Source organism: Schistocerca cancellata, chromosome 1, assembly GCF_023864275.1.
Source record: "Schistocerca cancellata isolate TAMUIC-IGC-003103 chromosome 1, iqSchCanc2.1, whole genome shotgun sequence".
NCBI classification, from domain to species: Eukaryota; Metazoa; Arthropoda; class Insecta; order Orthoptera; family Acrididae; genus Schistocerca; species Schistocerca cancellata.
In genome coordinates, this window is record NC_064626.1 from 1,163,742,813 (window position 1) to 1,163,864,708 (window position 121,896).

The window sequence follows — 121,896 nt, forward strand, 5'->3', positions numbered from 1 at the left end:
TTAGAACACAAGTCATCATCAAAATATGTATTTTCACTTATATAATTTTGTCAAAAGTAAATGAGAGAACATTTGTGTAATAGGCTAATTTGCTTGCAATTAGCATGACTTCATCACTTTATATGGTTGTGTAATAAAATAGATGACCAAATCACAGGCTTTAACTTAGTTACGCTGTGTCTCAGCAGCCACTCACATAAACATAAGCGAAACGATCGTCAGAGACCATCATAAAGACATCCCAGTTTGCACCATGTGATCTGTGGTATGTCATGGGAAAAAGTTGTGGGACTTTTTATCACACAAGCTAGTTATATTATCTTTGAAGTGGGGAGTAGATGCCAGTGTTTACATTGTATAGAGTGAAGAGCCAGTTTCCCAATGTACATGTAAAAACGCGACTTGCACCCCCGTAATTAAAGATACACAGAAGTACAATCTTGCAAGATAGAGAAAATTTCATACATGGTCAATTATAAAATAAGCATTTATACACTGCTACGAATTACACTCGTGTTTAAAAGTTGGTAATTTACACAAATTAAATGGTCACAAACATCGTTGAAATTTAAGATCCTTTACATAAAAGCTTCAATGACTGTTATAAAAGACGACGTGTGTAATGATACAAAAATGGGAAAAAAGTAGGGGGCGGGATGGGAAGGGGGGCGGGTACGGGCGCATAGTGAATGAGGGAATGGTGCACTTTAGGATTAACCGGAATGGATCAGAGGTATTAAACAGATGAGGGGTGGAGGGGTATAAATGTAACATATTGCACATACATGGCAAAATAATCCACTAACGTACAAACACACTGTTGATGTCAAATTGTTGGAAGCAGTATATACTGTATACAGCGTAACTATCCAGAGTGATCCTAAGTGGAATGGCCACATAAAACCAACAGAGAGAAAAGATGACGCTAGAATGAGATTCATAGGAAAAATCTTAAGGAAATGTAACTCATCCACGAAAGAAATGGCTTGCAAGGCGCTTGTTCGACCGATTCTTGAGTATCGTTCATCATTTTGGAACCCTTTCCAGGTAGGACTGATAGAAGAGATAGAGAAGATACAATGAAGAGCGTCACGATTCGTCACGGAATAGTTTAGTCGGCGCGAGAGCTTTACACAGATGTCACGGCATATTGATAATTTTTACTCGTGGACCGTCTGATAGAAACTGAATAAAACACAATTTTAGTGCCATACGCGTTTCGCCTTTATTTTCTGCAAAGCATCATCAGCGGCAGGTTGCGTGGACGATTTCCTGTATATTACGCTCCTGTTGGTGTTCTTCTTCTTATGAATTCCAATTTGCGGTTTTTGTACCACATTCCACAGTACTACGAACTGAGCACTTGTTTCGATGCTATGTGTTTTATTCAGTTGCTGTCAGACGGTCCATAAGTAAAAATTATCAGTATTCCGTAATATTACACGCAACTGAGGAATACAAGACTACAAAAGTTGAAGATGTTTACACGGATGCTTAACAAACCTCATTGACATTACAAGAGAGGCGTTGCGCATCACGGAGAGGTTTAATACTGAAAGTTCGAGAGAGCACTTTCCGGCAAGAGTCGGACAACAAATTACTTCCCACCACAAACATCTCGCGAAATGAGCGCGACGAGACATTTCGGAAATTAGAGCCAGTATAAGGCTTATCGACGATCGTTCTTCCCACGCTCCATTCGCGAGTGGATTAGGGAAGGAAGGAATCAGTTACTGATACCAAAACTGGATCTCTCCTGACAACACAATACACCCCGCCTCCTTTTACACTGGTGGTTCCGTGTCTCCTGACATCTAGAGACATCTAGTGTCCGGGTAGCTTTGATCAGAGAGTGTATTTATACTTTTAAAAACATGTACCGTAAATTAACTAAGTTTATTTATTTACGCTACACACAGATTTATTCTTTTTCCTGTCTGATTTAAGACTGGGAGAAATAAGTACTGCTTCGTTGCAGTTCAATTTTTCAATTTTATAGAAAGGACAATGAGTGTGTCCACGTGGTACATCGTTGCCGTCTACGGACCGAGCCCAAAGCCCTCCCTCTGCTTTCTTGTGTTCTTTCTCTCTGTGTCGGGAGGCCCTTGCCTTTCTCCTTCATTTTAATAAAGTTCCTGCGTTGAAAGAGTGTGTGCCACTCTTGTCGTGAGCCGTGGGCGCAGAGTGAAGGGGGTTGCGGAGGAGAAGAGGGAAGAGGAGTAGGGTGTTGTCCCATGGTGGGGGGGGGGAATGGGGGGGGGGGATCTGGGACGGGGCCCGGAAGGTAGACGGCTATTGTCTGCACAGCTGCACGCAACCAGAATCACGGGCCCAAGACGTCTGTCTCTTTTAATTTCGGCGTGTTAGTAAAGCGCCCGGCACCACCGTCTAAGTGTGCAGAATAATACACGCGTTTCTTTGTTGTGCGCAGTTTTGAAGGCGGGCACCTGGAATTTCATTTTAAAGAACGCACCGAGCAACTCGTCTCTTATTAAGTTCGCCGCCCGTGTAAGGAATCGTGTTATTAAACTTCATTTTTACAGTAGTCTTATTCACGGCTTCATAAAAGATCTCTGTAAGTTGTCTGCTGTCCCAGTGATGCAGTAAATTGACCATACCAGAGTCGTCCAATGAATAATGCACCACATTTTTTTTCCCTCAGAACTTATTTATTCTTATGAGCTAGAATTTGAGAGACAATATCAGTGAACATTTCTTTTAGATACACTATTTTTCCACGTGGTCTCCATCACTTTTTCGACTATCAGACCAATTGTGTGATTGGATTGAAGAGTTCCTAGTGTAGTGCTAAACGATGAAAATTAATATTACGACGATGTCAAACCTGATTTTCATGATTTAAAGAAGTATTCATGATATTAAAAATGTAATTATAATTTTATTATTTTCATTTTTGTGCTCAGTGTATCAAAGACTTTCTAGTCTGCGGAATAAATTAGCATTGTTTGTACTACGAAACTATATATGATTGTTAAGGGTTATGCATGTAATAATTCGATGTAAGAAATTTTTGTTGAGTCTGAATTTTGTTCTCGTACTGGTCGGTAGAGAAGGAAAAGTTCCTTAATCGATGTGAAGGTAAAAAGGCTGTAAAAAGGAGAGAGAGAGAAAGTAACTACAAGTTATTCAAAACAAAAATCTCTAAAGTGTAACGTCTTGTGATTTCCTATAACTAAAAATTGCAAGGCCTAATCTGAGCCTGTCCTGAATAACAGCGAAGAACATTTATGTTATCAAATATTTTCTTCGTTTGATCACGGTTGTGATTCGCATGTTTATTTTTGTTACGCGACGTGTTATGAATATTTTCATTATACGCGCAAAAGTGCACACAGCTTTAATCGAATCTGCGTCTTTCGGAAACGATAACTTTTAATCAGTACAATTACGCGAATACCGTCTAAATCGCAACCGTGATCGCAAAAGTGTTTCCTGGACCAAATAATTCTTATAAAATGTGTATTCTCCAGAGCGAGCAGCAATGCACTATCGCTGACCCGCAACAATCGAAAGAGTAAAAACAGTGCTTAAATAAAATTGCCACCTTTTAATAATTATTATTATCGCATTAAATAAATAAATAGCAATTCAGTGGCTATCCAATCAATAAACAGAGAGGGCAATTCACTAGATAACAGAACGCAGCATGTCATTCTCAATGGAGAGAAGTCTTCCGAAGTAAGAGTGATTTCAGGTGTGCCGCAGGGGAGTGTCGTAGGACCGTTGCTATTCACAATATACATAAATGACCTTGTGGATAACATCGCAAGTTCACTGAGGTTTTTTGCGTATGATGCTGTGGTAAAGCGAGAGGTTGTAACAATAGAAAATTGTACTGAAATGCAGGATGATCTGCAACGAATTGACGGATGGTGCAGGGAATGGCAATTGAATCTCAATGTAGACAAATTCAATGTGCTGCGAATACACAGAAAGAAAGATCCTTTATCATTTAACTACAATATAGCAGGTCAGCAACTGGAAGCAGTTAATTCCATAAATTATCTGGGAGTAGGCATTAGGAGTGATTTAAAATGGAATGACCATATAAAATTGATCGTCGGTAAAGCAGATGCCATACTGAGATTCATTGGAAGAATCTTAAGGAAATGCAATCCGAAAACAAATGAAGCAGGTTACAGTACACTTGTTCGCCCACTGCTTGAATATTACTCACCAGTGTGGGACCCGTACCAGGTATGGTTGATAGAAGAGATAGCGAAGATCCAACGGAGAGCAGCGCGCTTCGTTACAGGATCATTTAGTAATCGCGAAAGCGTTACGGGAATGACAGATAAACTCCAGTGGAAGACTCTGCAGGGGAGACGCTCAGTAGCTCGGTACGGGCTTTTGTTAAAGTTTCGAGAACATACCTTCACCGAGGAGTCAAGCAGTATATTGCTCCCTCCTACGTATATCTCGCGAAGAGACCATGAGGATAAAATCAGAGAGATTAGAGCCCACACAGAAGCGTACCGACAATCCTTCTTTCCACGAACAATACGAGACTGGAATGGAAGGGAGAACCGATAGAGGTACGCAAAGTACTCTCCGCCACACACCGTCAGGTGGCTTGCGGAGTATGGATGTAGATGTAGATTTAGATGTATAGCCTTCTGCCACTGTTGTGCTCGTAACCAAGGTTTCACTGCATGAATTACTCTCTCATCATCTTCGAAGTATCTAACACGTAGGGAAACTATAAATGGCCCAAACAGGGTCCGAGGATGCCACGTCAGGATTATCGAAGCAATTATGTCCAGCCCAACCTGACGACTTGTTCCCAGGTCATGATAATTGTTTGTCAGCGTCCATTGTCGTCTTGAAGCAAGATTGCAAGATTTCTTTTGGATTTTTGTCACACGGAACACGTCAGAAACTGTTCTTGAGTGTGTTCAGGGCCTTCACGTATGACTCTCAATTAATGGTTGACCATTTTGGAAACACATACACGAGAATGGGACCATCACTATGCCAAAAGACAGCCATCACGTCTTTTACTAATAGCGCATGATACCACTCCAGCGACTGCCTCTTTGTTTCCGGTTCAAAGTGATGCATCCAGGTTTCGTCCCTTGTAACGATCCGTGACAGGAAGTCCTCTCATTTGGACTCTGACTGTTCGAGTAATTCAGATGAAATAGTTTTTCTCTCAATCTCATTGTCTGTCGTGAGCGCTCGTTGAACTCATCTAGAATATACCTTTTAATATCCAAGAGTCTCAGTCATTGCTGGCGCACTCCCAATCCTCATCAACAGCTGTCGAATTGTGATGGCGCTACTCTACACGAAAAATGGCATCTGCGGATCACCACGTCGGCAGCAGCGATTGTGACAGGACATCCCGAACGTGTCCCAGTTTCAGTATATATTATTGTAGTTTTATACCACTTCCGTTCAGGGCCATAGACTATTACACCATTCTGATACTATCTTTAACTCGATGCGGTACATGCCATGTTAATTTTGGGATATGTAGCTGTTTTGTATTATAACATGGAGTACGCCGTTTTCAAGGCAATGGCGCATTGAAAATTTATAACAAACACGTCATCCTTATCATTAAATGTCAGTTAAGTCTTCAAGAAATATTATGATAACGAAGACAAGAGAGGAAAATTACATAACACAGGCCTAGTATAACGAATAATGTGCAATGCGAAGTCGAAGGATGAAGTCGCACCCTGCTATATGCGGTCTTTTCTTTTCTTTTTTTTTTCTTTTTCGTCCTAGCGTTATCACATTCTCGAACTTTCTTATGAATGTAATACATGTGTGTTCCACATTAGTCTATGTTATTTTTCATTTTCATCTGGTTAGAAAAAGAAGGCTGAAATAAATATTTGGCTCTTTATTTGCGAATACATGGCGATTTCCGACTGAGTGGTTAGTCAAGAACCTAAAAGAACGGCTTAAATTTCTGCTATTGATACGAGAAGCAATAGCAGTCACATTAGACCTGGTCACAAATATTTGGCTGTTTATCGAGTCCCTTCAGAGAAAGGCTGAGTGACCTTAGCGGATCCGTTCGTACTCTGGCGTACGCAAAGATCAAGAAGAGACACTTACTCCACAAGTTACAACCAATGGCACATCCGTTTGGTATATTTTTGCTGCTATCGACATGTCACAGTTTCTGCAGTTCCTGACGTTTGAACTCTCTTTAACCATCGCCAAACAGTGTTCCTCTCAACTGCATCGTTAGCACACACTGTACACAAACGTTTGTGGATGTTCGACACGGTTTCTTTCTTTGCAACCAAGAATTCAATTACACCACACTGCTTGTAACGACTGTCTTGCGTAGACGTTATTTTGATAGTTCACTATGGCTCTGGCATCGGCTGGAACTGTTCGAAACTTCGCGCAGGAACATGAGAAGCGTCAAATTTAAACATCCTAAAAGGATGTAACGGAAAGGTATGACCAAATTTGCAGGAAACATTCCTCACATGCAGATGAAGAAAATATGTTGTTTGGATGTTGATTCGGAAATTGGGACATGTACAGGAAAAGAACGTATTAGGGCAGTATAAAAGACTTTACTAAATGAAATGTTCAAAGTGTCCTCCGTTAGCAAGGATACATGCATCAATCCTCCGTCGCATTGAATCCCTGATGCAATGATGTATCCCTAGAGAATTGCATAGCCTACATCTACGTCTACATAGGCCTACATACTCCTCAGACACCCTACGGTGCGTGGCGGAGGGTACCCTATACCACTGCTATTCACTTCCTTTCCAGTTCCACTTGCAAATAGACCAAAGGAAAAACGGCTATGTGTATATCTCTGTAGCAGCCCTAATTTCTCGTATGTTATCTTCGTGGTCCTTACATTTACATCTACATCTACATGATTACTCTGCAATTCACATTTAAGTGCTTGGCAGAGGGTTCATCGAACCACAATCATACTATCTCTCTAACATTCCACTCCCGAACAGCGCGCGGGAAAAACGAACACCTAAACCTTTCTGTTCGAGCTCTGATCTCTCTTACTTTATTTTGAAGATCATTCCTACCTATGTAGGTTGGGCTCAACAAAATATTTTCGCATTCGGAAGAGAAAGTTGGTGACTTAAATTTCGTAAATACATCTCGCCGCGACGAAAAACGTCTTTGCTTTAATGACTTCCATCCCAACTCGCGTATCATATATGCCACACTCTCTCCCCTATTACGTGAGAATACAAAACGAGCTGCTCTTTTTTGCACCCTTTCGATGTCCTCCGTCAATCCCACCTGGTAAGGATCCCACACCGCGCAGCAATATTCTAACAGAGGACGAACGAGTGTAGTGTAAGCTGTCTCTTTAGTGGACTTGTTGCATCTTCTAAGTGTCCTGCCAATGAAACGCAACCTTTGGCTTGCCTTCCCCACAATATTTTCTATGTGGTCTTTCCAACTGAAGTTGTTCGTAATTTTAACACCCAGATACTTAGCTGAATTGACAGCCTTGAGAATTGTACTATTTATCAAGTAATCGAATTCCAACGGATTTCATTTTGGAACTCATGTGGACCACCTCACAATTTTCGTTATTTAGCGTCAACAGCCACTTGCCACACCATACAGCAATCTTTTCTAAATCGCTTTGCAACTGATACTGGTCTTCGGATGACCTTACTAGACGGTAAATTACAGCATCATCTGCGAACAACCTAAGAGAACTGCTCAGATTGTCACCCAGGTCATTTATATAGATCAGGAACAGCAGAGGTCCCAGGACGCTTCCCTGGGGAACACCTGATATCACTTCAGTTTTACTCGATGATTTGTCGTCTATTACTACGAACTGCAACCTTCCTGACAGGAAATCACGAATCCAGTCACACAACTGAGACGATACCCCATAGGCCCGCAGCTTGATTAGAAGTCGCTTGTGAGGAACGGTGTCAAAAGCTTTCCGGAAATCTAGAAATACGGAATCAACTTGAGATCCCCTGTCGATAGCGGCCATTACTTCGTGTGAATAAAGAGCTAGCTGCGTTGCACAAGAACGATGTTTTCTGAAACCATGCTGATTACGTATCAATAGATCGTTCCCTTCGAGGTGATTCATAATGTTTGAATACAATATATGCTCCAAAACCCTACTGCAAACCGACGGCAATGATATAGGTCTGTAGTTCGATGGATTACTCCTACTACCCTTCTTAAACACTGGGGCGACCGGCGCAATTTTCCAATCTGTAGGTACAGATTTATCGGTGAGCGAGCGGTTGTATATGATTGCTAAGTAGGGAGCTATTGTATCAGCGTAATCTGAAAGGAACCTAATCGGTATACTATCTGGACCTGAATACTTGCCCGTATCAATCGATTTGAGTTGCTTTGCAACCCCTAAGGTATCTACTTGTAAGAAACTCATGCTAGCAGCTGTTCGTGTTTCAAATTCTGGAATATTCCATTCGTCTTCCCTGGTGAAGGAATTTCGGAAAACTGCGTTCAATAAGTCCGCTTTAGCGGCACAATAGTCGGTAACAGTACCATCGGCACTGCGCAGCGAAGATATTGACTGCGTCTTGCCGCTTGTGTACTTTACATACGACTAGAATTTCTTCGGATTTTCTACCAAATTTCGAGACAATGTTTCGTTGTGGAACCTATTAAAGGCATCTCGCATTGAAGTCCGTGCCAAATTTCGCGCGTCTGTAAATTTTAGCCAGTCTTACGGATTTCGCGTTCTTCTGAACTTTGCATGCTTTTTCCGTTGCCTCTGCAACAGCGTTCGGACCTGTTTTGTGTACCATGGGGGATCAGTTCCATCTCTTACCGATTTATGAGGAATGAATCTCTCAATTGCTGTTGCTACTATATCTTTTAATTTGAGCCACATCTCGTCTACATTTGCATAGTCAGTTCGGGACTGTTTCTGGTGGATTTGGAAGAAACAGTATCGAGCCTAGCTACAACGACCTTGTGATCACTAATCCCTGTGTCAGTCATGATGCTCTCTATTGGTTCTGGATTGTTTGTGGCAATGAGGTCAAGTGTGTTTTCGCAACCATTTACAATTCGCGTGGGTTCGTAGACTAACTGCTCGAAATAATTTTCGGAGAAAGCATTTAGGACAATCTCGGAAGATGTTTTCTGCCTACCATCGGTTTTGAACAAGTATTTTTGTCAACATATCGAGGGAAGGTTGAAGTCTCCACCAACTATAACCGTATGAGTGAGGTATTTATTTGTTACGAGACTCAAATTTTCTCTGAACTGTTCAGCAACTATATCATCGGAGTCTGGGGGTCGGTAGAAGGAGCCAATTATTAACTTAGTTCGGCTGTTAAGTATAACCTCCACCCAACGCGAAATGTGTGTTGGCGGTGGCAGAGTCGTTCTGCAACAACTTCAATTGTCGGTTCTCTAAATTTTCAGAATAGCGTTCCTCGAAAAGAACGTCTCCTTCCCTCGAGGGATTCCCGTTTGAGTTCCCGAAGGTTCTTCATAACACTTACGTGTCGTTCGGACCTACCGGTAACAAACCTAGCAGCCCCCATCCGAATATTACTTCGATACCTTCCTTTAATCCGACCTGGAACGGATCCCAAACACTCGAGCAGTGCTCAAGAATAAGTCGCACCAGCTTCCTGTATGCGGTCTCGCTTACAGATGAATCACTCTTTCCCAAGATTCTCCCAATAAACCGAAGTCGACCATTCGCCTTCCCTGCTCGTCGCATTTCATATCGCTTTCTAAAGTTACGCCCGGATATATTTAAACGATTTGACTTCGTCAAGCAGGTCACTAGTAATACAGTATCCGAACATTATAGGTTTGTTCTTCCGTAGAAATACTGGAACACGTGAGGCAATACTGACCTTACGACTTATCTTAGAAGAAAGATTAAGGAAAGGCAAACCTACGTTCCTAGCATTTGTAGACTTAGAGAAAGCTTTTGACAATGTTGACTGGAATACTCTCTTTCAAATTCTAAAGGTGGCAGGGGTAAAATACAGGGAGCGAAAGGCTATTTACAATTTGTATAGAAACCAGATGGCAGTTATAAGAGTCGAGGGGCATGAAAGAGAAGCAGTGGTTGGGAAGGGAGTAAGACAGGGTTGTAGCCTCTCCCCGTTGCTATTCAATCTGTATATTGAGCAAGCAGTAAAGGAAACAAAAGAAAAATTCGGAGTAGGTATTAAAATTCATGGAGAAGAAGTAAAAACTTTGAGGTTCGCCGATGACATTGTAATTCTGTCAGAGACAGCAAAGGACTTGGAAGAGCAGTTGAACGGAATGGATAGTGTCTTGAAGGGAGGATATAAGATGAACATCAACAAAAGCAAAACGAGGATAATGGAATGTAGTCGAATTAAGTCGGGTGATGTTGAGGGTATTAGATTAGGAAATGAGACACTTAAAGTAGTAAAGGAGTTTTGCTATTTGGGGAGCAAAATAACTGATGATGGTCGAAGTAGAGAGGATATAAAATGTAGACTGGCAATGGCAAAGAAAGCGTTTCTGAAGAAGAGAAATTTGTTAACATCGAGTATAGATTTAAGTGTCAGGAAGTCATTTCTGAAAGTATTTGTATGGAGTGTAGCCATGTATGGAAGCGAAACATGGACGGTAAATAGTTTGGACAAGAAGAGAACAGAAGCTTTCGAAATGTGGTGCTACAGAAGAATGCTGAAGATTAGATGGGTAGATCACATAACTAATGAGGAAGTATTGAATAGGATTGGGAAGAAGAGAAGTTTGTGGCACAACTTGACCAGAAGAAGGGATCGGTTGGTAGGACATGTTCTGAGGCATCAAGGGATCACCAATTTAGTATTGGAGGGCAGCGTGGAGGGTAAAAATCGTAGGGGGAGACCAAGAGATGAATACACTAAGCAGATTCAGATGGATGTAGGTTGCAGTAGGTACTGGGAGATGAAGAAGCTTGCACAGGATAGAGTAGCATGGAGAGCTGCATCAAACCAGTCTCAGGACTGAAGACCACAACAACAACCCACCCGCATTAACTTACATTTTTTGGACGTTTAGAACTAGCTGGTATTCTTCACACTAACTAGAAATTTTGTATAAGTCGTCTTGTATCTTTCTACAGTCACCGAGCTTCAGCAAACAACTGCAGACTGCAGCCTACCCTGTCCGCCAAATCATTTATGTATACAGAGAACAACAGCGGTCCTATCACATTTGTCTGGTGCACTCCTGACGATATCCTTGTGTCTGATGAACACTCGCCGTCGAAGGTAACATACTGGGTTCTGTTACTCAAGATGTCTGAGATTGGTCTTGGTGGTCCTGTTGCATTGCCAGCTCGGTCACCAGACATGGCACCAACGGACTTCTTCTTCTGGACGCGTGTGGAGAGCCTAGTTTTCAAGACTCTTGACGATACTCGCTCGGACCTGGTTGCTAGGATTATCGAAGCCGCAGAAGTAGCACGCCGGACTCCACGAATTCTTGAGTGTATAAGGCAGTCGATGGTGCGTCGTTGTAGATCCAGCCGTGATGACGGTCGTCGACATTTTGAACACTACCAGTAAGGCAACTGTTCTGCATTTGCTACATACGTAGGTTGGAACTTAAATAGTGGCAACACTGCTGTGGAGACACTATGCAATGGAATCTACTATTGTCGCTGATAGCACACGTTGTTGACATACCTACCTCACCTCCGAGTAAATGGACTCGCCCGTCCCATGTCACCGGCGTGCGCACAATCGAGGGAAACACAGTCACTTGTGAGCGAGCGGTCTATCGTAACGGAGTCACTATGTTTTCGAAACAGGAACAACGGAGCTGGATCGAGATTGAATGTGCCAGAGGTCGAACAGCACGACAGTGTCAACAAGGTCTTCAAGAGGCGTGCGGGGAATCGGCATTGCTGTGCAGAACAGTGATACGTTGGGTAAAAGCCTTCAACGAAAGTCGGCAAACTGTGGCAGACATGCGTCGGGCGGGTCGTCCTAGCGTCTCTGAAGAAGAAGTGCATGCTGTTGCCGCGTTAGTGGAAAGTGATCGAAGCCATACGATTCGTGAGCTCGCCACGAAACCGGATTAGTGCATACGACTGTGCTTCGCATCCTGAAGGAACGCCTGGGAATGCGAAAAATTGCATCACGATGAGTTCCGCATGACTTGCCGGAAATGCAGAAATGGATGCGTTACGACGCTGCTCAGACGCACTTGGAGCGCTATTAGCGCGAAGGAGAGGATTTCTTACGCCGTATCGTAACACTGCATGAGACATGGGCCACATCGTACCAGCCAAAACTGAAAGGCCAATCCAACGAATGTAATCATTATGGGTCGCCGCGAAAGTCGAAGGTGCGTCAGAGACCCAGTATGGTGAAAGTTATGGTGATTCTCGTGTACGACAGTGATGGTGTTACCCTAACGCATTACGTTCCTCCACGGCAGACCGTCAGTGCACAGTATTACTGTTCGTTTTTGAAGCATCACCTGCGACCAGCTTTTCGAAAGAGGCGGCGACACTTTCTGCGCAACCCACCCATCATTTTGTACGTCAATGCGCGGACGCATACAGCCCAAGCTGTGGCTGTTCTGTTCTGTCGATGGAACTGGGAAGTACTGTACCATCCACCATACTCCCCGGACTTTATCCTTCTGACTTTCATTTGATTCCGAAGATGAAGGAACCACTTCGTGGCATTCGCTTCAGAACTGTTCCAGTGATTCGACAGGCAGTAGACCGCTCCATTCGCTCCATCAACAGAACAGGGTCTGCTAACGGTGTACTACGCCTTACACATCGCTGGCAACGGGTTCTACACAACGCTGGTGACTACTTTGAAGGACAGTAACAGGTGGAAACATGTAACTATTTTGTATCGGTTGTGAATAAATAGTTGCCACTATTTAAGTTTCAACCCTCGTACTATACTGTACACTTACAAAACAGGTAAAAGTGTACGTTGTGTGTTGTACGATTTGGTTATTGCATATTACATGTTCCTTCATTGTTCTGAAAGTATTTTTCAGAAACAAACAATAAATTATATGAATGCGTGGTGTCTGATCTGTCGAATATGTCTGATTAGATTAGATTAGATTTACTTTCATTCCAATTGAACCGTAGTGAGGAGGTCCTCCAGGATGTGGAACTTGTCAGAAAAACAACAATACATGACAAATATTTACAACTAAGACAAATAAGCTAATGTACCATTCCAAAGGTCCCAAGTGGAATGATCGTCATTTTTTAATGAACACTAAGAATCATTTTACAAATACTAATGCACTGAATTTAAAATAAAAAAGTTTTTTATTTATTTATAAGGTAATAAACATGTAATACAACTACTGTAATACTTATTTACAATAAACACATTACTGCACGGAAATGGTGCAGAAGTTAGATTCTACCTACACACACACACACACACACACACACACACACACACACACACAGTCACAGACACAGAAATTTTCAGTGAACACATTACTGCACTGAAATTGTGCAGAAGTTATGTTGTACTTATATACAAATCAGTTGGTTTTACTAAGAAATTCATCAATGGAGTTGAAGGAGTTGGCCACCAATAAATCCTATAGGCTTCTCTTAAACTGAATTTTATTGGTTGTTAAGCTTTTTATGGCTGCTGGCAAGTTATTGAAAATGTGTGTTCCTGAATAATGCACACCTTTTTGTACAAGACTAAGTGACTTTAAATCCTTGTGAAGATTATTCTTATTTCTAGTATTGATTCCATGAATTGAGCTGTTGGTTTGAAAAAGTGATATATTTTTAATGACAAATTTCATTAAGGAATAAATATATTGGGAAGCTGTAGTTAGTATCTCTAGTTCCCTAAACAGGCTTCTGCAGGATGTTCTTGAGTTCACACCACATATAATTCTTACTGCACGTTTTTGTGCCCGGAAAACTTTAGCTTGGCTTGATGAATTACCCCAAAAAATAATCCCATATGACATTATGGAATGAAAGTAAGCGTAGTATGCCAGCTTTTTCATTTTTATATCCCCTATGTCTAACAAAATTCGCATTGCAAACAGAGATTTGTTAAGACGCTTTAGCAGTTCTGTGGTGTGCTCCTCCCAGTTGAATTTATTATCAAGCTGTAATCCCAAGAATTTAACACTGTCCACTTCTTCTATCTTCTTGTCATCATATCTTAGACATATACTCTTGGGACACCCCTTACAAGTTCTGAACTGCATGTAGTGTGTTTTTTCAAAGTTTACTGACAAAGAATTGGCTAGGAACCAGTGATTAATGTCCACAAATATTTTATTGGCTGATCTTTCTAAGACTACACTTGATTTGCTATTTATTGCAATGTTTGTATCATCGGCAAACAAAACAAACTTGGCATCTGGTAATGTTACTGATGAAAGGTCATTGATATACACAACAAAAAGTAAGGGCCCCAAAATGGAACCTTGTGGGACCCCACATGTAATTAGTTCCCAGTTGGATGATGCCTGATAGCTTGATACATGTCTCTTTCCTAATAATACCCTTTGTTTCCTGCCAGAGATATAAGATTTGAACCATTTTGCAGCATTTCCTGTTACGCTATAATATTCTAGTTTACTTAAAAGGATATTGTGATTTACACAGTCAAATGCCTTTGACAGATCACAAAATATACCAGTTGCCTGCAATTTTTTGTCTAATGAATTAAGCACATTTTCACTGTAAGTGTAGATAGCCTTCTCAATATCAGAACCTTTTAGAAATCCAAACTGTGACTTTGACAGTATGTTATTTGAGATAAGATGGTTATAAAAACGACTGTACATTATTTTTCGAAAGTTTTTGAGAATGCTGGCAACAGTGAAATTGGACGGAAATTTGATGCTATTTCTTTATCTCCCTTCTTAAACAGTGGCTTAACTTCAGCATATTTCAGCCATTCAGGAAATATTCCACTGATAAACGACTGGTTACACAGATAGCTTAATATGTTACTTAGCTCAGAATCACATTCTTTAATTAACTTTGTTGATATTTCATCATACCCACTAGATGTTTTTGATTTTAAAGATTTTATGATGGACATTATTTCTGTTGGGGTAGTGAGGGTCAAATTCATACTATGGAAGTTACTTGAAATGTCTGGTCTAAGGTAATCCGTAGCAGCATCTACCGAACCTGACAACCACATCTTTTCAGTAACAGTTATAAAATGTTTGTTAAAAAGTTCTGCAACACTATACACATCTGTCACCAATGTATCATTTACTCTTAATGCTATTTGTTCCTCTTCATGTCTGGTTCTACCGGTCTCCTCCTTCACTATATCCCATATTGTCTTTATTTTGTTATCTGATATGACTATCTTTTCCTTGTAATATATTTGCTTTGGCATCCGTATTACAGTCTTTAATATTTTGCAGTATTTCTTATAATGTGCTATAGCATCAACATTGGAAATGTTTCGGATTGACAGATACAGTTTTCTTTTTGTTTTACAAGATACCCCTATTTCTCGTGTAATCCATGGCTTCTTTGTAGACTTTGCTCTAACCTTGGTAAGTTTTGGGGGAAAGCAGTGTTCGAATAAGGTAAGCACTTTATTAGCAAAAATGTTATATTTTCCATTCATGCCATGAGCACTGTAAACATCAGTCCAGTGAATGTCTCTGAGGAGTGTCCTAAAATAATCAATTTTTGGCTTACTGATTACCCTCTTGAGCTCAGATTTAACAGATTTTATATCCTGTTCAGTATTAACATACACAACGCATTCATATAATTGATTCACCTAGATGGACAATGGATTCACCTTCTTCAGTGCGGATGCACAAGTACATGCGACCTCCTGTGGGAATCTCAGAGTAGCGAGCGTAGAGATGGACAGGGACTGTAGACAGGTGGGGATGTGGGTCGGCCGTGAGGCGTGTCGAGATAGTCCGCGTGGTTGCGATAACATTGGCTGGCACAGTGGTTAACGCACCTCCCTAGTAAGCAGAAGATCCTGGGTTCGAATCCCAGTCCAGTGGACATTTTCACTTGTCGCCGCTGACCCTGCGTAGCAGCAGGTGATAGCAGTGCTCTCTCCCCTTTTCTTTCTCGTCACCCCCCCCCCCCCACACCCACCTTCAGTTTACGTATAAAACTGAATAAAGCTTAATTACATTATTATTCTGTAATGAGCTGCCACAGACCGAGGATCCCTTAAACTAAAATAGTCTACATATACAGGGTGAGTCACTAACTATTGCCACCAATAATAACTCCGAAAGTATGATAGTAGCTGAAAAGTTTTTGGGACAAAAGTTGCATGGGACAATGGGGGCCACAATATGACGTTGGTTTTTTGTTGCTAGGTGGGGTCGCGTCAGAGACATGTAGGTCAACTTTGTTTTTTTTAAATGGGATGCTATAGTTTGGTACTTATTTTCTGATAGCGGCTATCGAGACAAATCCAATGATGTGTAACAAACAGTAAGGTCTTTGAAGGCCAACGGAGGTCAAAAAGGTGGCATGAACGTCCATTTACAGGAGATGTTCGAAGTGATGACCATTGGTATCAATGCAGTGCTACAATCTTCTTATCATGGATTGTGTGGTATTCTGTATCACATTAGCACTTATCAAAACACCTGCTCTGACAATTCTCTCTAGTGTATCGCGCGAATATAAATATTCGCCGAATACGGCGTATCTATATAACGTGCCATTGGCATGTAAACAACATTCTACACTTCTACAACACTAGTAGGAATGGTAAGACTAGTATCGTCGAATCAAGTGAATGGGAATGATGTATTCCTTCGAAGAACAAGTCGATATGCTTCTCATTTACGGAGAATGCCAGCGAAATTCAGTGAGAGCAAGACACTTATACGCTGCAAGATATCCTCAACGTACTCACCCTACACGTCGTACGTTTAAATACGTGTATGATAAATTGAGAACAACTGGATCTTTAAGGCATCGGAAACATACCCGGCAAAGGAAAGTTACTAACGAGGAAACGGAAATTGGTACTCTTGCCACTGTGGTTCGAGATCCTTGTGTTAGTTCGCATCAAATCGCAAGGGAATCTGGCACGAGCCAGAGTGGTGTTGTTCGTGTTCTGCATCGCCATAAATATCGTCCATACCATGTCAGTCTCCACCAAGAATTAACTGGTACGGATTGTATGCGCCGCATTGAATTCTGCCGATGGACTCAACTTCAGATTCAGTGGGATAACGCATTTACTAATTTGATATTATTTACTGACGAGGCTACATTCACGAACCATGGAAATGTTAATTTGCATAAAATGCGTTATTGGGCAACTGAAAATCCATGTTGGCTGCGGCAAGTTGCACACCAAAAACCGTGGTCGTTGAATATATGGTGTGGGATTCTGGAGGACGGAATTATTGGCCCCTATTTCACTGAAGGAAATCTTAATGGTCGGACGTGCACCACATTCCTGCAAGAAAAATTAACTCTGTTATTGGAACAAATACCTTTAGGAACAAGGAACAGAACGCGGCAACAACACGACGGGTGTTCGGCACATTTTTCGCTGATGGTAGAAATGAGTTGCAGAGACAATTTCCAAATCGTTGGACCGGAGTCGGAGGAGATGTGTCGTGGCCGGCTCGTTCGCCAGACTTGACGCCTGTGGGTTTTTTCTTGTGGGGATTCATAAAAGACGTTGTTTATAAAGAGATTCCAACTACACCTGAAGATATGCAATAGAGAATTGCCAGAGCATATGTTTCGATAAGTGTGTATGTGATAAGGAATACCACTGAATCCATGATAAGAGCCCGCATCTCGTGGTCGTGCGGTAGCGTTCTCGCTTCCCACGCCCGGGTTCCCGGGTTCGATTCCCGGCGGGGTCAGGGATTTTCTCTGCCTCGTGATGGCTGGGTGTTGTGTGCTGTCCTTAGGTTAGTTAGGTTTAAGTAGTTCTAAGTTCTAGGGGACTGAAGACCATAGATGTTACGTCCCATAGTGCTCAGAGCCATTTGAACCATTTGATCCATGATAAGAAGATTGCAGCACTGCATTGATACCAATGGTCATGATGTCGAACACCTTCTGTAAATGGGCGTTCATGCCAGCTTTGTGACCTTCGTTGATCTTCAAAGATCTTACTGTTACACATCATTGGATTCGTCTCTATAGCCGCTATCAGAAAGTAAGTATCAAACTACAGCATCCCATTTAAAAAAACAAAGTTGACCTTCATATCTCTGAAGCGACCCCACCTAGCAACAAAAAATCAACGTCCTATTATGGCCTCCGTTGTCCCATGCAATTTTCGTCCTACAAATTTTTCAGGCAGGTGAGAAGAACATAAATCGTTTTATTATTATTGTTTTAATATTTATTCTTTCAATAGGATTTTTAATTATTAGTCCTATCATACTTTCGGAGTTATTCTTGGTGGCAATAGTTAGTGATTCACCCTGAATATCTACGTAGAGACTCTGCGAGCCACCATATGGTGTGTGGCGGAGGGCACTTTGTACCAGTATCAGTCATTTCCTTTTCTGATCCACTCGCAAATACAGCGAGGCAAAAACGACTATCTACATGCCCCCGTCCGAGCTCTAATAGCTGTTATCTTATCTGAGGGATCCTTATGTGAAAAGTACGCTGGCAGCGGTAGAGCTGTTCTGAAGTCAGCTTCCAATGGCGATTCTCCAAATTTTGTCAGTAACCTCCAACTTAAAGAACGTCGTCTCCCGTACACTTGCGTGCTGATCGAACCTACTGGTAACAAATTTCTACCGGATCACCTCTGAATTGCTTCGATGTTTTCGTTTAACCCGACCTGGTAGGGTCCCCAAACTCTCGAGCAATACTCAAGAATGGGTTGCTGTAGTGTTCTATATATGATATTCTTTACGCATGAGCTACACTTTCCTAAAGTTCTCCCGATAAACCAAAGTCGACCACTTAGAAGTTATCCCTGAAAGTTTGACGGAGGAGCTCTAGTTCACCCTCTATATTAAACGCTGTAGAAAATAGGGAGCCTTATTTATTGAACGACCTTCTTATTATACAGGGATTTTAAAAAAGAAAGATAATCTCTTTTCTAGGGGATATCGATGTAGTATCTCTGAAACCAGAACTTTAATCAGTTTGGAGTAGAAGTGCAGCTGATAAATTAAAGAGAAAAATCCGTTTTTATCTTTTTCTGACAGTCTGCAACGGCCGTTGTTCAAAGGTCTCCATTAATAAATAGACCACAGACGGACTAAGAAGACTGCCAGTAAAGATTGTTCATAAAAATCCCTTTATTATTATGAACGCATGTGTAAAGAAGCAATTGAGATTTATAAACACCGTAATAATTTTAATAGAAAAGACGAAGCCATTAAATTACATAAAATTTGGATATCAACGTTGCAACATAAGAAAAACGATCGATTATTTTCAATCGAGAATGTTGGCGTTACCAGAGATAATCTCTTAGCCGACGTCACGTGATGACCGTGATGTCCTCTGCACTACTAGTTAGTTACATGTCCCATGGATCATTTTGCACTTAGAAAATGCAATAAGTCCACTAAAGAGACAGCTTACACTACACTCTTTCGTCCTCTGTTAGAATATTGCTGCGCGGTGTGGGATCCTTACCAGGTGGGATTGACGGAGGACATCGAAAGGATGCAAAAAAGGGCAGCTCGTTTTGTATTATCACGTAATAGGGGAGAGAGTGTGGCAGATATGATACGCGAGTTGGGATGGAAGTCATTAAAGCAAAGACGTTTTTCGTCGCGGCGAGATCTATTTACGAAATTTCAGTCACCAACTTTCTCTTCCGAATGCGAAAATATTTTGTTGCGCCCAACCTACATAGGTAGGAATGATCATCAAAATAAAATAAGAGAAATCAGAGCTCGAACAGAAAGGTTTAGGTGTTCGTTTTTCCCGCGCACTGTTCGGGAGTAGAATGGTAGAGACATAGTATGATTGTGGTTCGACGAACCCTCTGCCAAGCACTTAAATGTGAATTGCAGAGTAGTCATGTAGATGTAGATGTAGATAGATCGTACTGATGTGGAACGAGTCATATATTCGGCGCCCCCTCGGGTTCTGGTTGCAGTTCGCTGCTTTATCAAATGGTTCAAATGGCTCTGAGTACTATGGGACTTAACTTCAAAGGTCATCAGTCCCCTAGAACTTAGAGCTGTTTAAACCTAACTAACCTAAGGACATCACACACATCCATGCCCGAGGCAGGATTCAAACCTGCGACCGTAGCGGTCGCGCGGTTCCAGACTGAAGCGCCTAGAACCGCTCGGCCACTATCAACGGAGATACTGAAGCAAATACGTTCTTTTTTTTTAAATGGAACAGTACACGTTTTATAACTGCACTCTATAGCTCTTGAGAAGGAAGTCACAGTGATATAGCATTTGTCAATGTTGACGTTGAAACCTGTCGTACAAAAAATTCGAGAAATGTCCTAAAATGTGAGAGCACGGTGGCCGGAAACGGCATTTCCGGTGCAAACACTGTCAAGCAGGCGTCTCGGACCAGGCTGCATAGTTGTGTAGCTGCACTAAGAGAATAAAGCTTTATTTCCCTTTGAACCAACTTACGTCCTGGATGCAGGTTCACCTACGAATTTTGTATATGGATATATGACACAGGCTAGGATCTAGCGTATCACAAAGAGCTTACGGAAACTACTCCACAATTGATTTACGTGAGCTGAAACAGAGAAGTCAACTGTCCGATCTTCAAAAATATGAGGTATTATACGTTGCAAAAACCAACTACTTTATCTAAATGTTAGTAGGAAGATTTTACCTTTCTTTTCCTGTACGTGGCTGTGTGCTCCTTAGAGGTAAGATACATGATGTCAGACAACTGTCTCTACCTACAATGCTCTTCAAATGGCTCTATGCACTTTGGGACTTAACATCTGAGGTTATCAGTCCCCTAGACTTAGAACTACTTAAACCTAACTAACCTAAGAACATCACACACATCCATGCCCGAGGTAGGATCGAACCTGCGACCGTAGCAGCAGCGCGGGTCCTGACTGAAGCGCCTAGAACCACTCGATTTTAACGGCCCCTACAATGCTCTAAATTATAAAAATACCTTAGTGAGCACCAGTACACCGCAAAATAAATATTCTTCTAAACGAAACGTCGTGGAACAGGAGGGGAAAATTGCTGCCCTTCAGGCTGAGCTAGATCAGGCTAGGGAAGATCTGGACAGGTTAAGGAGGGAGAAGGGCAAAGAGAGGTGGGAAGTGGCAACAGGTAGCAGAAGGAACAGGCCCAGAACTAAGTCTGACAGTTTTGTGGTGAATGTCAAAAATAAGTTTGACCTGTTGCTTCAGTTAGAAACTGATGAGCCTCAAGCAGAGGTAGGTGTAGACAGGACACAACAAACTTTCAATAGGAAATTGAAAAAGAATGTAGGAAAGCCATTGAAAAGGAAGAAAGTTTTGTTGTTAGGCAGTTCTCATGCCAGAGGTGTAGGCCAACTTCTGCAGGAGGAATTAGGACCAGAATACCAGGTCACAAATTTTTTCAAACCAAGTGCTAGTCTGGATCAGGTGACAAGGGATTTAGGTTCACTCTGTAAAGGATTTACCAGGGAAGACACCGTGGTTATTGTGGGTGGGCCAGGGAACAGCATCGACAGAGATCGTGGGTACAGTATAGAGTGTGACCTGGTAAAGATTGCGTCGGCATCGAGACACACCAATGTTGAGTTTGTATCTGTCCTGAGACGCCATGACCGGCCTCATTTGAACTCTTCTGTTGGGAGAGTTAATTTGGAGTTGGAACGGCTGCTCGGGTCGGGTGCGGGGGCTCATATTGGTGTGGTTCCTGTTAATTCTCTCAGTAGGTGGGACTATACCAGGCACGTCCTACATCTCAACAGGAAAGGGGAGGGGAAACTGGCTGGGGTAATAGCAGGAAATTTAAGTGGGGGAGGCACTGCCATGAATGGTAAAATACCAGTGGTTACAGGTGTTGGAGCAGCACCTTTTTTAGGATAGGTAAGACAGAAAGATGTTAAGTTCTACGAGAGGTCAGGATTGAAACAAATCTTCAGTTTAGGAAAGAAATTAAACAGCACAATTCTAGCACATTGGATCACCAATCACAGCTGTCAATTATAAATTTTCACCAATCACCAGAAATTTTATCTCCACCAAGTTGTATCTCAGTCCTAGGTAATTGCATTGATGAATTAAAGTCACCCAACCCAGTTGACATAATCTGCCTCTCTGAACACCATGTGACCACTGGTATAGCAATTAGAAACTCAGACAGGAGAGTACTGCAAATGTTAGAATAAGAAAAGGTTCTCATAAAAGTATAATTAAAAATAATGTAAGTATATTTCATCAAAATATTGGGAGTTTAAAGAATAAAATAGATGAGCTTCTGGTTTGTTTAGAAGATTTAGAAGCTGAGAATGAAATAGATATACTATGCCTGTCTGAGCATCACATTGTTACTGATATGGATAAGGTAAATGTAAGTGGATATAAGCTCTCTGCACATGTAATGAGAGAAAATATGGAGAAAGGAGGAGTTGCCATATATGTCAAAAGTTATCATTGTGCAAAAAGTATAGAAACAAAAAAGTTTTGTGTAGAGAAACATATAGAAGCATGTGCCTGTGAGCTTAAATTAAATAAAGGCACATGTATAATTGTATCTGTATATAGGTTCCCATCAGGAAATTTTCATCTATTTCTGAAAAATTTGGACTCCTTGTTGTGCTATCTGTCAGACAGGGGGAAGCAAATTATTACTTGTGGGGACTTCAATGTAGATTCTCTGAAAGAGGGTAGTAGGAAAAATGACCTTGAAGTATTCTTTCAATTTGACACCCGTTATTGATTTTCCTACTCGGGTAGTAAAGGATAGCAGCTCACTGATAGATAACTTCTTTATAGACCAAGATAAGTTTAACCAGATAAATGCTCAGCCTGTTGAGAATGGTCTTTCTGATCATGGTGCACAGCTAGTTACAATATATGACATAGCTCCATTCAGCGATACTAAACAGTCCTCTAAAGTAGTACGTTCAGTCAACGATTTAACAATTGCAAATTTCAGGGAAAGCCTACAGCAGTTAGACTGGGATGAGGTGTACCGTGAACCTGATGCCAATTTAAAATATAATTTATTTCATGACATTTTTGTAAATGTATTTGAAAACTGCTTCCCCAAGAAAATAGTTTAATATACTGGTAAGAAACCTTGTAACAAACCATGGCTTACTAAGGGTATAAAAATATCTTGTAATCGGAAAAGGGAAATGTATCTGACAGCAAGAAAGAGTAGTGACCCAGCAACTATCAAACATTATAAAAACTACTGTGTTATATTAAGAAAAGTTATTAAAAAATCCAGAAGTACATGTATCATGTCTGAAATCAGCAACTCTGATAATAAAATTAAAACAATTTGGAATATTATTAAAAGAGAAACAGGTCAACCAAGAGCACAGGAAGACAGTATTACCATCAAATTGAATGAAAACCTTACAAACAAAAAGTCAGAAGTTGAAAATATTTTTAACAATCATTTTCTAAATGTTGTGGATATAGTAGGATCCAGGTGTTCATTGGAAGATGCTAGGCTGTTAATGGAAGAGGCCATACCTATGCAATTTGATACAATTGAAATCTCGCCCACTTCTCGCTCTGAAATTAGGAAAATAATAAACTTGCTTAAAAGCAAAAACTCACATGGAATTGATGGCATTTCCAGCAAAATACTAAAAGCTTGTTCTCAACAGATAAGTAAGATTCTCAGCCACCTGTGTAATAGCTCTCTGGAACAGGGCATTTTCCCTGATAGACTGAAATATGCTACTGTTATACCTTTGCATAAAAAGGGGGATAGATCTGATGTCAACAATTACCGTCCAATCTCCCTTCTAACAGCTTTATCCAAAATTTTTGAGAAAGTAATGTATTCAAGAGTAGCTTCACATATCTGTAACAATGAAGTACTATCAAAATGTCAGTTTGGTTTCCAGAAAGCTTTTTCAACAGAAAATGCCATATATGCTTTCACCAATCAAATTTTGAATGATCTGAATAACCGAACACCACCCATTGGGATTTTTTGTGATCTCTCAAAGGCTTTTGATTGTGTAAATCATGAAATTCTGCTAGACAAGCTCAAGTATTGTGGCATAAGTGGGACAGTGCACAAATGATTTAATTCATACCTAACTGGAAGAGTGCAGAAAGTTGAAATAAGTAGTTCTCATAATATGCAAAGATCAGCACATTCCTCAAACTGGGGAACTATCAAGAATGGGGTTCCACAAGGGTCAGTCTTGGGTCCTTTGTTGTTCTTAATATATATTAATGACTTGCCATTCTATATTCATGAAGAGGCAAAGTTAGTTCTCTTTGCTGATGATACAAGTATAGTAATCACACCTGACAAACAAGACTTAACTGATGAAATTGTCAAAACTGTCTTTCAGAAAATTACTAAGCTGTTCCTTGTAAACGGACTCTCACTGAATTTTTATAAGACACAGTACATACAGTTCCGTACAGTGAATGGTATGACGCCATTAATAAATATAGACCTTAATCAGAAGCATATAGCTAAGGCAGGATATTCCAAATTTTTAGGTGTGTCCATTGATGAGAGATTAAATTGGAAGAAACACATTGATGATCTGCTGAAACGTTTGAGTTCAGCTACTTATGCAATAAGGGTCATTGCAAATTTTGGTGACAAACATCTTAGTAAATTAGCTTACTACGCCTATTTTCACTCGTTGCTTTCATATGGCATCATATTTTGGGGTAATTCATCACTGAGGAATAAAGTATTTATTGCACAAAAGCGTGGAATCAGAATAATAGCTGGAGTCCACCCAAGATCATCCTGCAGACATTTATTTAAGGATCTAGGGATATTCACAGTAGCTTCTCAGTATATATACTCTCTTATGAAATTTGTTATTAACAACCAAACCCAATTCAAAAGTAATAGCAGTGTGCATAACTACAATACTAGGAGAAAGGATGATCTTCACTATTCAAGATTAAATCTAACTTTGGCACAGAAAGGGGTGAATTATACTGGCACTAAAGTCTTTGGTCACTTACCAAATAGTATCAAAAGTCTGACAGATAACCAACAAGTATTTAAGAAGAAATTAAAAGAATTTCTGAATGACAACTCCTTCTACTCCATAGAGGAATTTTTGGATATAAATTTAAAAAAAAAAACAAAAAAACAAAAAAAAAGAAAAATATTAATAAAAAAATAAAAATAAAAAAACACAAAAAATGAAAAAGTTGTTATATTAACTTAAGTATGTTGTTAAATTAACTTAATTATGTCATGTATTGGAAAATTTGACTCGTTCCACATCATTACGAAATATCGTATTCATGATCCATGGAACTAGTATTAATCTAATGTAATCTAATCTAATCTAATCATGCTGAACGTAAGCGCATAATGACAGTGTTACCATCTACGTGCGATACACTCTGTCGACTTATTTGACATTGCAGTGTAATTTCGTACACACGTAAATGAAGTAAACAGTTTACAGACAATGATATGGTAACTACCCAAATCCAAAGCATAAATTTTGTTGCCCAAAAAATAATTTTATACTTTATTTAAGTATATGTTCAAACTGTGACCACGGACTAAAGGGACATTTGCCATCGCCGTTCGAAAGAACGATGAACAGATGTAATTACACATAGCATCTGGCGTAGTTGGGGCTTCGTCTTACTCGTAGACTGCTCCCCAAAGAAAGAAATCAAGTGGAGTCAAATCAGGGCACCTCGCAGGCCAACAGAATTTCGTCCTATGCAACGTTCATGAAAATTCTCATTCAGTACTTGCGTTGCAACACGGGACGAGTGAGCTGGACGATTTTCGTGTTGCAGCCACACTGTCAAATATCCAGTGGTGCCTCTTCTAGAAGAATCGGCACAATGTTTGTCTGTAAGTGTTCGTATTAATGTCCATTTAGAACGCGCGGGATGAAGTAAGGTCCCACAATGTTATTTCCTATGATGCCGGATCATACGTGTACGCTCCACAGCCGTTGATGTTGCACCTTGACGAAGCCAGTGTGACTTTTCAGCTGCCCAGTAGTGCATGTTATGCAAATTTACACCAGCGTGTTTAATAAACGTTGTTTCATAGGTTAACACCACAAAACGTAGCGTCGTCTCTCAGTTGCTGAAGGGCAAACCGAGAAAATTCTGTACGACGTTCGAAACAGCGGTTGTCGAGTCCTTGATGTAGGGACAGATGATAGGGATGGAAACTCTGTCGATGCAGGATGCAAATGACACTCGCCTGGCTGATTCCACGTTTCTTGGCAATATGTTTCGTACCACTATGCGGATTCATTAGCGTCGTAGCCAGAGCAACTGCTTCTTGTTCTCTGTCAGTTGCAGTCTTCTCTCTTGTCCTCTTTTTTACGTTCAAGTAAGCTGTCCTTATTAGCATCTTAATAATTCCTACATTTGCCTGGCGCGTAGGCTATTAAAGATGCGGATAGATAGCCCTATACCGCTGTATAGTGTTTACGGCATTTCTTTTGCATTCACCATATACAGGGTGTTTCAAAAATGACCGGTATATTTGAAACGGCAATAAAAACGAGCAGCGATAGAAATACACCGTTTGTTGCAATATGCTTGGGACAACAGTACATTTTCAGGCAGACAAACTTTAGTTACAATTTTCAACAACAGATGACGCTGCGGTCTGGGAAACTCTATAGTACGATATTTTCCACATATCCACCATGCGTAGCAATAATATGGCGTAGTCTCTGAATGAAATTACCCGAAACCTTTCACAACGTGTCTGGCGGAATGGCTTCACATGCAGATGAGATGTACTGCTTCAGCTGTTCAATTGTTTCTGGATTCTGGCGGTATACCTGGTCTTTCAAGTGTCCCCACAGAAAGAAATCACAGGGGTTCATGTCTGGCGAATAGGGAGGCCAATCCACGCCGCCTCCTGTATGTTTCGGATAGCCCAAAGCAATCACACGATCATCGAAATATTCATTCAGGAAATTAAAGACGTCGGCCGTGCGATGTGGCCGGGCACCATCTTGCATAAACCACGAGGTGTTCGCAGTGTCGTCTAAGGCAGTTTGTACCGCCACAAATTCACGAAGAATGTCCAGATAGCGTAATGCAGTAATCGTTTCGGATCTGAAAAATGGGCCAATGATTCCTTTGGAAGAAATGGCGGCCCAGACCAGTACTTTTTGAGGATGCAGGGACGATGGGACTGCAACATGGGGCTTTTCGGTTCCCCATATGCGCCAGTTCTGTTTATTGACGAAGCCGTCCAGGTAAAAATAATCTTCGTCAGTAAACCAAATGCATATCACCGTCATCAATCCTGTGCACTATATCGTTAGCGAATGTCTCTCGTGCAGCAATGGTAGCGGCGCTGAGGGGTTGCCGCGTTTGAATTTTGTATGGATAGAGGTGGAAGCTCTGGCGCATGAGACGATACGTGGACGTTGGCGTCATTTGGACCGCAGCTGCAACACGGCGAACGGAAACCCGAGGCCGCTGTTGGATCACCTGCTGCACTAGCTGCACGTTGCCCTCTGTGGTTGCCGTACGCGGTCGCCCTACCTTTCCAGCACGTTCATCCGTCACGTTCCCAGTCCGTTGAAATTTTTCAAACAGATACTTTATTGTATCGCTTTTCGGTCCTTTGGTTACATTAAACCTCCGTTGAAAACTTCGTCTTGTTGCAACAACACTGTGTTCTAGGCGGTGGAATTCCAACACCAGAAAAATCCTCTGTTCTAAGGAATAAACCATGTTGTCTACAGCACACTTGCACGTTGTGAACAGCACACGCTTACAGCAGAAAGACGACGTACAGAATGGCGCACCCACAGACTGCGTTGTCTTCTATATCTTTCACATCACTTGCAGCGCCATCTGTTGTTGAAAATTGTAACTACTGTAATTTCGAAAGTTTGTCCGCCTGAAAGTGTACTGTTGTCCCAAGCATATTGCAACAAACGGTGTATTTCTATCACTGCTCGTTTAGTTTTTATTGCCGTTTCAAATATACCGGTCATTTTTGAAACACCCTGTAAAAGAGGTATATCCAACTACTCCTCACTGGTGTACCTGTCTGTAAGCAACTTATATTGAAGCAGAAACGCGCGGTCCGCAGTGCAGACAAGTAAACAGGCAAATGTGTTGACATTCTGACACAGCGTAGCGCGACTCTGCTTGGCGGTGTTTACACCTCTAAAGCCGATTCCAACAACCGTGCTCTCGAATTCTAGGACAGATCAGCAGAGCAGATTAGTGTTTAACGTCCCGTCGACAACGAGGTCATTAGAGACGGAGCTCAAGCTCGGGCGAGGAAAGGATGGGGAAGGAAATCGGCCGTGCCCTTTCACAGGAACCATCCCGGCATTTGCCTGAAGCGATTTAGGGAAATCACGGAAAACCTAAATCAGGATGGCCGGAGACGGGATTGAACCGTCGTCCTCCCGAATGCGAGTCCAGTGTGCTAACCACTGCGCCACCTCGCTCGGTATTCTAGGACATTTATCGATTTTTCTTATAACAGGTTTCAACATTAACAAACGATATATCACTTTAATTGTCTTCACAACACCTATCGAATGCAGTTATAAGAAGTATACGGTTCCATTTAAAGAAACTTGCTTCGATTTTTCCGTTGATACCAGCACTAAAAACATTAATCAGGCAAATAAATATGAACCCCTTGACACTCTACCATTTGCCGAAAACCGCGTTTCGGTATGTGCAACCGATCAGGAAAAACGGGGTGTTATTTCTTACGTGACTAACCCCATATACAGGGTGGTCCACTGATCGTGACAGGGCCAAATATCTCACGAAATAGCCGGCCGCGGTGGCCGTGCGGTTCTAGGGCGCTGCAGTCCGGAACCGCGGGACTGCTACGGTCGCAGGTTCGAATCCTGCCTCGGGCATGGATGTGTGTGATGTCCTTAGGTTAGTTAGGTTTAAGTAGTTCTAAGTTCTAGGGGACTGATGACCTAAGATGTTAAGTCGCATAGTGCTCGGAGCCATCTCACGAAATAAGCGTCAAACGAAGAAACTACAAAGAAAGAAACTCGTCTAGCTTGAAGGGGGAAACCACAAGGCGCTATGGTTGGCCCGCTAGATGGCGCTGCCATAGGTCAAACGGATATCAACTGCGTTTTTTAAAATAGGAACTCCCTATTTTTATTACATATTCATGTAGTACGTAAAGAAATATGAATGTTTTAGTTCGACCACTTTTTTCGCTTTTTGATAGATGGCGCTGTAATAGTCACAAACATATGTCTCACAATTTTAGACGAACAGTAGGTAACAGGTAGGTTTTTTAAATTAAAATACAGAACGTAGGTACGTTTGAACATTTTATTTCGGTTGTTCCAATGTGATACATGTACCTTTGTGAACTTATCATTTCTGAGAACGCAGCTGTTACAGCGTGATTACCTGTAAATACCACTTTAATGCAATAAATGTTCAAAATGATGTCCGTCAACCTCAGTGTATTTGGCAATACATGTAACGACATTCCACTCAACAGCGAGTAGTTCGCCTTCCATTATGTTCGCACATGCATTGACAATGCGCTGATGCGTGTTGTCAGGCGTTGTCGGTGGATCACGATAGCAAATATCCCTCAACTTTCCCCAGAGAAAGAAATCCGGAGATGTCAGATCCGGTCAACGTGCGGGCCATGGTATGGTGCTTCGACGACCAATCCACCTGTCATGAAATATGCTATTCAATAGTGCCTCAACCGCACGCGAGCTATGTGCCGGACATCGATCATGTTGGAAGTACATCGCCATTCTGTCATGCAGTGAAACATCTTGTAGTAACATCGGTAGAACATTACGTAGGAAATCAGCATACATTGCACCATTTAGATTGCCATCGATAAAATGGGGGCCAATTATCCTACCTTCCATAATGCCGCACCATATATTAACCCGCCAAGGTCGCTGATGTTCCACTTGTCGCAGCCATCGTGGATTTTCCGTTGCCCAATAGTGCATATTATGCCGGTTTTGGTTACCGATGTTGGTGAATAACGCTTCGTCGCTAAGTAGAACGCGTGCAAAAAATCTGTCATCGCCCCGTAACGTCTCTTGTGCCCAGTGGCAGAACTGTACACGACGTTCAAACTCGTCGCCATGCAATTCCTGGTGCATATAAATATGGAACGGGTGCAATCAATTGTGATGTAGCGTTCTCAACACCGACGTTTTTGAGATTCCCGATTCTCGCGCAATTTGTGTGCTACTGATGTGCGGATTAGCCGCGACAGCAGCTAAAACACCTACTTGGGCATCATCATTTGTACCAGGTCGTGGTTGACGTTTCACACATGGCTGAACATTTCTCGTTTCCTTAAATAACGTAACTATCCGGCGAACGGCCCGGACACTTGGAGGATGTCGTCCAGGATACCGAGCAGCGTACATAGCACACGCCCGTTGGGCATTTTGATCACAATAGCCATACATCAACACCATATCGACCATTTCCGCAATTGGTAAATGGTCCATTTTAACACAGGTAATGTATTACGAAGCAAATACCGTCCTCACTGGCGGAGTGTTACATGATACCACGTACTTACACGTTTGCGACTATTACAGCGCCATCTATCACAAATCAAAAAAAGTGGTCCAACTAAAACATTCATATTTCTTTACATACTACACGAATATGTAATAAAAATGGGGGTTCCTATTTTAAAAAATGCAGTTGATATCCGTTTGACCTATGGCAGCGCCATCTAGCGAGCCAACCATAGCGCCATCTTGTTTCCCCCTTCAAGCTAAACGAGTTTCGTTCTTTGTAGTTTTTTCGTTTGATGCTTATTTCGTGAGATATTTAGCCCGGTCACTATCAATGGACCACCCTGTATACTCAGTTAGCTACTGTACAGTGCATGGTGGAGGGTACCTAGTACCAATAATATTATCTATTTTCTGTCCTAGTCTATTCGTGCGTTGAGCGAGGGAAGAAAAGACTGTCCTTTATACCTTACTTTGTCCTCATGGCCCCTGCAAGAGCTTGCATCAGAATGGTTGCCCAGTCTTCAACTACTGAGTCTCGAAATTTAGCCAACAGGATTTCAAGACAGCTACGTCGCCCGGGCTGTGCCGTCCTGATCTAAATTCGTTCCACGCCTGTTGTCAAGTCAGCTTGATGAGAAGTCCAACTGCTTTCAAGGGCAAGAAAAGTTTGATTTTCAGTGTTTCGTATAATTGTTGACTGAATTTAAAAATTTAAAATGCTGTCATAATCTACTTAATAAGAGGCATAACCTTACTTTAAAGACTTAAACAACAGGACAAGTATTACAGCTAGAAACTGGGAACATGTCTTGTCGCGGCGTAATTCATGGCACGCAAATTACCTGGACTATGTCCGCCCCCGGCAGCTGAGTGGTCAGTGCGACAGAATGTCAGTCCTAAGGGCCCGGGTTCTATTCCCGGCTGGGTGTTGTGTTATCCTAATCGTCATCATTTCATCCCCATCGACGCGCAAGCCGCCGAAGTGGCGTCAAATCGAAAGACTTGCACCCGGCGAACGGTCTACCCGACGGGAGGCCCTAGTCACACGACATTTACATTTAGCTGGACTATACTCCTCCAGTTTAAGTTAGATCTTAGGGACAGATGACCTCAGCAGTTTGCTCCCATAATACCTTACCACAATTTTCCAATGTCTGTGATAAAATCTATTATTGTGGCCAGTCGCTTCAATGCACTGTCTTGACCGCCCACTTGGTTTTTAGTTCAGAAACTGTAATGATGGACGAAATTTGTAACACAAGACAGGGACACTGCAGAAGTAAAAACGAAGTTTTTGTGTACCAAGCATGTAGTGCATGCTGAGAATAATAGGCTTACAGCAAATTTAGATAAAACTTGGGTTTCTCAAAACCTTTCAAACATATATTTTGCTCGACTTCGGTGAAAGTATTGGTTTCAAAATAAATACAATCACTTTTGTGTAGCGTATATTGGCGTTTTGAGTGATGGATGCAATGATGAAGGACACGTATTAGCACCCAGTAAAATATTTTCAAGAAGTAGGGAATATTCTTGGTCATATTCAAGCGAGCCATCCGAACAAAACTCTTGGCTACGGCCTACGACGACTTGCGCGCTGCTGCGCACGGAATATCGCGGTAGTAACTTGCCTCTGTACGTGATACGACACAATAATGATGTCTGAAATGTTACCAAAAATAGTTTTGTAGTTTTCTTAACAACTTTCTCGAGGGAAGTTTCTTTGCAGAACGAAAATTCATCAGCGGCTACATTTTTTACTACGCAGTTGGCACAGTTTTTCGCCTCTTATAATATTTTATTTTTTATCTCAGAATACTTCTATGTTTCCAAAATAAAAGACACTGCATATACATCTGTAAACTTTGAGGATGTTCATTTTTTTCAGTCCAATTACATTAGTGATTCTATTACTACCACAGGTTGAAGTAAAAAATTATTTCCCGCCAAAATTTTTTGTAACGTTGGTTTTCTTTTCTTTTTTTCCCCTAGCAGCTAGTGAGAATTTTCTTTTGGAATGTACTCCATCATATTCTAGACTTGAAACAGAGTTACCTAATCCTTTATTTTAAATTTTTACGAACATTTGAAACTATCATTATAAAAAAAATCTGTCAGTGCTTTAAGACGGCGCAATGACCTTGGACCCCTTTTTTCGTGCTGGCCACTACAGCTCCTCATCCATGTCCGTTTTCACGTCCCATTAGAGGACAGCTTAAGGCCATCAGCAAACAGACCATGCTTTTGAATGTCAACACTGAATGTGCCACATTAAACGGGCTGCTGAATGCTCAGAAATGATGCGACATGTGCATACGGTACGTGTGCCTCAACGTGGTATATGCGCTCCAGTGGCAGTTATCGGCTGTATCTGGCTCGCAAATCACACTGTACAAAATGGACGGGCATAAAATTCCACTGTTAGCTCTATTAATACGCACATTTTCTCCCTTTTCCACAAACTAGTCATGTTGTTCTGTCTGTAACACACATAAATAAAAAATTCGTTATCGGTGAAAAAGAGGCAAAGAGAAACACGCAGTACCACGTCCAGTCATTAAGGACATCAGCTTATATAAATTCTATTACAAATAGCGTGATAAAAATTTACCGCAATTCTCCATATAAGATAAAAATTATTTCATCGCTTTCACTTTTTTGTAGAAGCATAAGATAGTTCTTACTTGATGACTGTGCCTGTTCAGTAGCACAATCTTTACAACACATGAAAAACAAAATTTAAAACAAGAAACTGTAAAATATCTCATTGAAGTAGTGCAAACTGTCTTGTAGATTAAGCCAACTGAAAAAAAACACTCCTCGAAAAGACCACACTTATATTTACATAACATCGAATATTATAGAATACTTCCATTAAATTAATAAGAATATATTAGAGAATGCGACGGATAGTAAAAAAATTTTGGATCCAGTGAAATTCGAATCAGCAATACATCAACCATTCATTATCTTAGATCAGGGCATGTTATATAGGCTTCCCGTGCAAACTGCTGCCGCAAGGGCGTGACGTCATTCGGAATACGGGAAGCGAGAAGCAGGAGGCGAGAGTGCTTGACTTGCATTGTTAATGCACGCCCATTCTCAAATCGTTGCGTTGAAATTAATAGAATGCAGTTGCTTATTAGCTAGTCTTCTTACTGGTCGATTTGTAGTGCTATGAGGGAAATTAGAAATTATTGTGCAAAAATACTTCATATAAAACTGCGGATGATGCTTGTCATCGATTTCCTAAAGATAATGGAACTGCAGCGCAAATGGGTGTCAAGCTGTAGAAGAACTGACCCTGCTAATGTGAATAATGCAAGGATTTATTGAGATCATTTCCATTCCGAAGATTATGATCGGTACTTAATAAAATGAGCTTTTGCGGTTTTCTTTCAAAAGATAATTAAAGGCTGACTTCTTGTATCACAAAAAATTCCAAATTGGCATGGTGATGCCTTTCAAGTTTATCGCAAGCACCGGCAAGGACAACGTGAATATAATTGCCTGATAATCACCCTATTTAGAAACATGTTTCTATGCACTATCGTCTTTGCAATTATTCGTGCATTTCGTCCAGCACAATTTATTTATTTATTTACGCATTTATTTTACCTGGCAAGATTAGGGCCTTCACGCCCTCTCTTACACCAAACCAAGCATACTCAGATTGAACGAATTTCAGTTTGTACAGAACATTATGGACATACCACGTGTTATAAAGTATTAATGTTAAAGAAAAAAATAGAGATTATAACAGTAGTACAAGGATAATTATTACAATCAAAAAAATAATTATAACAATCAAGAAGAAGAATAATAATAAAATAATAATAATAATAATGACTATGTATATGAAAGTAAACATATTTTTCTTTTATGAATGTCAGTCCTGTTGCTAGCTAGGAATTTTCTCGTTATGTTCTTGCGGCTTGTGAGTTATTCACATCGAGCAGAGACATAAGACGATAGAATGGGGTGAGAGATATATAGAAAAGTTAGCTAGATTAGAGGAAGAGAAATAGAATGGTAAAATTCGAAGCTATGATGGAGAGAAGAAAGAAAGAGATGAGAGGGGCACAACAATGGTGGCTATAGCGTCCCTAATACGTAAGTTTTGAGTTCCCTCTTGAATGTTGAGTGGTTCTGGATAAGACGCAGATCACAGGGGAGCGCATTCCATAGTCGTATGGCTCAGACGGAGAATTACACGGAGCAAGATTTTGTGTTACGTAAAGGTACAGCCAAGATGCTAGACGTATCCGATCTGGTATTGCGGTTGTGGAATGATGATAGGTGCTTAATGTGAGAAGATAAGTATTGGGGGCACCAGTGACTAAGAAATCGATGAGGTAAGCATATCGTGTGGAGATCGCATACCTTATGTGGGCGTATCCAACCTAGCTGGGAGTATGAAGGGCTGATAAGATCATACAACCATATATTGCACACGTATCTAACGCAAGCATTCATCACTAGCTCGAGGCATCTCGAATTTTCACTATTTGTGCCGTGTTGAACTACATCACGGTAGTAAAGATTAATAGTGTTTGGACCAATTTTTGTTTAACATGGGTTGGAAATATTTTTCTAAATTTTTGGATTGCATGTAGGGAGGAGAGCGATTTCCGACAAGCTGTGACTGTTTGTTCTTCCCAGTTTAGGTGTTTACCCAAGATTATTCCAAGGTCTTTTACTGTTTTTTTGTATGGTAGTTGGGTACCATTGAGGAGTATTTGAGGGACTGTTTCGCGAAAGTACCGGCTGATTAACTTTGGATGAGATATAAGAATGACCTGGGATTTCTTGGGGTTTAGTTTCAGACCTAGGTTCTGTGCCCATCGAGCAAAGATCTGCGTTCATACTCGCTGCTGCGCCAGCAATGTTCTTGGGGCTTGCACTTACGTACAGTTGGATGTCGTCGGCATATAGATGGTAGTTGCAGGAGTAAATCACTGAAAAAATATCATTAATGTGCAGTGAGAAGAGTAATGGACCAAGGACGGAGCCTTGGGGAACTCCAGAGCGCATGTTTTTCCATGATGACTTCTCCGACCCACAAATGACTTGTTGACTTCTGTTTTTGAGGTAGCTGTCGAACCAGTGTATTGCGCTGTTTGAGAAATTCAGCTGTTTCATTTTAATTAGCAATATATCAAAGTCAACTGTATCAAAAGCCTTGCTAAAGTCAAGCAGTGTTAGGATGGTAGCTTCACGTCTGTCCATAGCATGTTTACTGTCATCAGTTACTTTGATTAATGCAGTTGCTGTACTATGGGGCTTTCGGAAGCCTGACTGATATTTATCATGGGTGTTATGAATTCTGAGATAATCCGTCAGCTGTTCATGGACGATGTATTCTAGGGCTTTAGATATTGCAGGTAGTATGCCCATCGGCCTGTAGTCACCTGGCGACTTTGGGTTGTCAGTCTTGGGTATAGGTTGAATTAAACTTTGCTTCCACTCAGTAGGATATGTACTACTGACAAGAGACACGTTGAAGATGTCTGTGATAACTGGAATAATAGTGTCTACAGCGATCTTAATCATGCCAATGCTCACACCATCATTTCCTACTGCCTCGGAAGATTCTCATAATTGCCTTGTGTACTGTGCCTGTAGTGACATGTTTTAGGAAAAACTTGTCTCTTGAGAGATTGATATCTTGGGGCTGGTAATTTGTCGCTGCGTGGCAGTTTACAGCTGTTTAATTCTTCTGCAGACGCTTGATAAACAGCGTCAGATCTTCGCTTCCCTATACCGAAACTGCGCAGCTTTTTCCACAGTGCAGCAGGTTTCGATATGCCGCATACGACAGAGCGGGCATGTCTGATTTTGGCATTCCTCACGCTTTGCTTGGTTCTGTTTCGTAGTTTCTTGTAAGCCTCACACGCCTCGGGAGTTGGGTTGCGCTTGAAGGTCCTATGTGCAACATCACTTTTATTCATTAACTGGCGTAATTCAGTGGTGAGCCACGGAGCGGGAGCTCTCTTTACCTTGACAGTGCGTTGAGGAGCATGTTTGTCATACAGTGCAATAATTTTGCGACATAATTCCCAAATTTTTCCGTGTAAAGCCGGTTTATTGCTTATATCATGCCAAGGGATGTCTGAGCAATCCTTTTGAAGAGCGTCATGGTTAACACGGTTAACATTTTTTATGTTTCTGTAGGTTACTAGGTCAGATTTTTCTTTGGCAGTATGCTTTGAGTAATTTAAGAATATCACGTCATGAGCAGTAGTTCTTGATGTAGACGTTACTTCTAAACACGAAATAGACATTAAAAATTAAGACACAATTGCTGAGGAGAAAGAACTACGCATTGAAAAGAAGTAACAGGGTCCTGCAAGCCAAGTATTCGAAATATGTTGTGGAAGTAAACAGATGTGCTTCTTCTACTTCCACAAGACTACTCTACGTTTCGCAATTAAATGTTCAGCAGAGGGTTCACCGAACCTACCATTCCAATCACGAACAGCGCACGGGAATAATGAAAATATAAATCTACCCGTGCGAGCTCTGTTTTCTCTTATTTTATTCAAAAAATGTTCAAGTGTGTGTGAAATCTTACGGGACTTAACTGCTAAGGTCATCAGTCCCTAAGCTCACACATTATTTAACACAATAAAGGATGACAGCCAAAAACAGTTGCAGGATAAAATTTTTTATTAAAAGTCTTGACCAAGGTTTCGGTACATATAAATTTACCTTCATCAGAAGTAAAACTTCTAAAATTACATCATGCAATGGAGAATAATAAAAACAATTATGCCAAAGGCGTCGTCAGTAATTTACCCCTTTGTGTGCCAAAGTCAGATTTAACCCTGCATAGTGAAGATCATCCTTTCTCCTGGTGTTACAGCTATGCACACTGCTATTACTTTTGAACTGGGTTGGATTATTAACAACAAATTTCGTAAGTGAATATATATATTGTGAGGACCCCTATATCCTTAATAGATGTCTGCAGGATGACGTGGGTGGACTCCAGCAATTATTCTGATTACACGTTTTTGAGCAATGAATACTTTTCTACTCAACAATGAATTACCCCAGAATATGATGTCATACGAAAGCGGTGAATGAACGTAGGCATAGTAAGCTAATTTACTGAGATTCTTATCACCAAAATTTGCAATAACCCTAATAGCATACGTAGCTGAACTCAGACGTTTCAGCAGATCATCAACGTGTTGCTTCCAGTTTAGCCTCTCATCAATGGACACACCTAAAAATTTTGAAAATTCTACCTTAGCTACAGACTTCTGTTCAAAGTCTATATTTATTACTGGAGTTGTGCCATTTACTGTACAGAACTGTATATACTGTGTTTTATAAAAATTTAAAGAGAGTCCGTTTGCTGAGAACCACTTAATAATTTTGTGAAAAACATCATTTACAATTACATCACTTAGTTCTTGGTTTTGGATGTTATTATTATACTTGTATCATCAGCAAAAAGAACTAACTTTGCATCTTCATCAATGTGGAATGGTAAGTCATTAATGTGTATCAAGAACAGTAAAGGACCTAAGACCAAACCCTGTGGGCCCCGTACTTGATAGCCCCCCCCCAGTTTGAGGAATCAGCTGTTCTTTTAACATTACATGAACCACTTATTTCAACTTTCTGCATTCTTCCAGTTAAGTATGAATTAAACCATTTGTGCACTGCCTCCCTCAAACCATAATGATTTATTTTATCTGAAAGAATTCCATGATTTACACAATCAAAGGCCTTTGAGAGATCACAAAAAATACCAATGGGTGATGTCCGGTTATTCAGAGCATTTAATATTTGATCAGTGAAAGCATATATAGCACTTTCTGTTGAAAAGCCTTTCTGAAAACCAAACTGACATTTTGTTAGTACTTTATTTTTACAGATATGGGAGACTACTCTTGAATACATTACTTTCTCAAAAAGTTTTGATAGAGCTGTCAGAAGAGAGATTGGGCAGTAGTTGTTGACATCCGACGTATCCCCCTTTTTATGCAATGGTTTTACACTGGCGTATTTCAGTCTACTGGGGAAAACACCCTGCTCCAAAGAGCTATTACATACATGGCTGAGAATCCTACTTATCTGTGGGGAACGAGCTTTAAGTACCTTGCTGGAAATGCCATCAATCCCGTAAGAGCTTTTACTTTTCAGTGAGTTTATTATTTTACTGATTTCAGAGGGAGAGGTTGGTGAAATTACAGTTGCTTCAAACTGCACAGGTATGGCCTTTTCTATTAGTAGCCTTGCCTTTTCTAGTGAAGATCTAGATCCTATTTTCTCCACAACATTTAAAAAATGATTATTGAAAATATTTTCAATTTCTGATTGTTTGTTAGTACACTTGTCATTCAGTTTTATGGCACTAAAGTCTTCCTGTGCTCCTGGTTGCTCTGTTTCCCTTTCAATAATATTCCAAATTGCTTTAATTTTATTATCAAAGTTACTGATCTCAGACATGATACACATGCTTCTGGACTTTTTAATAACTTTTCTTAGTACCGCACAATAGTTTTTATAATATTGAACAATTTCGGGGCCAGTACTCCCTCTTGCTGTTAGATACAGTTCTCTTTTACGGTTGCAAGATATTCTTTAGTGATTGCCACCCTATTTTACGAGTCGTATTCGTGGCACTCTCTCTCCCCTGTTTCGCGATAATACGAAACGACCTGCCCTTATTTGAACATGTCTTCAGTTACTCCAGAAGAGGACGTACAAGCGTAGAGTAGGCAGTCTCTCAATAGAACTGTTGCATTTGCTAAGTGTTCTGCCTATATATCGCAGTGTATGGTTTGTTTTACCGACGATATTATTACGTGATCGTTGCAACTGGAGTTATTCGTAACTGTAAGCCCTAAGCATTTAGTTGAATTTACAGCCTTTACATTTGTGTGATTTACAGTGTAACAGAAATTTGGCGGCTTCTTTTTTGGTATTCATGTGGATGACTTCACATTTTTATTAATTATTGTCATCTGCCAGTTTTCTTCTGCAATAAAACAACGAATCAGACAGTGTTTCGCACCACACCATATTCTGTCTTACATTGACAGTTTGTTGGTTTCAGTCACAGAGAAACTGCTTCTGGACTCAGATTAAATCACCGGTATTGACTGCATCTCCGTAATCTCCAGGGGTGAGCTCACTTCTCCTTCAATTGACTAGTTCAATAAAATAAACGAGATGGAAGCGATATTTTGCAGTTTCAATGAGCCACGTGTTCCTACGTGTGACAGAGTGATGCAAAAGATAATTTCTACAATAAAGTTAAAGTTTCCCGAAATTCGTCAATGAAACAACTACGAATATGATATTTCCTGTCATTTTATTACAACGAATCATACAATCAAATTCTGGTTTTCGAGAGATCCTCAATCTTCTGATGCTCAGAAACGGCATACATACATGGACTTCACTTGAAAAACAATATGGCGCCTCTGTACTGAACAGATTGCGCGCAGGGCCCCACAGATGGCGTGGATATGACATAGGTGGCGTTCTCCCATCTCATTTGTCCACGTTCAGACGCACATTCAGAATATCTGACATGCTTGATATTGCTCTGCACATTCGGAAAGACTCCCCAAGTGCTATTTCAAGCTGTGACGTCAGAAACTAGGCACACTCAACTCTTGAATGGACAGTCTGTGTGCCGACGGTTTTGCCTGCGGCAGTCAGCATGTTTCTATACTCCTTATGTGTTTAGATTTCAGATAGTCTCAATAATCTCGCACTTCCATTAATCAGGATAAGCGAGAGCCTAGTGTATTGTATTCCTTGTTAATATAGTCTTTAGGTTAAATTTGCGCCGAATTAGATGTGGACTTATCGAAAAGTTTACAACACCAAAACATTTGCACTGACTAGGACAATATCTCATAGTGGTGCGTTGTAAACACATGTTCTCATTGATCTCTCCAACTGCTCGTTTTTCTTTCCACCACTATTGTATACTTTCACACGTTTCAGCTTTGGCTATTAATAATTTTTCACTCTACGTATAAATTTTTCACTTTGGCACCTCTCTGAGCTTGATGCCCCAAGTGGCTGGCTGTAATCAAATGTGTGTGAATTCCTAATGGACCAAACTGCTGAGGTCATCGGTCCCTAGACTTACACACTACTCACACTAAGTTAAAGCTAAGGACAACACTCACACCCATGCCCGAGGGAGGACTCGAACCTCCGGCGGGAGGGGCCGCACGATTAGTGTCATGGCGCCTCTAACCACGCGGCGCAACTTTTATTTCTTGGGCCTTAAACTTATCCTGTTGACCAGTCGTATTGTTTCTTATGCCTTCACAAATGTGGTCAAACGTTCCTATAGGCATATGTTGGTAGTTCTTGAATTTATGTGTGGTGTAACCTTGGTCGATTAGTAATAGATACTAGGACAGTTCCACTGAAAAGACACGACCTATTACCATCTCCATCCTCTCCCAGTCTACGCTTGGGTTCAATCACAATGCCGGTCCAAAATTCTGTAAGCTCATATTTCGTTCACTACGCAACAGTGCAGAACTGTATCAAATACCTTCCGGAAATAAAAAGCACACAATCAACCTGAGTGCTGTTGTCTTCTACATACCTTCTAAGTCCCACGGATTAACAGACACACCTAAGTTTCATAAAACTGCTATGTGCATAATTTATGTTGATTTATAAGAGAAGATTTTTTGAGTCTCCAAAAAAGATAATACAATGCAGTCACAAGAATGTAACCAGGATCAGAGCAAAGAGATCAGGGTGGAGGAACTGAAGGACAATGTCATACAAAATAATAAACAAAAGTGTTTATGAAGCATGAAACAATTCTTTCTTTACTGTTGTTCCATTCCCCAGGCGGAGGAAGCCAGACTGACTACGTAACTGCTTTTCTGCCATACAGATTTAAAATTTGCAATGGAGATTAAACACAGTGAAAAATGCGGTGAAAGTAAATGATTCTGATGTGGTGATGGCTATTTCAATGGTGACTGATGTGACACCGTAGTGTTCATCAGAGATAAGAGTAGTGTCAGGAGTGCCTCAGGCAGTGTGACAGGACCGCTGCTAATTTTTTATATACATAAATGATCTGGCAGACAGGATAAGTAGCAGTCTGCAACTGTTTGCTATTGATGCTGGGGTGTGTGGGGAGCTGTTGTTGCTGAGTGACTGTAGGATACAAGATAACTTAGACAAAATTTATAGTTGGTGTGATGAATGTAGAAAAATGTGAGTTACAGCAGATGAGTAGGGAAAACAAACCCATTATGTTCAAGTACAGTGTTAGTAGTGTGCTGCTTGAAAGTGAAGTAGATTAAATATCTAGGCATAAAGTTGCAAAGCAATATGAAATGGAATGAGCACGTAAGGATTGTAGTACAGAAGGCAGATGGTAAGCTACAGTTTGTTGGGAGAATGTTTGAAAAGTATGGTTCATCTGTAAAATTGTATAGTATCTAAATTTTTGGGCCATTAGGATCTGACAGTGACCTAATGTTGGACTACAGAGGACAGTGATGAAAGGCATATTCATTATTAAGTTCTTACAATCACAAGAGAGGACTGCTGTATTGTACTCACACATCAAGCACATTGGAGCCCCTTGACATCTGCACTTGCCAAACAAGAACAAATAACGGAATCCCTGCGACATTCTGTGTCATAATGGATCATTTGTTGGAGACTGACACCACAACACAAATGGCTGCATGTGGACTGGTGGTGTGTCTAGGAAGCATGAGGGCTCTCAAATGGTGTCACACTGTGTTCAGCAAAGAATCACGGCTCTGCCAGACTCCAAATGCCCATCATCAACGAGTATGGTGGCGACCTGGAGAGAGTTTTCATTCTTCCAATGTTTTAGAAAAGAACAGTGACATGATTCTTGCAGTCACAGGGCACAGAGAGACTGGTTATGACCTCAAGACATGGGTAGTACTGACTGAAGGAACTGATGGCACATCATGGACATCCTGCATCCTCATGTGTTACCTCTCATGCGAGAGACAGCAGGTCAGTTGTCATCTTCACATGGAACATGTCTATTAACAATGTTACTCCAGTTGCCAGCACAGTCCAGAGATCTGCCCAGATGGAATGTGTGGGACCAGCTTGAGCACTAAGTTCATCCCAGTGCCAGCTTGCCTCAGGAGATAGTATAACAGCTTTATGATACCTTTCCCAAATAAGTCAGTGCATACATCCAGGCCAGATGGGGTGCAATGTCATACTGATAAATGGAGTTGTACTACTACTTTCTTTGTAAATTTTACCTGATTTTGCAGTCACTGATATAACATCACATACCCTCCAAACATGTTAAGTTTCTCCTGTCTGAGTGCCTCCCCCCCACTCTTTGTCAGGCACTGAATGGAGCTCCCCCTCTCTTTGTCAGGCACTGAATGGAGCTGTTAAGTTGTCCCTGGATGATCTTCAGAGGCTTGCTGAACAGCCCTGCATAAAATTGGAGTATGGAAAGGGATTGTGAGAAGGACAGTGGAATGAGATTGCCAAGGAAATGGATTTAGTGGTATTGGTTGGGAAAGGAAGATTTCTAGTTAAAGATGCACGGATTTGGTTTGGAGGAAGTAACCTACAGTAGGATAAGGTGCAGGGCTAAGTGGGGGATCTATTCTCTAAGGCTTGGCAAAAATATTGGGAAGGCTTTCGTGGAAACGTAATGGTGGCACTGAGTATTTAGCAACATTCAAAAGTGCCAAAGTGGATGACATTTTCAGCAGTGATCAAGTGATATGGGTAGTTGGGTGGCAGAATGGCATGTAGATTTAAACACCAACATCATGCGCAATTAACATATTGACTACTATACCGTTAATGATGGATGAGGCCAGGCCAACACACAGCACTAGGCTTGAGGCTCTGCTGTGGCCACATGGCAGTCAACAAGTTAATGAAGTTATTGCTGTATATTTTTCACCATTTATAGCAATGACAAATATTTTTTTGCGTGTGGTTTCTGTAGAAAAAACTGACTGTCTTATTATTGATTCATGCTCCAAGTATCAATAAGTAGAAATGTACTGTTAGGGAAGGCAAAGCTGTAGGAGAGTTCTTCTGAGTATATGTGTTTATCACACTACAGTAAAAGGCATTGGGCACGTAGTGAGCACACCAAGAAAGAAACGGCCCTGTCATCAGCTAGCCTTCAGACTGTCAACAACATGTGATGCTAGCACGGCTAATATCATCTGCAAGTTGACTGGAAACGGGTCTCCAATAGAAGTATTACTAGCTTACTGCAGCATAGAATTTTTGTGTAATGCTCTATGTTTACAATATTTGGATGTGGATGATTATTTATATTAGACCAATTTGTATGCTGAGATATCCTTGAGCAGTACTAATCAATGCCATCACCACTGAAATTCAATGCAACATGGCCTCCAGATGATGTACTGCTTTTATACTCTTGTAGAAATGTGTGAATCAATATGATATTTACTGTGATTAAATGCATGTCTTAAATTTAATGTTCACACGTTATGAGACAGCTGTCGGCCTTAAGTTATGTAACCAGCCCTAGAATACTACTCCTAATCCCTAAAGTTTATTTATAACACTGACATAAAAAAGTTATAACAGCAAAAGAATAATCAATGTAGAATAACGAAAGTTCGGAACTACATTTATCTAGTTAACATATGTAAGTGATTGGTTTTGTTAATAATTCACAACACTGACAGGAAAAAAGTCTTGACACCAACAAATGATTAATCAAACAATGGAAACTCCAGGTAGGAATATCAGCAATGTAGGAAAAGACAGACTGCCACTGGGGTGTATTTTCTCCTCTTTTTCTGCTGTTGTTTATTTTGTTAGATTTGTGGCTCAAAAATGGTTCAAACGGCTCTAAGCACTAAGCGACTTAACTTCTGAGGTCATCAGTCACCTAGAACTTAGAACTAATTAAACCTAACTAACCTAAGGACATCACACACATCCATGCCCAAGGCAGGATTCGAACCTGCGACCGTAGCGGTTGCTCGGCTCCAGACTGTAGCGCAAAGAACCGCAGAACTCCGGCCGGCTGTTAGATTTGTGATGGGCCTTCTGCCAGCACTAGCGGGAAGTTGTGTCCTTGGCCGATATAACGGCAATATTTTGCCGATCCGATACACTGCCAGATGAATGTAGTATTACCTTTATCCTCTCTTCTGAGAGTAGTATTTTCTTTTTGGTGGTCTAGATCCATCCATGCCACCTCCCTGTCGATCCAACTGTGGTGAAGATCAATGGAATGCTTCTGCGACTTCTCTCTGTTGCACTACTAAATAAATAGCAACACTTCTCACAAACAGGAGTATATTTTGCCCAACATTTTCATTACTAGTTTTCACAACATAACAAACAATTGCTATGATGATACCACTCTCTTGAGTACATTCAAACGTCCGTACATGCGTACTGTAGGACCCGAGAGAAAAACCAGAAAAACAACTACTGTGCTTCAGTTGCTCATTATGCCCGTTGGTGCGTCGTTTGCTCCATGGCTCTCAGATTCAGGCACGTGCTGCACCATGGCACAAATGACTTCCGGACGACCAATGGTTGTAACACTATTTTTACTAGCCCCTTTCTTGCCGGCCCCACCACTGCTCCACATTCACTGCACAAAAAACGGAAAACACACAGTTTCCATTTCCCACTACATTTATCCTTATTCAATTTACTCATGAGCATCTCTTGTTGACCGTTTTCCAATGGTGCATTGGGATGTTTACAAATATCCCAAAATGCTACACTACTTACCAGAAAGACAGTTGCAGACAGGCACTCACGATATGTGAGTGTCTTATAATTGTGCCTGTCTGCAACTTGACGTGTCTTCTTTACTGGAAATAGTAATCTGCCTTTTCCTACATTGTTCTAAAAATAATTAATGTAGAGTAAACAAATTTCGGAAATACATTTATTTAGTTAACATACATAAGTGACTAACATTGCAAGATCACAGGTTAATGTAAATGCAAGATAGGCCATTGCAAATGTGAAATGCTGATACATTAATAATGGGTGTAACTGCCAGGATGTTGATTGCAAATCTGCATACATTGTGTTGCACAGGTGCCGAATGTCAGTTTGTGGGACTGAATTCCATGCCTGTTGCACTTGGTCAGTCAATACAGGGATGGTTCACGATATTGCGCATATGGAGCTGTTGTCCGATGATGTCCCATACGTGCTCGATTGGAGACAGATCTGGTGATCGAGCATGGATGTGTCGATACACTGCAGAGTATGTTGGGTTACAACAGCACTATGTGGATGAGCATAATCCTGTTGGAAAACACCCCATGGAATGCTGTTTATGAAGCAGCACAACAGGTCGAATCACCATAATGACGTACGAATTTGTAGTCAGGGTGCATGGGACAACCACGAGAGTGCTCCTGATGTCATACGAAATCACAATCCAGACCATAACTTCACATGTACGTCAAGTGTGTCCAATATACAGACAGGTTGGTTGCAGACCCTCAGCTGTCTTCCTTCAAACTGAAGTTCCAACTAAAGTTGCAAACAGTGGCAGTTTGGGGTCAGTGGAATGCACACTACAGGGCATCTGGATCAGAGCTGTCTTTGAAGTAACCGATTTGTAACAGTTCGTTGTGTCACTGTGGTGCCAACTGCTGCTGCAAATACAGTGCGACCTGTAAGTCAGACACAGAACATGATGGTCTTCCCTCTTAGCAGTGCCATGTGGCTGTCCAGAGCCCGGTCTTCTTGTGTCCGTACATTCTCATAACCACCACTGCCAGCAATCATGTACAGTGGCTGCCAAGTTTTCCTGCAATATTGCAGAAAGAACGTCCTGCTTCTAGTAGCCCTAATTCAGTGAAATGTTGAAAATGGCGTCTTTGTCACCTTAAAGGCATTCTTGACTCACATCAACTCCCCACCTCCAGTTCGCATAGTTAAAGCAAACCTGATTTGCATCATTATAGCAGCCCAGCTGGCAATCCCCCCCATGCAACTGTCAAATTTTAATAGGCACCATCTTTCAGATTTAGAAATGTGCCTTCAAACTTTCATTTACGTTAAACAATTCCTCCTTGGTGTTGTGATATTTTTCTTGTAAGTGTATTATTATTTTTGTTGTAGTGACCATCTAGGATCATGTAACAACTCCAGTTCCTCTTCCTCCCTTGTTTTTTATATTTCCAGTACTTCATCTACTCTACAGATTCTCATTTCCTTTCTTGTCTGTATTGTTGCCGGTTTCTTATTTTTTCTGCATTGAAAGCCTTATAAGCTTAATATTTAATTCTTAAAAAGATTTGTCTTATTTTAGATTCTGTGATGTTTTTTCTTTCTAAATCTTTACTTATTCCTGTCATCCAGGCTATTGTTGCTATCTTCTTCCAGAAACACAGGAAAATTTGTTTTGTGGGCCTGTTCTCATTCATCTAAAAAAGATTATCTTCTTTTAGCTATTTCTTCTGATATTTTCTCTATATTTTTGTACATCTCATTACTAATTTCCCAGCCCTCTGTCATCTGTATTACACCCATCCTTTTTCTAACTATCCATCTTCCAGGTACCTCTATTCTATCCAGCCTCTAGTTCATAGTTAGGCATTGAGACCCATATAAATGTTCTGGTTGACCACTGTGGTATAGGGTTTTAGTTTCTCTCTCTCTTTCTTTCTTTCTTTTCTCTCTTTTTTTAAGGTATGCATTTCTTGTTGTAAATATTCCTTGCTCTCTCCATTTTGCTAACTCTTACATCTACTGCAAATTTTTCTAGTCCATTCTGTTGTTTCTCCAAGGCATTTGAATTTACTTCCTCACTCAATTTTTACCTGCTGGTGTTTCTGTGGATTTTGGAACAATTTTCATGAATTTTATTTTTTAAGCTGACATTTTGGGGCCAGTTCTATTTGCTGTTTCTTCCAAAGGGTTATCTGAATAACTGCATGTCAGATTTTCTGAAAGTATTCCAAAATCATTAACTAAAGCCAGGCAGTTTACCTTAATTCCATCTGTTTTCCATCCTAAAATTATTGGTTCAATTTCATGATTCTTTACTCCAAATTCCAGATCCATTTAATTTTTTCTAGAATTTAGTTAAACAATAAAAACTGTCTAATACCAGCAGATTAAAACTGTGTGCCGGGACGAGACTCGAACTCGGTACCTTTGCCTTTTGCGGGCAAGTGCTCTACCAACTGAGCTACCAAAGCACGACTCACGCCCCGTCCTCACAGCTTTACTTCTGCTAGTACATCTCCTACCCTCCAAACCTTAGTAAAGCTGTGAGGACGGGTCGTGAGTCGTGCTTTGGTAGCTCAGTTGGTAGAGCACTTGCCCGCGGAAGGCAAAGGTCCTGAGTTCGAGTCTCGGCCCGGCACACAGTTTTAACCTGCCAGGAAGTTTCATATCAGCGCACACTCCACTGCAGAGTAAAAATCTCATTCTGTCTAATACCAGTTTCTATTTCTGATGGCTGACAGAATCACCCTCAAGTGCTTACAATATCTGTTAAATCACTAGTCACATTTAAGAAAGAATGTTTTTCTTAACTGAGCTGAAAATTTCTTGTTGAAGAAAGTGGTTAGTGTACTATTTCGTCTTGTTCTGAAGACTTTCTACTAAACAATCAATACAAAGACTGAAATTTGTGTAATGTTTCTGTTTTAAGTGTATAAAAATATGTGTTTCCATCTGTTATTGCAATTCTCAAAGTAACTTAATTTTGTTCATCATATTAGATGTTTAAGGAAAGCCTGCAACTGTGTCATCCATGATTTAAATATTGAAAACTGCACTAGTCACTTATTTCTTTTTATGCTTAGCACAGTGTGTTTCAAAAATTTATTCTCATTTTCACGTGCATTTGTTTACAAACAGTGTAAGTGATGATTTGCATGTGATATTCTGTATAATGGAGGTGGCATAACACCCACTAACTTCAAAAAGAGGAAAGGGGGGCAGAAAATCACACAGGCTAATACCAAACATAGTCATGTCCACAAATGCACTTGAAAATGAGAATAAATTTTCAAAATGCATTGTGCTAAGTATCAAAAGATAACTGGGAAGGTTTTCATTACTTAAATCATTCTCTCAGTAGATTTTCTCATTGCTTGAATGCACATCATAAAAGATATTCTTACAAATTTAAACAGTTCCATTAGCAAACACTCTAAAAGAGAAGTTTCCTAGTCTGTTAATACCTCATCATAGTTAACTATATGAAAGTTGTTAGTGATTGTTTTGACAGCTTGTCCTCACCTGAGACGAACACTAGAATGTTAAATTTTATCTCATGTACTGTATATAAATTATTAGTGTGTATTTCAAAATTATATGTCCAATTTGGACCAATGGCTGTATTTTTACTTGACTACAAATAATTACAACTCCTAAATGAAGCCATATTCAAAGACCGATTTTTAATCTATATTCACCTTATAAAATAATGTTTTTTGGAGATGACACCAATAACCCTGACTGCTTAAAACCCTTTAGTTACACAATCATGGTCTGCAAAAAGGCAACACTTTCTATTAATAGGAAAGTTGCCCGAGACTGCAGTCATGCGTGTGTGTGTGTGTGTGTGTGTGTGAGAGAGAGAGAGAGAGAGAGAGAGAGAGAGAGAGAGAGAGAGAGAGAGTTTGTTGTTGTTGTTGTTGACAAAGGCCAATGGCCGAAAGCTTTAATTGTGAAAGTCTTTTTTTTGTTGTGCCTATCTGCAACTCAGAATCTCCACTATACAGTGAGTATCAAGATTCCTTCTCATAATATTCTTACATTCCATCCTGGATTTTCCGTTGTTGATGACTATTAATAGGGATATTTTAAGGTTGTTGGACAGAGATATTAAATTTTGGTTGGATGGAACTGTTCATTTGGGAGAAGATTGTACGCTGAAACACTGAAGTGGTGAGGTGATATGCAGGTAGGTTAGTTTTTACAATTTGGGGTCAGGTTATCATTGTGTACGAGGCATTTCTGGTAACGACACGAAAGGGTTTCAGAGGGGGAATGTACTACTGCTATGGAAAATGAAGGTGATGGGATCAATGAATGAATGGAATTCCTAAAAATAAAAACCCTGCAGGCAATGGACATGGGATCAAAGTTGTTGCAGACATGCAAAATTTTTCTGATCAAAGTGTATAGGCACAAGTTTTGCATGTTGAAGACACCTTGAATTTGGATATGCATACCCATGAATCAGCCATTAGAGGAGGAAGCATTCACGATCAGCATACCAGCATGTATGGTGGACTGGAGATCAGTGGAAGACCATTTCATCCAAGGACAAATCTGGAATTAGCTCACAGAGTGACCGATTTATTTTTACTTGGCGAGGAACCAAAACCCACTTTACCCATGAATGTAATTAACACACTGACTGCAGCACACAGTGATGGATGTTTCTTCACCAGGCCAGGCATACGGCGTCAGGTCCTGCTGTGGCTGGCTGCAGCCTCGTAGCAGTCTGTGTCTTAACTAGTGAAAGGGTTGTGTTTGGATAAACCTGTGAATCTACATCCTTATGTCTGAGCAATTGGCGATGATTTTGTCCTAAAATATGACTGTTCAACCACAGCAGCAAACAAACTAGCACATGGGATCTTCAACATGTTCCAGCAACATTAACCAAAGTGAGCACGTTCAGAACACTCTCTGGAGATGTGATCTTGAAGTTTTCCCAGCGTATCGAATATTCCACAAGATTTCAGGATTGCAGCCGGATCTCGTCGACTTCTTTCCACGACATTTCGGCTGGCAACCTTACAGCCATCTTCAGGCGAGTGTTTGACACTGGAGATTGCTAGTCCAAGTTGCTCTATTTATACGTAAAAGTGCCGCAAGACACGCATGCACAAGTTACCATTGCATGCGTGCCACCTGTCGGTTCCAAGGCCCTCTACAATATTACTGCATCTATGGAGCACCAACGAATGCGTGATACAAGTAAAACATGCACGCAGACGTGTCCAAAACAATAAAATGCAAAATTTCAATATTAAAATTAAAATTACTTGTCGCTCAACATGTCAGAAGCCATAAAAAGTTTTCTTTTGGTTGATATTAAAGAAATCAACGGGTCCCAGGCCTTATTCATTTGAAAGCCGCCATCACGATTAATGTGATTCTCCGCCAAACGTATTTCCACGGATTCCTTAACAACTGAATCCCAGAAGGTCTCGATGGGGCCAAGATTTTCGTGGCAGAATAATCCATACTATGTCCTGTGGAAATACAATGTTCGGCTACGGCCGACTTACTGGGCTGTAAAAGGCGAGTGTGACACTCATGTTCAATGCAGCAGTCATGTACTGTGCGTGTGGTCTGACCAATGTAGGATTTCCCCACACTCGCAAGGTATTTTTTAAATTCCAGCCTTCCGTAATCCCAGATCATCCTTGGCTGAGCCCAGAAGAGCACGAGTCTTTGTAGGTGGCCGGAAGATTGCTTTCACACGATGTTTCTTTAAAATTCTGCCTACTTTCGATGAAATGTTACCGACATATGGGAGAAATGCTCTGGACTTAAACACCTCTTTATCCTCTTGATCTTGTGGGTGGTCACGTTTTTTCATCCTTAAAGCAGTACTGACCTGATGTGCAGAATATCCATTATGTTGAAATACAGATTTCAAGTACTCTAATTCGTCTGCAAGGCTGTCTTTATCAGACACGACATGTGCCCTATGCACCAGCATTCGAAGGACGCCCATAGTTTGTGACGGGTGATGACAGCTTGACGCCTGCAGGTACAGGTCCGTATGCGTGGGTTTTCGATAGACAGAATGCCCCAATGACCCATCCACCTTGCGATTTACCATGATGTCCAGAAATGTTAGGCAACCATCCTTTTCAACTTCCATCGTAAACTGAATGTTTGTGTGGATGGAATTCAGATGTTGCAAAAACCGTGACAGCTCTTCTTCACCGTGAGGCCACACTACAATAGTATCGTCCACGTATCGCCAGAAGACTGTTGGTTTAAACATCGCCGAATCGCGTGCCCTCTCCTCAAAGTCTTCCATATAAAAGTTTGCTACCAGAGGGGACAGAGGACTACCCATGGCAACCCCATCAAGTTGCTCAAAATATTCATTATTAAATAGGTGAAACAGCGCCGTTATATCGGTCGTAAACTTATTGCCGATAAGTGACAATGAATCCAAAAGAGGGACCCTCGTGAAGAGTGAAACGACATCGAAACTTACTAACAAGTCCGAATCCTTCAGCTGTAGTGTTCTCAGTCTGTTGATAAAGTCAGCAGAGTTGCGAATATGGTGCGTACATTTGCCAACAAAAGGTCTTAGTAGCGAAGCCAGATGACTAGATAAATCATATGTCGGAGCACCGACATTGCTCACTATGGGGCGTAAGGGCACATTATCCTTATGGATCTTTGGAAGACCATATAACCTCGGTGGAACAGAACTGTGAGGTCTCAATCTTTTCACAACTTCTTGCAGCAGAGGAGTTTAGCAACTCTGACGTTTTCCTTTCTACTCTCCGAGTAAGGTCTTTATCAAGCTTCCTGTACGTTGTCTCACTCAGCAAACTAAATATCTTCTGATCATACATATCACGTGGCAACAGTACAGTGCCATTCCCCTTATCCGCCGGAAGACCACAGTCTGAGGATCTCCCCGTAACTTGCGCAGCGCAGCGCAGCCCTTTCCATTCAAGAAATGTTGCTCTTCTGAGGCCGAGTTCTCGTGAGGCCTTGGAACTGACAGGTGGTGCGCATGCAACGGTAACTTGCGCATGCGCGTCTTGCAGCACTTTTACGTATAAACAGAGCGAATTGCACTAGCAATCTCCAGTGTCAAACACTAGCCTGAAGATGGCTGTAAGGTTGTCAGCCGAAATATCGTGGAAAGAAGTCGACGAGATCCGGCTGAAATCCCGAAATCTTGTGGAATGCTCTCTGGAGACTTTTTTCTGCTTCTGTTTCTTTTCCCAAGACCTTTACCTCAGGTGTATTGCTTGACGACATTAACAGCTACACTCATTTACATTTTATTAGCACTTGGAGCTAGGGTATACTCTGACACTACTTGCAGTAGACCCATCTAATAAAATAATTTGTAGTTGTAAAACATTTTCCTAGTTTGAAGATAACTACTTCATATTGAACTGTGCTTTCATGTTTAACTTTAGCAAAGCTTTTGTCCCATTAAGCACTCTGTGTGTGACCTTTGTAATGATTCTGGTAAAACAAACCTGCACTGACTAAATATCTCACTGATTATAGATTCTACTAGTCATTCAATGGCAGAAATGCACTGGTCAATAACTACTTTCTCCTGAGTAACTGAAAACTATAATGGAACGGGTATTAGTAAGGTATCATGTATCGAAAAGGACATAGAAACCCTTTGATTAAAATTACATTATGCATCCAAATGTATACATGTGCAAGCACAGTTCATCGAACATCATATGTGTTCAGTGTCAGGATGAGTTACTGCAATGTTCTATACTGATGACCTGCCACACAATAGAAACCTCACTTCTTGCAGATCCAGTTATCTGTAACAAAGTACCACCTGAAAAAGGTGCACAAATATTCAGTCTGATACTGATAAGATTTCAAACAGATGGAAAGACTGCCAACTCGCTTTAAATGTTCAGAAACGGAAAAAGTGCTCTCGACAAAATATCTCGATGGATAATCATAGCTGGAATCAGTTAACTAACAAATATTCGAATGCAACAATTTCTAGGGATGTGAAATGAAATGACCACATTGGTACAGTTGCAAGACAAGAAGGTGGCACACTTCAGTTGACTGGCACGATATTACGAAAATGCCACAAGTAGATTGCTTACAAAACACACATGTGACCCATACTAGTGTACTGCTGAAATGAATGACACCCATTACAAATCGGACAAACAGGATATATAGTTCAAGTACAAACCCAGATTTGGAAATAATGGCCACGTGGTTAATGAAGTCTACGGATGATTTAGATTTCATGTTGTACTTGAGTCTACACTACTACATGTTCTTAAAACAATATTTTATGTAATTTTATATCGGCATTATAACTATAAAGATGTATTCACAGACAGATCTAAGCAGAGGGGCTTCCTTAGTTGCTCTGTGGCTTTCTCTGATCAGGTTCTCAAGTTCCAGTTACCTTAGAAATTGAACATATACAGTGTAGAATTATATGGGATTTTGAGGCAACTGGAGTAGATGAAATGGGCTGAGATTCCTGAATTCCTCATCTGCTCAAAAGCCTGGATGCCTTCACACTCTACAACTCTTGTACTCAACAAATAAAACCGTCCAAAAAATGCATGGTGCCTTTTCCACCTTCAAAGACTTAGGAATGAGATGTCATCCTGCTGATCACCATGGCACATGGAAATTTACCAAAATGACCCACCAGATGTAGCAGCCAAGGAAATGTTAAATGATAATCAGATGGTTCAGTGTGCTGTCCCTTATATGCTAGCACCTCACTGTGGATGTGCAGAGCCATGCTTACATCGGAAAAAGACTGGCTAGAAGTGAAACACAATAAACTGCAGCTAATAAAGGTCATGTGTCCAAGGTGCATCTCCTTCTAGTGCCACAAACAAGAGAGTCCACCTGACTTGGCATAGCACCCAGCCATGAGACACATGGGCTCCTGCTTGTGGCACCTATGAGGGATGTTCAAAAGAAAAGGTATAAAACTCTTTAGGTATACTGAAGTCCTTGTTCAAAAGGCCTGAGCACAACTATCCCACTATTTCATGAGCCAATCAATTCCTTGTTACCAGAATTCCTGTGAGTGTGACAGAAGTCAGTCCTCTTCATCGTCCAAGTTGAAATGCTTCACTCCGAGATGTTTTGTAGCAGACCAAACACACGGAAGAGACAGGGCGACATATCCGGCTGTAAGGCAGATGCAACAAGCTGCTCCCAGTTGAACTTGGCCATTACACTTCATGTGACCTTGGAAAAGTGTGGACACATGCTCAAAGGAATTCTATGAGTATTGGACCTCTGAGGACGAAAAAGATGATTTCACCTTGCCTGCTGAGGGCACAGCTTTGAATTTTTTAGGGGGATGTCCACAAACCCTCCGGGCGTTACCTTCTCATTGACAGGTGTCTTGTTACGATATACCACAGTGAGATATGCAAATTGCAATCAGTCTGGTTCTTATGACTTTTTGTACCTTTCCATTTGAACACACTTACATCACAGTGTGCCACATTTTAGTTGACTGTTTTAGCTGCAGACAAGGAGAGCAGCAGCTAATTTACCTGCTGATTTGCCTTCTATTTTAGCTGATAATGAGAATTTTTTTGCATTATATATGTTTTAATACATCATTCACTAAATTTCCAGTGTTTTGAAGGATTACACTACATTCAGACTCAACACGTACAAAGAAGAGCACAAAAAAGATAACAGGTTTGTTTGACCCATGGGAGAGAGATAAGATTAGACCAAATACTGTGTACACAGAGGTATTTAATTAGTTTTCTTTCCTGCACTCCATACACAAACAATATGGAAAGAAACCCAACGCAGACTTAGGAGACAATGAGGAAGGTGATAGAATATGGAAAAATTGCAAGATCCCACAAGTTTGGTCATTTCTCTCAAACAACCTCATACGTGTTACATATGCCCAGATGCTGTGTTTACACTATTGCTTGTGAGAGACAATATAAATTTTCCGTAAATAGCTGCTGAGTAGTCTGGAGGGAACCAACCCTACAACAAATCTTATAGTTAGGGGGTTCCTATCCGTTAGTTTCTTTGTGCTACATGAATATTAGGGTTTAATATTTATACTATAGAATTTTCTGTAGGGGCCTATTCTTTTCTTTTCTTTTCTTTTCTTTTTTCTGACATCATCAACAGCTATTTACATAGGACTAACATTGCAGATAAATACAACAGCTTGAGTTAAAAAATCACTAAGAGGCACTATTCATGGTTGTGCAACTACACAAAAGCCACAATAATATATTAATTATGTATCTCTTGATCAGGTGCGAATCTTTTAACCTGATGCCACTTCAGCAGCTGGAGTGCAAATTCCTCTTATTTTATGGTCCAATTTATTTAGTCTTATGAGGCTGAGTATACCCATTTCCACACCTCTCGCATGGCACACATGCCTACAGATGTTCGTATTTTTGAACCAGACACATCATGAAATCAGGCATTGAAGACCCTTTTGAGATCTTGTGGGCAAACGTATTTGAAGTATTTCAGCAAGTTCAGTGCACAAGATTTTTGTGCAAAAGAAATACTGTTTTGTATCACTTATCCCAGCAATTAATAACACTTGTGTAGTCAGGCTGCAGCACTGGGACCATGTATTTCATGTTTATGTTTCAGTAATTCTGTTAGCTCTGAGAATGGACATTTTCCACAAGCTTTAGCTAAGAATTCAGTCATGTTTATTTGTATGTCTACTATAAGGTGAAAGAGAAATGGTTGAAATATACATTGGGAAGCTAAGAGGTATTTTCTGTTCTACTTCATTAAGATTTGATAGTATAGGCTCTTTGAAACAATTTATGGGATAAAAACTTTACAAAAAAACATTTAGCTACCAGCTTACACATTCACTTACAACCAAACTCTAGAGAAAGAAAAAGTGTCACAAATGGAGCAATACAACTATTTTAATAGTAACTTATGAAATATAGTACTTGTGACAGATCAAGGCTTAGATATGGAGCTAGAATTAGTTCCACAAGCCCGTCTACAACTCATGTTGTCTTTGGAACACAAGGTGATTCAATAAGATGAGACAGCTAAAATGGTGAATGTGTTTCTTGTCATGGAATATGTATTATTTAAATGAAAGCTTCCACAATTTGTAATTTACATAGTGATCTCAACTTGTTCGTCATTATGAAACACAGGAATTATGCTACACTAAAGCTTAATATCTTACATGTTTGGTTGGCATGCACGCATATTTACTCAAATGCAAGCTGAACTTTTTTCCGATTTTTGTGGTCCAAAAATGCACCTGCATCTTAGATTCAAGGGAAAGACTAAGGATGTTCCGAAAAATGACACTAGAAGGTAGTTATTTTGCCACAGAAGCTGTTGTGTTAGTGTTTCAAGTATTGAATGTTATTTTTATCGCAGTAGAAATTCAAATTTAATACTGCTCATCTTCAAATTTAATTTAATTCAATTCATATTAATGAGTGTGAATAAGTTCCACATTTGAACGTGAGCACCCTTATAAATGAGCTTTTACAAAACCTTGTTCCTTCCACGAGAGATTTCTACCATAGCAGATGGTCTACACAAATCTTATGTTATCCTCACTGCAAGTAATGGGTGAAACTTTCCCGGTGCACCAAACCCCTTCCTCTAGCATCATTTGTGTTTCTTTCACTGACCCCTCAGTCTTCGAGAGCAGTGCTTGCTACAATTTTTCTAAACACTACATTCGGATTTCACGTTTCATTTCAGTCTACTTTAGTACTTTTGTAAAGAGCCAGGTTTTAAGTCTACAACAATAAAGCATGTTCAGCACACTGCCAAGCTGAAAACTGCTTTCTCTCACCAAGAAAACATCAAATTGTGCTGCAGGTCAGCAATACTGTGTCAATGTGAATAACTTCAAATGGTGGAGGCAGCAAAAGGAACAACTTTTAGCTTGTTCTAGCAACAGAAAAAAACTTTTTCTGGGTCAAAAGTGGCCACTATTACATGTTAGAAGTTGTGCTGAATGATTTTGTCAGGAAGCAGTGACAAAAGTGCTTACCAGGTGAGTGCAGACATTACCAAAGTTAAAGCACATGAAGTTGCTAGACAACAGAAAATCAGAAATTTCAAAGGGAGCCACAACTGGGTTGCCTATTTCATGAAACGTTGGAGATTTTCTCTTGCTAGGTGCACTTCAGTCACACATGAGTGGTCAGAAAACTATGAGGAAAAACTCATGGAATTCCAGAGCTTCGTAATCAGATGGCACACTGAAAATCATGTTCTTGAGGCAGAAAACATTGATCGAACTTCAGTGCATTATGATACGCCAACAAATTACACGGCAGAAGTAAAGGGGAATAAAGATGTCAAGATACAATGTCCAATGAAAAGCAGTTCATATCTGGCGTGCCTGCTTGTGCAGTTGATAGCCATAAACTGCTATCATTTATTGATTTTAAATGCAAGACGTCAGCTACGCCCAAGGTACTTTCAAACAGCATTATTATAAATGCTAATGAAAGTGGGTGATTCAATTGGGACACAGTATTAGAGTGGTTTAAACTTGTATGGCAACATCATCCTGGTACTTTGCAAGGTTTGCCAGGCATGCTTGTACTACATTTGTAGGCAGGTCACACTACTCTGGCTGTAAAGAAAAAATTCTGTAAGAGTAGGAAAGACTTTGCTGTAATTTCAGGAGGGTTGACGTCAATTTTGCAGCCATTGCCAGGTGGAGGGTCTGAATCAGAGGCTCAGACGGTTTTGCGACCGTGTTGGCTGCAGATTCCTTGACTTGCGCCATAGGGTGGTGGGGTTTCGGGTTCCGCTGAATAGGTCAGGAGTTCACTACACTCAGCTGGCGGCTACACGGGTAGCGGAGGCTGTGTGGCATGGACTGGGCGTTTTTTGTTTAGGTTAGAAGGCCTCGGGAAAGTATGGGGTGGGCTGCAATCTCAAAGGGTGCGTGGCAAATACAGGATGTGCTTGGATCAAGTAACAGTCGGAATTGTAGTTGTAAATTGTTGTAGTTGTGCTGGGAAAGTCCCTGAGCTTCAAGCGCTAACAGAAAGCACAGAAGCTGAAATCGTTATAGGTACAGAAAGCTGGCTAAAGCCCGAAATAAGTTCTGCACAAATTTATACGAAGTCTCAGATGGTGTTCAGGAAAGATAGATTAGGCAGAATTGGTGGTGGAGTGTGTGTCTGTCAGTAGTGGTTTATCTTGTAGTGGAGTCTAAGTAGATACTCCGTGCGAATTGCTATGGGTGAAAGTTATACTTAACAGCCGAACTAAGTTAATAATTGGCTCCTTCTACTGACCCCCCTGACTCCGATGATATAGTTGCTGAACAATTCAGAGAAAATTTGAGTCTCGTAACAAATAAATACCCCACTCATACGATTATAGTTGGTGGGGACTTCAACCTTCCCTCGATATGTTGGCAAAAATACTTGTTCAAAACCGATGATAGGCAGACAACATCTTCCGAGATTGTCCTAAATGCTTTCTCCGAAAATTATTTCGAGCAGTTAGTCCACGAACCCACGCAAATTGTAAATGGTTGCGAAAACACACTTGACCTCTTAGCCACAAACAATCCAGAGCCAACAGAGAGCATCATGACTGACACAGGGATTAGTGAACACAAGGTCGTTGTAGCTAGGCTCAATACTGGTTCTTCCAAATCCACCAGAAACAAACGCAAAATAGTTTTATTTAAAAAAGCGGATAAAGTGTCACTAGAAGCCTTCCTAAGAGACAGTCTCCATTCCTTCCGAACTGACTATGCAAATGTAGACGAGATGTGGCTCAAATTCAAAGCTATAGTAGCAACAGCAATTGCGAGATTCATACCTCAAACTGGTAAGAGATGGAACTGATCCCCCACGGTACACAAAACAGGTCCGAACGCTGTTGCAGAGGCAACGGAAAAAGCATGCAAAGTTCAGAAGAACGCGAAATCCCGAAGATTGGCTAAAATTTACAAGACGCGCGAAATTTGGGACGGACTTCAATGCAAGATGCCTTTAATAGGTTCCACAACGAAACATTGTCTCGTAATTTGGTAGCAAATCCGAAGAAATTCTGTTCGTATGTAAAGTACGCAAGCTGCAAGACGCAGTCAATACCTTCGCTGCGCAGTGCTGATGGTACTGTTACCGACGACTGTGCCACTAAAGCGGAGTTATTGAACGCAGTTTCCCGAAATTCCTTCACCAGGGAAAACGAATGGAATATTCCAGAATTTGAAACACGAACAGCTGCTAGCATGAGTTTCTTAGAAGTAGATACCTTAGGATTTGCGAAGCAACTCAAATAGCTTGATACAGGCAAGTCTCCAGGTCCAGATTGTATACCGATTACGTTCCTTTCAGATTACGCTGATACAATAGCTCCCTACTTAGCAATCATATACAACCGCTCGCTCACCGATAGATGTGTACCTACAGATTGGAAAATTGCGTAGGTCGCACCAGTGTTTAAGAAGGGTAGTAGGAGTAATGCATCGAACTACAGACCTGTATCATTGACGTTTGTCTGCAGTAGGGTTTTGGAGCATATACTGTATGCAAACATTATGAATCACCTCGAAGGGAACGATCTATTGATACGTAATCAGCATGGTTTCAGAAAACATAGTTCTTGTGCAATGCAGCTAGCTCTTTATTCGCACGAAGTAATGGCCGCTATCGACAGGGGATCTCAGGTTGATTCCGTATTTCTAGATTTCCGGAAAGCTTTTGACACCGTTCCTCACAAGCGACCTCTAATCAAGCTGCGGGCCTATGAGGTATCGTCTCAGTTGTGCGACTGGATTCGTGATTTCCTGTCAGGAAGGTTGCAGTTTGTAATAATAGACAACAAATCATCGAGTAAAACTGAAGTGATATCAGGTGTTCCCCAGGGAAGTGTCCTGGGACCTCTGCTGTTCCTGATCTATGTAAATGACCTGGATGACAATCTGAGCAGTTCTCTTAGGTTATTCGCAGATGATGCTGTAATTTACCGTCTAGTAAGGTCATCCGAAGACCAGTATCAGTTGCAAAGCGATTTAGAAAAGATTGCTGTATGGTGTGGCAAGTGGCAGTTGACGCTAAATAACGAAAATTGTGAGGTGGTCCACATGAGTTCCAAAATGAAATCTGTTGGAATTCGATTACTCGATAAATAGTACAATTCTCAAGACTGTCAATTCAACTAAGTACCTGGGTGTTAACATTACGAACAACTTCAGTTGGATAGACCACATAGAAAATATTGTGGGGAAGGCAAGCCAAAGGTTGCGTTTCATTGGCAGGACACTTAGAAGATGCAACAAGTCCATTAAAGAGACAGCTTACACTACACTAGTTCGTCCTCTGTTAGAATATTGCTGCGAGGTGTGGGATCCTCACCAGGTGGGATTGACGGAGGACATCAAAAGGATGCAAAAAAGGGCAGCTCTTTTTGTATTATCACGTAATAGGGAAGAGAGTGTGGCATATTTGATACGCGAGTTGGGATGGAAGTCATTAAAGCAAAGACTTTTTTCGTCGCGGCGAGATCTATTTACGAAATTTCAGTCACCAACTTTCTCCTCCGAATGCGAAAATATTTTGTTGAGCCTAACCTACATAGGTAGGAATGATCATGAAAATAAAATAAGAGAAATCAGAGCTCAAACAGAGAGATTCAGGTGTTCATTTTTCCCGCACGCTGTTCGGGAGTGGAATGGTAGAGAGATAGTATGATTGTGGTTCGATGAACCCTCTGCCAAGCACTTAAATGTGAGTTGCAGAGTAATTATGTAGATGTAGATGTACAACAATTTAAGGACGAACATGAAAGTGTGTACATACAGTGGCTATGAAAGAAGATAGGCAATTAACGCCAACAGAATATTTTAAACATGCAAGCTTGTCTCAAGTGCGTGAGTGGACTGACCAACCTTGGAAATGTACCCTGAATAAAATTGTCGTGCATTTAAAAAATGTTGTTTTTCTTAATGGCACAGAGAATGATGATCTCAACAAGGAGAGAAGTGACAAGGAATTAATCATCAGTTATCTGAGTAATGTTTAGAAACAGTATGTGTATGTTTATGATAGTTCAATAAAATTTCCATTTTTTACCCTCACTTTTCATTTGTAAGTTAATTTTCTTTGTAGATATGTACTGTATCTGGCCAGCCGATGAGCCTATGCTACTGGAAATGAGAAAGATATGGTGTGTGTGTCTTATGCGTATGTTTGACTTACTTAAACCTTTCGTTCTATGACATGTTGTAAATTTGTATTCTTGTTTGCCACATTATTAGTTGATTCTCTGCAGTGAGACTCACCTGTCATGTCACCGCCCACAGCCCATCTGCATGCAGATCCTAATAACAACCACCTGTATTCCAGGCGGACATGTCCTAATTTGTCTAACACTGACTGACGTAGGAGATACTGCAGGAGAAAGATTTTCTGCAGTGTTCACATTTTTAATTCTAGTTCGCACTTTGTACAGATCCTTTGTGCTGAAAATAGTTCTGTCTAGACAAGTTATATTTTTAAAACTTAATATAATTAAGCACCCAGTCTATACCCTACCAGAGATCACACAAATCAGAGTTTTGAATACGTAGTTCACTCTTCACCAAATTTATATCCTTTAAATCAAGTGTGATACTCTGTCAACTAAAAATGCAACTTTTTGGATGAAAACACTGCATTACATTGAAAGAAAAAAGTACTTCAAATGAAATTCATGCGATATGGAAAGTCCAACATACGACTTTACCACAAGTTGTGGTACAATCTGTAAAAGTCTTATTGGCCCTTGCTGACCTAGTTCTGCTCTGAATATTTCAATGGATATCATGAATTCTCACTGCTGTCCGTGTTTACAATCTAACAGTAATTTTAAGTGTTGAACAGGCTAAATTTAATTCCGTGTGACTTACAACAAATAATTATTATCCCCCGAAATTACAAGAGAGGTGTAACTAAGGTTGAGCAAGGTATTTTTTACAATGGTACTTCAATAAAGCAAAGCACTTAAATGACTCAAAGAGGAACATCTATTAGAGGTAGTAATTAGATTTCCATGAAGAATACACACTGAACTGAAATGACATCAACACAAATCAATTTTTATTCAATTGCTAGAACAATGTTCAAGTTTTAATAATGTATATCAAATATTTTCATTTTTAGCAACAACTGCACATAAATTGTGTATTTACACTGTCTATATAAGTACAAAATACTTTAAATTAAATATTGCTACACACACACGCGCACACACACAAAGAAAAGAAAAGACAGGAACAGAAGTAGCAAATTTCAGCTTTGTACCACTGGTAGCCTTTATGTGTTGTTAAAGAAACCAGCTCAACAACACAATCATTCAAAAAGCAATTGCTCAGTCTTAACCAAAAGGATCTATGAGTCTGTTGTAGGTAACTTTGATGTGTCAAGGTCATCAAAGTAAGGATGCAAAATTGCCTTCTTTGCAGTTATCCTCTCTGCAGGGCTGTATGTTAACATTTTCTGCAACACAAAAATCTATGTATTACATACATATAAAAAAGGAACGAACACACACACACACACACACACACACATACACACACGTAACAGGATAAGAAAGCTGTGCCATAGGCCAGGAAAGGCATTTCATACCAGCACCAATAGCTCCAACCAATAAAGAATTGCTATGTTTAAAAAACATATCTCATGAAAAAGTTGAGGAATTTGAAAAAATACTCTATGTTACCTCATAGCATAGTTCTCTAGGGGTAAATGGGATAAACTGTGCTAGTTAAAACCTAAATTCATGGTGGTCCATTGATAGTGACCGGGCCAAATATCTCACGAAATAAGCATCAAACGAAAAACCTACAAAGAACAAACTCGTCTAGCTTGAAGGGAGAAACAAGATGGCACTATGGTTGGCCCGATAGATGGCGCTGCCTTAGGTCAAACGGATATCAACTGCATTTTTAAAAAATAGGAACCCCACTTTTTTTACATATTGATGTAGTACATAAAGAAATATGAATGTTTTAGTTGGATCACTTTTTTCACTTTGTGACAGATGGTGCTGTAATAGTCACAAATGTATAAGTACGTGGTATCACGTAACATTCCACCAATGCGGATGGTATTTGCTTCATGATACATTCCCCATGTTAAAATGGACCGTTTACCAATTGCGGAAAAGGTTGATATTGTGTTGATGTATGGCTACTGTGATCAAAATGCCCAACGGGCGTGTGCTATGTATGCTGCTCGGTATCCAAGTGTCCAGACCGGTTGCCAGATAGTTACGTTATTTCAGGAAACAGGAAGTGTTCAGCCACATGTGAAACGTCAACCACGACCTGCAACAAATGAAGATGCCCAAGTAGGTGTTTCAGCTGCTGTCGCGGCTAATCCACACATCAGTAGCAGACAAATTTCATGAGAATCAGGAATCTGCAGTTCTGCCACTGGGCACAAGATAAATTACAGGACGATGACAGATTTTTGCACGTGTTCTATTTAGCGACGAAGCGTCATTCACCAACAGCGGTAACGTAAATCAGCATAATATGCACTATTGGGCAATGGAAAATCCACGATGGCTGCAACATGTGGAACTATCAGTGACCTTGGCGGGTTAATATATGGTGCAGCATTATGGGAGGAAGGATAATTGGCCCCCATTTTATCGATGGCAATCTAAATGGTGCGATGTATACTGATTTCCTACGTAATGTTCTACCGATGTTACTACAAGATGTTTCACTGCATGACAAAATGGCAATGTACTTCCAACATGACGTATGTCCGGCACATTGCTCGCGTGCGGTTGAAGCGGTATTGAATAGCATATTTCATGACAGGTGGACTGGTTGTCGAAGCACCATATCATGGCCGGCACGTTCACCGGTTCTGACGTCCCCAGATTTCTTTCTGTGGGGAAAGTTGAGGGATATTTGCTATCGTGATCCACCGACAACGCCAGACAACATGCGTCAGCGCATTGTCAATGCATGTGCAAACATTATGGAAGGCGAACTACTCGCCGTTGAGAGGAATGTCGTTACATGAATTGCTAAATGCACTGAGGTTGACAGACATCATTTAGAGCATTTATTGCATTAAAGTGGTATTTACAGGTAATCACGCTGTAACAGCATGTGTTCTCAGAAATGATAAGTTCACAAAGGTACATGTATCACATCGGAACAACCGAAATAAAATGTTCAAACGTACCTATGTTCTGTATTTTAATTTAAAATACCTACCTTTTACCAACTGTTCGTCTAAAATTGTGAGCCATATGTTTGTGACTATTACAGTGCCATATATCACAAAGCGAAAAAAGTGGCCCAACTTAAACATTCATATTTCTTTACGTTGTTGTTGTTGTTGTTATTGTCTTCAGTCCTGAGACTGGTTTGATGCAGCTCTCCATGCTACCCTACCCTGTGCAAGCTGCTTCATCTCCCAGTACTTACTACAACCAACATCCTTCTGAATCTGCTTAGTATATTCATCTCTTGGTCTCTCTCTACGATTTTTACCCTCCACGCTGCCCTCCAATGCTAAATTTGTGATCCCTTGATGCCTCAGAACATGTCCTACTAAACGGTCCCTTCTTTTTCTATTCAATACTTCATCATTAGTTATGTGATCTACCCATCTAATCTTCAGCATTCTTCTGTAGCACCACATTTCGAAAGCTTCTATTCCGTTTCTGTCGAAACTAATTATCGTCCATGTTTCACTTCCATAGATGGCTATACTCCATACAAATACTTACAGAAATGACTTCCTGACACTTAAATCTATACTCGATGTTAACAAATTTCTCTTCTTCAGAAACGCTTTCCTTGCCATTGCTAGTCTACATTTTATATCCTCTGTACTTCGACCATCATCAGTTATTTTACTCCCCAAATAGCAAAACTCCTTTACTACTTTAAGTCTCTCATTTCCCAATCTAATTCCCTCAGCAGCACCCGATTTAATTCGACTACATTCCATTATCCTCGTTTTGCTTTTGTTGGTGTTCATCTTATAGCCTCCTTTCAAGACACTGTCCATTCCGTTCAACTGCTCTTCCAAGTCCTTTGCTGTCTCTGACAGGATTACAATGTCATCGGCGAACCGCAAAGTTTTTATTTCTTCTCCATGGATTTTCATGGATTTTAAGACCTACTCCAAATTTTTCTTTTGTTTCCTTTACTGCTTGCTCAATATACAGATTGAATAACATCAGGGAGAGGCTACAACACTGTCTCACTCCTTTCCCAACCGCTGCTTCCCTTTCATGCCCTCGACTCATAACTGCCATCTGGTTTCCGTACAAATTGTAAATAGCCTTTCGCTCCCAGTCTTTTACCCCTGCCACCTTTAGAATTTGAAAGAGAGTACTCCAGTCAACATTGTCAAAAGCTTTCTCTAAGTCTACAAATGCCAGAAACGTAGGTTTGCCTTTCCTTAATCTTTCTTCTAAGATAAGTCGTAAGGTCAGTATTGCCTCACGTGTTCCAATATTTCTACGGAATCCTAACTGATCTTCTCCGAGGTCGGCTTCTACCAGTTTTTCCATTCGTCTGTAAAGAATTCGCGTTAGTATTTTGCAGCTGTGACTTATTAAACTGATAATTCGGTAATTTTCACATCTGTCAACACCTGCTTTCTTTGGGATTGGAATTATTACATTCTTCTTGAAGTCTGAGGGTATTTCCCCTGTCTCATACATCTTGCTCACCATATGGTAGAGTTTAGTCATGACTGGCTCTCCCAAGGCCGTCAGTAGTTCCAATGGAATGTTGTCTACTCCGGGGGCCTTGTTTCGAGTCAGGTCTTTCAGTGCTCTGTCAAACTCTTCACGCAGTATCGTATCTCCCATTTCATCTTCATCTACATCCTCTTCCATTTCCATAATATTGTCCTCAAGTGCATTGCCCTTGTATAGACCCTCTATATACTCCTTCCACCTTTCTGCTTTCCCTTCTTTGCTTAGAACTGGGTTTCCATCTGAGCTCTTGATATTCATACAAGTGGTTCTCTTTTCTCCAAAGGTCTCTTTAATTTTCCTGTAGGCAGTATCTATCTTACCCCTAGTGAGATAAGCCTCTACATCCTTACATTTGTCCTCTAGCCATCCCTGCTTAGCCATTTTGCACTTCCTGTCGATCTCATTTTTGAGACGTTTGTATTCCTTTTTGCCTGCTTCACTTACTGCATTTTTATATTTTCTCCTTTCATCAATTACGTTCAATATTTGTTCTGTTACCCAAGGATTTCTACTAGCCCTCGTCTTTTTACCTACTTGATCCTCTGCTGCCTTCACTACTTCATCCCTCAGAGCTACCCATTCTTCTTCTACTGTACTTCTTTCCCCATTCCTGTCAATTGTTCCCTTATGCTCTCCCTGAAACTCTGTACAACCTCTGGTTTAGTCAGTTTCTCCAGGTCCCGTCTCCTTAAATTCCCACCTTTCTGCAGTTTCTTCAGTTTTAATCTACAGTTCATAACCAATAGATTGTGGTCAGAGTCCACACCTGCCCCTGGAAACGTCTTACAATTTAAAACCTGGTTCCTGAATCTGTCTTACCATTATATAATCTATCTGATACCTTCTAGTATCTCCAGGATTCTTCTATGTATACAACCTTCTTTCATGATTCTTGAACCAAGTGTTAGCTATGATTAAGTTAGGCTCTGTGCAAAACTCTACCAGGCGGCTTCCTCTCATTTCTTAGCCCCAATCCATATTCACCTACTATGTTTCCTTCTCTCCCTTTTCCTACTGTCGAATTCCAGTCACCCATGACTATTAAATTTTCGTCTCCCTTCACTATCTGAATAATTTCTTTTATTTCATCATACATTTCTTCAATTTCTTCATCATCTGCAGAGCTAGTTGGCATATAAACTTGTACTACTGTAGTAGGCATGGGCTTCATGTCTATCTTGGCCACAATAATGCGTTCACTATGCTGTTTGCAGTAGCTTACCCGCATTCCTATTTTTTTATTCATTATTAAACCTACTCCTGCATTACCCCTATTTGATTTTGTGTTTATAACCCTGTATTCACCTGACCAGAAGTCTTGTTCCTCCTGTTCCGAACTTCACTAATTCCCACTATATCTAACTTTAACCTATCCATTTCCCTTTTTAAATTTGCTAATCTACCTGCCCGGTTAAGGGATCTGACATTCCACGCTCCGATCCGTGGAACGCCAGTTTTCTTTCTCCTGATAACGACGTCCTTTTGAGTAGTCCCCGCCCGGAGATCCGAATGGGGGACTATTTTACCTCCGGAATATTTTACCCAAGAGGACGCCATCACCATTTATCCGTACAGTAAAGCTGCATGCCCTCGGGAAAAATTACGGCCGTAGTTTCCCCTTGCTTTCAGCCATTCGCAGTACCAGGATAGCAAGGCCGTTTTGGTTAATGTTGCAAGGCCAGGTCAGTCAATCATCCAGATTGTTGCCCCTGCAACTACTGAAAAGGCTGCTGCCCTTCTTCAGGAACCACACGTCTGTCTGGCCTCTCAACAGATACCCCTCCGTTGTGGTTGGACCTACGGTACGGCCATCTGTATTGCTGAGGCACGCAAGCCTCCCCACCAACAGCAAGGTTCATGGTTCATGGGAAAGGATTTCTTTACGTACTACACCAATATTTAATAAAAAATGGGGGTTCCTATTTAAAAACACACAGTTGCTATCCGTTTGAACTATGGCAGCGCCATCTAGCGGGCCAACCATAGCGCCATCTGGTTTCCCCTTCAAGCTAGACAAGTTTCGTTCTTTGTAGTTTCTTCGTTTGATGTTTATTTCTTGAGATATTTGGCCCGGTCACTATCAATGGACCACCCTGTAGGAACTGAAAACCATTATAATGTTACGTACTTCCTGCTCAGAAAAACATCAGCTTTAAGGATTGCAGATTAAAGCAATGGATACATTCAAGAACAAACCTTAGTGCTTACTGAGCCATGAGACATTTAAACTCCAACATATTTCATCGTAAGTTTCTTGACATAGTATACTGAGTACCCTGCTCCATTTTCCAGACCTCCCACCTCTCCCCCCCCCCCCTTTTTTTTTTTTTTTTTTTTTTTTTTTGCAATAGCACTGACTTAATAATACATCACTTAGCACTATCAAAAGAGGAAGAAACATTTCAGACATGGTTGTGTCTTGTACGCATTTATCCCGTAGATGTTTTGGAAATGAAAAATGTAGAGACATAGTCTGTACAAAATCTTGCAACATGTTTCAAATTATTTTTAAAAATCGGGCGTGGAAAAAGAGCTTTCCTACTTCCACTCTATCGTTAAGCCTCCTAACATTAGCCAAAAACTTTTTAACACCTGTGCACATCACCCTAGATTTATCTAGAGATGTAACCATATTAAAGAATTATTCCAAAGCCAAACAGTTAAGCAATGGAGCTCTCCCATGAGCAGCTTCAAGAAAGGAAGAGGTATAATTACTGCCACATAGTTATTTCTTTTATTACCCTCCAGAATATAGGAATTATCACTTCCTGAGTTAAGTTACTTCCTCCAGATCCTGCATGCATGACACATGCACACCTGTTTGTGGCCATGTGCCTGGGTATGGGGCATGTTTTTGACTGAATGGTACTTACTCTTATTAAGTCCAGCCCTTCTGGATCCAAGTTTTTCATGCAACTGCTCAAATTATCTTGAGTCCATTTAGGGAATGATGGCTTGTAATCTGGTAATTTAGAGACACCAGGCCATGTTTCTTCTGTGGGTGTTTTTAATATACTGAAATAAACACATAATTAAACAACATTTTTATACTACTACTACTACTACTACTACTACTACTACTACTACGCAGTGTAGGCCATATCAAAAAATTTATATGATTCCATAGTGGAAAATATATGATTATGCAATTAAACAAAACCACAGTCATAAACAAGATAGACTGGTTGTAGAGCCCACAATTGTTCAACCTGAATAACCTTTTTTTTATCAGCATTATGCACAACATGCTAGCACAAGATTCATTCACCTTTCTGCATGCAAGTGGTTTCAGTTACCTCACAGAGGTTGTGTGTCTGGTGATATCACCCACTGCTTTAAATTCATCTTACACCACATTACTCGAATGCCTAGTCTGTGCACCGACTTACGTGTCGTATAAGGCAGTTCATGACCAGCAGTTGACTAAGCCTTCATACCATCAGATTGCCCTTCAGATAATTATTCCCTAGAGTTCTATTCCCTCAGATTAAACTGTTAATGGAATAGGCTTCATTGGCTCTAGGGAGCACTTTTTTATATGATCATACATGGTAGGACTTCACAGTAATAAAAGTAATGCCTTGTGTTATTTTCTCCACTTGCTCTGAATCTACCACTGTCTATCTGACGTTTGGTGATTGCAATGTCATATAGGGGAAATTACGTCATGCTTACTGAAGTTTCATTCAGAGCAGTATCAGTAAGTTCTCTATGAGCACAATTCCTCCTGACGGGTGCTGCTTACTCTGCATGGAAAAGCAGAAGCAGGGATGATGTACTGAGAACATCAGGTTACTCACTCAGGAGGCTACCATTAAATCACATGATATACATAGATGTTCATTTTGTTGGGGCTGACTCTGTATGGTTTGCACCACAACTTGCCAGGTCTTCATGCACTGCTGGCAACTTCCAGTTATGGCCTGGGATGAAAGTGGATAAATTTTTTTCCTATTTCTTGCTTTGTCAGATTTGTTAATAAATGCGAACTTTCAGTTACTTCCATAGCTGTCGTCGTCACGCGTTACCTGTGATATTAGTAGCCCATGTAGTACTGCATATGTAGTCAGCCGAATTATGTCGTGAAGACAACGTGAGACTTTAAAATGCTACAGAGATTATGCCAATACTTGTGATGGAGGAACATCAGTAGTGACACTGATTCCATTAGATGATAGATCAGTCAGCTTATTTCCCTATAGGCTTTCTCTATCAAGTACCAGTTTCCATGCACAACTTTGGTTATAGCTGCTGCCCCAGTTAGAGAAGTTATTACAAATTTTAACATCAATGGCTTCTTAATGTAACATCCATACTCTACATAGCGTTCAGAAATTATACATACAAACTGACCAGTTTAAATATTACCAAATTTACAAATAACTAAGAATTCCAGAAATATTGTGACCAAGTTTTTCTATTACTGCACACAGCTCTCTCTCTCTCTCTCTCTCTCTCTCTCTCTCTCTCTCTCTCTCTCTCTCTCGTTTTCTTGGGTAGCCAGAAAATGGATTGAATACCTAGTTCGACCAGGGTTCTGCCATTTTATTTGTGGTACCTCTGGTAATACGAAGGAGTACTATGGGCTGCCCATATGGTGATTGAATACCTACTGGAATTCTTTCACCAAAGAAGCCATTGAGATCAGAATGCACAGCAACTTTAACCAGAACAACAGCTATACCCTTAGTGGTGCACAGAAACTGGCACTCTATGCTGACAGGCTACACACATATAATCTGTGAGACTGGCCATCTAATGGAATCATCATCAAAATCACATTTTTCCATCACAGATATTGACAATCTCTGGTAGCATGTGGAAGTTCCATGACTTCATGATGTGCCTGTGACCTAACATACAAAAATTCTACACACCTAGTATTAAAGTTAATGTCTGACAATAACACAGGAGGAAGTAACCCAAGACACAATATAGAATCAAATCTAGTGCGGCAAGTAATCTGAGATATTTTTCAGACAATGTTGCCATGAAAAATACATTCTTGTATAGGGATGCAAGTGATGTGTCATCTGCATAGATGAGAACAACTGTACTGTCCAACTGTCTGGTCATTTATGGGGCCCCCATACTAAACAAAGGGAGGTCTTTTTCTATCTTCCCCACTGATTTTTGCTCACTGGCATAGAACTGTAAAGTAAAACAATGAAAAATTCCCATAATTCTAAAAAAATTTTGGGTTTTACGAGGATGGTAAAATTCTAGCATTTTTTTCCTGGGGCGTAAACACCCTGCTGACAGTAAGGGATGTGTGTATCAAGTTTGGTTGAGATTGGTCCAGTGGTTTATGAGATATGGAACACACACACACACACACACACACACACACACACACACACACACACACACACACACACACACACAATGAAAACCTGCTTCAGAAAATTGTTCGAAATAAATTTGAGATGTGATGCTGCAAGTGTTAAGTATTAGATAAAAAGTCTCCAATAATATCATTGCAAAGAATATGTTAAATTTTGGAGTAGGAAAATAGAAGGAACAACCTACAAATTTATGAGAAATTATGGACAAATTTCATGTTAAGGCAACTTAACAATTTAGGAACCAGAAACTGAACGACAGAAAAGATGTGGTGGAGCTCCTCAACAAACTAGTGCACACTTAACTGTAGGAAATTTATTATGCAAAAAATATAACATTAGAAAAAACCTCTTTTCTAGTGGATTCTGCAGTCTATAGCATTATCAAATTTGTAGAGTATGAGAATGTTAATACACATATAACCATTTTTGACTGAGGTGTTAACTTTTATACAAAAAAAGTACAAAAGACATACTGAAAATCAAAATTAACAGAAATAAAAATTACACTTAAGCATGTCTCAGTTTCAGGAATAATCACTGAAATGCTTCGTTTCCAAATTTGAAATATATAGCTCACACTTTTATGTCGCCAGTAGCAGCTAAAGAAATGTTTCCAGAAATGAAACTTTCACTCTGTACCAGATTGTGCCCTGATATAACACTTCCTGGAAGAAGTGCTATTGCCAGCCTTATTGTTGAAGTTTCCCAAGCACAAAATTTTAAACCTACCTAGATATCCTGAAATTTGCAAACAAAACATCACTACTTTGTATTTCTGGTATCTCCGAGTTTAGATACTGTTTTACCTGTTGTCCTTGTGTTTTCTTTTGCTGTTGCCTTTCATCACAATACACACAGTACAAATTGCCTAGCAAAGAAATAAATGCATAGCAGACAGCTTGAACCATGAGGCAACATATGGGCGTGAAACCAAACAAGTGTATGTGCATATTTTCTACTTATTTTTATACATGCACTTTTGGTTCGTGCAACAGCAATTGTTAACGAGGTATCGTGTGGACATACCTTTACAGTCACATAGCAATTCTAGAGTAAACTGAAAAGCTGTACTACTGTTTCTACTTTGACTGGCAGTAGTAGGACTGGTGTTGAAATTCTTCAATAGCTTCCTCATCAGGTTGCTGTGCTTTGTGTTCATCTTTGTCATTAGATCACATCAACCCTCTTTTCAGGAAGACTGCAACAAATGTGCATTTCTCAAGCTTAACTGTGTCTTCTGAGAGGAAATCTTCATAAATATTGATCACACTTTGCCCAATGTCTTTGAGAGTCTATCAAGATCTGCAATATGAATTACTTTGCAGTGCTAGGTATAGTTCTTTTTTCCATATACAATCTTCTGCGCCAAAATCACAAAAAGAAAGTCCTCATAATGAAAGCACACAGTAAAAACAACAACCATACAGGTAATGCACTTTTACGCAATGGTGGCTTGTGAGTATACATTCTGGGTGTTCATAAATTTTAAATTCAGCTACATTTGAGAGTGAAATTAATAGTCTCTGCTGTTATGCTTATCAACAAGTTATATAACTACAGCCACTGACAATAGTAATAGTAATAACAACAGTAATACAGGGTGTATACGTGGACACGGAAAAAAATTCCTGGATTTCTCCCGGATGAAAACATACTTTTGCCCTGTTAACTGACAGTATATTTTCTCTTGGTACTGTATAAGTCCTTTGAATGATTATGGTTTTATACACGGGAGTAGAATTTCCCGGTGCTTTATAAAACTAGACACAGGAAAAAAAAACGCGTTTTGGAAAGATCTTTGATGTGCAGCAACATAAAGGCTGCATATTTTCGTATTACGGAGCATTACGAAAGTATAAATCGAGATTGCGATGCACTTTTGTAAGCCAGTCCTAGCTCATGTCACGTGATCTCGCCAGCCGATGACAGTGGGTATTCAGAGCTTAGGACACGTGATGTAGTCAGCCAACAGCAACATAACTGTTAAGTAGCGCGAACGCACAAACAGAAAAAGTTAATGGTTTAAATTAATATACATAGTGTTGCTACACGAAACACAAAACTTTCACATATAATATTGGTCTGTAAGATTAATACGCTGCGAGAGAAGCTAAGCTGTCACATACAATGTTGGTCTTTTACGTGCGTATTACAATTTAAGATATATCATACAAATGTGATCGTAAAGTTTTTAATAACGACTTAAATGTCTGATCTTCTGGGCTCGAAACTCATCTAAATGGCTCATCATCATCATCATCATCATCAAAGAGTTGATTTTTAAATGAGAGTCAAACGCTCTGTGATTTGAGAAATTCATCGTACATTATCGCACATAGCTCCATTGTAACTGCCAGAATGGTGCTTTGATGGTAAAGCTTTTCAAACCACCATTCGGAATATTTTCCCGTGACCTGTTAGAAATAGGTTCGTTTCGGCAGTTGCCAGAGACCGCCAGATGACAGGCGTCACCGCACTTGTGCAGCTACGATGTCGCAGTGAGCCCGTATGTTCGTACATGTAAAACATTAAAAGATTGTACATTATGCCATAGAAGAAACAGAACATTAGAGGATACTCCAAGAGCATCGGAATTTCGAGACCCATACTAAAATGTCCACATTTAAAGTGCACATTTGTATGTCCATATTCCCAGTTAAGTAGGCCATGACCTGAAATTAAGCTTTTCAATGTGGTTTTCGGGATGTAAATTTTTTGGGAGTACCAGTACTGTGTTATCTCACATTTGGTTCTTTATCATGGCATAATGCCATACGTGCTGGAAGTTGAAAATGTGCACTTGAAATGCAGTGAACAATGTGTGGCATTAAAAAGAAAATTTCTTTAGCAAACCGACAAAAATAACTTCATTGTTCTGCAAGGCAATTAATGCTTGACGTCAGAAAGGTAGAAATCAGAAATCTGTTTTGTTTTCATTTGACATGAGAGCAGTAAATGAAGAAGAAACAGCAAAATCACTAAATGTAAACACGGGTCACATGGAGACTACCCACTACCCCACTGTAACTCAGACTGCTCTGCACATCAGCCCCGGATCTACGATATTTCCGAACCAGTGCAATAGTTTGCCACTCCCTCGAGTGTTTGAGATAGGACGTCAAACATTTTTTTAAAAAATCGAATTTTCAAAAATATGTTCATTTTGTAGCACACATCTTTCTGAAGAGTGATGCATAAAACGTGTGTTTGAGGAAATGTAAGACATGTTATTTGGTCGTAAGTGTGCCGTAGGGCATTGCCTCGCCTCCTCACACAGCACTCTTCTGTCGTACGTCAGTGTGCTTCGCTCTGTGGAATTGTATATTTTGTAATGGATGCTATCAAATCATATTCAGGGCAGTGGAAATTAAAATGTCCTGTGGTGCCTCTCCTGCTTACAATTGTCCGGTTTGAAATCTTGTCCCTCTTCAGAAAATTTGCACTCTTTATTCCCTATTAGCTAACAACTTCCTGCCCTGTGTGCCATAAAATTAAATATAGGATACATAAACCCGTAAAGACACGAGACAAGCAAGACAATACACATTTCTTCAATCCTTAGCTCCTAGAATTTATTTCTCTTTAATCTTGCTACAGCTTTACATGGCGTGCTTTCCTTTCTGCGAAAGAATCTATTACCTCATCAAAGTTCGTGAAATATTTTGCTACATGAAAAGTCGAAATGTCGTTGTCTAATACTGAAAAAGCTGTTAATGCAAATAGGAACCAAGACTGGTTTGGTTTCCCTATTTGATTACGTCTATTTTGTCACACTCTGCTAGATAAAACTAAATAGGCCTTTCTAATACTGCCACAATTGTAATACACACCAAATAAACGAGACTGTTTTGGCACAAACAGTCTTTTTTTGTAACTACAGAATATAATTCACAAAGTACCAATATCAAGCGCCTATTAGGCCTAATACAAGCAAAAAGCCTTAGGTTAGGAAGTAGTTTCACACTTCATTCATACGCTGCAGTTTCTCAAGTATGAGGTCGAAAAGTAGTAGTACGAAATTTGTATAAAAACTTGGAATCATCATATTGTTCCATAATTTATATGATGTCCCCGTTTCTACTCCTTCCTCGTTCTAACAAACAGTCTTGTTAGCACTAGTTCTGTAACTGTTCCTGCCAATGTCAAAGCTTATTCGCAGGTTAACTCCACTAACTGCCAGAATCACCGGTTTAGTTATCCCGAGATTATTCTCCGGTTAGGCGTTGCTACATGTTCGTACAACTCATATTCCGCACTTCTTCCAAAATAGAATTTAAAGCAGCTGCTAGCCGGGGACTGTACAACTGGCCATTACTAGTATAGCAATCTGCCCAAAAATTTTCTGTCAAAATTTCATTTTCTTAGATACACCAAGAAGGTAATACGTAATCTTTCTTACCTGTTATTCGTTTATTTCCACTCCTGTAGTCTGAATCTATGGATTTAGCTAGCAATTATAACAACGCTCATCATTCGCAAACCCAATCAACCACACAATCAGACAGCGGTTGTCATTCATCCGTTCGGCCTTACTCTGCTCAGCTCGTATAGCCCCTTTTGTCTGTAGGAAACTTTGTTTCTACATGCGGCGAGGACAGAGACATCATGTACACTATGCATACATTCACAAATCAACTTACGATTTATTCAGAAATCAACTTAGAATGTGTTCAAAAATATTCAAAAACTGAGAGGGATGCATTTCAAAGTCATATGAATAATCGATAGACTAACGTGCGCTGGATGCTAGTCGCTTCGTGAAACAAGGTTTTTTCCCCTCAATAGTATGAATTTGCCCTCCCACCCCCCTCCTAGAACTGGGCTTGCTGCGCATGCAAGAATCTAGCAGCTTAGGCGCTCCAGTAATAGCATCTAGCTGCTTGCTGCGACTGCTTATTACATAGCCAACAGCCACATTTCTGTAGCCAGAAGCGGGAAAAGGTACTACTCAATTGCACATGATCCCACTCGTAACTACTAAAACAAATCTAATGTAAACAGTTGTGACGTCACGTTCATCGGAGGAAATGTGTTGTTACAGAACATTGCATAGTCTTCCTAAAGCCTGACACATTTTGCTGTTGGCAGACGCTTGTATGAGCACTGTGTTTTGCTGCTGTACATGGCGCATTTCCTTTGCAACTTAAGTTTTATTTTCGTTTTTTCTCTCATTCATATTTTATTGTTGCAGCATTATTCTGAAATAGCATATACAATAATATTCTTTGTTGGAGTATCGGTTCTTGCCAGTCAAAATTACAGAAATTTAACTGAAAACAAAAACAATGAAAACTTCCCGGAATTCTAAAAAATTCCCGGGTTTTTCCTGGTTTTCTCCCGGATGAAAAAATTGCCGCGTTTTTCCCAGATCTCCCAGTTGTCCCAGGTCGTATACACCCTGTAATAATAATAATAATAATAATAATAATAATAATAAGATGCATAACTTATGCGACAAAAGAGAGAACTGTTTTGTGGAATTTTGTTGTTTTGTACATAATGAAGTACATTTTAGGAGAATAACAAAATAATGTGCAAGCTTTCACAACTATCTGTTTCACATTTTTGTGTAAGCGGGAGTTTTCGTGCTTTTCCATTTTTCAGACAAATGTAAAAGATGCCTAACAGATTTATTAGTTCACGAATTTACTTCTAGGCTGAAAAATCTGATATTCTTACACGCCATCCACAACAGCAACAACATCTTGTACCCACTGTACACTTCCTTGTTAAATTTTTTGTTTGTAGTCACACTTATTTGAGCCTTTGCAGATACTTTTCCTCATAATTTATTATTCTGTTCCCAGAATGAGAGTTTGACTCTGCAGCGGAGTGTGTGCTGATATGAAACTTCCTGGCAGATGAAAGCTACATGCTGGACTGAAACTAACTTGGGACCTTTGCCTTTTGCAGACAAGTGCGCTACAAACAGTTCCCCAAGCATGTCTCACGACCCATCGTCACATCTTCACTTTTCTGTTAGCATTTAAAATAGATTAAACATAGTACATGTTTACACTGGACACAAAAGCCAGTTTCCGCACAATAAACAACCAACACCAAACACAAAGTGCCGGCTGTGGAAATGATTTAACTTGCGTAGTAATGTCTATCAACATGGTGGTCACTTGACTAGAATAAAATGAGGAACTGAAATCCATAAGGGCCTAAAGCACACTGACGTCACTCTCGCATTTAAGTGAATATCTGAGAAACCAATGATATAGCATTTTGTGAATTTTCATATATACAATGTGGGCCCACAGCACAGATAAACCTAACTTACCATGAGATCAATAGATTTCAGAGCATGAAAGAAATGCTACAATATCTCAATCAACAGTGATGTGCTCTGGGTCCTTATGATTCTTGGCACCTCAAAGGAATTACTGTGTGATAAAATTCATTACTTAACATACTACACATTCAGAAACCCACAAAATAGGTTTACCGACAACACAACTTTCACTGACGTCCGTTCTAATTTTGTTAAAGTATATAGTGAGTGAATTAGCACATCGGAGGAGTGTGCTATCATCGAGCAAGATTTATGCTGAGCAAACAGGGATAAAAGTGTGCCGCAGTGTGCTACCATCTGGTGGCAACGACGGAAACATCTAGTTGAGTGTCAAAGGCTTGCTGTGCACATCGTAAACAGCTGCATGTTGTTTATCACATCCATATACAGGGCGTTACAAAAAGGTACGGCCAAACTTTCAGGAAACATTCCTCACACACAAATAAAGAAAAGATGTTATGTGGACAAGTGTTCGGAAACGCTTAATTTCCATGTTAGAGCTCATTTTAGTTTCGTCAGTATGTACTGTACTCCCTCGATTCACCGCCAGTTGGCCCAATTGAAGGCAGGTAATGTTGACTTCGGTGCTTGTGTTGACATGCAACTCATTGCTCTACAGTACTAGCATCAAGCACATCAGTACGTAGCATCAACAGGTTAGTGTTCATCACTAACGTGGTTTTGCAGTCAGTGCAATGTTTACAAATGCGGAGTTGGCAGACGCCCATTTGATTTATGGATTAGCACGGGGCAATAGCCGTGGCGCGGTACGTTTGTATCGAGACAGATTTCCAGAACGAAGGTGTCCCGACAGGAAGACGTTCGAAGCAATTGATCGGCGTCTTAGGGAGCACGGAACATTCCAGCCTATGACTCGCAAGTGGGAAAGACCTAGAACGACGAGGACACCTGCATTGGACGAGGCAATTCTTCGTGCAGTTGACGATAACCCTAATGTCAGCGTCAGAGAAGTTGCTGCTGTACAAGGTAACGTTGACCACATCACTGTACGGAGAGTGCTACGGGAGAACCAGTTGTTTCCGTACCATGTACAGCGTGTGCAGGCACTATCAGCAGCTGATTGGCCTCCACGGGTACACTTCTGCGAATGGTTCATCCAACAATGTGTCAATCCTCATTTCAGTGCAAATGTTCTCTTTACAGATGACACTTCATTCCAATGTGATGACATTGTAAATTTTCACAATCAACATGTGTGGGCTGACGAGAATCTGCACGCAATTGTGCAATCACGTCATCAACACAGATTTTCTGTGAACGTTTGGGCAGGCATTGTTGGTAATGTCTTGATTGGGCCCCATGTTCTTCCACCTACACTCAATGGAGCACGTTATCATGATTTCATACGGGATACTCTACCTGTGTTGCTAGAACATGTGCCTTTACAAGTGCGACACAACATGTGGTTCATGCACGATGGAGCTCCTGCACATTTCAGTCGAAGTGTTCGAACGCTTCTCAACAACAGATTCGGTGACCGATGGATTGGTAGAGGCGGACCAATTCCATGGCCTCCACGCTCTCCTGACCTCAACCCTCTTGACTTTCATTTATGGGGGCATTTGAAAGCTCTTGTCTATGCAACCCCAGTACCAAATGTAGAGACTCTTCGTGCTCGTATTGTGGATGGCTGTGATACAATACGCCATTCTTCAGGGCTGCATCAGCGCATCAGGTATTCCACGCGACGGAGGGTGGATGCATGTATCCTCACTAACGGAGGACATTTTGAACATTTCCTGTAACAAACTGTTTGAAGTCATGCTGGTACGTTCTGCTGCTGCGTGTTTCCATTCCATGATTAATGTGATTTGAAGAGAAGTAATAAAATGAGGTCTAACATGGAAAGTAAGCATTTCCGGACACATGTCCACATAACATATTTTCTTTGTGTGTGAGAAATGTTTCCTGAAAGTTTGGCCATACCTTTTTGTAACACCCTGTATATTTAGCCCATACAGCGATTATGTCACGCGAGTTGGGCATGCGCAAAATCTCCTTAAAAAGTGCACAACTGAAGGTGTGCTCACGACCCAGATGCCAAGTTTCACAGAGTCTAGAGGAGCCGTAGCCGGGCAGACTTAAGTGCCATAACTTTCAGATTGCAGCATCTACGTTACGTTTAACAGCATTCAAAGAAAAATAAGCAATAAATCCGCAATGTGTCAAAAGTTTTGGTGACCACATGCTCTTGTGCAGCTGCCACTGCTTTTATTGTACTGGAGCTCCAAAGTTGTGTTCAGTGGTAGTCTCGTTTTTAAACCTGTGAACGTGGTGTACTGACTTAGAAACTTGATTTAGTGCAAATATTGTAGCACAAACAAATAGTAGATAAAATGTGATCACAGTATGTAGTCCTAGATGTCATGAACTGAACAAAGTAATAAATGCCATAGAAAGAGGACACCAATTTTTGTGTTCTATAATTTTTTTCACAGCATGCAAATGATCCACCGGGTTACATAGACTTCCACCATTTCTGATCAGAATCCAATGGTATTTTATGAATGTAATAGAGGGAAACATTCCACGTGGGAAACATATCTACGCATATACAGACACAGGCAGACAAATTTGAAATGTGTGTGTGTGTGTGTGTGTGTGTGTGTGTGTGTGTGTGTGTGTGTGTGTGTTTTTTTAATGTCTCAATCAACATACCAACACTTTCATTTGGTAAGTTACAGCACCTTTGTTTATATATATCTATGTTTTCCAATATTATTTTGGTTGTCAACTATCTCAATGGACATCTTTTACACTACAGAGACTAGTAACAGATCGAAAGTTTTATAATTATTAGCCTGGCTCCTTTCTTGGGAAGTGGACTAATAACAATAATACAACAATGATTACCTGGTGAGTTCCACAAATTAAACAGCTAGGTCATCGGTCTCTTGTTCATGGGACAGTTCATCTGAAGTTAGTGATATCCGCCAGAAATTTGATAGAATTGTGACAGTGTGTAGAAATGGTAAAATAGGGGCTCTGAAGGTAATACTGGTGTCAGGTATGAGAAATAACTGAATGAGAGGTAAAAGTAGATGGGTTGGGCTGGTCTGATAGCCAGAAAGCAGACAAGATTAGTTACGTAGTGAGCCTTTACATAGTGCTGCTTAAAGCGATGGGGTGGTCTGTGAAGGAGACTGCGAGAGCCATTGGAATGCCTTTCATCAGTCCTGAATAGCAGTTGCCAAGTCTTTGGTCCACAATGGCACCTGCTGCTGCTGGAAGGAGCCCATTAAAGAGCGATAACAGTTCCATCAGAGCAGATGATTATGTAGGGGACATCCCAAATAACCTTGCTGTCACTATCTGACAGATAGGACAAAGGTGACGGCAGAGGTATACAACTGTCAGTCAGCCATTTGGAGAGCCCAATTTGGTGTTTGGGCCATCGGGTGGTGACAATGAAGTGACAGGGCACCAGGTAGTAATAACTCAGAAGTATCATTCTGTATCTCCCACAGTAGTAAAGCCACCAGACTGGGGGAAATATTGTAATATTAAATACAGTCCAAAAGGTATCATGGGCTGCACCGAAGTCGCTAGGGGTGCCATCATTGAGAAGAGACAGCTCAAAGTCAGAAGTTGGTTAACCAGAAATCCCCTGATAGAACATGTGGTATTACCCCTACAGTGTGTGGTGTGTGCTGAAATAGCCAAATAGGAGAAGAAGGTGGTGGGAAGGGCATAGGGGAGTGGGGAGGGGGGAGGCAGAAGGGAGGAATTGTCAAATTAAAATTGGCAATCAATGTATGTGCCATGCCTAGAGGTAAATATGCATTGCAAATATAGACTTCTGGCTTCGTTCACATTCTCACTATTACTGCTTCCAGTGTGGTATAGAGGGGAATCTACACCATGACAATATCTATGCAAACCAACATAGAGACCTCTTCAGATGCTCTATCAGGGCCTGTATGGTTCCGACAGAAGGCACAGTAACACTGAAGGGCTAGAAAATGGTCATCAGTGATATTTACTTCTTGGAGAACAACATACTAGTCACCTGTAAGGGTGAAATGACATCTATGAACATTGGTTCTGAATCCTATGGAGTGCAGACACTTAGCACCTTCATGGACACAAGAGTAGCCTCTTCCCAAGAGTCCTTCATTTTATCCTCTCTGTAGAGGTTCTTAACTCTTGCCAAGGCTTACCCACTGTGGAGTATGAACTGAATCTGGAGTGGGCAGCCCCGCAGCCCGCAGTACATGGTTCCTTCAGCCACTAGCTGGTATCAGGTCACTGGTCTGTAGGTTTCTGGAAAGTAGGTTCTGTAAGGAGAGAGGTGTCACCGGTAGATGCCATAAGAAATAGCTGCTTCTCCAGCTAGAAGCAGGGAATCCCCAAAGAGGATGCTACAGGAACCATTTAGTCAAATACAAGTTGACTAAACTATGAACATGTTATTCTTACTACATGTACAGCACTGAATATCTATGTCATGGGAGCGGAAGGAGGAAGTCCACGTTCTGTCAATTACCTAACAACAATGGTGGCAAAATTCAGTGTCACTTGGATGGCATTTAAGTGGTCTTATTTTTTCCAGGTTTCAAATTATGAGAGGTTACAGGTGACCTTAAATTCCTGGATTTTACACTCTCTAATTATTGCTGTTTTCAGTCCAAGAACTGGTTTGGTGCAGCTCTCCATGCTACCCTACTCTGTGCAAGCCCCTTTATTCCCAAATAACGACTAAAACCCACATCCTTCCAAATCTGCTTACTGTACTCATTTCTTGGTCTTCCTCCACAATTTTTATCCTCTACACATCCCTAAGAAACTAAATTGGTGACCCCTTGATGTTTCGTGTACTATCAACCAGTCACTTCTTTTGATCAAGTTGTGCCACTAATTTGTCTCCCAAATTCTGTTCATTAGTTACACGATCTACCTACCTAATCCTCAGCATTCTTCCGTATCACCACATGGCTACACTTCAGACAAATACCTTCAGAAAAAGACTTCCTAACACTTAAATCCATATTCAATGTTAACAAATTTGTCTTCTTGAGAAGTGCTTCGCTTGCCATTGCCAGTCTACATTATACATCCTCTACTTCAGCTGTCATCAGTTATTTTGTTGCCCAAATAGCAAAACTCATCTATTACTTTCAGTTTCTTGTTGCCTAATCTACTTCCCTAAGCATTACCCGATTTAATTCAACTACTTTCCATTATCTTTGTTTCACTTTTGTTGATGTTTATCTTATATCCTCCTGTCAATATTCTGTCCATTCCATTCAATTGCTCTTCCAAGACCTTTACTGTCTCAACAGACTTACAACGTCATCAGCAAACCTAAAAGTTTTTATTTCTTCTCCTTGAACTTTAATTCCTGCTCCAAATATTTCTTTTGTTTCCTTTACTGCTTGCTCAATGTACAAATTGAATAACATCAGGGATAAACTACAATCGGGGATAAACTACAACCCTGTCTCACTCCCTCCTCAACCATTGCTTCTGTTTCATGCCCCTCGACTCTTGACTGCTGTCTGGTTTCTGTTCAAGTTGTATTTTGCCCCTGCTACATTCAGAATTTCCAAGAGTCTTCCAGTCAACTTTGTAAAAACTCACTCTACATCTATTAATGCTATAAACAAAGGCTTGCCTTTCCTTAACCTATCTTCTAATACAATTTGCAGCGTCAGTATTGCTTCATGTGTTAAAACATTTCTCTGGAATCCAAACCGATTTTCCCTGAGGTTGGCTTCTACCAGCTTTTCCATTCTTCTGTGAAGAACTAGTGGTAGTATTTTGCAATCATTACTTATTAAACTAATAGTTTGGTAATACCTGTCGGCATCTGCTTTTTTTGGAATCTGTATTATTATATTCTTCTTGAAGTCTGAGGGTATTTCACCTATCTCATACACCTTGCTCACTAGATGGAAGAGTTTTGTCACAGTTTGCTTTTTCAAGACCAACAGTAGTTCTAATGGAATGTCATCTACTTCTGGGGCCTTGTTTCAACTTAGGTGATAACTTTGGTCTTTCCACTGTGTGGGGAGTATCCGCCATGGCACTGCCTGCTCTGAGCGAAAGCTCTCCTCATGAACACCACCCACTCAGAGCAATAGACAGCAGATTTCATGGCCATTGCCCGGTGTCCCCAAAGGACCATCACCTACTCTTCAGAAGCACAGGGAAGCAACAGCTCAGTCTTTAACAGAACATTCCCTGCATAGTCAGTGGGGCTTCCATTGTAAGAATAATTTATAGTGTCTACATGGACTGGGTATCATGTTCGGTATTGTGTAAAATGCTGGACATTGAGTGACCTCATCCACATGGCCTGCACCTAAAAAAACTGGAAGTCAAACTCAGATATGGGGACCAGACAAGAGTTAGCCAAAATTCATGGCGAAAAGTAAAATGGAAAAGTAATAATCAGTGCCCTAGGAATAGGCTAGCTTGTAACAGAGAAGTTGTGCTACAGGTTACGCATGGGAAAAAGAGACACTCTGAATATGATAACAGGACAGGAAACAAAGTGCTGCTCTGGCCTGGGACACAATGTCTGTCACATCTGTACACACAGGAGTTGTGAACTCCCTGGGAGAGAGTAAAAATAATTATGTTGAATTTAAAAACCATGAAATTAAAATTAGTAGCTCTTAATCAAAAGCCGGATGAAATTTAGGTACACTGAACATGTTCTCAGGGAGCAGGTGAAGTAGTTTTAGAGACATCAGTAGACTCAGAATTTCATCTCCAGCGAAACACTCATCACTGCTTTAGACATGCATCAAAACATGGAATGAGAAATATGCAAAACAACTTTGAAAACAATCGAAAAGTAATATTTAAAAAAATAATACAAGTAACAGGGGAATGCTACGTTGTTACAGTTCTTTTAACACACAACTTTTCCCCTCAAATACTCAAGTGTTAGACTGGCTGTTTATATATTTATATGGGTATTCGGCAATAAAGCAGTCACTACCATGGATGCTACAAAACAATTATTAATACAAAGTCAATGATGTAGCTTTATTATGTTCAGTAATTTCATATATTCCAAGAACATGCAGGCGCGTGAACCTACACAAATGAATGAACGTTTAAGGTGTAGACATCGATCCTGTGTAGTCTGTTCAACTACCACTGTGTCATACAGATTTACTATGAAAAACAAGAACAGTTTTAGTGCATTGTATTAAGCAACTGTTTATGTAACTTAACTACTTATGAGAAGTAGAAACAAATCAGCAATGGAAATATTGTAAAACCATCCTGCCAGACTTGACCTACCGGAAGATCCTGAAAAGCTGGTCTATTTCTGAGTCTCCTTGAAACAATGGCTTCTTTGTTGTCATTTCTGCAAATATACATCCAATGGACCATACATCAATTGGACAGGAGTATTTGAGAGAGCCCAATAAAACTTCAGGAGCTCTATACCAAAGAGTTACAACCTGCAATTAAACACATGAAAAATAGAGTTTGTCCAAGTATTATCAAGTAGTATTAGGTTCAGTACATGTAAAATGGTCTAGTAGAACCCACTTCATCATCTTAGAATCTGTTGAAATTTTGTATGGAGATGCCCATAAGTTTTATAGGAGATTCCACATATGCTTGTCTTTCAGTACACATTAGTTGATTGTTATGAGCTCCTCAAGCCACGGCTTTTGAAATTTTGTGACAAAGATGTAAAAGTTTTCATTCTCATTGAATTGGTGTTTATTAAAGAGCTAAGCAACATCCCTGATATAGACTTGTTCAGTTGTTAGCATGATGTGAGGTAAAGTTATGACAAATATTCAATGTTCAGACAGAATTACTTCCCAATTTAACTGTCACAGAAAGCTGTTTTCGTAATTTGTTTTGTATCAGTACTTGTGTCATATGCAATACTTAGCTCCAGGGAATGGATGTTTCTTGCAATAATCAGATGCACCAGTCACAATACAAGAGAAGGAAAGTTGCTACTCACCATATAGTGGAGATTCTGAGCCGTGATAAGCACAATATAAAGATTCACACAATCATAGCTTCTGGCCGTTAAGGCCTTTGTCAGTAGGGGACACACACACACACACACACACACACACACACACACACACACACACACACACACACACACACACACAAAAGCGCAACTTGCACACACATCTGCAGTCTCAGAGAGCTGAAAATACACTGCGATCAGCAGCACCAGTGCATGATGGGAATGGCGACTGGGTGTGTGTAAGGAGGAGGCTGGGGTGGGGAGGGGGAGGGATAGTATGGTGGAAGTGGTGGACAGTGAAGTGTTTTAGTTTAGATGGAGGGTAGGAGAGAAGATGCGGAGCTGAGAGGGGGTAAATAGTGGAAAGGAGAGAAATAAAAATAAAAGAAATTAAAAGACTGGGTGTGGCAGTGAAATGACGGCTGTGTAGTGCTGGCTGGGTGAGGCCAGGAGGGTTACGGGAACGTAGGATGTATTGCTGAGAAAGTTCCCGCCTGTGCAGTTCAGACAAGCTGGTGTTGGTGGGAAGGATCCATATGGCACAGGCTATGAAGCAGTCATTGAGATGAGGGGTATCATGTTTGGCAGCGTGTTCAGCTACAGGGTGGTCCACCTGTTTTTTTGGCCACAGTTTGCCGGTGGCCGTTCATGTGGCCAGACAGCTTGTTGGTTGTCATGCCTACATAGAATACAGCACAGTGGTTGCAGCTTAGCCTGTAGATCACATGACTGGTTTCACAGGCAGCCCTGCCTTTGATGTGATAGGTAATGTTAGTGACCGGTCTGGAGTAGGTGGTGGTAGGAGGATGTATGGGACAGGTCTTGCATCTAGATCTATTACAGGGGTATGAACCATGAGGCAAAAGATTGGGAGCAGGGGTTGTGTAAGGATGAACGAGTATATGGTGTAGGTTCGATGGACGGCACAATACCACAGTAGGAGGGGTGGGAAGGATAGTGGGTAGGACATTTCTCATTTCAGGCACGAGAGGTAGTCGAAACCCTGGCAGAGGATGTAGTTCAGCTGCTCCAGTCCCGGATGGTACCGAGTTACGAAGGGGAATGCTCCTCTGTGGCCGGACTGTGGGACTTTGGGAGGTGGTGGGAGACTGGAAAGATAAGTCAGGGGAGATTTGTTTTTGTACAATGAAGGGCTCCAAAGTATCTAAGCACTGCAACAGTCACCTAGATATTTAGGCAAAGCTGAATCCTCAAATCTCAAAGGTCATCACTAACATAGTACATTTTACATTCATCAGGAATAGTTTATTTTTCTGTACAAGACTCCACATTGATTTCATATTTTTTCAGATATGCCCATTCACCTTAAGTAATGCAGAGACAAATTTTCATAAATGGCCGTAAAACTTTTTTTTAATTTTCAAAGAATGAGTTTGCATCTTACGAGGGCACCACACTAAATCTACATCTACATCCACATCCATACTCCGCAAGCCACCTGACGGTGTGTGGCGGAGGGTACCCTGAGAACCTCCATCGGTCCTCCCTTCTATTCCAGTCTCGTATTGTTCGTGGAAAGAAGGATTGTCAGTATGCTTCTGTGTGGGCTCTAATCTCTCTGATTTTATCCTCATGGTCTCTTCGTGAGATATATGTAGGAGGGAGCAATATACTGCTTGACTCTTCGGTGAAGAGTATGTTCTCGAAACTTCAACAAAAGCCCGTACCGAGCTACAGAGCGTCTCTCCTGCAGAGTCTTCCACTGGAGTTTATCTATCATCTCCGTAACGCTTTCGTAATTACTAAATGATCCTGTAACGAAACGCGCTGCTCTCCGTTGGATCTTCTCTATCTCTTCTATCAACCCTATCTGGTATGGATCCCACACTGCTGAGCAGTATTCAAGCAGTGGGCAAACAAGCATACTGTAACCTACTTCCTTTGTTTTCGGATTGCATTTCCTTAGGATTCTTCCAACGAATCTCAGTCTGGCATATGCTTTACTGACGATCAACTTTATATGGTCATTCCATTTTAAATCACTCCTAATGCGTACTCCCAGATAATTTATGGAATTAACTGCTTACAGTTGCTGACCTGCTATTCTGTAGCTAAATGATAAGCGATCTATCTTTCTATGTATTCACAGCACATTACACTTGTCTACATTGAGATTCAATTGCCATTCCCTGCCCCATGCGTCAATTCGCCACAGATCCTCCTGTATTTCAGTACAATTTTCCATTGTTACAACCTCTTGATACACCACAGCATCATCTGCAAAAAGCCTCAGTGAACTTCCGATGTCATCCACAAGGTCATTTATGTATATTGTGAATAGCAACGGTCCTATGACACTCCCCTGCGGCACACCTGAAATCACTCTTACTTCAGAAGACTTCTCTCCACTGAGAATGACATGCTGCGTTCTGTTATCTAGGAACTCTTTAATCCAATCACACAATTGGTCTGATAGTCCATATGCTCTTACTTTGTTCATTAAATGACTGTGGGGATGTCTATGGCCCTCTGAGTCTCGTGGACGAATAGCGCGAGCTGGGTTTCACACTACCGTCTTTTTCGAAACCCATGCTGATTCCTACAGAGTAGATTTCTAGTCTCCAGAAAAGTCATTATATTCAAACATAATAAGTGTTCCAAAATTCTACAACTGATCGACGTTAGAGATATAGGTCTATAGTTTTGCACATCTGTTCGATGTCCATTCTTGAAACGGGGCTGACCTGTGCCCTTTTCCAATCCTTTGGAACGCTACGCTCTTCTAGAGACCTACGGTACACCGCTGCAAGAAGGGGGGCAAGTTCCTTCGCGTACTCTGTGTAAAATCGAACTGGTATCCCATCAGGTCCAGCGGCCTTTCCTCTTTTGAGCGATTTTAATTGTTTCTTTATCCCTCTGTCGTCTATTTCGGTATCTACCATTTTGTCATTTGTGCGACAATCTAGAGAAGGAACTACAGCGCAGTCTTCCTCTGTGAAACAGCTTTGGAAAAAGACATTTAGTATTTCAGCCTTTAGTCTGTCATCCTCTGTTTCAGTACCATTTTGGTCACAGAGTGTCTGGACATTTTGCTTTGAGTTTGTCATAACACCAAAATTTCTTAGGATTTTCTGCCAAGTCAGTACATAGAACTTTACTTTCGAATTCATTGAACGCCTCTCACATAGCCCTCCTCACACTACATTTCGCTTCGCGTAATTTTTGTTTGTCTGCAAGGCTTTGGCTATGTTTATGTTTGCTGTGAAGTTCCCTTTGCTTCCGCAGCAGTTTTCTAACTCGGTTGTTGTACCACGGTGGCTCTTTTCCATCTCTTACGACCGTGCTTGGCACATACTCATCTAACGAATGTTGTACGATGGTTTTTAACTGTGTCAACTGATCCTCAACACTATCTGTACTTGAGACAAAACTTTTGTGTTGAGCCGTCAGGTACTGTGTAATCTGCTTTTTGTCACTTTTGCTAAACACAAAAATCTTCCTACCTTTTTTTAATATTTCTATCATCGATGCAGTAACCGCTTTATGATCACCGATTCCCTGTTCTGCGATAACTGTTTCAAATAGTTCGGGTCTGTGTCACCAGAAGGTCTAATATGTTATCGCCACGAGTCGATTCTCTGTTTAACTGCTCGAGGTAGTTTTCAGATAAAGCACTTAAAAAAATTTCACTGGATTCTTTGTCCCTGCCACCCATTATGAATGTGAGTCTCCCAGTCTATATCCGGCAAATTAAAATGTCCACCCAGAACTATAACATGGTGGGGAAATCTACTCGAAATATTTTCCAAATTATCCTTCAGGTGCTCAGCCACAACAGTTGCTGAGCCAGGGGGCCTGAGACATCCAATTACCATGTCTGAGCCTGCTTTAACCGTGACCTTGACCCAAATTATTTCACATTTCAGATCTCCGTCAATTTCCTTCAATACTATTGCACTTCTTATAACTATAAACACGCCTCCCCCTTCACTGTCCAGCCTGTCTCTGCGGTATACATTCCAATCTGAGTTTAGGGTTTCATTACTATTTACGTCTGGTTTCAGCCAACTTTCTGTCCCTAATACTATATGTGCATTGTGACCGTTTATTAATGAGAGCAGTCGGTTTCGACAAGGCTACATCGTACTACATAGAGCAATACTGTATGTACTGTACTTCCAAGCAATTCCAATAGATGGCAATGGCATGAAACCACACAATACGAGCAAGAAACACGCTAAAACCCCATCCAACACATGCATGACTTGGCGACACACTGACTTTTTGACATGCGCAATTGCACTGATCAGCAGAAGACTTAAAAAAATAAATAAATAAAAAAAAAAAAAAACAACAACCAACCACCAGCAAATGCATGGCTCCAGGCACACAAAAGTTGAAACTTGTCAAGTGTCAGTCTAGCTAGCAAAAGCATAGCTGCACGATGCGTCAGACAGCACCAATGTCAGCCGTGAAAATCTGAAAAATTTGTTTGGATAAAGCATATTTAGGATAAACGTGACTTGGATAAACAGGAGTTTATTGTTAACATACCAAAACGAAAGATGTCAGAGAAAGCAGAGCTGTTTCCAATGAATGAAGGGCTCCGAAGTATGTAAGTACTGCGCATTGACAGCTAAGAATTTGTCGAATTCTCTAACAAGTATAGGAAGCTACACACCAACAATAGACAGAATCTGCTTGCCATCTGTGGGTAATACTCTTACAAAACTGACCTATTCAGCCCAAACTCTCCATCCTCCCCCCCCCCCCCCCAACACAACTTCACTTTTGCCATCTTTCCACACTCCACAAATGTCCTGCATACCTTGTGGGATTGGCACTCTAAGAACTGTACTGTTTTGAAGCTTTCCATCAGTAAGGGCAGTGCTCTGAAAAATCAAGATTTTGAGTTCGAGTCTTGGTGCAGGACACAGTTCTCATCTCCCACAAAATTTTGGATTCTGTGCTGTTAAGGGAAAGGGGAGACGAGTTCTAGAATTTGACTTCTTTATATGAAATGATCCATTAAATTATACACAGATTCAAGTAATGCCAATACCACTTTAAAGCAGAAAAGTGAAAAGTACACTTTATAACCATCACAGAGTGCTCAGCTGGTTGGAAAGTATTACCATACAAAGCACACTTGCTTACCAATGTAGAAGGCAGTGGTGACCCATTACAAGGTATACAAATGTGAAGAGAAATTGAAACTTAAAATAAATAAATGCATGTAAAATCAAACAATGAGAAACTCCAAGATGGAAAGTAACAGTATTATAAAAAGGATAATTGCTACTTGGTGAGTAGCTGTATGGTGAGTAGCAACCATCCTTTTCATAATATTGTAAAATGCGTGCAAGTTATTTTAAGAGCACTATACCTTCAAATACCAATCCAACAATGTAAAGTACAGGATGAAAAAAATAACAATATTGTGGGAAGTATAGACTGCTACTCTCTACAAAGAGAAGGCACCAAGTTGCAGACAGGAACAATGAAAGAGACTGATAATATATTTACAATGTAGAAAAAGACGATTGCTACCTGATACAATATTTACTATTAAGCTTTCCACATGCATACACATGGCCACAGTATCGGGGCATTGGGACCCGACTGCACCTGTATCTGCAACTATATCTGTATTTGTGCCCGAGATGGACAGCAATCTGTGGGGGTGGGTGGTAGAGGTCAGCGCCCTATCGCACCAGAACACCCTGACAGCACTTCGAGCTGCCAGTACATCTACCGGCAGAGTTGCAAGTGAAGTTTCTTCAACCTGCCTACAGTATCTAAAGTAGCTACACTTTGTGTGTAATATTTAAATAGAAAAAGAATTCAGAAAAATACAGAAATACATTTTTCAATTACATCAGAATGTCGTGTTAGTGGAGGCATGCTGAGATGAACTAAATGAAGAAGACAATTCTACAGAAAGCCATCTCACTAGAAGAAAAGATGTTTGTGACATTAAGGTCTACTCATCACTAGCCAATTATTTGTATTTACAGTGATATTTACAATTTTAGTTGCAATTGTAACATGTTCACAGAAGTGCTTTTTCAGTATTTATTAATACTTTACTATAAAATCAATTTCAATATTATAAATAAATGTATCGGATAAAAAGTAGAAAACCACCCTCATTTATTTACATTTTATTTCTTACAACAATTCAACCACATCTGACTTCTCACATCTATTAGCATCACTTTATCGCTTGCTACAACAGGAGATGTATCTACGCTATTTCCATCTGAAAGCAGCTTTTGAGGAAAGCATAGTGTTGGGGATTTGCGTTTTACAGTTCTTGGGATTGGAGACGGGCATCAGAAACAGGCTGTAAGGAAATTTAGGCTCAATAATTTCCACGTCCTCCAATGGACCAGTGTCCAGAAAGTGCATTATAGTAAGTACATTGAATGCGAGTGCAACTTAGAGGGGCATATTCTTTGAACAGTGCTACATTTATGACGTTCAAGACATCCTACACATTGGTTTTTTAATTCTGGGTTTGAACACTACGGAGATAAAAGGTTCCAATTTATGATCTCATCTGAATCTCTCCAATAAAAGAGTTGACAAAACTATCCACGGTACTCACATGTATGAAGAAAACTATGTATGGGTGAGTAGCAGGTAGCACTTGGCAGCACTACTGGTGTCCTGGTGTAGTACTGGCCTTAAGCAGCTGTGCATTTCACCGGAGCACTGCCAGGATGACAGACCTGCCAGCAGAACCTTGCAGCAGCTCCTCTGTTGGCACTGCTGCCACATTCAAGCAGATGCCACGGGCAGGACACTCCATTGTGTCCCATACTTGTGCCTGGTGTCTGCCAGCAGAGCAGCCATAGCATCCCAGTGCAGTGGGACCTAAAGAGACAGCAAGGAACAGTGAGGGGGGGGGGGGGGGGGGGTTAGCAGGATGGGGTGTAGGAAGTTGCTGTGCTACCTGTAGGAGCATGCAGGGATGATCTGGAGACTGGACAGGACTGGTAAGTCCAGTGTTGGGAGGAAAAGACTAGTTAGTGCATTGGCAGGACAGAAGGCATGTGTAGTGCTGGAGTGGGAGCATGGAAATGGACAAAGGGGCAGGCAGGAATAGGAAGCCAGGAGAGTTATGGCAACAAAGGACACATTATATGGAAAGTTCCCACCTGCACAGTTCAGTAAAGATGGTGGTGTTAGGAAGGATCCAGATGGCACACGCTGTGAAGCAATCACTAAAGTGAAGCACATAGTGTTTGGCAGCATGTTCAGCAACTCATTGGTCCAACCCTCTCTCTGCCACAGCTTGATGGTGTTGATTCACACAGACAGACAGCTTGTTAGTTGTCATGCCCACATGGAAACCAGCACAATGGTTGTGGTTGCAATTTAGTTTGTACCTCACATGACTGCTTTCACATGTGGCCTTGCCTTTGACTGGATAGCAGATACCTGTGATAGGGCAGGAGCGGGTGGCAGTGGAAGGGTGCATGGGGCACGTCTTAGGTCTATTGCAAGAATATAAGGCATGAGGCAAGGGATGTGGAGCAGAAGTAAGTAGGAATGGACAAGGACACTGCTTAGGTTTTGGTGGGTGACAATACCACTGTGGGAGGGGTGGGAAGGACAACAGAAAAGATATTCCACGTTTCAGGGCCCGACAAGAGGTAGTTCAAACACTGGAGGAGAATATGAGTCACTTACTCCAGTCCTGAGTGGTACTGAGTCACGAGGAAATGCTCCTCTGTGGCCAGACAGTGGGGAGGTGGTACATGACTGAAGAGAGAAGGCATGGGAGACTTGTTTCTGTGCAAGGTTGAGTGGAGGCCTCAGTGAAACCTCTGGCACAAGAGAGAAGGCATGGGAGACTTGTTTCTGTGCAAGGTTGAGTGGAGGCCTCAGTGAAACCTCTGGCACCTTTGGAGGTGGAGTGGTCATCACTACACTGTTGTTTCATAATCACAGGTGGCTAGGCAGTATGGAAGGGACTTCGAAGTAGAGGCATTGCTGATTGTTGGTAGGTTCGATACAGATGGAGGTACTGATTTAGCCATCTTTTGAGGTGGACATCAACATCGAGGAAGGTGGTTTGTTGGGTTGGGTAGGACCAGGTGAAGCAAAACATGTTGAGGTTCTGGAAGAATGCGGATAGGGTGTCCTCGCCCTTGGTCCAGATCATGAAGATGTCCACAATGAATCTAATCCACGTGAGTGGTTTGGGATTCTAGCTGGTTAAGAAGGATTACTGTAGAGGACTCAACTGTCAGCATGAGATAGTGCCATATGGTTGCCCACTGCTGTACCACATATGTTTTTTGTAGGTGATGCCTTCAAAGGAGAGGTAACTAATGAGTCAGTGTATGGTTGGTCACAGTAAATAAGAAGTAAGTTGTAGATCTGGAGTCAGTCAGGTGTTGGAAAAGGTAGTGTTCAATATATAGCAGCAAAGCCATGGCCATTGTGGATGTTAGTGCAGAGGGTATGGTATTGACAGTGACTAGCAAGGTGCTGGGCAGTAAAGGAACAGGAACTGTGTAGAGTCTTGGAGGGAATGATTGTGTCTATCACATAGGAGGGCATGTTGCAGGTATTAGGCTGAAGGTGGTGTCCACAGAAGCAAGGATTCTCTCTGAGGCGGCACAGTAACCAGCCACAAGGAGGAATACTGGGTGGTTACGTTCATGGAAAGTAGGAGTGTGGGGGGTGGAGGGGAGAGGAGAGAAAGACTCAGGGGAGAGGTTCTGGGATGTACCTAATTATTTGAGGAGGGACTGGAGATCTAGCTAGATTTCTGGAATGAGGCCACTGTGGCAAAGTTTGTAGGTGGATGTATCCAACAGTTGGTAGAGTCTCAGTTTTTAGGTGGTGGATTGCAGCTCTTGCAGATATAAGATTAGTTTCCTTGTTGAGGGATGCAGGAAAGATAGTGAGGCAAGGTTAGAGGTTACAAAATTCTGTAAAGTTAATAAGGGGAATGTGGGAACAGTAGCGGTGGATCATGGTTAAATGGAGGAGCAAAGTGAGTCGGGCAGGATTCAATATTGCTTTTGGGTCGAGTCTGGAGGGCTGGTGGAAAAAAGTTTCCACTGTAGGGACTAGGAAAATGTCTTAACCTCTTAACACAAAACCCCAAGTTACCTCATTTTTATTACTTTTACCCAGAAAACCATTGTGAAAAAATATGGTTCCGCTTCGTATCTACACAGAAACTAAAAAAAATGACAGTTTCAGGATATTTGAGTGAACGTACAGTGCACGAGTACAATCGAGATCTTATTACTGGTAATCTTCAATATTCCATTGTTTGGTTTTTGCGTAACTGCTTTCCTTCCATACTGCAAACCAGCACTATTTCCGTTTGTTACTACTCTGTAGTGCATTACTTCAACTCCAACCCTGCTATCCACCCTCATCCCTGTCCCATGCCACATCCTTACCCCCTACCACCCACCCTAGCAGATCGCTGCTGGTGCTGCTTCTCCTCTCTCTCTCTCTCTCTCTCTCTCTCTCTCTCTCTCTCTCTCTCTCTCTCTCTCTGCACGTGTTCTCTCTCTCTCTCTCTCTCTCTCTCTCTCTCTCTCTCTCTCTCTCTCTCTGCACGTGTGTGTGTGTGTGTGTGTGTGTGTGTGTGTGTGTGTGTGTGTGTGTGTGTGTGTTTTTTCTACTTCAGAAGAAGGGCTTTGAGATTGTATATGCTTGGATATTGTCATGTCATATGCTGGCTTGCAGTAACCTACATAATCAAATTATCCAACACAATCTACAAAAGGTGTCAGTTGAGAATCAATGGTGTCAGCAGTCTAAAGATGATGCACATGTATGGCATTGTGCAAACCATCACTTAGAGTGTACCAAAAGACATAAATGTCAAATTTAATAGTACAAAATTCTATTTCAGGTAGTAGCAAATTCTGCTTTGACAACTAATGTAGTGCACCATTGTGGTGTCAACTAGGAGAGTAAAAATTACTACAGAGTACCATCCAGCAACAGAATATAGGATCGTTGGCTACAAAACAATACTGTTCTGACATTTATTAAAGCAACATTGAATAATGAGGGCTACACCATCATCATCATCATCATCATCCTCCAAGCCTTTCTTCAACAGGTCCCAAGGTGCCCAAGAACTGTGTTATTCCAGCAGGACAATAGTTATGCACATATTTCCTGAGTTACCTAACATGTCTCGGTGGGTTCTGAATTACTTAACACTTTCACAGTGATTTAACTCTGCTCAGAATCAGAAAATCTGAGTTTTTGGATAATTTTTGCTTTCATATCGACTAACTGCTACTCAAGTGTTGGTCGTTATTCATTACACAGATCCCAGGCTGATGGAGATCCACTTTTAGTGAGGATGGGAGTAGACAATCTTAGTCTAACCTCCTCCCACCTCATTACATATGGGTCTGAGTGAGATGCCCTTCCTTTTTAACCTTACACAACCTATCCCATTAGTTGCAACAGCTAGGCAGTGTGCATCATTTACTTTTACATATATATATATCTGCAGTGCTACTCAGTTCACCTCCCAAGTGCAAATACCAGCCAGCAGTACTGTCTCGTATTTGCTACTTTACTACCACTAGTAACGGACATTCTGAAACTTCGCTCTGAAGCCTCCTACCACTTAATACGGGCACATACTTTTCAGATCTGCAATGATAATTAAAACAGTTTAACAATCACATTTGAAACGCCTCTAGTGGTGTTAAATTGTTTTGCACAAAATGGAAAGAAAATATCCGCTAGAAGGGGTGTAGAGTGCCAACTTAAGAATTTTCAAATGAAACCTTGACCTATTTTCTGTTAAGAGCTTACACTTTATAAGATGGTTGGTTGTGGAGTGTAATATAAGAGATTGAGTCACACGCTGTAGTATACAATATGTATGATTACTGAACATCATAATACACACTACTTGTATTAAGAGATTTTATATTTAAAGTCATGTCTTTATTTTCAACTTACGCTGATAATTGTTTAGCAACAGTTGAGACAATATAGAAAATTTTTTTGTTCAAAACTTATAAGATGATGCAAACAATTGTTCACGAAGTAAACATATTAATAACTAGTTTAAATGCAAGATGGATAGTCCATTTTATAAAGAATAATTGGAACTGATGAAAAGAATTAAAACAAAGTGGAACAGATTCATATCCATCATTAGCTATGGAATGTAAACTTAATATTATCAAAGGCTTTGATGAAAAAATTAAAATTTACGAATTGGCAAAGAAGACTGGCCTACAAGAATCAACAGTCAGAACAACAATAAAATGCAAAGAAGAAATTCTTAAAGCTGTGAAAAATTCTCAGTTTCTGAAATAAAATATCATTTGTGAACATCATGGTGGTATTGCTCAGGTAGAAACGATGTTAAAATTATGGTGCAATAATCAAGGAGTTAAAAATTGTCCTGTTGATTAGAACATGTTGTGCTTTTAAGCTAAGCTCATTTCCGAGAGATTCAAAGAAATTGGGCAGGCAGCCAAGGTGAAAGGTTTAAGCCTAGTAATGGATGGTTTAGCCGATTCACAAGGCACAGCATCACAGAAAGTGGAGAAGCAGCAAGCACTAACAAAATGACTGTCACTCTATCCAGATAAACTAAAGGCAATGATAGAATATGGCTGATATACCAGTCGAACCATATTCTACATAGATGAAACTGGTAGGTTCTGGAACAAGGTGCCTAAAAGAACTTATCACAAATCAGTTCATAGCTCAAAAAGTCCAAGAGCTTGAAAAAATACATCTATAGCTGGGCTGCCCATGTTTGGAAGTCAAATGCCGAAGCCTGGACAACAGCTTTCCTTTCAGAGGACTGGTTTGGTCATCGCTTCATACCTGAAGTCAAATGTTATTGTCAATTAAAACAAATCCCATTTAACACGATGCTATTAATTGATAATGCACCAAGTCTTCCTCCTGTTACTATAATTTGTATCCATGCATGAGAGTTGTATTTTTTACCACAGAATACAACCAGCTTGCTTCAACTGATGGTCCAGAGAGTCATTAAAACATTTAAAGCTTACTACAAGAGAAACGTTTGCGCATCTACATGAACCTATGGCACAAAAGAATGAGCTATCAGTTGAAGACCTTGAGAAACAATTCAATGTTTTAGATGTTGTGAGAATGAAACTTCACAAAAAACTAAATGGCACCTGGAAAAAACTGTGTCCTGTTTTTCCACAATGAAACCCAGAGGGGATCAGCACCACAGGTCATGATCAAATTGATAACATGATTGAATTAGTGGTCGATCTTGGCAGACAAATTTAGAGGTGGATCACGATGATGATCCAGAACTGCTAAATTCACACAATCAGGAACTGACAATTCATGAGCTTATAGTAATGTGTGTGCAAAAGCAAAGCACTGAACAACATGATTCTTTAGACCCAGTACAGTCAGAAGATCAAATGATGGGTTGCAAACTTTATAGAAGGCCCCAGTTCGTAAAAAAATTCAGCAAAAAGAGACTTGAGAGAAATGCCCATTTCTGTAACAAAACGGGGAATAAAAAAATTATTAGGGTGCTACAAGGAAATTTTGCAAGAGAAGAAAGAAAATTAAAAAAAAAATTTACTTCAGACGATGTGGTTAGATTTCACGAAGCATTCTACACCACAATAACTTCGGTTTACAATGTTGCAGTGCATAATACTGTAACTTAATATATTCTGTTGTACTGTCTAACATTTTGTGAAACATATTTCTTCCAAATTACATTGTTTTCTTTAGTGTCTGGTCCCAACTGAACATAATTTGTATGCATTTATATGCAAAATTGAACACCAACTTAAGCAAATTCTACTTACACAGTTATCGCTAAGCCCCACCTATCGTGTATGTCCAGGGTATTACTATATAAACGTGTTTTCTGCTTAGTGTAGTGTCATGCTTCAATAATTTTGTGAAGTTTTTCTGATAACAGCAACACTAAGTACCAAGTATTGTTGAGATTATAAAGTGGATCATGGCTGCGACTGGAGAAAATGAGTGTCAGACAACCAGCATGTCGATCAGTCAGGAGGGCTGTTAAGTTTGGTTTGTGTGAATAAAAGAAGATCTATAAGAGAAATAAGTTTTATCAAGACATTTTGTTAAGCAAAATCCTCACAATATCAGAATATGAAAAAATTCTAGTCACCTCAGGGCTTCTGTAGCTGACACAAATATTTAAACATGACTAACAATCTTCAACACCTCCAACTCAACCAGATAAGCATGGATTAACATAACCTTGTACTGCAAGCCTATTATTTTATAAGGACCACAACATTAAGATGTGGATACTGCAAATAAATATTTTTGACTTGAAATTTTTACTTAATACTCACCTACCGAATATTGTGAATAGCAGCACAACAAGAGGGATCTTTATATATCACTTTTAGAAGCATCACTTTCTTTGTGCAGTGTTGCTCTAATTAATACTAATTATACAGACGTAGCAAAGTATTCCCCGTTTAAACCTGACAACTTACTTCGTGAGTATATACTCTGAGTGGGACGCCATAAGCACGCCCTAATCCAAAATCAGCTACTTTAATGACTCCATTTGGTCCTACAAGTAAATTCTGTGGTTTCAGATCTCTATGCAGTATTCGGCGTTTGTGGCAATACAGCACAGCCAATGTGATCTGAAAAACAAAATTTCAGATAAGAATTTTTGGCAAACACTTTTATATTATTTCTAATGACAAATGGCAAACTGCATCTCTGCAGAAAAGACTTCACAACACATTATGAGCGAACTGGCAGTTTTATAGGCCAGAATCAGTATGGGCAATGTGGGACCTATTTTTGGCTTAACTCGTCATAAGAGGCATCAGTCATGAACTGTCCCTTAAATCCCATACAGTTTATACAAAATTGATATTTAACCCTTTTAAGTAGACAGTGAAAATAAAATGACTGGTTAAATCCTGAAGGATTAATGATGGTGACTAAACAAGAAAGTTATATTTTAAACTACGTCAATGTTTATTTAATAATGTCCATGTATGTGTGTGATGGCCTAACACAAAATGCAGATTCAAAATGGGGGGAATCCGGTTTGAGTAGGACCCATTCACCAAGGGTTCCACAAAGACTTAATTATGTATATAGACAGTTCATTCATCCCGGGAATAGATAGTCGCCATGATTTTTGCCTGTTATCAACATCGATATTGGCAAGATATTAATCCATGAAATTCTAAGATTTTTGAGAATGTTTTAGTTTTAATTTTGAAGTCTGATAACAAATGACACAAGAAATTATACACCATACATTACTAAATCCAAGTTGAGACAAATATTGACCACTATTCCTATACAAAGATAACTGCATAAATGCCAAACATTACATTACAGCTAAATTCATTGCAGTCATTTGATGACCACATATTAAAAATAATACCAAAGTACTAGAAAAATTATAAACAAAGTCCATGAAAAATGCTTACATGGGGTTTTGCAATGTGAAACTTATTAAAAATTACAAACACACATGAAATGGAATGGTATATTGAGGTTACTCATACACTAACAAGATTACGAAAGGATCTGGGAAACTTGTGTTACCCTCCTACTACATGTAACTGTGGAAGATTTTTAGTACTGGCACACCTGCATATTAACTTCTAATAAAACCTTCTGTACTTCTTTATATACATGTATGACTTGAAAAGTAGCTTCTTGTCGTGTTTACTGATGTCGTCAGAGTTCATTTTTACTCCTTATGACTGCGCCAGTAGTTCAGTTTTTATTGATTTTTATAACCAATTATAATTAAAACAATTTCAATTCCTTAATATTAATCTTAGAATTATACTTGAAGTTGCAATGAGCCTGTCTCAGCACTGATCTTTCTGGTGTTTAAATTTGCTGCTATCACGTTTGCAGGAGCTTAATAGTTATAGTTGACAATACGACATTTCTCTTTCATTTCAACCACCTTCGCCTCTCTTCAGCCTTTAGCAAAGTGCATGCATTGGGAAAAACCCACACCTGACCCTCAGCCACAGTCCGCCTGCATTTCTTGCCAGGTTGGCCAGTAGTCATGAACTATCAGAACACTCACCCCTCTCTCTCACTTTGTGAGCCGGCATCTCGTAATGTCACAATACGAAAGTGGTTACTCAGTCAACAGCAATATAGAAAATTGCTTCTCTCTATTCTGATAGCATGATAACTAATATTCAAAAAGTTAATGAATACAAACACCATTGGGTACAAAGGAGAGTAAATGACATTCAGATTCCTTACACACATTCGATGTTATTTATTTGCTTTTCAAACAACTTGCACACATTACAGACCTGCAAAAATTAGTCATTACAAGTAAGTGCAATGAAAATTAAACAACACTGTCATCACAGACATTACCCATTCAACAGTCACGTTTCATTCAAGGACTATGTTGTATACGGTTAAAGCGACTATGTCTTTAAATAGAATTTTGAGGATTTTCACTTACTCAGACATTCCTTCATCACTGTAATCTCAAACTCTCTGATTAGCAATTAGTAAATTCATGTAAAAAAATCTTGGTGGATATGGTGAATGGAACAACACTGGCTAAGGTTTTCACCTTTACATTCTTAAATGGTTTTTCCCTGGGATGCTTGAAGTTCAGGGCAGCAATGTTAAACTCAGTTGGCCAACCCCTTATTTGGTGAAACTTACCACCACCACCACCACCACCACCACCACCACCGTCGTCGTGTGTGTACTTTACTTGTATAGCATTCGACTTCTTTCCACTGACCTTGATGCATCCTGTATTCATCCAGGCTATAGTCTCTTCCTCTATCTTTCCTGTTTTTTAATTCAACTTAATCTTCCAATCATTACTTTTCATTTCCACAACAAACTTCGTTTTTAACTCTGAACATTTTATTTTCCAAATTTCTTGTGAACTGTTAATGTATTGCTTGCATTTCTGCTTGCTCTCTGTGACAAATCAGTGTCACTGGTCATGTAACTGTGGCTTGGTATTAAAGATCTTTCATTTCTTTGATATGCTGGGCAGAATCTCTATTTGCATTAAATCATTACAAGTTTGATACTTTTATTTTAGTGACCACAGCAATACAGTTCAGTTTTATAGGATTAGCATTTAAGGGCTTCAAAATGACAATCTTATCAAATGGCTCACCTGCTATTCCCTCGTACTGAAGTTCCGTAGTTCCTTTAAGGCGGTCACACATGTAACTGTATGCTCAACAAGCATGCGTTCACAAGCGTGCTTTGGCAACCATTCAAGTGTAATCATGGTTGAGCATGTGTACGAAGAACCGGAAGGCTAGTGCAAGCATTCAGTGATTTGATTTTTATTTGGTCCAGTTAAATTACATTGTGTACAGAGTATATACTGCAACGAAGAGTAAGTCAAAGAATACAATATTACATGGAGAAAAAAAGAAGAAAAACTGCAATACCATGAGGCAGCTTCCGCAGCATGTCTACTGTTAATAGTTAATATGGGAATAGTATTTTCATTTCTTTATCTAATCTTTACTCCATACTTCTTTCTTTTCCTAACAAAAGCAAAAGGCTATCAAAGCCAGTGCATTGTCATCTGAGCTAGATTTTTCTCGTAAACAAACCAATTCTTGTACAAGCTTGCCTGAACCGTGTAGACATACATGCTTGTTCCTGCATGCTTGTCAAACGATCAATTACATGTGTGGATCTGCCTTTAGATACATTCAAACTGTGTATACTCCACAAGGGAGCAAGGAAGATGAGGTTTGTGATAAACAGTATCAATGAGAACTTTTGGGATTGAAATTATCTTTTGTGCATCAAATGTCAGTCTAGTGCATTCATCTTTTATTGCTTTCTGCCTGTCTTTTTGCATTGTTGTGTTTAAAAGACCAACCTGTCAATGGAGTTGTTTTCCTTAGTTCACATCTGTGAAGCCTTCCCATTTTGAGGGGGCTTGCCCAAGTCACTTAGAGGCTTAGTTTTTATTTGAAATATGTCCCAGTTTTTGTGTGTTTCTTGGTAGCAGATGTGCATTTGAAACAAAGATCTTTTTTAATTCATACATGCTTAAGGGAGTCACCTACACTCTGAATGTTCAATTTGTTCTTTCAGTTCAACAGCTGTAATAATCACTTACAAATGCATCTCTGTGGATGGGTGTGTGTACTTTAATGTATAATTCTGACATACTTACAGTACCATAGCATACTATAATGTACTTAGTTCACTTTCACATATGACCTAACCTTGACACATTTTTGCGCAAGTAGAGAAAATTTTATATCTTTTTAAACAAAGTTTAGGTAGTTTTAAGTATAAAACATTCCTTTTCTAACTGAATGACAGGAGGATGGCACTACATCACTAGAACTACCCTTATTATACACATATGTCATTTGGCTCATGTAATCTTTCATCTACAACTTGGTCCACCAGTTTGTCACTAGACTTAGTTCACTTCTGCACTGGAAACCTCTGTAGATCTGGCATGTGCCAGGAGTGTCAAGATGAAAAATATATCTCACTGTCCTACCATAATCTAGGTTAGGTTTGCCACGAGAATAATTGTGGTATTCAAAATCAGATGACATGAAAACAAAAAATGGCAAACTCTGCAGTTGGTTCATTCTAGCCCAAGTCCCTGCTACAGTAACTTTTTCGTGTGTATGTCGTCTGCTGTTCTAAGACTGATTTTATGAGATATGTCCAAGTAATGTCTTCCCACATTTAATTGTGGACTGAGAAGAAGAATGTGAGGGCAGATTAAAAAGGATTCTTCAAATGTATGTTCTTTCACAAACAACATTAAATAACTGGTTGTTAGAGTCAAGGTCAGAAGAATTGTGAAAGACTGAGGAACAAACTGTTATCCTCAAGTGAAACATCTACGCTACAACCACAGTCATTAACTATTAATATATGACAAAGTAGGTCCCAAACACCCTTCTCAACCTTTGTTTCAACAAATTTGCTAATCAAATGTATCAGCTTTGCAGAAACACACACACACACACACACACACACACACACACACACACACACACACACACACACACACACACACACACTCGCCCTCTCTTTCACCATTTACTGATTTACTGGAGGTTACAAGCTTCATTCCACACACAGAAAGATGGCTATGATAAAAAGCAGATTGAAACTCCCGATTACCTAGAACAGATGACCATAGTCATGCGCTCTTCACACAAACAGCATCAGCTTTATGTCAACCTATAATGCCAAAGGGCACTCAGCTTATAAGGCATTTCCGAAATTTTATGTCGAGCTCAACAAATACGAAGACCAGTGTACTACTGGACATGGATGTGAAAACACATCTGCAAAGAGATGTCTTATTGGGATGCAGAATTTGAACTTCCTTCATTTATAGTAATGTTGTTGTTGTTATGGTCTTCAGTCCTGAGACTGGTTTGATGCAGCTCTCCATGCTACTCTATCCTGTGCAAGCTTCTTCATCTCCCAGTACCTACTGCAACCTACATCCTTCTGAATCTGCTTAGTGTATTCATCTCTTGGTCTCCCCCTACGATTTTTACCCTCCACGCTGCCCTCCAATACTAAATTGGTGATCCCTCGATGCCTCAGAACATGTCCTACCAACCGATCCCTTCATCTGGTCACGTTGTGCCACAAACTTCTCTTCTCCCCAATCCTATTCAATACATCCTCATTAGTTATGTGATCTACCCATCTAATCTTCAGCACTCTTCTGTAGCACCACATTTCGAAAGCTTCTATTCTCTTCTTGTCCAAACTACTTACCGTCCATGTTTCACTTCCATACATGGCTACACTCCATACAAATACTTTCAGAAATGACTTCCTGACACTTAAATCTATACTCGATGTTAACAAATTTCTCTTCTTCAGAAACGCTTTCCTTGCCATTGCCAGTCTACATTTAATATCCTCTCTACTTCGACCATCATCAGTTATTTTGCTCCCCAAATAGCAAAACTCCTTTACTACTTTAAGTGTCTCATTTCCTAATCTAATTCCCTCAATATCACCCGACTTAATTCGACTACATTCCATTATACTCGTTTTGCTTTTGTTGATGTTCATCTTATATCCTCCCTTCAAGACACCATCCATTCCATTCAACTGCTCTTCCAAGTCCTTTGCTGTCTCTGACAGAATTACAATGTCATCGGCAAACCTCAACGTTTTTATTTCTTCTCCATGGATTTTAATACCTACTCCGAATTTTTCTTTTGTTTCCTTTACTGCTTGCTCAATATACAGATTGAATAACATCGGGGAGAGGCTACAACCCTGTCTTACTCCCTTCTTAACCACTGCTTCCCTTTCATGTCCCTCGACTCTTATAACTGCCATCTGGTTTCTATACAAATTGTAAATAGCCTTTTGCTCCCTGTATTTTACCCCTGCCACCTTTAGAATTTGAAAGAGAGTATTCCAGTCAACATTGTCAAAATCTTTCTCTAAGTATACAAATGCTAGAAACGTAGGTTTGCTTTTCCTTAATGTTTCTTCTAAGATAAGTCGTAAGGTCAGTATTGCCTCACGTGTTCCAATATTTCTACGGAATCCAAACTGATCTTCCCCGAGGTCTGCTTCTATTCTTCTTGAAGTCTGAGGGTATTTCGCCTGTTTCATACATCTTGCTCACCAGATGGTAGAGTTTTGTCAGGACTGGCTCTCCCAAGGCCGTCAGTAGTTCCAATGGAATGTTGTCTACTCCGGGGGCCTTGTTTCGACTCAGGTCTTTCAGTGCTCTGTCAAACTCTTCACGCAGTATCGTATCTCCCATTTCGTCTTCATCTACATCCTCTTCCATTTCCATAATATTGTCCTCAAGTTCATCGCCCTTGTATAGACCCTCTATATACTCCTTCCACCTTTCTGTTTTCCCTTCTTTGCTTAGAACTGGGTTTCCATCTGAGCTCTTGATGTTCATACAAGTGGTTCTCTTATCTCCAAAGGTCTCTTTAATTTTCCTGTAGGCAGTATCTATCTTACCCCTAGTGAGATAAGCCTCTACATCATTACATTTGTCCTCTAGCCATCCCTGCTTAGCCATTTTGCACTTCCTGTCGATCTCATTTTTGAGACGTTTGTATTCCTTTTTGCCTGCTTCACTTACTGCATTTTTATATTTTCTCCTTTCATCAATTAAGTTCAATATTTCTTCTGTTACCCAAGGATTTCTACTAGCCCTCGTCTTTTTACCTACTTGATCCTCTGCTGCCTTCACTACTTCATCCCTCAAAGCTACCCATTCTTCTTCTACTGTATTTCTTTCCCCCATTCCTGTCAATTGTTCCTTTATGCTCTCCCTGAAACTCTGTACAACCTCTGGTTCTTTCAGTTTATCCAGGTCCCATCTCTTTAAATTCCCACCTTTTCGAAGTTTCTTCAGTTTTAATCTACAGGTCATAACCAATAGATTGTGGTCAGAGTCCACATCTGCCCCTGGAAATGTCTTACAATTTAAAACCTGGTTCCTAAATCTCTGTCTTACCATTATATAATCTATCTGATACCTTGTGTTACATTTACACAAAACTACTTGTAATCTAGTGAACTTTTTTAAATTTCAGTTCAGATATTAAAATCTACACAGTAATGTTTTTGTTTATGAACAATGCTCACAGTGCAACATCACCAGTCTGCATAGAGGATAAATTGCCCATTGAGGATGAAGCACCTGTGCATAAAATAAGCTATTAAATGATTAAGGAGGTAATAAAATGAAGACATTTGAAGCTTGAGGTTTCAATGTAATCGAGCTTTACAAATATTTCATCTGCCAGAATTTTTAACAAGGTGTGTGCTCCACATAATGCTGTTAAGCTACATTTTCCTAGCTGCGGGAATTTTTTGCAGTGTGTTGCAGAATACGCTTGCATCTTCTGCTGCGTCATGCGGGTTACAGGGTGCTGCACGAAACTTTTTCCTAGGAGCAGCACGGTGCGCGTCAGAACCTAAAAAATGAAACTATTCTTTACAATTTGGCAACTGCACCAGAGAGTGATACAAGAACTATCTCCCGAAAAAAAATTTTTTAACTCAATGAAAATTTTGTGCTATTGAAATAGATAAATATTTAAAATGTGAAGGAAAGTTGATTTTTTGCACTACTTGATATTTATCGCGCCATATGTCCTAAACTAAGTGTCGTACAACATAACTTTTAGTTGCGTTCTGTGGTATATGTCAACAATGTCTGCAAAAGTTCTCGTCAATAGAGTTGGTAACAGTGAAGTAATACATTAAAATGTAACATCTGATGCAGAGCTTTTACCAAACCAACGTCCAAAATTTAGTAAGCGACAAACTTTTTCCTGTTACATTTTTTGTGGGAGGGTGAAAGGGAGAAAAAGTTTCGGAAAGGTTTGAATTAATTTTTACAGTTTGTTGGAAGTCGGTGGGTGCTATAGTTTCTCCTAGACGAGAGCAGTTTCGTGAGGTTCGTTGTTGCGACACTATTTCCTGCACACTGCGAGGAGCTTTCTGGCAGGCCTGGGGCAGTGCAGCACGACAGCAGTAGAGACAGTGAATGCCAAACATGCAGCGCAGTGCTCAAGCTAAAAAACAGTTAATTTTCGCATTCCAAAAATACATGGAAGTTAGGGAAGAGGACTGTATGTTATTGGAAAGAGTACTCAGGAAGCACAATGCAGTGAGACAAATGTTCTTGCATCGTGAAGAAGGATCATATAAAATTTTAGTTACAAAACATTTGCTCGACGATGCGGAGAAGTTTATGACATTTTTCAGATTCACACTACCAGTTTCATTATTTTATGTTGTTAGTTGAAAACGAACAGAAGTAATTCCTGTAACTGAGTGGCAAAATGTATTAGATTGGACATAATAAAATACAATTTACATCATACTCCACAAGCCACCTAATGGTGTGTGGCAGAGGGTACTTTCAGTACCACTATCTGATCTCTCCAACCCTGTTCCACTCGCGAATAGTTTTATTCATTTTTCTTCCGATTTCTGACCAAATTAAGTTTTTTTTTTTTTAATTTTTCCACTCGACTTCAGCTATACTCAACAAAATTTGCTTTCGGAAACCAGTTTGATAAGTTGCTCATCCTCTGAGGTGTAGAAGTGGTCAGCCAACATTTCTGGTTATTGTTTCTATAACAACTCTTAAAAATTGTCTGCTTTTGCCAGTGCGCACATAATGACCAGTTCCCTTCAAAAATCAGGTAATTATAACTCAGTTGTATTTTACTAAAAGCTTCTAAACAATAACCTAGCCATTATGGATGAAAATTATTACTCTCTAATTTTCTTCTTAGTAATAATATTACTGACCCTTTTAGAACAAATTATACTTGTGCACTTCCATCAAAATTACTTCCTCCGAAATTTCAAAACAGGCGTAGTTTATGAAGACAATTATCAAAAACTGGAAGAGACATATATAATAATTTGTTTCATCAATTAAAAAACTAGTTACTCTTACCTGGTACACATAAGATTTCACAACATCTGGTGCAAGGTAATTCCCATCTCCAAGCCGCTCTATGTATTTCTTCAAATCCATATCCAAATACTCAAAAACAAGATACAATCTTCCACTTTCCATAATAACATCTTCCAGTCTACAGAGAACATACATCATCATCAGTGGCTAGTCTGTTTTAAAGTGACAAAATATTCAATATCACATGAGGTAAATACATTCACATAGCCGAAAAACTGTAGGTAACTTGATATGACGACCGCTACACTCGCATTACAAATACATGCATCTGTCACATTCTTTCAAAAATACATAAACGCACGTAAGGCAATCTGTACACCAGGTGCTCTATCTGATATAGGTGAACACTACATGTAATGTGCATGCATATCTCATTTGGTAACACTAACAAAGAAGCTGAGTGAAGATCAAAATTTGAAGGCATTGCAAAAACTAATTAAAACACTATTAACAGAGCCAGTCCCCCTCATAAGATCAAGGGAAAGTGGAACAGCTGGTGCCCCTTTTTTCCAACTTCAAAACAGACACATAAGACCAATCAACAATTCCCTCTGGCGTAAATACCAGATCAGTGTGAGAAAATGACATCTATCATGTTTGGTGTGCATTTCTACATCTACATCTATGTGATTACTCTGCTATTCACAATAAAGTGCCTGGCAGAGGGTTCAATGAACCACCTTCAAGCTGTCTCTCTACTGTTCCACTCTCGAACGGCACGCGGGAAAAATGAGTATTAAATTTTTTCTGTGCGAGCCCTGATTTATCTTATTTTATCGTGATGATCATTTCTACCAATGTAGGTGGGTGGCAACAGAATGTTTTCGCAGTCGGCGGAGAAAACTGGTGATTGGAATTTCATTAGAAGGTCCCATCACAACAAAAAATGCCTTTGTTTTAATGATTGCCACTCTAATTCACGTATCATCTGTGACACTATCTCCCCCATTTCGCGATAATACAAAACGAGCTGCCCTTCTTTGTACATTTTCGATGTCATCCGTCAGTCCCACCTGATGCGGATCCCACACCACACAGCAATACTCCAGAGTAGGGCAGACAAGTGTGGTGTAAGCAGTCTCTTTAGTAGACCTGTTGCACCTTCTAACTGTTCTGTCAATGACTCACAGTCTTTGGTTTGCTCTACCCACAATATCAGTGTGGTCATTCCAGTTTAGGTTATTTGTAATTGTAATCTCTAAGTATTTAGCTGAATTTACAGCCTTCAGATTTGTGTGTGTTATCATATAATCGAAATTTAGCTGATTTTTTTTTTTTTTTTTTGTTAGTACTCATGTGAATAACATCACACTCTTCTTTATTCAGGGTCAACTGCCACTTTTCGCACCATACAGATACTTATCTTAATCATTTTGCAAGTTGTTTTGATTATCTGATGACTTTACAAGACGGTAAATGACAGCATCATCTGGAAACAATCTAAGATGGCTACTCAGATTGTCTGCTAAGCTGTTACTATAGATCAGGAACTATAGAGGGCCTATAACACCTCGTTGGGGAACGCCAGATATTACTTCTGTTTTACTCTATTTTCCATCTATTACTACGAACTGTGACCTTTCTGACAGGAAATCACAAATCCAGTCGCACAACTGAGGCGATACTCCGTACGCTCGCAGTTTGGTTAGAAAACTGCTTGTGAGGAATAGTGTCGAAAGCCTTCTGAAAATCTAAAAATATGGAATCAATTTGACATCTCTGTCGATAGCACTTATTACTTCATGAGTATAAAGAGCTAGTTGTGTTCCACAAAAAAGATATTTTCTGAATCCGTGCTGACTATGTGTCAATAAATCGTTTTCTTCGAAGTACTTCATAATGTTCGAATACAGTATATGTTCCAAAACCCTACTGCAAATAGACGTTACTGATACAGGCATGTAATTCAGCGGATTACTCGTACTTCCCTTTTTGGGTATTGGTGAGACTTACGCAATTTTACAATCTTTAGGTATGGAACTTTCTGTGAGTGAGCAGTTGTATACAACAGCAAAATATGGAGCTATTATGTCAGCATACTCTGCAAGGAACAATCTGGAGCAGTGGCCTTGCCTTTATTAAGTAATTTAAGCTGCTTTGCTGCACCGAGGATATCTACTTCTATGTTTCCCATCTTGGCACTTGTTCTTGATTGGAATTTAGATATATCTACTTGGTATTCTTTGGTGAAGGAGTTTCGGAAAACTGTGTGTAATAAGTCTGCTTTAGTGGCACTGTCATCAGTGATTTCACAGTTTTTATCACGCAGTGAAGGTATTGATTGCGCCTTACCACTGGTGTGCTTTATGTATGACCAGAATCTCTTTGGGTTTTCTGCCAGATACTGAGAGTTTTGTTGTGGAAATTATTAAAAGCATCTCGCATTGAACCGCGCTATATTTCGAACTTCTGCAAAATTTTGCCGTTCTTGGGGATTTTGCATTTTCTTAAATTTGGCAAGCTTTTTTCGTTGCTTCTGCAACAACAATCTCACCCATTTTGTGTACCATGGTGGATCATTGCCATCATTTATTAATTTATGTGGTATATATCTCTCAATTGCTGTTGATACTATCTCTGAAAAATATTCCACAACTTTTCTACACTTACGTGATCAGATCGGAAGGAGTGAAGACTGTCTCTTAAATAGGCGTTAAGAGCATTTTTATCAATTTTTTTTAAATAGATACACTTTGAGTTTCTTTTTGATGGTTGCAGGTGTTACGGTATTCAGCCTAGCAGCAACTGCCTTGGGGTCGCTTATCCCCGAGTTCGTCACAATACTCCCTATTTGTCCAGGACTATTTGTTGCTAAGAGGTCAAATATGCTTTCGCAACCATTTACATTTTGAGTGGGCTAATGAACAAATTAATCAATATAATTTTCCGAGAAAGCATTCAGTACAGTTTCGGATGACATTTTATGCCTGCCGCCGGCTTTGAACGTATAATTTTTCCAGCATATCGAGGGTAGCTTGAAGTCACCACTGACTATAATTGTATAACCTCTACCCATACTATTTCACACAAACTATCTACTTCAATTTCGGTACAAGACAAACTACCTCTTACAGCAGTAAATACTCCACCAGCAACTGTATTTACTCTATCCTTTCTGAACACTGTTAGAGTGTTTGAAAAAATTTCGGCTGAACTTATTTCCGGCTTTAGCCAGCTCTCTGTACCTACAACTATTTGAGATTCAGTGTTTTCTATTATGGCTTGGAGCTCTGGTTCGTTCCCAACACAGCAACGACAATTTACAACTACAATACCAATCGTTTCTACAACTACCTTACTGTATTTGACCTGCCCACATTTAGACAGATGCCCCTTCTGTGGTTCCCTGAGACCCTCTAACCTAAAAAACCACCCAATCCCTTCCACACAGCCCCCGCAACCAGTGTAGCCACCTCCTGTGTGTAGTAGACTCCTGACCTATTAAGTGGAACTCGGAAACCCACCACCCGATGGCGCAAGTCAAGGAATCTGCAGTCTACACAGTCACAGAACCTCCTGAGCCTCCACTTGGCTCTGCACCGAAGGACCACAGTCTGTTCTATCGACGAGGCTGCAGATGGTGAGCTTCGCCTTAATCTCAGAAGCAAGACTGACAGTCTTTGCCGTTTCTGCTAACCACCCAAAACCAGACAGAATCTGCTCTGATCAAAAGCGACACAAGTCATTGGTACCGACACCACCTGCAGCTGGCTGCATCCTGTGCTCTTCATGGCACCCAGAAGCACCCTCTCCACATCCGGAATGACTCCCCCTAGAATGCACACGCAGTGCACACTGGCTTCCTTGCCCTCCTTGGCAGCCATGTTCCTAAGGGGCCCCATTACGCGCCTAATGTTGGAGCTCCCAACTACCAGCAAACCCACCCTCTGTGAACACCCAGACCTTGCGGGCCGAGAAGTTTCCTCTGGAACAGGGTGGACGATAGTATCCAGCTCAGGGACATCATCAGCCACAGATAACGCCCGAAACCTGTTCATCAAACTAACTAGGGAGGTCCTACGATCGGCCCCTCGGAAAGTTTTTCGCTGCCTGCCAGACTCTGGAACGATCTCCCAGACCACGGGCGAGGGGTGAACCTCAGTGCAAGCAGTACCCGAGGCAGTCACAGCAGTCGACCGATCGGAGGAAACGTGGTACGTGCTCAACGTCCCCCGCATCCCCACAGTGACACCCCTTTGCAGCAGCCTCAAGCTGTGTGACGGAAGCCAACGCAGCCTGGAGCTGTGAGCGAAGGGTCGCCAATTCAGCTCGCATCTGTACACAACAATCAGTTCCAATCCATTACTGTAGTCGTCCCTGTATTAGGCTCGTAAAAATACGCAACAAACAAATAGTGTACTCGCCTTATTAGCAGTGGGAAATCTAAGTGCTCTCTCACGGATGGTCTGACACTGAGCTGTTCTAACCAAACAAACAAAAGCCTGTACAATACAAGGGTCAATACCAACGGTCAATGGCAACGGCGGTACTGTATACTATACTGTTATTGAAATAAAAGGTTGTGCCTATTAAGCACCCTAACACGCAAGAAATCACAAAAATGAACTAGTAACTAAACAGATAACTGAAAATGAGTCACTCCTGTTTGAAGCTCGTAAAAATATGTAACAAGCGAACAGTGTACTCGCCTTATTAGTAGCAGTAACTAGCAGTGTGCTCTCGCTGACTGTCTAACCGCTGCTGGTTGGTCTTTTAACAAACTAACAGGGGAAGATCATGTCCTCTCTGCTTTGGCACTAGCAGCAAGGAAACTTTCATCTGCTGTCTTGTCTACTTTTATTGTTGACATGAGTCGCATGTTGCTGATAGAAGAATACAGATACCATATGTGCTGCTGGGCCCAAAAAGATCCACAGCATAAACATCAAATGAAATAAAATACAATTGGCAATGCAAAGCACTCAAAGGTACCATTGGTGACATAAAAAAAGATTGTTAGGTGCTTGCATCAAGAAGGAACGTTACATTAGATATTTTTGAAGATAAATAGAGGTTGTTTACCCATGATCACACTGTCAGCCTTCTAACAAATTATATAGCATACAATGAAGGCTTTCACGACTGTATGTTTCAGCTGCTGAGGATTCTTCTGGGATGTATGGCCGTGGTCCATGGAACTCTTCGATCCCTGACATTTCGTCCAAAGCTGCGTTGGACATCATCTGAGGTGCTCCTGGTAGTGCTGAGTCAGTTGGCAAGACTCAGCACTACCAGGAGCACCTCAGAAGATGTCCAACGCAGCTTTGGACGAAATGTCAGGGATAGAAGAGTTCCATGGACCACGGCCATACAACCCGGAAGAATCCTCGGCAACTGAAATTATCTAGCAGTTTTATAGAGGACTGTATGTAAAAGGCTGAATTTATAGTTCACATTTCATTAATATTTTGTGTGGCTTTACCTTAATAAAAGATACTTTAATAAAATTCTTTAACCTTTGCATACGTCACTGCAGACTATCCAATTTACACAGAGGCGACAGAAGTCATGGGATATCTACTAATACTGTGTCACACGACCTTCCGTCTGGCGTAATGCAACAACTTGACACAGCGCGGACTCAACACGTCGTTGGGAATCCCCTGCAGATATAATGAGCCATGCCACCTCTATAGCTGTCTATAACCAAGAAAATGGCGGTGCAGGATTTGTGCGTGAACTGACGTCTCGATTACGTCCCTTAAACATTCGATGGGATTAATGTCAGGCAATGTGGGTGTCCAAATCATTCGCTCAAATTGTCCAGAATGTTCTTCAAACCAATTGCGAACAACTGTGGCCCAGTGACATGGCGCATTGCCATCCATAAAAATTTCATTGTTCTTTGGAAACATTATGTCCATTAATGGCTGCAAATAGTCTCCAAGTAGCTGGACGTAAACCATCAGTTCAGTTGGACCAGAGGACCCAGTCCATTCCATGTAAACACAGTCCACAGCATTGTGGAGTCACTACTTGCAGTGCCGTGTTGACAACTTGGGTCCATGGCTTCGTGGGGTCTACACGACACACTAATCCTACCATCAGCTTTTACCAACCTATCGTAACCCATCTGACTAGGCCATGGTTTTCCATTTTTTGTGGGGTCCAACCAATATGGTCACATTCCCAGGAGAGGCGCTACAGGTGATGATGCCATGCTGTTATCAAAGGCACACACATTGGTCATCTGCTGCCATAGCCCATTAATGCCAAATTTCATCATACTGTCTTAACTGATACCTCCGTTTTACCTCTCACGTTGATTTCTGCAGTTATTTCATGCAGAGTTGCTTGTCTGTTAGCAGTGAAACACTATGCAAATGCCACTCCTCTCTGTCACACCAGCAACATGTTGCTTTCAATTAACTGAGCAGCTGCTGTGCTAGTTGATTTAAATTTTAAGAATCCATTTTGATTTTCAAACATTAGGTTGTGCATCTGGAGAAAGTTTGTAACTCTGCTGTATATGACTCAACTATTTTGGAAAAAAGACAGGAAGTATTGAGACTGGTCTGTAGTTTTGAATTTTGAATTTGTCTCCTCTTGTAAAGATTGGTGTTACCTGAGCTATTTTTAGCCTGTGTAGGATGGTGCCCGATTCTATTATATTATTTACTGCTGCAGACCACTGTGCAGAGATATTTTGTCTGCAGACTTCGAATACATTAATACAAAGGCCATCATACCCTGCAGAACTGTAAGATTTTAGAGAGCTAATGATGTTGCTCAATGCCACTGACACTAGTATGTAAATCATTCGGCTTTACATTGGTGTGGGAGTACTCCTAGAATTTCCTTTGCAGAAAAACACTTGAAAACTGTATTTAGCACTTTTGCTTTGCTAATATCAATTTTAATTCTTTCATCCTCCATGAGTGTCTGGACACTAATTTCGGTGCCAGCAACAGCTTCACAGATGACCAGGATTTCTTTAGGTTTAGTGAGATCTTTCAATAAGATTCTGCTGTAGTAGTTGTTGAATGCTAAACACATTGCATTTTTGACAGTAACGTTAGTATTCCTGTATCTACAACCCTATGCTTTATTTTTCACCTAAGGCAAAATACAACAACATTCTCTATGCTAATTTGCTTCAGAAGGTGTCGGTTCCATCTCCTACAAAATCACCACACACAAATATGAGTGATGAACACTAAATGAACCCTGCAAAATTATAACAGTAGTTTTTAATCTTGCACCTACTGCTTACGACATACGGCAGGGAAAGTAGAAAAAATCCAACAAAATGAATTTCCACTCTGCAGTGGAATATGCACTCATATCAAACTTCCTTCAAACTGGGGACCTTTAGAAGATATGAGATCACGTACTAGCAGAAGTAATGCTCCGAGGACAGGTGGCGAATCATGCATCGGTACCTTCGTCAGCAGAGCTCCTGCCTGTGAAAGGAAATGCTCCCACATTCGAATTTCCGTCCAATGCAAAGTTTTAAACTGCCCAGGAAGTTTCAAATCCAACAAAGTTTCCAATAATCACCGCTTTGAGCATCAACCCCGAAAGGTATATATGGGAGAACTTTCATGCACACTTTATTTACTTGCACAGAGAAGGGGGAAGCTACGGTTCAAAGTCGAGTAAAACAACAACACTAGGCACTGCCAGCAGCAAAGAAAACTGTCCCATCAGGCTCTCATTTCAACTGGGAGTTCTGTAAGCACCAAATGAATTCTGGCACAGCATTCGAAAAACCAATGCAAACCTAAGCTATTTAGTATATAAATCACAGGATGATCTATGAATTCGAAAGATTCAGATAATTTAACATCTGAGGCAATGATTACATTGCCGCACACCCTTTTTTGTGCTTTGTGTACTAGGCTTAGATATATATAATATGCACCAAAATACTCAGATTTGATAATACAGATTTTCTGAATTTACCTTACAATTTTCACTTATACCAAAAAGTGTGTTATATATGGCACAAGTGCAGGCATCAGTTTGCACTATAGACTGGTCTGTTATTTATTTCAGACTCACATTAGTAAGCTTCACCAACTCACACAGACTTCATTATCTCCCAACACACCTCAGGCTACGCTACAGTCTGCTGCCACAATCAAGATCTCGGGTGGTGTGGTGAAGGGGGGGTTACTCTCTCAGTCTAACCAAGTCTGGCCAACATCTGACCACTGTGCATGCCATCTATACAACGTAAAACTCAACAGCAATAATAATTCCACTCACCGACTCCCTGTTAACTTGCCATACATAAACTACAGCTACCCCTCCCCATTTCATAATAAACTTTCCCCTTTCAATTTATAACTACAAAGTACGATGGAAGATCGGAAAGTAACACAATAATGTTTTTTGTCCCCTGGTATTGGAGCTGGAATGCTGAAATTTCACTATGATATAGTTCAAAGTTTGCACTACAGAGGGTATTTTGTTTCCATGTGCTCTGGTGAGAGAAACCTCAACTGTGACACAAAAATGGTGAAGAGCAACAAAGCATAGTTCAATATTTGTAAGCCAAAGGTCATAAATCGAGTGAAATTCAAAGGGGGCGTGCATGGGACAACTGTCAAGACCGTAACAATGTCTCTAGGTAGCGTGCATTCTTCCAAGAGGGCCATGTGAACATTAGTGATTTGCACACTCCGAGAGGCCACTAACAGCTGCAATCCCGCAAAATGTCAGAGCCATTGAGGCAGCAATTTTGAACGACCTGAGTGTAAAACTTCAGACCTTATCACAGCAGTTCAACACTTCCTTTGTCGCGGTGTATGATGATGTTCGTGACATACTGAAATTTTATTAAGTCAGTGCTCGCTGGGAGTCTAAGAACCTGACAGACAACCACAAGGGCCAGCGAATGATGACAAAGCTTGTATAACTTAAAGCGTTACGCCACAAGAAGGCACGATTTTCTGAAAGGTCACTGGTGACAACTCATGGGTGTATCACTACACGCCCAAATCCAAGAAGGCCTCTATGGAGTAGAAACATGCTGTACGAAAAAATTCAAAGTAACTCAATCTGCTAGGAAAGTGCTTGTGAACATGTTCACGGAAATGCATATTGTGTTATTAGTGAACTTCGCTGAACAGGGAATCACTGAATGCTGCAGCATATACTGAAACTTCAGTTAAACTGTGTCGTACCCTTCATGACAAACGCAACAACATTAACGCTGCAGCGTCGAACTTCTTCATGACAATGCTTGCCCCCATGTTGTTGCTCCTGTTCATAAGAAGTATCGCCATATTTGTTGTGGGAGGTGCTCCAGCATCCACCATTCAGTCCGGACCTTGTACCCTGCTTGGTCCCATGAAGAAATTCCTGTTTGGCCAAAGATTTGCGACACATGGATATACTCCAACAAACTGACTTCTATGAACAGGGTGTCCTGAAAGTGGTGCCACGATGGGAAAAAATGTGGCGAGAAGGTTGGCGACTATGTAGAATAGTAAAAGATGTGAGTTCATGTGTGGTTTTTTTACCTACTAAACTTTCTGGTAACAAAATTGTCATTTACTTTCTGACCTCCCCTTGTACACGTTTATTACTAAAAGTAACAAAAAAGAGGCAGCCTTCTGATGGTTAGGGCAGTTTGATGCAAAAATCTTTGAAAGTCAAGGAAGGAAGGAAAGAAGATTAGAGCTCAACATACCATCAACAACAAGGTCACTAGAGACCAAACAAGTTTGGATTCAGTGGAGAACCCAAATATGGATGGCTAGATATCTGAACTGCTATCTTTTTTTTTAAAGGAGGGGGTTTCCAGTATCTTGCCACTGCATCACCTCTTTCTGTAATGTGACATAACACTTCCTTAAAGCCTGAGTTGGAGAGGATGGGGGCAAGACTATAATATAGCTTTGCAATGACCTAACAAGTCTACTAGGCTAAGCAGCATATTATCGTTCAGATCATGGTCATAACTAGGGCCATCAATTCTGATGCATTAGCACATACTGAACATGCTACAGGGTATTTATGCAATTAAAAGATATTTCACAGAAACAACGCCCAGGAAGGACATTAGTGAAAAACGCACACTATTTAAAAATGCACCTAATCCACAATTTTGAATATATGGCATTGTAATTTTGTACCATACTTTACATGAAATTAACACATTTACTTTGGACACACACACACACACACACACACACACACACACACACACACACACACACACAGAGAGAGAGAGAGAGAGAGAGAGAGAGAGAGAGAGAGAGAGAGAGAGAATCTATTGTCTCTCTCATTATACTCACATACCTTTGGTTGTCCTTACAGATTGTGGAACAGTTTTCTGGGGTAAAATTAATAGTCCATAAAATGAAATTTTTATATTACCGAAAAGGGCTATTTGAATCTTGTCACATAGATCAAATACGACTCACTGAAAGCCCCTATTCAAAAAGTTGTGTTTGTTTACTGCTTCCTCCATGTCCATATACAAATGTGTGTTTATGACCAGAGCTAGACTTCGTAACCTGCTAACCAACTGGATTACAACAGTCACAATACTTGGAAGTCTGGGTCTCTATATATAGAACAAGTCAGAACTACAGGCACTCACTGATGAGCCACTTTGGTGCCATTCTTTATAATCTGTCTTTTTTTTTTTTTTTTTTTTATCAGAATTAAAACTATTGCTTGTTGAGAAGTGTTTCTACAACATGTTAGCTTATAATGCACTCACTGTTGGATTCTTTAGATTCAGTTAATTGATATACTATCAATGCAATCTGTCTTTGCAAGGGAGGTTTCTACTGTATTTAATGTTCCCTCTGTTTGAAATACAGTGCGACACTTCTGCTGACAGAGGATCTGGTGCCAACCTAACTGTGATGGTTACAGTGTCTGCAGGTTGTTGGCTCCTCATGCTTTATACCTCTTTGGAGTGTTATACAATGTGCTTTTGTGTTTTATTTTTTGAAGAGTGTTTTAAATAAAGTGTCATGTTTTTCCTACAACAGCTATTTACTTACTATACATTTTGTATTTTTCTGTAGTGTTATGTAATTTGTTCATGCTTTTCCACTTTTTAAGTAGTTTTTGTTTTCCTTTCTTTACAAAATTCCTTTTTCCTTTATTTACTTATTGCGCACGTTGCGCTCAAAGTGCAGTGTTTTGTAATTCCCCTTCCAACCAGGAACTTAGCGAGATCGCCATTCCGGTCATAATGGACTGGACTCGCATTGGGCAGAACTGGAGTTTATTCCCCAACTGGCCAGTGTGACGCGGTTTTTCCATGGTTTCCCATTGTCGCTAAGGTGAAAGCTGGCAGGGTTCCTTTGACTATGCCGTCGGACTTCCTGCCCTGTCATCACCTCATCCTACCCTATATTCCTAATGTTTTTGTGTGCGTTTGTCCATGGTTTCGAACCAACTGGATTATTATCATGGCAAAACATAGACTTACTTTTATACAAGTGCGGCAAAATTACAACTCAACAGAAGCGGTATTTTCAACAGTCTTATCCGTCAGTTCGTCTTCCTGGTTTCGTATTATAACACTACCTGACCCGGTGCAATCATTTACTGCCCCACGTTTAACAGTCTAATTACCGATTGCCCCTGCCGTTATCCGTCACACCGCAAATGCACGGCGGTACACCACTGACTCAAAATAATGGCAATACTTAGAAATGCTATTTACTCACCTAACAATGTTTGGATGCGTTAGCTCTTTAAGTAACGAAATCTCGCGGACAGTTGTTGAAGGGACGCCTTCCTCCTCATTTTCCAGTCTAATCTTTTTCAGAGCAACGTGCTGGCCAGTCTTCCTATTTCTTCCTTTATAAACCACTCCATACGTACCTGAAAATAAATATTACAGATTTCCTTCTGACACCGGCCGCCGCCACCACCACCTTTTGTTGAATAATATAATACCTTCGCCAATCTTCTCAAACTTGATAAAATCGTTCATTTTACCACCAACCATATGTAAATACTCAATGTCGTACAACCCTTACTGGTTGCGTGATTAGCTACGACCAAAATACTACACCAATAACTGTTTAAACATGCTGAATACTTAGATGGCCTTTAATATACGTTACATCCCATTTAAAAGTACCAGGTAAACTTTCACAGACGCAAATATTCAAGGGACCAATAGCACTTCTCCTCTACCCCAAAGATGTACTTTCTCGCCAAAGATGATGTCAGTGGTAAACAGTCAACCTACGGCGTCTCGCTTCAAACAGCGCTACCTGTTGCTGACTGTTCAATATCTACTATCTACAATATTGTAATTAAGTAAATGACTCCGTCTCCATGATACACCGTAACGTGGCCGTAGAAGTATACCATTATTAACTATGGAAACAACGTAACCCCGTAATCGTTACATTCTTACCAAATGAATATTGTAAACCGTCGTAATTGGCATACCATCGCGTCTCATAACGTGTTTGTTGTTGCACATGTGCTCAGAATTAAAAATATTAGTTCGTACTGCCTGACGAATATAAACAGTTTATTTACATTGATACCAGTCTTCGGCGCATTTCGCGGAAAGTGTAACTTTTTAAGAAATGTGAATATATGAAGCATTATTCCATATCATTCCAAGTAATGAAGATTTACGCCCATAAATTACAAATATCAAAATGTTTCTCCATCGATTCAATTAATACCACAAATATATTTTTCACTCGGTTTTCTGCATCAGCAGGTCACCGTCTGATGTGAATTAGAGCGCGAGAACTATTATGTATCTATGAAAAATAATAGAAATTGAGTACCGGTAGCATTCTCCTTGTCATGAAACAGGTGTTGTCTACTGGGTGTTCTGTAACGAGAGAAAGTGTAAGCATTGCTGCGTTCTTGGTATAAGAGTCAGTTTTGTTTGTTAATACCACGCTTCCCTAAGATGATGTGTTTCATGTACTGGCATCTAATTTATATCACCAAAAGCGGATAAGTTCTTTCCTCACATTTAAACCACACTCACTAATTTGTTTGCTCAGTTTGTTATAAACTGGAATGTACAAATGACAATATTTGTCAAGCTTCTCTAGTCCTCTACGGATGTGGGAAGTTGAAGCACACAGATTGCAGAGAACAGCAGTGTGAATGGAAAAAGCTCTACTTTTCTCACACAGCACTGTGTCTGCACATGTTCTCTGTGCACATATAGAGCATAGGTCAGAATTGCCTCCTCACCCACTCTGAAAGACAACTCACGTTATGTAATTGTTACTACAATACTATACACAATAATGGCCTCTGTTAAATATGTAAGGCAGGCAGTGGCTATGCACTAACCAAGTGTCACAGCTTGCACTGATTCAGAACTAGGGAGCCCACACATTATGGATAGTTTGACAAGTTGTATTGTTGTTGCTATTTAGGCTAATGACGCACAATATAAGGGGTCATTAACATAGGAAGCTATGTATGAGCATCTTTTGTATGTCTATAAGTAGAGAAAACCTGTTCATGTGAAGCAGACTGCTCAATCAGCCATCCTGATTTTTCCTTTACCTGGTTTTTGCACACCTTCCAGATTATCGATGGATTGGTTACTGCTAATGTATGATGACCTATAACTTCCCCAATATTTACTGCAGTTTATGAGGGTACATAAATTCTTATGGCATGTTCTCACTATCATCATCATTGTCATCACCCTCTTCATCTTAATTTTAGTTTTAATCCTGTGAATTTCTTTGTTTTAAAATTTTCTGAACATGTCAAAGCCACATGTCATTTACATATAAAGAAAACGGAGTTATATTTAAATAAAACTGAACAGTATGTTTTAGTTTTATTATAGTGTAATGTTTCCATTATCAATATTGGTTGGTGATCATTCATTCATACACTCATTCACAATTTGTGCTCTGTAAATCACTTCATAAAGGA

General features: G+C 40.4%; 1 protein-coding gene across 1 annotated transcript; it reads right to left on the minus strand.

The window, feature by feature from the left end:
- Positions 1–62,313: 62,313 nt before the first annotated feature.
- Positions 62,314–120,139, minus strand: LOC126093698 (cyclin-dependent kinase 1-like). Its single transcript, XM_049908740.1, has 7 exons — positions 119,917–120,139; positions 119,685–119,841; positions 108,022–108,160; positions 99,065–99,220; positions 84,905–85,068; positions 68,857–68,998; positions 62,314–62,739 (listed from the first exon to the last, which is right to left on the minus strand). The coding sequence occupies exons 1-7, from the start codon at positions 119,966–119,968 to the stop codon at positions 62,632–62,634; spliced, it is 918 nt and encodes a 305-aa protein (XP_049764697.1). The 5' UTR covers positions 119,969–120,139; the 3' UTR covers positions 62,314–62,631.
- Between the last annotated feature and the right edge of the window lie 1,757 nt (positions 120,140–121,896).

Bases quoted from the DNA above. Each gene is read 5' to 3' on its own strand.
- LOC126093698 (XM_049908740.1), bottom strand. From the start codon at position 119,968: ATGGTTGGTGGTAAAATGAACGATTTTATCAAGTTTGAGAAGATTGGC. The intron at 99,221-108,021 runs GTAAGAGTAACT...TTTGTTTTTCAG, and splicing joins TGAAATCTTATGTGTACCAG to ATCACATTGGCTGTGCTGTA. The intron at 68,999-84,904 runs GTAGGTCAAGTC...TGTTTATTTCAG, and splicing joins CAGCTTTTCAGGATCTTCCG to TATATTAAAAACACCCACAG.